The sequence below is a fragment of the Argopecten irradians genome, chromosome 16, assembly GCF_041381155.1.
Source record: "Argopecten irradians isolate NY chromosome 16, Ai_NY, whole genome shotgun sequence".
NCBI lineage: Eukaryota > Metazoa > Mollusca > Bivalvia > Pectinida > Pectinidae > Argopecten > Argopecten irradians.
The window spans coordinates 27673890-27800556 of NC_091149.1; the positions used below are offsets into that span (position 1 = coordinate 27673890).

Here is a 126667-nt window from a genome sequence, read left to right on the forward strand (position 1 = left end):
GACAAAACATTGATACCTTAGCGGCAGTAGTAACATCATTTGTCACACTAACCAGGCCAACGTGAAGTCTATATTAATATAAATGACACCCAAAGTGTGACGATTATGACGTTATTACTGATGAACTGATCAAAAATTTGCTATGCGAAATTTTAAGAAATATATTATCGCTAAAGTTTAAAACCGCTAAAATTTCATGAAACGAAAATACGGACCCGCAAATTAACCAGTTATCCCATCTGTATGGAAAAGTGTGACTTAACCATTTTCAAAGTCGTCTATTAAAGTAATGTGCTTCGCATGTTCAGCGTCTTTGTCCCTGTACGCGAATCAACTTGTCGATTTTCCCTTTACGACGACGTCTTTTTGAATATCCGACAATAGTCACGAACATCTAATATTGCCCCAGAAACATGCTACTGTCAAGTGCAACATGCATTTGTCTTTTCAAATGAATAACCTTGAACTGTGATATCAAGGATATGATAAATAGTAAAGTAGGAACTATCCAGTCCCGGAGTATCTGATGTTGTGTCCATGTTCTGTGCAACCTACTGCCGTATCACAGGTCTTAACGTTTCCAAGTACACTGTATATCTAAACGTCAATCGAAAAAATGCAGTACTTGCGACCAATTCAACACATTGATATCAATCTGGACATAGCAGTGATTGATATTAAACCCCAATGGTCGGTCCGTAACACTCGGTATATAATAACATTGCAGCGATGCTGACGAGTGGTAAGAATTAATACATTTTTTGTCTACGTTAACGTTATGTCGCAATCCCGCAATATGTAATCATTGAAAAGTTCGAGTTCATTACTTGCGTCATTAGTTTTATTGCTCTCGTGTTTTGACATGCTATTTCATCAGTCGGTGGAGAATGGAAGACTTCCTTCAGGCGAAATACGTTTTTTAACAATCTGGCGTACATAATGCAGCATATATAACCCCTAACATTACCTCAATATATCATCTTACTTCCTGGTAACGTGTAATAGATGGGTTATAGTTTCTTTACAAACTCCAGCACACAGCCATGTAAATAAGGTGTCTTCTCACTTAGCCAACATTCTGAATTTTGAGTTATACCGGTGAGTTTTTTGTAGGTGTGACAGATAGAACAATACATGTAGGAGATAATTACAGGTAAGGCTATAGACTGTTTCATAAAACTTCCAACTTTTATGGGTATTTACTTTATGTAAAGAGAAAAAAAACCCGTTGGATATTTTTAAAAGTACTACATGTATTTTAATTAATAAATACACATTATAAATCAGAATGCATACATCCAGTAGTAGATTTGTAACATAACTATATAGTATATAAAGAGACTACTGATCGGTCATTAGTTTTTCTCCCACCATTTACTGATTTGTCACCTTTTCTAGCCATGGGATATTTCTCTGTCAACAAGGTTTTGACAGATTTCACGCGCTTACCTTTTGAACCTAAAGACAATTACGTGACGTCATGACTGTGGCGTGTATTGTCCATGACGTCATCAAAATTGACGTGCTGACGATGGAACCATATTCATGTCGCGGTGAAAATGCATCTGTTTAGGATATTATCTCTTCTTTTTTGTTTGTATGTGGGAGTCAAAGAATCATTCCCTACTAATGAGGGTGTGACAACAAAATCACAACCTTTGGGGGCAATTCCTGAATGTTCATCCCTCGGCAAGCCTCGGGTTGGACGTTCATGAATTAGCCCTCGGGTTGTGATTTTGTTGTCACACCCTCTAGGTAGGGATAGATTTTATTAGTCCACTGGTGTGTATACTGCAAGGTTGGTAATGTTCGTAAGGAAGATATTTTCACGATTTCGCGGAACCTTGACCTAGTCTCGAAGCATTGACCCATGGAAAAATAAATAAGGCGTCAACTAGATATGAAGAAAAGTCGCGGTATTTTGATAAGTTAAAAAATAATGGCCACCAAATAACCTGCTATACATTACTTTTGACTTTAATATATTCAAACGCTTCAACGTATTTAACATATTTCACTTCCCACCTGACAAAACAATTCATATTGATAAATACCTAATGACTTCGAAATGTGCAGTATTCATAGAAAAAAAAACCATAAATGGCTGTGAAATATGCTTTTGTCTTGAAAAATAACAAATCGAAATATGAAATATGCATTTTTTATCTGAAATCAGATAATGATGAATAGCACTGCCACAATATCTGTTTTCTGTTCTCGGTGAAATGAAGCAACAAAACGCATGTTGGCAGGCCATGCCTCACTGGTGATACTATATGCCAGATTGTTTGTATAATACTAACAGAACAATGTAATGAGGTCACGCGTTCCAATATTAATCACACCTCGGGTGAAACTGATTGTTATGAACAGAGAAACGACTTTTATATCCCCTTAAAACGTACAAGTATCACAACCAGTTCTCACGTTATGACGCGAGAGACCAATTTTATGGAACGAAACTAATTATTGATTTATGATGTATGCAATAATGAATATATGACGGTCTTGCTTCATTCCTGATCAGGGATTTCAACACATTAGTGGATATTCGCCATATACATCAACACAATCAAAGTGTTTTGCATCCATATATAGCAATATAGAGTAGTAGCCATCTTCACTTTTTATATCAATGAAAATAAGTTTTTTGTCAACGAAAACAACCAAATATCTGGTCAGATAATTAATATGGAATAAAAATTCGGTCAGTAAAAACGGGTTTCTCCGTCGTTGCGCATGAAAGCAAAAATATATTTTATGTTTACGTTCAGGAAACTAAATAAGGGCTGATCACGTTCGATTGACGTTGTGTCTCATTATTTCCGCCAATGTTCAACAACATAATAGCTGTAGGCTGGTCTGGCATGACGATGTGATCAATAGGTGGCAGTTCCAAAATCAAGACGCGAAATACACATTCTTCAGGTTACATCAGGAAAACAATTCATCAGCATATATTGTTTACCTGGTTGAGACGGTGTGTAAAACAAGAGACTATAGAGGTGTAGCTGGTGTTTGGCCGATATGTAGATGTTTAGACTGCTTAGCGCCAATCATAAAGAGAGTGAGACGACTGGTTTGTCAGTTGTCAGTATAGTATGAACTTGTAGGGGTGTGCTTGTTCTGTATCTTTGGTAGTGTATTAAGTGTCAGTGAGATAACACTATAAAATGACAAGATTTTCACTATTACAAGGAAAAACAATACGAATATACCGCAGCCCCCTTTACCCATCACAACACATTGGTGTCTTTGGTTGCATGTTTCATTGAGATAGCACAAAGGTTCCACTATTATAAGGAGACAATACTAACATACGACAGTCTTCCAAAACACGCATACATTTCATACACACTTCACACACGCAACACTGCATACACAGGATGCTGTTGTTAATGAACTTGGCTGTTAATAGGGCATTAATGTTAACAAATTTTCTTTCGCGGCTATTAAATTGCCATTACAAAACAAGTTCGCGGAGATTAATATTCCAGGATTTAACTAGTGAATGACAATTCCTACCAATAAAGATGATGTATACATGTATATTGATTCGCGGAGATAAACTTTCGCGTTCATCACACTTGTGACATATGAAAAATATTACATAAGTAAAGTCAGTGGATATTTGATGTAGCACATTTTACAGTATATGTAAAAATGAATTATATAAGGGGCTTTTTATGATATCATGACGCCATTGTTTCAGCCAATTAGAAGGGAACATTCGTACTATACCTACAATAGTAACCAGTGCAAAAATTGCGAATTTCATCTTAAGTCGTATACGAGTTCAGCTTATCTAAATATTGAGATCTTGCTTATGAAGAAGTAGTTCAATATTGCTAGTAAAAACATATTCATTGCCTTAATCACTTGCTTTGTCAATCCACATTGGACAAAGTGACGTTAAAGAGGAGGAGGAGAATCTAAGACTCTTTCATATGTGGAAATGAAGGATAGGGATATTCTACCCGAGGGTCTTGTTTGTTTGTTTGTTAGTTTGATTAATTAACGTCCTATTTACAGCTATGGTCATGTAAGGACGATCTCCCATGTATGCGGTGTGCTGCGTGTATGTTGTGCAAGGTGCATGTTTTGGGAGACTGCGGTATATTTATGTTGTGTCTTCTTGTATGGTGGAACTCTTGCCCTTTTTATAGTGCTATATCACTGAAGCATTCCGCCGAAGACACCAAGCAACATCATAAAATGTAGTAAAACCCGAGGTTTGCCGAGGATTTGCAACATTTTTCTGATCCCGAGGGTAGAATATCCATATCCGTCATATCCACTTTTGAAAGAGTATTTTCTTTCATACCTCGACGTTTTATTGCAATTTTACAACAATAATATCTCGCCATTTTGAAATAAATTCGAAGAAATCCCTGGCTGAAAGTATATTTTGTTTGCTTATGTCTGCATCTTTTATAGAAAAACAAGTAAAGTTTGTGAAAAATATGTTGAAATGTTACCGAGGAAATAGAAATTTTGTTGACGCCGTGACGTCACGAGGATTTATTGCATGGGTATCCATGCAATACAGCCTCAGGCGGCATGAGTGTATTGTCCTAGACCAGCCAGTATTACACTCGTAGGTATGAAAGAATAAATTATCCTTGATTGATTAATGCTATTTTTTTATTCAAACTGAAAATTATTTTGAATTTCGGGGGGAAAAGGAAAGTTGGTATCGTCACGTATTGCAGTATCCTTCAAAGCTTGGCAGAATTGTGTGTGACTGAAATGTGTACAGACCTGTAATCAAATATACAGTATACAGTTAACTTTATGCAGTTTTAATATAGCGTCTAAACAGCAGTCGGGCACAAAGAATTTACATCAATTCTCCGTTTTATGACGCAGATACCTCCAAATTTGCGGTTTAATCTATCAAATAACCATGGAAATCTCGATAACGGCAGCTTCGCTAGTCTAGATTTTTTTTGCGTCAGCATCTAAATTTACATATGCAAAAATGAAATTAGATGATATATTCGACTGCTAAGTGCCAATGGCGCGACATGATATTGTTCTGAAATAAGTGTTCTTGCCTTCTATCCACGATTGATGTCTTCGATGTTACACTAATCGCATGCTCAAGGGTGACATAAGAGGATTGACACAAATAACTGGATCGCCCCAGATCCATGTTACAGTGTAGCTATATTGTGTCAATATATGGCATCTGGTTGACGCAATTGTTCTGTATGATATATCACGACTGTGATCTAGTTGAAATGAAATGATATTGTCTCCGGTATAAGCCTTAAATTCCTAAGAGGCAAATGAAAATGACATCATTTAAAACTCGTGTTTTCTGTCCTTATTGCTTTTGATGTTGTCTTTTGATATAGATTTGAACTCGTTTTCTACCATATGATGTTAGTCTTATGGGTTTTAGTGTGTTTCAATATGTCTTAAGGTTATAGTTTGTGCTAGGCATATCTGGTGATCTGTCATTTAAAAGAAATCAATCTGAATGGTGGAAACAATAAAGTTTATAAATTCTTTACACACATTGTAATGATTATCAGTAACAGACCAATATTACTGAATTGTGCAATAAAAGAATTGCGTGTATGCAATGTATTCGTCGTATATTAAGTATCTTTTAATATATATCAGAAATGTTAAGACCATTTTACCTGAAAATGAGTTTCTGTGCATTTGCATTTATTTATCTTTTGTTTCCTGCAAACATATTTCAGTTTTTAAAAGTATACTAAATTGTAAAAGCTAGCTTTGTGTAAATAAAAATACAATATAAATACATGTACATGTATGATGTACATTGTAAGTGGACAATTATCAATCTACTAAATTCCACTTACTATTAGTTTTGACGTAATTCATAGAATCATATGTACCATTTAATAACTTGAAATTAGATTTTGTTGATAAACATTAAAGCGAACCTTGAGATATATATTAGGAAAATAATATATATTTGATGTTTTGGTTAACCAGCGCAAGCAGGTGTCCATGTATTGTCAAGGTAACGATTTTAACAAAAACAAACACATTTACAACGTTTATTTCAGTAAATCGGTTTACATGGCAGAAATTCTCCAGTAATGATGAAAAATAACATAGATCGGTTGTCATTTGGTAGTATAATTATTGTATTCACGTATGCCAAAATAAATATTTCAGCGTATTATGTAGCAATTAGGTGCACCTCGTTGATCACAAAATAAAAGTTAACAGCTTTAAGTTATATATGCCGTAATTTTCATACTCACGAATCAAGAAGAGCTTTTAATATTTTTAACACCGAAAATTACCAACATTTCGAGAATTACAACACACACACTTTATAGATTAATTTTACACGTACAGATAAGAGTTAGAATTGATTGTTGGTATAACTGCCAAGAATCAGTATATTTATCATACCTGCAGATCATGAAGTCATGTGTCATTTCACATTTTTACAGTGATATTAGGAATTATAAAGTGATTTCTTCAAAATGTTTCCATTTTAACATACATAAGGATAATAACAATAAGAATTTTACATTGCATACATTCTATGTTGTACCTAATGTTGATAAGACATCATATATGTCTGTCTGTCTGTCCATTTCAATAGTTATTATATCTTAATACAATTCGATATATTACTGAAGAAAAATTACATGACAACATTTTCTCCCAAGTGTGGAAGATACATATGTATAACTTTAATTAACAATTTTTTAATTACGTCTGTGGAATGAAATAAATGTTTGCAAACTTTGTGAATCCACGAAATAGCTACATCAATGCTTATGATTATTTTCTCCCGCTTCTTAATGAAATAAAACATACGATTCATTAGGTTTCTAAGGGATTGTATCTCCAAGTCAATGTCTCTATTGTGACGTCATAAATGAAAAGAATATGCCAAACAAGAAGTCGGATTTAATAAGAAAATTAATCATATAACTGGCTTGTCCAGCCATGTCATAAATACCGTAAAACACATGTGTAATAACACTTTCATTTCATTCAACAACTTTTATTGACATGATGTTGCAGTCAAAAGGATTGAATAACAGGCAAAGCCTATATAAATTCTTTCCTTAGGAGGATAATAGGTTAAAATATGTGAAATGAATAATTATATAGCAACATAACATAGAAAATGTAACTATTAGGTTAAATATACATATAAATAATAACACTATTATGACGTCGTATATAGATTTGACGTCATACTATCTGTATGACGTCGTATGATTGTTTCAGTAGACGGAAACGTCACATCCGAGCCGGAATTCTGCTGTTTTATATAGTGACGAAATTTAGAGTTTTGCTTAAACATGTATCTGTATTAATAAATTAATAAAGAAATAAAGGCTCAATTAAAGCTTAATAAAGGATTGTGGCATATCAAATAATTGAACTCGTTTGATAAATTCCATGTCACATAGTCACTCATGTAAGATCCTCTATATGATATAGAAAAAACGTCGTTTGCTTAAAAAACGCGAAATTTGTTCGTTTGCAGTATTTGTATGACTTTGTGGATGTGGCACATAGTTTGTTATTCTATTACTTCTAAATGGATTGTTGGACAACGTGGTTAATTATGTAATACATTTAAATGATCTGCATTAGGAATACGACTCTGCTCTCATGTCAATCTAATTGAAACCAAATTCGTTACCGCCGCTCCGATACACATCGATCACACAGCATCCCAATGGAGGTCATGATCTGGGGAACATTTTCGGATTAATCAACCAATTTATCACATTCGGAAATCATGAATGCGAATATGTGATTTCCATACCATACATGCAAGATCATATTGATGTCTAAAATCGTTTTACATGTTGTAACAAGATTGCATTGACAATTTGACATTTCATCAGAAGGAGCTAGGTAACAATTTCCAGAGATTATCTCGTTGAAACCAAGTAGCCGAAATGTAGCATTGCAGAAACGTAGTGAAAAGAGGAATACGCATCGAATGAATAAAGAGACAGAATGAGGTGTCCGATGTATATATGAAATTACTTCTTGTACGACACGTTAATGTCATGCAGGAAATGCATTATTATTAATCATACAGTTCTGCACAAAGAAATATAAAAAAAGGTTCATAAAGGAGTCGATTTCACAATGTTTCACCGGCATTTGATTTTTTACTTATTTATTTTTCTTTTAATATCAAAATATGTAGAGATGGTGTAGTGATTTTGTCATGCTTTTAATAAACAGGAAGAGTCTTCCCTCTAAGGCAGCATATCTACTTTTCCAAAACACATGGCTATTTGAATCACAGTATCGCGAGCCTGTAAGCATTTTCTTCTCTCCTTTTTTACACAACGCATCAAAATTCTTGGATCGTATTCGGTCCATTTGAAGGCTCAATACGTTACTGAAACAATTTAAACGTTTCTTGATAATAATTTCAACGTCATAACATCAATATCAATGACCTAAGATAAAATAACAACGTAAAACATATAAAAGATTCAATGTCTATGTTTTTTTCGCTGTATGGCGTAGTGATAGTCAACTACCGCACGGTATCTAAGACGACACCGGGAAACATAAGACGACCCGCGTTATGAAACGTCACATTTAATTCATCTATTTAAAATAATTCAGGTAGTAATGATAAGTGTAATAATTTGTTTGTTTGATTGTTTGTTTGATTAATTAACGTCCTATTAACAGTTATGGTCATGTAAGGACGGCCTTCATGTATGCTGTGTGTTGCGTGTATGTTGTGAGAGGTGCGTGTTTTGGGAGACTGCGGTATTAGTGTAATATAAACAGTAAACTAATGACTTATGAGACTACAAAATTATCAAACTAATAACATTTTAAAGATTAAAAGTCGTTTCGATTTAGGAACATACTGTATATACTAAATACCTGTAAGGTCTATCACATTAAATCGATGCGCCACTGCAAGGTGTAGCCTTGTCCTACTTCTATCGCAATTAAAATGTTACTCAATACTTCACGTGAATCAATACACTTCGTCTTACATAAAGGTAAACGGGAACAACATTTTATGTATACCGATAATACTTAGTGATTATGTTATTTGTATCATTAATTAACCATGTCCTTTGATCTTCCATTTTCTGTCTTGAAATGTGCAATTAACGGCATGATATCTCACAAGTAAAACCAATATGTTACGGACCGTGGTCAATGGATTCAAGAATCCACGAAAATTGAAGTTCGAGTTATTTTTAAAGTTATCAAAGTATATCCAGTGTAAGATGTTGATTACAAACATCACAAAAACCGTCGAATTTATTTGCATTTCTTACGTATATATCTTAGAATGATTCACTTGGTAAAATACGAATGTTGTACAGATGTTTTAATGATATATACTTGTCATATCTACATTATGCAATATACATATGATATAACACTTATTAAAATATTATGAAAGGAATATTATTTTTACTGCAAGACATTGAAAAGACACATCATAACGAAACAGACCAATACATCTTCATTTGTTTGACAGATCCATTGTTACATGTCAAGTTCAATATCATATAATTCTTAACGAAGTAAAACTGAAATTAAATTTTAATTAAACTCCAGAAAAGAGATTTTGAACACAAGGAATCACTACCTATACCGTTCCGTGTCATTACATTGGCGTTCTACGCCTGTGATCTGCTACAGGACCAATCTGTTTGGACATTCCCGATATCGATCCATCCTTTATGCCTATGTAGGCACTGCACCAGGCACTTTAATGCTTTACTCAACCTTTCCTCGCTAGCTATAGTGCCTCTTTGGTGAGCTAGAGGACACGTCAGTTTGCATCGTACACCGGGACAAACATTTTATAACATAAATGGACTGTTTCTAAATGAAAATATATTGCCTTTTTAACGAGGAATTTGGATGCTTCTTCGCGTACTCGAGAGGTTTTTGTAATCGACAACAGTGAAGTAGGACATTCATTATAGCTCAGCTTAAGCCATTTAAATTGTAAAGGTCATCAAGAAAATTATCACATAGAATATGTGTTGTAGGATTGGACAGTTCTTTCAATGGGTAAATGTACAGTTGATGTTGGATATAAACAATAATGCTTTTGTATATATTAATACTTTCAATATCAATTCTCTTCGGAAAATAAATTTTAATGACTGGCAAACCATGTGTTTGAAAACTGAAAAGAAAATTCAACAAAAATAAACAACACGTGCTTTGAACATTCAACATTTCTATTAAACTGGTAATTTTCAAAGGAACAAAAACTACACTGGACAATTTGTATCTAAATTTCATGGCCATGTGACCGTTGTTTTCTTAATAAATAACGTTAAATTACAAGCGATGGACATCTGGTACATGTTTAATTCTAAGACACAAGCGACGAATGGTATTGGCCAACCTATCCGAAGGCAATGGTGATTAACTACAAAACTGGAGAATTTTCCAATGCACTGGTTAATGCAAACTTCTCATCTTGACATTGGGAACTATTTTTTTTAAGTTAGAGTAAAAAAGATATTTTCGTTTTATGATACGTAATTAATTGACCACCATGAATATCACGGACACTTCAGCGGATAATGGACCTCTGGACGTTTTCCCTACTGACCAACCAACGCTAGCCAATCATACCATCCCAACGTTTTACTTTCATCAGGTGAGTGCAGACTTTTCAATCATTCATTAAGTCTTATTCCTGCATTCTATTTATTGTATTTATAGGTCCGCACGGTCCCGTCTAAACCGGATGTTAAGTTTTATTATTTATTTACTTTCTTTAACAGTAATCTCACAATCATTAAACTCGTAAGAAATACCAAGTTTAGCGAATCTCGTCTACGCCTTCAGACGAGTTTTTATTATCTCTCCTTTGATCAATGTTTTTATTTCCTCAGACAAGTTTCAATACTGATTACTTGTTAGACCGTAAAAAACAACAATGTTGAATGTTTATATTGATTCTTTTCTAAATTGTTTGTTTGATTATTTTACTGTCCTATTAACAGCCAGGGTCATGTAAGGACGGCCTCTCAATTGTTCTAAATACCTTAATCGGTTTAATTGTTAGTTGTAATAACATCGTCACCTCCTAGCTTTACGCTGAGGTAATATATCATACAAATATTTCATGGGTTACTGTGCTCTAGTTCATAATATTTAACCCGAGGTGATGGTAATCAACAAATGTTATATTGCACGAGGCCAAAGGCCGAGTGCAATATAACATTTGTTGATTACCATCACCGAGGGGTAAATATTATGAACTAGAGCACAGTAACCATGGAATATTTGTTTTATTACATAATCACCAGTTTTTCAGTTGAATATCATTTTTATAAAACGAATACGACACTCACTTAACAAAATCATCAACACCGTACCGTACGGAAAAAAACCTTAGTATTCTATTGAAGATTGACATATAGCCCACGTACGTCACGTTGTAACTTCGTTTTGGATGTCTTATTGTCTGTTTTCACATTATTAGACCTGCTTGCAGCCTTTTGATCTAATACATTCATCGTGTCCGTCCTTTACTCGGTACAGTAAACGTCTACATGACGTGCTTGATTCGAGATCTATAAATCCAGCGCGAAATTGAGCGTGAACCTTTGTGACGTCATAATAACGTAACTCACTGTTACTCGCAATTCCTCGGAAGTTTTCTACAAAACTAGACAACAACAGCGAGGTGTTCCTAAAGCCGTGCAATATAACATCTCGAACCGTGCAAAATAACGTTTCCTTGGAAGCGTGCAATATAACTTCGAACCGTGCAATATAATAAGGTTTTATTGAACGGTCGGTGTAATAGTTGAAAATATTGTATTTCTTCATATATAGATTGGTGTAAACAAATTATGTAATAAATCCATTTATTCAATTGGGAAAGCGACGGAACAGTGAGTTCATAGGGTCATAAGTTCGTTTCTGGCTTACTGCATACTACTCATTGCAATATTACAAATGTTGAACATACCGTTCAAAGTGTATGTATTGAGTAGTTTCCAAGATGATGTATGATCGAGGGCAAACAATGTAAATAGTATAGCAGGATCAATTGTGTTCACTCTTTCGCTTCCATGGCAAGTTTTCAAAGGTACAATCATTGTGGCGCTTGTGACGTCGATAGGTGACGTCAGTCAGAGGTTTTTGGGTCGAACTTAATAATTTGACGTCAAGAAAAAACAACATTACATTTGCGTTTTTGCAAAAGTTTCTTTGTCGTTCAAAGCCAGTTTTCACCTTATCATTACCTAATGTTAGATAGAGAGATAATAATATGGTCCATCGATGAGTTGTATACATTGTATGCACCGCGAAGAGTGCACTTGGGTTTTCGATCTATACATCGATAGACCACATTATTATAGCGTTCAAATATATTATAATATGTTTTCAAAGCTTAAACATTGAGACAAAATGACGAAAATAGGAAAAACATACTACAAAAGTAAATTTCTATGGTGCAATTATGTTGATATCGACCAATTCCGAGTCTCAAATTATCGGAAAAAGTTCACAATTTTATCATTTACATGTTTTCGACTTGTAAAAGCATACTTTCATTAGTGTTTTCAAGATTTTGGATCACAAATATTTGTTATATGAGACAGTATACGTATATGACGATTTCTTTAAAGATTCAATCAGATTCATTTAATTCTGATTTAGTCTTTTGTTTGTCATCAAAACGCGTGCTTGAACCTTCTGGTCTTTGAATTGATGACAAAAATAATCTAACCAATGAAACATTGCATTACAACAAGAATTAAAAAATAAAAATAATCCCAAGCTTGCCCGGGTCGATCCCGGTCGGTCGCTAACCACTAAAATTACACGAATAGAACTCACATTATATTGATGAGCAAATAAAGTCATGGAACATCAAAGAGATCTGGGGGACATAATATCATGAAGAATAATATCTGTAATTCAAGAATATGTGTTTTGTAATAAAAATCATATTACACATCTGAATTATTAAGCTGATTTCCTAAGAGGATCAGACGATAAATCACTTTCATGTCGGCTACTAAAGATTTAAAACCTTCATTGGCCATTCATAGAAGCTATATAAGATATTGAATTTGTTATAACTAAGGGTTAGATCTGCTGTTGACGATGATTGACTTATTACCTTGCCTACACAATAAATATATGGAGTTAGATACAGACATTGATAACATATATACAACAAAATATCACTGATTTTACTACATACGAATAAAATTTCATGTTTTAAAACTAATTTCGTAGCATAACTGTACGAAATAAAATAGTTTTTCAGCATAACAGATTTATGTCATATTTTTCACAGATTCACTAGAACTCAAGTCTACGTTTACTGATCCTAAGTATAAGCTATTCCATACAATACTCATGTTTCTTCTATATTTATGAATTTATGAATACTTCGTTGGTGGCAAAATTCGCGGATTACAAAAATCACGCAAATGTACCCACCCTTTACACAGTCTAATGAGATATGAAGGATGTCGAATATAATTGTATCACTTTCGAAGACCTGCATGGTAACAAATTTAAGATTAAAAATTGGGGCTTTTCGATTTTATCTTATTTCGATGGCAACTGACATGCAAATATTTTGCAAACATACCAACCGCAAAGATATAACTGTGCTGGCATTTTTGATACTTTTGCAATAGTCATTCTTGCAATAAGAATTTGTTTTGTATTTATCTAGAAAATATCTAGGTAGGATAATCGTTATTTTCAAAGTTGAAAAAAATAGTGAAAACCCACTTTGAGATCTTCGTAGGCTATCAGTGCAACCAAATTCCACTGCTAAGCTCTTAAGCCCTTATCTGTTAGTTATCATAACCATACAATACTCTTTAATGCAACATTCGCAAAATAATAACTCCATTACATTCATCATTTTGAACGATTGCAGTTTCAGAAACTTCTTTCATTTTCTTGTCTATCATGTGTGGAGCCTAAAACTTAGTTACTATAGAAAATAGCAATATCATAGTCCTTAATGCAGAATTTTTAAAATAATAACTCTAATACATTCATCATTTTGAATGATTTGTTTGTTTGTTTGATTAATTAACGTCCTATTAACAGCTATGGTCATGTAAGGACGGCCTCCCATGTGTGCGGTGTGTTGCGTGTATGTTGTGCGAGGTGCGTGTTTTGGGAGACTGCGGTATATTCGTGTTGTGTCTTCTTGTATAATGATATCACTGAAGCATGCCGTCGAAGACACCAAGCAACACACCCCACCCGGTCACATTATACTGACAACGGGCAAACCAGTCGTCCCACTCCCGTTATGCTGAGCGCTAAGCAGGAGCAGAAACTACCACTTTTAAAGACTTTGGTGTGTCTCGGCCAGGGGATAGAACCCAGAACCTTTCTCACAGGGGCGAGCGCTCAACCATATTTTCGAAAATTTCTGTCATTTCTTGTCTATAGCGTGTTGTGTTACACCTAAAACTTTTTAAAATAATAATTCCTATACATATTCATTTTGTTTTTGTTTTTGTTCTTTTCATGAAGTTTTCTGCTGTATCATGGTATAATCTCAAAAACTCAATTTCGATAGAAAATAAATCTTAGACAAGATGACAATACTTCAGAGGGTAATTATTGATCTTGCGGTACTAACACACGACTCATTATCGGTCAACACACCATATCTATATCAAAAAGACATATCATATACATGGGTGGATTGCAGTTCTGTATCTTTGAAATCAATTAATCATAACGTGTACATAAATGGTACTGATTAGCTATACAACGGATACAGATTGCTCAGTGCTATTGAGAATAAAGCTAAATCATACACGGTATACAAAGGTAATGGGGTGATCGGTATACGAACATGTCACAATATTAATGAAATACAAAGCCTTTGTCCATAGGAGGTCTGACAACATCCCGTTAGGTTTCATCTTCTTCTGATGTACATCCCCTTGTATTTTACTTCAAATGTGGCACCCGATATCTCAATCTGAATGTGTGTGTTTATAAATTTATAGTGTTCTGTGGCCGAAATGACTATAAACATAAAATACACAGCTCTCTACACAAAAGTCCCCGTCAGGAAATCTGGCGGTAGAAATTTGATTGGCAGATTCAAACGGTCACCAGAACGTGACTCCTAAATGGGATGTTGTCATATCCCCTATCAAACAGAGAGATACTAAGGATCCGATCAATCAAATAAGACATGTCACAAACTGTAACCTGTAGTTGATTTCCATTCCACCTTGAATTGCTTTTTTCCGTAATCTAGAACCGAATTCAAAAGGTACATTTTGTAGTTAGGTTGAAATGTGGCTTTGTTAAGTCCATTCGGGCTCCGATTTCAGTCTAATTTTGCAGTGTTAAAGGTCCAGGTGCATTACCACTTGATATGTTCTCCATTCTTTTAGAAAGGTAAAAAGGGCATGAAATAATGTTTTCTACAATATTCGTTGTATTTGATAAGGGAATCCATTGTGTCCACCATTGAAACATATTGTTAATTATGTTTATAAAAGAGGCTTCATCCTTCATTGTAACCCATAAAATAGTATATACTAATTAGTTTCACTACAAGTTGATCTTTGAAGAGAAAATAAAAAAAAGTTTTTGGGTTTGCTCATGCTATTGATTTTCCACAATGCTAAGTCATTTTAATCTCATTCTATATAGATATAATCTTGCAGTAGATATTTTTTCAATAAAATTTCACTTGTATCACACAATATCTAAATTTCTACCAATCAAAGTCACCTTTTTATTACCATGGCAACACATCAGTCATAGTGTTACTTTTTTATTCAAAATTCAAAATGTGTCCGCTATTATTAGCATACTCAAACTTTCACTCCATTTGGACACTGGAAATATATAGAAATGTTCCGTTACCATCTGCACTCCAAAAACTATTCCAGAATTATATTTTGTTTAGCTTCACATATCGACAAGAAATTTTTAGTGAAAATTAACAAAAACGTTGGAGAAGAATTCAATGTAATACTATGAAGCGTTGACATAGTTTAGATAGTTACATATAGCTATTGATTGAATAAAATTAGATAATAACATATAGGCACGGGTTGAAAATGAAGATAATTTACATGTTGATACTATAATTGAACCTTATTGGTACTGATTAAATACCAAAAGCTGGAAGGTTGCATCGCTCTGTACTTGTATTTATTACAATGACAAGTAATTATCAGGGAAAGTTAATGTGTAATGTTATTAGGAGATATCAACGTGAAATGTCAACAGTTTAGAGATATAGGATTTATATAGCAGCAGAACTGTCCCCAGATCAGTCTGGTTGTCACCATCGACAGGAGCACGCAACATCTCTCCTAGACCGGCTCATTCCCTATTCTAGCCAATTTGTTGGTTACTTAACGGTGCCATTCGTCTAAGCTGACTTTTGCTGTTGTATTAAAATCTGAAGAATTGACTCTTGACGTCTGTCCGGCTACATTAAGTCAAATACTTCATAATATCACAAATACTGTATGATATAACAAATACTTTATTATATCGCAAATACTTTATAATATCACAAATACTGTATAATATCATAATTTCACAGAATCACCCTAATTTGCGAAAATACATGGCGATTTTATTTCCAAAAGCATAAGTTTACGTATCAAGTACTGTGGCTTTCAAAGGCTATAAATACGATTCGCGTAGATGTTTCCGGCGAACGAATGAGCAATAAACTGAAAATCACGAAATTTTACAACCGCAAAATTGCATATGATACATTCAGCACTGTTACTATCCCTATTGTTTATCTTTAGTTTACTTGATGTACTGGATATGCATCGATAACTAAATGTCACTTAATATACGAATGTGCATCGATAAAAATATAATTTTGGTTTGACATGTCTTACGTAACGGTGTCTCAATCGGTAAGTTCCTGCATGGATGTGTTTGCGTGTGCTGCGCGTTATTGGAAATTAAAATTTATTCGCACTGCGCCTTTTACTGATATGAATAAAATGAATGATCTATTATTAAATTGATGACGTGCGACCATTTTTCATTCGCCATGAACATTTCCAGTGGGTGACGTATCACAATTATATCGTATCCTTTGATTGACACACGCAAAAGTCTACAATAATTTTGGTGTTTGCTCCTGCTCAGGGAAAATGAGTGGGGACTGGTTTTCTGTTTTACAAATATATTGTGACCGACTGGGGATATCCCAACGTCTCTTACGTTCCAAAGGGATCGTACAATATAGTGTGCAAAGGTTCTGCGAACACCATTATAACTCCAACATACAGAAACTCTCGAGCACTTCGTTTGACGGAGGCTGTCATTCATTGTTTGACCAGCCAGGGTCATGTATGACGGCCTTCCATTTATGTGATGTGTTGCGTGTATGTGTGCGAGGTGCGTGTTTTTGGGGTTAATTCGTGTTTTCTGTTCTTGTATAGTTGAATGTTCCCTTTTTATTGTGCTCTATCACTGAAGCATGCCGCCAAAGACATCACGCAACATACTCCACCCGGTCACATTATACTGACAACGGGCGAACCAGTCGTCCCACTCCCGTTATGCTGATCGCTAAGCAGGAGCAGAAGCTACCACTTTTATAGACTTTGGTGTGTCTCGCCCAGGGGACAGAACCCAGAACCTACATCACAGGGTCGAGCGCTCATCAAATGATATGAAAAGATAATTAGACGTTAAATTATCAAATCACACCTAAAATATTCCTCTATGCTGAACCTGTCTTCAAAAATAGCTACCATCAATACAAAACAAATATCTCCCTCCATACTTGGGCTGGGGCGGCCGAGTGGTTAAGATGTCCACATCTGGGTTACGAGTTCGAATGCCATGTGGGACAGTTGCTAGTCAGTGTTTTCCCGTCTTTCCGCTGACAAAATGTTTGTCATCATAAAAGTAAGTGATTTTCAAAGTTCATAACCAATGAACATAGGACACTACACAAGTATCTTAATCAGTTACATTGGAAGAGGAAAGGAGTAGGGGTGTTCATCAAGTGTAAACTTTATTTCTTTTATTGACCACACCCACGTTGAATATCCACTATACAAGAAGACACAACACGAACATAAAGTTTCTCAAAACACGCACCTCGCACTACACACACGCTACACACTGCATGTATTGGAGGCTGTGGTTAAATGACCCTGACCGTCAATATGACTTTAATTAATCAATCAAACAAATAAACAATAAAATCTTTAAAGGAGTCGTTAGATTTTAAGTCAGTTTTTGTCCTTATCTATTAAGTTGACAAGGAGGGAATTAGATATCAGGAGACGTCCTAGACATGTGCATGTCCTCCTATATCACACTATCAGTTATCAATATAACTAGTCGATGTGGTATTTTATCCTGTCAGAGTTACATGATCTCATTACACGATGATAGGCGAGCATAGATCTGGTCTAATAAAAGAGGCTTCAGATTATCCTGATGTGGGAGTTCAAAGACAACGTTAACGGCGACATGAGGTATTATCTAATTCATCTTTTTCCGTTAGACGTCCTACGCAGGATTTTAGGAAATTAAAGACCTGTTTAAATTTTATTTAAAACTTGTCCTTGTGGTAGGTGACGGGTCAATACTAAGGGAATATCTATAAATTTCACATTAACATTCAGCTATAAAAGGTTACTGAAACTAGACTTCGTTTCACAAATCTTACACTTGATAAGTGAAGGAAGGACATAAAACTGTATATTATGATACGTTATAAAGTAGCACAGACTGCGATTGAATTTGGGTTTAAAAGCTCAACTAAAATGTCACACTTATTCATGTACTAAAAATACGATATTTTTGTCATATGCAGGTTTCAACACGATAATTTAATATGTTCGACATTCCTGAATGGTTGTATGTTTATAATTGACTTATGCTTAATTTTATTGATAACATTTTTTTTCAAATAAATAAACTCAATGTGATTGCTCCAGAAATATTCAATATAGCCGATTTCTTACACTACGGTATATACATGTTGTATCTCTTTACAATGAAGGATTTTTTCCGTTTATGGTGGCATTTCACTGATGTTTGCTGCTAAAGACATCGAACAACACACCCAACCTTGTCACATTATACTAACGAAGGGAGAACCAGTCGCCCAAATCCCTTTACGCTGAACGCTAAGCATGAGAAGAAAATTGAGTCGTTTAAGTTCCTGCTGATTTTGAAGTTAAATTTGAAGTGTTATTATCTGAAAAACCAACAACGCGTATTGAGGTAATATTTTGTAATAAAATAAGTCACCACAGCCTCTTGTCTTTGGCAGCACTGGGTGTGCTTCTGAGAGGTAGTACTATAAAATTGTCAAGTCACCATATGTAACATTCCCAATTGCGATGCAGAGAAATTATATACGTTGATAGTATGACGTTTAGCTCATTTATCAACCCGGTCATCGTATCTGGTATTTATGCCTGAGCACATGTCTCACTTCGTTATATATAGATATTGGAAGGTATGAAGTTTGCGTAAGAATTATATATTGGTAAATAAAATTACAATTTTAATTGGAAATAAATTCTTTCAGAACGATCGTAGACAGACTCCCGTGAAGACTGTCCGTGTTATATCATGAAACGCAGTTCACCCCGGCGTTATTGCATTCCTGACTCATCTCTTTCTGACAATCTGGCTACGTTCTAAGCAGGAGAATATTGAATATTGGTCGAAAAAGGAAACAGGAAAAAAGATCGCATAGTAATAATAAAGTTTTTGATGCAACATGAACTTTCCGTTTAATATAACATCTTACCAGAAACAGAAAGTGTTTTGGTTAACCGCGACGACAAGAGTGAAATTACAGTCATTAGAAACATAAAGTGTTGTACAATAGGCGGAAAAAATTGCCGCCGTCTCCGAAACAATTTCTCTAATTCAAGAAGGCACGAACAACAGGTAAATACTATAAGACTCTTTCATATGTGGATATGAAGGATAGGGATATTCTACCCGAGGGTCATAAAATGTAGTAAAACCCGAGGCTTGCCGATGGTTTTGCAACATTTTGTGATCCCGAGGGTAAATTATCCCTATTCTTCATATCCACTTATGAAAGAGTATTTTTCTTTCATATCTGGACGTTTTATTGCAATTTTACAGCTATGATATCCGGTCAATTTGGAAATAAATTCGAAGAAATCCACGACTGAAATTCAATTTTCCATACATGAAAAATAACGTGTTATTTTCAACACAAACTCCATTGTTTGCATCTTTTTATAGTAAAACCAGTCATATTTGTGAAAAACATTTAAATTTTACCGAGGAAATAGAGATTTTGTTGACGCCGTGACGTCACGAGGCTTTATTGCATGGGTAGCCATGCAATACAGCCTCAGGCGACAGGAATGTATTGCACTGGACCAGCTAATATTATACCCGTAGGTATGAAAGAATACAGTGTTCCAAACCATAATTTTTTTTTACCCTGGCATAATGGGCTGGTTGTGAGGTGCCCCAGCATCATTGTTAATATGTTTGGCCAGCGAAACACGCTATGGCTTAATCTTCAATTTGCAGCTGTCCAGTTGGCATTCATAGTCTAATAATTGCCAAACGAAATGCAGTTCAATGTTTACAATTACATTTTTTTAATTAATTCTGCATCTATAAAGGATTTGAACCGCCATTTTCCACGATCACTGACAATGATAATGACGTCAAAATTAGCAGATGGCAGCTCATGCGCTGGCGAACACAATCTGCGTTTGGTAAAATTGATTTATAGGTTTGCAGTGAAAATGTTTATATAATACTATATAGACTGCAAGCGTTCAAATATTTCGGGAAAACATAACACGGATGTATTGCATCCTCTCAAAACACACATACCAACCTAGAAGACATAACAAGAATACACCGCAATCTGTCAAAACACCCTGCGTAAAGGTGAGACCGTCCTTAAATGTTAAAATGATTTTGAGTGTAATGAAGCAATTGAATTATAAGACAAGATAAGATCAAACCCCGTCAAATACAGAGAACTTCCAATGGCCCTAGGGTGATGCTAATATTGCAATTCATAGTTTTAACATTAAATTGTATGTTTGCATATTGATAGAAAAGCTACATTTACGTGAGCAGCATACTTAAATTATCCAATCAAAAGCGTGAGCAGCATATTTAAATTATCCAATCAAAATATCCACAAAGGACAGATCATGCTGGAGTCATGTGCAGCTGTGTCGCTGTTAGATCGTGATAACATCATTAAGCCATTGTGTTAAATGACAATGCTGCTGATTAGAAACGGGTTAATGTGATATGAGTGTAACAATGCAGCGTAAAATTATCACTCTCATTGTATCGTATGTTCTTCTTCTCTCAAGATCGATCAATTTCTCGTGGACGATATATGAATATTCTGCTGTGATGCAACGTAACGGATCGTTAACTGATGTCAAACGGTGCAATGTGTGCACAGGGTATATTTATATCAAATGAATGAAAGCACGAAATCACGAAACGAAGAAATTCTTCTATGTAATACGGTGTGTTCTCTGTCGATTAACTAGCGTTTCTTTGATTAAATGTGTATTGAAACGAAACAACCCTCATAAGGGTAATGATAGTCGATTAATTTAGTTAAATGAAGCATTAACACAAATTGGGAATGTTACCGAAAATGTCAAATCTGTATATCTGAAAACAAGATAACAATTATCATTTAATTTTCTCTGTTAGCAAATGTCAATTGGTATAGGAAAGAAAATTTATTAAAAGACGGCTGATTTATTAACTATCTGAGGAAATTCAAAATGATATTTTAGTGATGTATGAGTATGATTATGTCTTATCTTTATGAATAGGTCGTGGTCTTGTTATCTACATATGACATTTTACAAATATAATCAAAATGCTATAATTGTATTTATCATTTTTCTGGATTTTTTACATTTTGAAATGAATGTGAATCTAAATAAGCATCGCATTGTAAATTTTGCTTTGTGATGATGTTTTTATTATCCGGTTTATGTACCCGGTGTATGCGTATTTGTAAATTGTGTACATGTACATGCACGCCATTGTACATGTAGCTCTATGTCTTATAAGGACACAGTCAATGGAATGTAAACATGAATGCAATGTGGGAAAATATTAATCTTAGTTTGCCATAAGCAGTGCAATCTGACATATAATCAAACAAATATCCACATCTGGATATAAATAGTATGTTTCTTCTAGAAATACAGAAGACGGATTGCAGTTCTCCCACTCAAGTCATATACACTGAGGTAATTCGATTAGTTATGTGCTATAAACTGTTACCTGACATTTTCTGAAATAAGATCATTGATATATATGTAATTCAATAAAAGAAATAAAGAAATTGCAAAATGTCACAAGTGATATATCCATAGGAGAAACATGTCACAAATAACAATAAGTATATTCAAATGGTCAAATTTTAAATGATGTTCAAAAGGATTCAAAACAGATTTTCCTCGAATTAGGTAAAGAATGCAAAGTTTATTCGCAGCAAATATATATTATATGATTTTGCTAGACCAATGTTAGAAATAGTTTTTGGGATACCATTATTGACGCCTTACATATGTAATATGTAATTATATTTTAACTTAAATCGGCGGTGTCTGTTTTGGTATGATTGATAATTACTTACGGCCATCCCTCTATGTAATGTGTTTCCTGTGCATAGGTATGTTGGCCCTGCAGGTAGGGCGTTAGAATTGTACTTGCTGCCCCTATTGCATGATCGTAAAAGGCGACTAAATTTAGGATCATATCTTTTCTCTTCTTCCTAACTGACTTTATCTTTCCTAATGCCTCCCTTGGCACCGCCTCACTTTTGGCCTTGAGTTGAGCGTTCGCCCCTGTGAGGAAGGCTCTGGGTTCTGTCCCCTGGCCGAGACACACCAAAGTCTATAAAAGTGGTAGTTTCTGCTCCTGCTTAGCGTTCAGCATACAGGGAGTTGGACGACTGGTTCGCCCGTTGTCAGTATAATGTGACCGGGTGGGGTGTGTTGCTTGGTGTCTTCGGCGGCATGCTTCAGTGATATAGCACTATAAAAAGGGCAACAGTTCCACTATACAAGAAGACACAACACGAACATACCGCAGTCTCCCAGTGCACTCACCTCGCACAACATACACGCAACACACCGCATACATGGGAGGCCGTCCTTACATGACCATAGCTGTTAATAGGACGTTAATAAATCAAACAAACAAACAAACAAGCATAGGTATGTTGTGGGATTATGTGGTATATAGTTGTGCAGTGTCTTTTGTAATAGTTATCGTTTTAACGTGCTTTCTCTACGAAACATGCTACATTGTACCAAAGACACATCGGTCAGATTATACTGACAACAGACAAGCCAGTCGTCCAATTATTCTTTTTTATGCTGGGTGTTACGCAGGAGCGAAAAACTACTGTATCTAAGAACAACTACTCCAGTATGCCAGAATGAAAGTACTTCTCCCCAGCATTTCATGTATAAGTAAGGTGGGCATTTATAGTATTTTCCTGTGGTTCCTGTCTCTTTAGCGAAATCTGACAGACTATGGTGTGTCTCAGGTAAGAGACATACCCAAGGGCTTTCCTCACAGAGGCGACCGCTCAAACAGCCATATATCATATGTGTGAGTGGGAAGTAAAGGATACCAATAAAATTGTCGATTTATAAATGTAGCCGATGCTTTGAGACATGAACAACAATCTCACAAAGATATGAAAGCATCCCCAGCGGGGACTCTCAAGAAATAATGTAATGAAACCAGGAAGCAACAAAGACATCAGCAATCGTTATTTCTTACTACTGCTTATAAAACAGCAATAAAAAACAAATGTCATGAACATTTGATGAATTTTAGATTATCAAAAATTCCTGTGAGGACTGAAATGATTCTAATTCCGGTTTCCTTCCATTATCATTAGCATATGTCCTAATTCCCTTGACAATGCAGCATTTGGACTTATTGACAAATAATCGCCAATAAAATGTTTTCATTGCATGACGTTTTTTTGCTATCACATTATATTCTTGCTAAGAATTTATTACGGTAAACGTACTTATGTTAGCGGTACTTTTATCTTAGTACTTTTCGTGGCATATTTGAAGCGCTTATTCAGCTCTAAATGGCAGAAAAAGTTTTTTTTCAGCATTGAACAATCGAATTGCGCTAATTTTCTATCCCCGGTAACCGGGTGGGGTGTGTTGCTTGTTGTCTTCGGCGGCATGCCTCAGTGGTATAGCACTATAAAAAGGGCAATAGTTCCACTATACAAGATGACACAACACGAATATACCGCAGTCTCCTAAAACATGCTGCCAGCACAACATACACGCAACACCGCATACATGGGAGACCGTCCTTACATGACCCTGGCGGTTATAGGACGTTAATTAACCAAACAAACAAACAAGATATGACATAACCGTGACACGTGACACGCACACGAAATTAGAATATCCCCACAAATCAGGCATGCACTTAATCGTTATTAAGATAAATCTTTAAATTTAATATCTTTTGTTGATGTTTGTTTGATTATTTTAACGTCCTATAAACAGCCAGGGTCATGTAAGGACGGCCTCCCATGTAGCAGCGTGTAGCGTGTATGTTGTGCGAGGTGAGTGTACTGGGAGACTGCCGTATGTTCGTGTTGTGTCTTATGGTATAGTGGAACCGTTGCCCTTTTTATAGTGCTATATCACTGAAGCATGCCGCCGCGGACACCAAACAACACACCCTAGCCGGTCACATTATGGTGACAACGGGCGAATCAGTCGTCCCACTCCCTGTATGCTGAGCGCTAAGCAGGAGTCGAAGTTACCTCTTTTATAGACTTTGGTGTGTCTCGGCCAAGGGACAGAACCCAGGGCCTTCCTCACATGGGCGAACGCTCAACTCAAGGCCAAAAGTGAGGCGTTGCCAAGGGAGGCATTAGGAAAGAAAAAGTCAGTTAGGAAGAAGAGAAAAGATAATATCCTAAAATTAGTCGTCTTTTAAGATCATGCAATAGGGGCAGCAGGTACAATTCTAACGCCCTACCTGTCGGGCATATCTAAGAACTAAATAAAACATCCTCCACAGCTTTTTGAATGTATCGTTGGATACTGACAATATAAAGTGAAGTAGTATAATACTGGGCCTCAATTATTCTTTAGGTCGGCTACGATAAACTTTCGATGCAACCTGTCAACATTTACGATTATTAGAGAGCAGATACGGAAGCGTGACTGAAAGACGGACTAACCAAAAATGATTCGAAAGCAAAGGCATAAAACATGCAATCTTCGTGCAAAATCAGGCTACATTGATGAGCTGTTTTCACGGATGAGCATGACTGTTGATTGGATGCCAAAGGGAATAAAATAAAAAATATTTATAAAGAAATCGAAAAATCTCTAATTATCAACTTGATACTCATCGGTCGGTCTAAAGGTTGCTCTGTGGCCCCATTAGATATCTCCTCTCTAGTGTTCTGATAGAAATCCGTACGAGCACCCCGCGCAGAATTAACAACGCTTTCGGTTCCACACGATAGTGTATCTAATTAATCAAATGTCAGGCTCTTGTGGTATGCGTTTAAGCCATGTTTGAAATGGAAGGGTTTTAATGTCAATATTCGATGAATATGTGTCCATGAATTTATCATAACTTGTAATCATTACTGGATTAGAAAGGGACAATTAAAACCATTAAGGATTTCAATATCATTCAAAAATAGATTACAGAAAAACACATGTATAACGAACCCCTTTGGACCAATGAAATTACTTCGTTTTAAACAGTTCATTATACACTTACAGTAACATTGACAGACAGAGAGTAAGACGACTGGTTTGCCCGTTGTCAGTATAATTTGATCGGGTGGGGTGTGTTGCTTGGTGTCTTCGGCGACATGCTTCAGTGATATAGCACCATAAAAAGAGCAACAGTTCCACAATACAAGAAGACACAACACGAACTTTCTGCAGTCTCCTAAAACACACACCTTGCACTACATACCCTCTATACTCCGCATACATGGGAGGCCGTCCTTACATGACCTTGGCTTTATTATGACGTTAATTAATCAAACAAACATACAGACGATGACAATTACTTTGTTATAGTCATGTATTTGTTGTTAGTGTGTTCGTTACTAACACGCTATACTGTACAACTAATATTTCCTTTGATTTCGTGTTAGTTTTCTATATTAGTTTAGATGCAACAAATCTGTCCAGCTTTCACTATTTCATAACTATTGCCTGATTATCAACATTCACACAAATATAGTTCAAATATATGTCTGCTATTATGCCAGTGCATATACATTAGTAATTGTAACCTTTGTTTTGTCTGGATTCAATCGTAACAGGTAATAATCGTAATGAGAGGCCATTTTAGAGATCTACCTATCATCCCCACAGTTATACTATTGCTTTAGTCATCCTCAAAACCCTTATATATACTGGTTTACACCAGTAAAATCGGCTGATAAAAAAAATAAAATATGTTTAATTTATCGGAAGCCGCTGTTTTGTTATCATGGCAACATATATGCGACACAATTTTTACTTAAATAAAACAAAATCTAAATCTGAAGCCATATAATAGCGGTTTTATTTGTATACTATTTACAATAGCCACTGTTTCTGTATCGATAAACTTAGTTGGAGCAGATATGTTTATTTCCCAATAACTTGAGTGCAGAACGTGTCCCGATTCGGTGCGTATAGATTTTTTTAAAATATGTTTTTGCTATTTGACATGAATAAAATAACTGAAATATAAGGACATTATTTTGTGATGTCATAGAAAAAAGGGCAGGTGAAGCTGTCAGTATAATTTTGACGGCGAATAGCACACGATAAATAAATATTGTATCTGATGTTCTGGTTTATTTTATTGTTAAAAGAAATTATTGGGATATAAGGATTACCCTCTTACTTTCTTTAGTTTATGAGATGATATACCCATTGGAGCAGTCGGTAAATTGTTTACACAACTTACCTCGTGCTCCATTGGATTTATCATCTCATAAACTAAACAAAGTAAGATTTAAATTCTTAAATAATAACAAGAAGCATCGACATTATGACATCAATATTTGGTATCTCTGCGACACCTTAGCAGGAAACTTTAATTGATTAGCATACGTTTGTTTATTTTGTACTTCATTTGTGTTTATCTGTCCTATTTTTCTAGTAATAACTCTATCATTTTTTATCTGTTTCCAGCAGTATTCCCACAGTACATTCCATTAACATTACCATTGCACTGTTAGCCTTTTCAAGGTAGATTACGCCACATATATCCAAGAACGATTCATGCAAATTTTATGTAAAATCGTTTACGAAAGCACTAGTCGACCGCCAACAATGTTAACCTTCACTAAGATAAATTCAATATATCAGGCTCACGATCGAAGGACTAAGTGTTTTTTTTAGATATATGTCTTTTTCCCCGACATAAGTGAAAAGGGTTCTTTAAAACGTTTTTTGCTATCGGTACATATATATAAGAGACAATCAATAACTTACATTGTTATAACTCGAAATAACAATGCTTTACATGAAGTGAATTACCTGGCAAAACACCTAAGCATTTAAATCTATAATTCGCTTTTACAACAGTATTGTATATCACATCATCAAGATTATCTTTGAAGATTTTTGCGCAAACCGGACTTTCGATTTGGTCAATTGCTTTTAATGTCTAGATGCATGTGAAATAAAAGTACGCGGTAGGTGAATGGTTATGTCTGTATAGTGCAAATTCAACTAGATAACTACAAAAAAATCAATTTGCATTTCGATGAAAAGTCAGTTCAGCCAAATTCAGATTTTACAATTAAAGGGGATATATAATTATATATTTTGCTTGGTTGAAAGGGAATATTGACTCGTAGTAATGTCGAGGGATGGAATAGGGCCCCGAGTTCCTTCCCAGTACACCATATACTTTCCGTCATTTTGATACTTTGCTGAGGCAAAACGTCATAATGACCTAATAGTGACGTCACAATAGATACACGTTCAATCTCGCACCACTTCAACAAGAGGCCCATGAGTCTTAACGGTCGTCTGAGTACCTTGGCAATAATCACATAGGAAATTAATTAGATATAGTGTCATGGTTGCCATCTTCGATTGGGGATCAACCAGAGATGTAACAACACTTTGTTGGAACCATGTCAGGCTCCTTTCATGCAAGTTTCAGCCAAATCGCACCGGTAGCACTTGAGAAGTTCAAAATGTGTTTTCAAGATGGCGGCTGTAGCGGCCATCTTGGATTTTGGATCGACCCGAAAAATAAGAACACTTTGTCCGGACCATGTCAGGATCATTTCATGCAAGTTTCAGCCAAATCGCACCGGTAGAACTTGAGAAGTTCAAAATGTGTTTTCAAGATGGCGGCTGTAGCGGCCATCTTGGATTTTTGATCGACCCGAAAAATAAGAACACTTTGCCTGGACCATGTCAGGATCATTTCATGCAAGTTTCAGCCAAATCGCATTGATAGAACTTGAGAAGAAGTTCAAAATGTGTTTTCAAGAAGGCGGCTGTGGCGGCCATCTCGGATTTCGGATCGACCCGAAAAATAACAACACTTTGTCGGGACCATGTCAGGATCATTTCATGCAAGTTTCAGCCAAATCGCACTGGTAGAACTTGAGAAGAAGTTCAAAATGTGTTTTCAAGATGGCGGCTGTGGCGGCCATCTTGGATTTCGGATCGACCCGAAAAATAAGAACTTTTTGTCGAGACCATGTCAGGATCATTTCATGCAAGTCTCAGCCAAATCGCACCGGTAGAACATGAGAAGATTTTTGTTTGTTTGTTTGATTTATTAACGTCCTATTAACAGCTATGGTCATGTAAGGACGGCCTCCCATGTATGCGGTGTGTTGCGTGTATGTTGTGCGAAGTGAGTGTACTGGGAGACTGCGGTATGTTCGTGTTGTGTCTTCTTGTATAGTGGAACTGTTGCCCTTTTTATAGTGCTATATCACTGAAGCATGCCGCCGAAGACACCAAGCAACACACCCCACCCGGTCACATTATACTGACAACGGGCGAACCAGTCGTCCCACTCCCTGTGTGCTGAACGCTAAGCAGGAGCAGAAACTACCACTTTTATAGACTTTGGTGTGTCTCGGCCAGGGGACAGAACCCAGAGCCTTCCTCACAGGGGCGAACGCTCAACTCAAGGCCAAAAGTGAGGCGGTGCCAAGGTAGGCATTAGGAAAGATAAAGTCAATTAGGAAGAAGAGAAAAGATAAGATCCTAAATTTAGTCGCCTTTTACGATCATGCAATAGGGGCAGCAGGCACAATTCTAACGCCCTACCTGCAGGGCCAACAGAAGAAGTTCAAAATGTGTTTTCAAGATGGCGGCTGTGGCGGCCATCTTGGATTTCGGATCGACCCGAAAAATAAGAACACTTTGTCTGGACCATGTCAGGATCATTTCATGTAAGTTTCAGCTCAATCCCACAGGTCAAACTTGAGAAGAAGATTGAAATGTGAAAAGTTTACGGACGGCGGACGGCGCACGGCGCACGACGACGGACGAAGCATGATGACTATAGGTCATCCTGACCCTTCGGGTCAGATGACCTAATAAAACACGCTTCCACAGGCACTATTGCAAACAATATCCATGTGTATAACCAATCAGAATCTAGTATAATGTTACATGCTATACTAACAAATTATAAATAATAAGGACTGTTGTCAAAATATCACGTATATAAATGATTTTTGTATTCTTCAAAATGTACCAGAGCAAGAATTTTAAGTGTTCCCCTCTTAGTTTGGACTATGGTGTATTGAAAGACATATTAAGTTAAGATGGAATAGAATCACTTCCCATATACCCTCATAGTTGTTTCTGCTGTATTGAAAATGGGTCATTTTAAATTCAAATACGAGTTCATCCGAAAACCTCTATATATTAAGCTTAGACTCATTTGGTCATCATATTCAAGACGTTGTCGATAAAAACCTCAATCGCACTGAAGTAATGCAGTCTGTAACTAAAACCATATTCTAAACGAAATAAACCTCTGCTTACTGGAACATTAATTGTGAAGGAGTTATTGCGACAGAAGGCTATAAGACCATTATCAAAGTACATAGACTTCTCTAACCTTTACATGAGAAACTGTGGTATAAAGAGTTAAACATCAAGTACGTATATTTCGTTAGAAGAACCAACTGAAAAGTGATTATAGATCTTGATGTCTTAATGAGATAATGCTTTGAGAGTAGCGAGTATATCAATTGAAATCCAAATTAAACTTGATTTCCGACTCAATTGAACTAAAGATTGCAAATGAAATCATGAATTCAGCTTCAATCCTGGTTTTTTAATTAATCATCAAAGCGGTTGGATGAAGATATTATTAAACATCAAAAGTGTTATTAGAAATTTTGATTGAATTTATCTTCTACGTCATTATATAATGTTTATTGTTCCTCAAGCTTCATTGTAAAAGGACTCTTTAAAATACTAAATTTCCCCAACATCATTTCTGAATGGAATTATCCTTGTCTGTTTCCCTTAAAATTAATGTCCTCTGTCGAACGAATCCTTAAATATTAAAATTGATTCTAACAATCGTTGCACTACTCTATTTTAACAAAGGGTCTTATGGGAAAAATTGGCAAAAAAACCCATGTCATTTTTTTTTTCTAACATGTCATTTATTCTTGCATTTTCCATGCAGATTTCAAATCCGCAAACATTGTACAATATACCAAACTATTGTATTTTTACAAATTCTAGCTAATTTTCGTTACTTCCAACGACCGTTCTATACGTCATTATCATGTTTTGGCATATTTTCGCCCCTTGAAATCGACGAATAAACAAAAAAGGAAATGAAAAACTATGTCAATATCACAATATTTAAACATGATATGCCCAAGGTTATATACTTTAAAAAAACAAAAACAAAAAAAAACAAAAAAAACATGGGGTCCTCTATCAATTTTTCAAAATTTTGCAAGCTTGAGGTTTATAACTCACAAAAACCTACCCTCATTTCTTTCAAAATCCTTTCTCCCGAAGAACGTTACTATAGGTTTTGAAAATTCATTCCCATTTAAGACAGGTACCGCAAAAACCTAAAATATATCATCTGATTTTCACTTCATTGCTTTAATTTGATTTATTTAACGATTTTAAACAATCGATATCTTATCTAGACAATTTTCACCTATTAAAAATATATCTAAATGGAATGTCGTAGCGTAGCGGAAGCCATTCTGGAATTCAAAACAACTCCGCAATTTCCGGTGTAGCGTCATATGCATAGACGCGGTTTTCAAAAGTATGGACCTACCATGGATTTTCGAAAATCAGACATTCAAAACCGGAAGAGCATTTTGTTTTAATAATATATAAGTTGAATAATTTTTCTTCTTTCCAAAATAATACTCAAACCGTCTAAAAATTACCGAACTTTTATAACATATTGGGTATTCTGCTGTATTTAACAATTTAAGAGTTTATCTAAAAAACCCTAAGCACATACAGAAGTACATCTATCGATCGTAAAAATGGCGGAGTTGTCAATCTCTCTATTTAGTGTTATGTAGTAATGGATAACTCTATCCACAATAAGAGGCTCAGCACTAATATTTAACAAGGATAGCTTTCTATATTTAACTATATCATACCATTCAAATGTATATGCACTTGTACGCTGTATTGCATATTTTGTAGATGACTTCTACGCTTGGCATTTTGTTTAATTCCTGCCGTCATAGCATCAACCAATAAAAATATCATGAAATGGAATTAACAGCCACAAATTCTGCTTAAACTCATTTTCTCACGTAGAAAGAACCCCTATTTGATATAAATCAATTTTGTATAATAGTTGGCCACACCTTCATTCAGGAAAACAACTTTTAACAATTCTCAGAGTCTGTTTACGCACAGTTACGTTCAATTCATGTTAACTTTCGTCATCACAATTCCATGGTATAATCGTTTAGAATTAAGGAAACAAGAAGTGATGTTTCCTGTTGAAATCCAAGCGTCTTTAAGAGTACGATCGACCTCCTTATTTTTAGATATTCGGACCTGGCTGTGAATACAAATGCAAATAAATGAACAAACACGTGTAATTGCAGTTTGTTAGAAGCATGTCATTTTGCAATGCTTTAAGGAACAGTATCGCCAATAATACACGCTAAATACTCATTATTTTTGTTTTACAATGTAATGTGTTTTCGTAGAAACCATTTATGTGTTTTAGTCTGTAGTTTTGTACTATATACATTGTACCTTTAATGTCAGTGACTATTTTGCAGAGATAATAATATAACCTTTTACCGTCAATTACTAGTATGAAGGTGAGGAAATGTGTCTACTTTGTCATGTTAATTATATTCTTTATACTGTAACGTTAAATAATATTATCTGTTTGTGCCATTAATTAACGTTCATTTAACAGGCATGATTATGTTGGGACGGTCTCCATTGTATGTGGGATGTAGTTTGTATGCGTTGCGTGGTGTGTGTTTTGGAAGACTGTGATATTTTCTTGTTTTGTCTTCTTGTATATAGTTCGTTTAATAGTGCTATGTTACTCAATAATGCCGACGAATACACCAAGCAACACACCTCATCCGGTCACATTATACGCAGAATGAGCGAAACAGTCGCATCACTCCCGATATGCTGAGTGCTAAGCAGGAGCAGAAACTACCACTTTCATAGACTTTGGCGTGTCTCGGCCAGGAGACTAGCTCACAGGGGCGAACGCACGACTGAAGGCCAAAAGTGACATGGTGTCAAGGGGAAAAATTATGAAAAAGAGAAAAGATAATATTCTAAATTTAGTCGTCTTAGGGAAGATTGCTGTAACAATAACACAGAACGTTTGGTGTTACGCAATGTGTACTTTTTATAGCTGTTGCAAATATATGAATGTTGTATTATCAAAATGTATAACATTTTAGTCGTTTAGGTATGAGTTTCTTGTTACAATCGTGTGATATATAAAAGTGTGATATTTAGAAAAGTCAAGAGTTGGGATCGTTAGTTTTTTCTTTTAGTACTCTGGATTTTCTCCACGTCCTTGATATTTGATAAGATATTTCAAAATACATCAAATACTGAGCATTGATTGAATGCCATATTAACAGAAAAATATATAATCTCTATTTACTTGCTAGTCAAACTTGAGTTAAGCGAAATCATAATCCGTTTAAATACCTGTTGTTCAGATATAATCCACTTAAAAAGAAATGACATAAAAATCGGGCGTTCCGTGATAAATCTATGGAAATAAACACGGAACATCAGTACACTTTCAACATTTTAATCAATGTGTTCAATCTTTAGGAAATTCAACATTTAAAAATCATAACTACAAAAACTGTTGCAAATAACAGAGCAATTGGTTGGGTTTTTTCATTCAGGTAGCAAGAAAGTACCAAAAAAATGCGCATTGCGTCATGACGTCACATTAAGTGTTAAACATATCACTACACCAACGGGAGTTATAGAAGAATTATGATCTCATAAATTCCCTTTTTGGTTGGTACTGTTATATAGTGTCAGTCCCGAGCAAATGGAAATATAAGCAAATATAAAGCGGTGCCAAAAACGGAATATAGGTCACAAAGAAAAACAGATGACAATTGTCTTTCAAATTTCTAAAAATAGATCACTAATGTACTGTTGTGCACTAGTTCTTTAACCGTTTAAGGATATTTTCCAAGGATAATAACTAAAGGGTAATCCCGTCAGCAATTAAATATCAAACTCATAAACATGACTTTCAAGTAGACCCTGATGACTGAGATTGCAATTCACGTTTTAAAAACATTTTAATTCGCTTTGAAGATGGCACGTTTCTATTTGTTCTTAATTTTTTTTATTTTTGCTGCTTCTCTTGGATAGAACATTTTTGGTGCGTTGGTTACATTAATGTCATTTTTACAGCCAGGTTCATTTAATGACGGCCTCCCGTTTATCCGCAATCTGATTAAAATACAGATCCTTATAACCACTCCGTTATATAAAGGATCTGACAATATCCCATAGGGGATCACGTCCAGATGACCTTTATACCACGTGGTCTTCATATAGGATACATTTTCTACACCTTGTCACATCCACTGAAAACGACATTTCGTCCCAGTATACATATACAATTAACTTTATTGTGCTCTTTGGGCGAGATGACTACATAAACCAAAATAATTCTGACAGTTTATCGAAACATTTTCGTCCCTAAAATTCACTGGAAAAAATTGCAAGTAGCAATGTGATTGGCCATTTCCAAAGGTCACCTGGACATGACTCCTAATGGGATTTTCTCAGATCCTCTTATCAAATGTAGTGATAATGAGGATCTGTATTTTAATCAGATTGGTTTATCCGGTGTGTTGTCTGATTGGAAACTACAGCATGTTCGTGTTGTGTCTCCTTGTGATACTCCTAATAGGTTTTGTCCTTTTTATAGTGCTATCCCAGTGAAGTATGCTGCCAGATATTTGCTTATTAGAATGACAGGATACTTGCATAATCATTCGGACAAATATTATACTTCTATGATGCTGACAACATTTCTTACCAAGGGATTGTTGGTATTTTTTGAGTAGAAGTTTACCATTTTTTCAATATTTGAAGAAAGATATTAAGTGTGGAACGAGAAAAAAACCACATAGCCTTTTATATTCGCTGGTCGTTTTAAGCGATTTTTACCTAAATGGAAAAAGTGAGATATATCATCTAGGGTAACTATGGTTCACTCATTTGCCAATATTTCACAGAACTCAATCAAAATCAATATTATATAATCAATATTCCGATAGATTGGAGGACGTGAAACAACAATATGCTTGGAAGGACTTATTACTTACATTCTACCATAGTTATATCATAATAACCTCGTAATTTTATGTCATTATTTGCTATTCACTTTATTTGAGAAATATATTAAATGTGGAATCATCTGAAATCACATTTTCGCTCGTCAAAGTTTGGCGATGTCAACATAAAATGAGCAAATTAAAACTTGTATAGGTTTATAGTTTTATAATGGGACCTAACCCCCCGCCCCCTGATATATCAACTAATTCGGCACTGGACGAAAACTGGCGGTATAACAGGGGATTACTGTATAAAATCCGCACATTTCTCGATATTTCAAGAGACAATATTTCAAAACAGTAACAAAATTCCACAGGAAATCGAGAAAAAAGGCATTACACGATATCACTTTTCGTTTAACACAATGAGACCTTCGAGGACATTTACTCTTTTAGTACGCAGTCAGTTGGAACGTCCTTGGAACAATAGAACTGTTCCTGTGTTTGTGACAGGAATTCCTCTTTGTTTTTAATCGATAGTTAGGGTAAACTGATTGGCGTTGAATAGGATTAGTTGTCCAACACTTGACGTTCGGATTTCTGCTCATCACCCGTAATGTCTTTGACACATTTATCATGATTTTCAAATTAATGTTAGTCTACGATCTGCTTCGCTTAGCTAAATTGACCACACTCAAATTATGACTTATTAAACTATAAGGGGAACACAATGACTGCATGAGTGGTTAAGGTACCCCGACATATTACCACCACCTCTGGATCGCGAATCCCGTATTGGGCAGTTGCCATGTACTGATCGCTGGTCGGTGGTTTTTCTACTTAAATACACATCCTTATTATCACTACGTTTGATAAGGAGACGGGGTGGTTATAAGGATCTGTACTTTAATCAGATTGACATTTGTTCTGCATTGTCACTAAATGTGCCTATCAAGTTCCGTTTTGATTTATAGGACTATGATCCGAAACGAGTATTAATATAAACTAGAGTAAACAAGAGTATTTGAAATTAATAAAACTTTGTTGTTTTAAATACGATTATAGCAATATGTTTTATTTATAAAAAAATAATAAAAGCATAACAATAGTCTATTTCAGTTATAGAATTATAATTCTTCAAAAACATATTAGATGAAATTTTGTCGTCTGCTACTGACACTGGCGGAAAACATACACGGAAATACCCTCTTGGAATTTCCAGAGATTGAAGACTCCAGAAGTGACCTTGAATAATTTGATGTTGATGATGCTAATTAAGCAACTTTGCATCTAGTTACTAGGTTGTATACAGTATCAACGATATCTAATGTTGGACAAATAGAAGACTAATTATGGTAGTAGCAATATCAGAGCCCCCGACCCCGGACACCGTGTATAGAACGCTTCAGGGAAATGGAAAATATTGAAAATATGTTTGAAGCTAGGCAAGCACCATCAACGAAAAAGAATACTTTTAACAAGATGAAAACGCGTGTTAATAGTCAGGGTCATTTAAGGACAAACTCCCATGTATGTGGCGTCTTGTGGTGTCTTTTGTGTGTGAAGAAGCATATTTTTGTTGTGGTCCCTCGTTATGGCTGATATTTTAGTGCGAACTGTTCCTCACACTCGGCACGCTCCCCATAGACACCGAGAAGGACACCCCGCCGGTTCTTCTCTAACAATAGACTGTTATCACTAATGAGGTCTAGTGTCTGGGTCAGTAGGCTGAACCTGTCTTCAGGTCACGAAAGCTCAATTCTAGGTCGAAAGTTACACGTTGTCAAAAAAACACATTAACAATAAACTAAAAAGAAAATGATGAAATTTAAATTAAAATATGTTTACGACCATGCAATGAGGACCGCAGTGTAATGTGTACACGCTGTAATTAGATTTTTCCTGTATGTCAGTGCGCTAACGACATAAGCAACATGATATATTAAGTCTAAATTAGTAATGACTGTGTCATTTATCCTATACAATTATACCAATCTAACATTTACCAAAGGCACGTAATTGATTTTGAAAAATTCAAAATACTATCACATATATCAAGTGCACTTCTGGTACATGATTTTATCATTTTCTCGTGAACAACAGAGGTTTCTATGTATCAGTTCTTGGTAATTTGATTTAGATTTGGTTTTTAAGTTGGCAAACGTCTATAAACAGTTACATCCTCCTCGGCGAGAGCTACGTGGAGAAATGTCAGAGATATGCGAGAAATGTCATACATCTATGGCATTATCTGTTCTTGAGACACCAGATCAATTTCTGACAAAAAAAAGTGCCTATTTTTCTTTCATAGTGTGCTGAAAACTGAATTTATATCGCCTGTGATTTATTTTCGCAAATTTCGTGATTCAAGTAAAATTGCGAAATTGCATCTTCGCGAATTAATATCTACCTAAACATGTTATAAAAGAATTTCCATTATTTGTGTAATCCGCTAAAGCAAGTCTTCTCGAATTAGTATTGCGATGAAAATCGCGAAGTTTATAGCTGCGAAAGGATTTTTTTTTTTACAGTAGTTGGTATACAACACATTTTTGAGTATTTCGAGAATTTGAAATCGTGAAAATTAATCGCCGCCAGAACACACAAGTCAAATCGTAGCGCAGAGTAGTAGGGACGAAGATTAAGTCGCCATGAAATTAAGCTCATATACTGTAATTATATCAGTCTCTATGACAAGATACGATCATGCGTAGGATCTTTATGTAGCTATATTTTACTATGTACAATTCAAATAGGTTTTTCCTCATACGTCAAGTAGTTGTGCGATATGTTGTTTGTGAGCTTTTAGATGTGTATATACTTGTATAAGTTACAAAAAAATATTGAATTTACAGTGCTATCTTAATAATGTCAGGTGTACTTCTCTCGTGATGCTGAGCGTTAAGCAGTTTGTGTGTTTGATTTAATTAACGTCCTATTAACAGCCAGGGTTATGTAAGGATGACCTTTCGTAGATGTGGTTTATAGCGTGTGTGTTTTGGGAGACAGTGGTAAGTTCGTGTTGTGTCCTATTTATAATAATGCTGTTTCAGTAGCCACCCGGTCACATTATACTAACAATGGGCGAATCAGTCGTCCCACTTCCTTAATGCTGAGTGCTAAACAGTAGTAGAAATTACCACTTTTATAGACTTTGGTGTGTCTCGGCCAGGGTACAGAACACAGAGCCTAATATAACTCAAAGGGGCAAGCGCTCAACAGAAGGCCAAAAGTGAGGCGGTGTCGATGGAGACGTTAGGAAGAAGATGATTAGATAGGAAGAGAAAAGAAAATATTCTTAATATAGCCGCCTTTTACTATCACGCAATTTACAACCTACATGCAAAGCAAATGAGGTCATGTCACCAGCACCCGGATCTTTCAATGCCCCAATGTATGTTAAACTATTTAGATTGCTCTTATGTTACATCTAATTATATCAATTCAAACGCCAAAACTCCTAATCTTTTTTGTTTCAGTAAATATTTTGATTATTAAATTTTAAATCGTAAAACAATCTCATGAACATTCGTTACAAAGTTACTCTATACTCAATTAAACACATTTTTTCTATCGATATTGACATGTCCGATCGTGTTATTGATCTATGAAATGTCCGAGTGAAAACTCCATTATCTTATACTTCGGGAAGAAACACGGAGCATGTGTTGCACAGTTTGTTCAAATATGGGGGCAGTCAGCAACAACATTAATAAGCATGCGCAAAACACATACAATGTTAGTCGTACTAAAAACCACTATGACTATATATGATGACAATTACCGCCTAGATAATGACTAGTGAAAAAATGTAAAGAATTCCAAAGCTATAAACTTTACAATCTACTGTGTCAATATCTGTTCTGGTACTGTCAATGCATATAACTGTTAGTTTCATGCATGTTTTTTGCATTATTGTGTACCGATAAACAATGCTAGTAACAGGCTGGGTCTTGTAAGGACGGCCTCTCGTGTATGCGGTGTGTAGCATGTGTGAAGTGCGAGTAACACACCCACCCGGTCACATTATACCGACAACGGGCAAAATAGCCGTCCCATTCCAAGTAATTCATCATATATTAAGGTCTACATTGGAAGTCAATCTAAATTCGCATACAATAATCTTATAGAACATAAAATCGCATGTTTTCGTTTCTGATATAAACATATGTATAAATACTGTATCGTACATATACTTATATTAGAAACGAAAACCTGTATTACAATTTAGTTATATTAACCGTGCATGGGACATTTGAGATTAACTAAGTCTTCATTGCTCAACCTAAAATCGTCATTCAACAGTTTTCTATAACATGCAGTCAGATGTTTTCGTTTCTGATATAGATATATGTGTAAGACTGTATCATATGCATGGTAATACTGCATTATACATATACAATTTAGTTATATTTCCCATGCAGGAGACATTCAAGATTGGCTAAGTCGCCTCGTATACAGTAGTCTTCTATAAAATACTATACAGTTACATTAAACATGTATGGCACGTTCAACATAAGCTAAGTCTGCATTGTTCAACCCAAAGTCGCATCGCATACAGAAGTTTTCTACAGTTAAATTAAACATGTATGGACAATCAAGATTAGGTATCCTGAAATGACAGCTGTTTATAGGACGTGCTATAATTCGAACTAAATCTGCGGTAATTCACCTCCTGAGTCCTTCAATCTCTAATCAATATAATTATACAACATTGCTTCTGGTCATTGGAAATCCCGTACCAATTACTATTGAACTCAAGACCACTTACTCTTAGTAAATGACTTCGTGTTTTGGAATCAATATGTAGCATTACAAACTCCTCTGCTGGTGGAAAGTCTTACAAGGTATTTCGGTAACAATACACCGACCTTGGGATTATTATCTTATCGACTTTACCGTATGGTGTGAGATGTTTATTTCTGTATTTTGATTATGGTTATGTATTACAACAAAACGCATTAAAGTAACCCGATTGTTATACCCATTCCTGTACTACCTGGCCGACAAACCTGTCGCAATCTTCACGGGTCAACGCCATTATACATTGGTTACAGAGTAGATGGAGTTGGTTGGTTTCATTGTGCCCTTTTAAAGTAATATCACGTTGGTTGGTTTAATTGTGCCCTTTTAAAGTGATATCACGTTGGTTGGTTTCATTGTGCCCTTTTAAAGTGATATCACGTGTCGCCATGACACACCCAGATCACATTATACTGATAATAGGCAAACCAGTCGTTCCACTCCCTTTATGCTGAGCGCTAAACTTGAGCAGTAACTACCACTTTTATATGGTGAACTGCGGTATATTCGTGTTGTGTCTTCTTGTGTAGTGGAACTGTTGCCATATGTATAGTGTTATATCAATGAAACATGCCGCCCAAGAAACCAAGCAACACCCCCAAACTGGTCACATAATACTGATAACGCGAGAACCAGTCGTCCAACTCCCGTTATGCTGAGCGCTAAGCAGGAGCAGAAACGATTTTTATAGACTTTGTTGTGTGTCGGCCAGTGGACAGAACCCAGAGCCTTCCTCACAACGGCGAGCGCCCAACCGAAGGCCAAAAGAGAGGTGATGTCAAGGGACACGTTATGAAGAACAAGGGGCCCATGGGCCTAAACGGTCACCTGAGTTAAATTGTATAATAAAACAAATAATGAAACAAATTAAAGACATATAAACACTATATGCTGGGCCTTGAAGTTGGTCAGTGATTTATAAATTTGACTTTTTAGACTATGAAGAGTAATTGCTTCCATCAAACCTGTGAACTCAGAGGTATTTTTTGAAATTTTAATCATTTTTACCCTGTTTGGTCTGGCCCCTCTGGTCCCCCAGGGGGTCTTCGAGGACGGATATGGATGTTAAAATGCTATATCTTAGGCTAATAATTCTAATCAAGTTTGACTAATTTCCTACGAAAATTGGGCAAATAATGTTCACAAAAATGTTTTTCCTATATAAAATAAAGTAAACTTGACCCCTCCCCAGGGGGTAACGTGAGACCCCAAGGTCATATAATTCACAATTTTTATAACACACCTTAAGACCTTTCCATCTATAATTATTTGATTCTACTATATCCAGAATTTTAGAAGATTTTTGAAGTTTTAGCCTATTTGAACCTTTTTTTGCCCCGCCCCTCTGCCCCCAGGGAGTCGGCCAGGACCAATGTGGATATGATATTAAAATGCTATCTCAGGCCAATAATTCTAACCAAGTTTGACTCATTTCCTATGAAAATTGAGCAAAAAATGCTCATTAATGTGTTTTTCTTATATAAACTATTGTAAACTTGACCCACTCCCCAAGGGGAAACGTGAGACCCCAGGGTCATATAATTTACAATTTTTATAAACAAACTTTAAGACCTTTTCATCTATAAAGTGTATTTGAATATACCATTTCCAGAATTTTAAAAGAATATTTTTGAAGTTTTAGCCTATTTGACCTTTTTTGGCCCCGCCCCTCTGCCCCCAGTGGGTTGGACTGGACCAATATGGATATGATATTAAAATGCTATCTCAGGCTAATAATTCTAACCAAGTTTGACTCGTTTCCAATGAAAATTGAGCAAAAAATGCTCATAAATGTGTTTTCCCTATATAAACTATAGTAAACTTGACCCCCTCCCCAGGGGGAAACGTGAGACCCCAGGGTCATATAATTCACAATTTTTGTAAAGGGCCTTAAGACCTTTCTATAAATGAAAAGTATTTGATTCTACCATTTCCAGAATTTCAGAAGAATATTTTTGAAGTTTTAGCCTATTTGACCCTTTTAAGCCCCACCCTTCTAACCCCAGGGGGTCGGCCAGGACCAATGTGGATATGATATTAAAATGCTATCTCAGGCTAATAATTCTAACCAAGTTTGACTCGTTTCCAATGAAAATTGAGCAAAACATGCTCATAAATGTGTTTTCCCTATATAAACTATAGTAAACTTGACCCCCTCCCCAGGGGGAAACGTGAGACCCAGGGGTCATATAATTCACAATTTTTGTAAAGGACCTTAAGACCTTTTTATTTATGAAAAATATTTGATTCTACCATTTCCAGAATTTCAGAAGAAGATTTTTGAAGTTTTAGCCTATTTGACCCCTTTTGACCCCGCCCCTAAGGCCCCTGGGGGTCAGTCATAGAAAATTTGTTTATAGGATTAAATGGCCATCTCATACCGATAATTCTGACAACATTTGACTCATTTCCTATTACAAATGACCAAATAATGCGCAAAAATGTGTTTTCCCAATATAAACTATAGTAAACTTAACCCCCTCCCCAGGGGCAAACTAGAGACCCCAGGGTCATATAATTCACAATTTTTGTAAAGGACCTTAAGACCTTTCTATCTATGAAGAGTATTTGATTCTACTACATCTGTGAGTAGAGAAGAAGATTTTGAAATTTTACTCAATTTTACCCCTTTTGGCCCCTCCCACAGCCCCCTGGGGGTGGGGACAATATAATTAACAATTTTGATTGGCCTTATGCCTTAGAAGGTTTGTGCAAAATTTCATTGAAATTGCTTCAGCAGTTTTGGAGAAGAAGACGAAAATGTAAATTGTTTACGGACATACGACGCACGACGGACGACGCACGACGGACGACGACGGACAAAAGGCGATTAGAATAGGTCACTTGAGACTTCGTCTCAGGTGACCTAAAATGTAATTTAGGAAGAAAGAAAAGATAACATACTTAATTCAGTCGCCTTCTACTATCATGCAATAGGAGCAGTACAATTCTTCTCTACCGGCAGGGCAAAAGGCGAGTGTTCATTTCCTGGCCAAATGTTAGTAATGTAAGACTTTTATCTTTACATCGGGACGTAACGCGCGGACATTTGTTTCTGTGCGTGCCACCAACCTCGTTTTAGCTCTCAGACGCTGATACCAATACCGTTGTCTCAGATGTACAAAATCATTGTTCTTCATGACGTCGGAAATGCTTCCGCATAACCAGACAATGACAATGCCCCTAATGACATCACTTCATTGTGACATTTATGATCCTCAGACGTTTCAAAAAATAAGGTTGTGTTGAGTGTCGCCAATTTGTATTGTTTTATTTTTGTGTACTAATTTACAGGTATAATGCGGGGTATCCTTGATGCCCAATTACAAATCGGATGAAAATACAAATCATCAATCCCATTCGTATTATAGTGGATATGACAACATTGTATTAGGGGTCACGTTGCGGTGACATTTACTCGATCTGCTGAGCTTTACACGATCTGGTGACCTTTACACATTTTGGTGACCTTTACACTCCCTTGTAATGTGTTTCTCTATCAGGTTATGTCACCAGCAAACACCGTATGGTCGTAACAGTATATACAAATAACGTGTATGGTGTGCAATGAATTTGATGTCATTGACAGGACTTTGAAGGTAGTGCATTGATTCGACAGTTCGTATTATAGTGATAGGCAGGACTTTGACGGTAGTGCATTGATTCGACAGTTCGTATTATAGTGATAGGCAGGACTTTGAAGGTAGTGCATTGATTCGACAGTTCGTATTATAGTGATAGGCAGGACTTTGAAGGTAGTGCATTGATTCGACAGTTCGTATTATAGTGATAGGCAGGACTTTGAAGGTAGTGCATTGATTCGACAGTTCGTATTATAGTGATAGGCAGGACTTTGAAGGTAGTGCATTGATTCGACAGTTCGTATTATAGTGATAGGCAGGACTTTGAAGGTAGTGCATTGATTCGACAGTTCGTATTATAGTGATAGGCAGGACTTTGAAGGTAGTGCATTGATTCGACAGTTCGTATTATAGTGATAGGCAGGACTTTGAAGGTAGTGCATTGATTCGACAGTTCGTATTATAGTGATAGGCAGGACTTTGAAGGTAGTGCATTGATTCGACAGTTCGTATTATAGTGATAGGCAGGACTTTGAAGGTAGTGCTTTGATTCGACAGTTTGTATTATAGTGATAGGCAGGACTTTGAAGGTAGTGCATTGATTCGACAGTTCGAAAGGTCATCAGAACGTGGCCACTTATTTTTCAGCCACTCTACGAAACGTTAAGTGGATAAGGATATCAAAATTACATTTACTCACCGCACGAAACCCGATCGTGTGGAAATGAACATTTAGCAAACTAAAGCCAAATCAAATGTCATTTTCCCCCACTTAACCTCTGGATCACGGCCTATTTAGTTGAAGATTACCAGACACATGGAATAGGTAGATTTTATTCCTACTGGAAATCCAGCTTTTTCACCAAAACCAAAAATAAGCACAATCTTAAACGACTATCTAAAACAACCCGTAATTGCAGTGGTGGCAAAAGAGATCAACAAGCGATGGGTATCTTAAGTGGCCTGAGCTGAATGTATAATCGATGCCGCCGAGAAAGTACAATGTGTTGTTCCTTTTAGAACATTTACTTTCACGATCTTTAAACCAATTTATATATCTTTTCGTTATATACCGTGGAATCGCCATAATCCAGCCATCAATAGTCCGGAAAACTCACGATCCGGATTAATCAGGAACTAACATTGATTAAGTAAACGGAATCCAGCTGTACGAAAAAAATGCAATCCGGTCGATTTGAATTTGGGACGCAAGTGATCAGTTTATTGAGAGAGGTTCACTGTACTTCTAAATGTCTATAATTTCATGTTTCATAACTATTCTGCTAATATTCGTTGCTTCCAAAACCTTTCTGAGACAGACGTTATTTGACTAAATAGTGTAATTTATTACAGTGGCACTCGATAATCCGAACGTCCCAGGCCAAAACCGTCTGGATTTCGAATATTCTCGTTTCACAAATACGGTTTACTACGTCAATAGTCAAAGCCGTTTCCTGATATATAAGTGAGAATTCCGGAGTATCGACGTGCGGATTATTGCGGTCAACTGTACCCTGAAAAGAGTGTGGGTTACTTAGAAGATGTACACGATGTAATGGGTACTCTGTTTTATTTCCTTTTGTAACCTTTTTAGAGTCGGATTTCTGCATGAATTTGATTGACCAGTTAATTATAGAAAAAAAAACTAGTTGAATCATAAAATGAGTTGTTTTATCGCTGCAATCTTTCAGTTGGCCAGTCATAAAAGGTCTGTATAAAAGGTGAATTCATATTTTACGGGGATTTGATAAGATATAAAACTTATTGTCACATGATACTAAAGATGACATAATGAAATCAACTCCAGGTTATGGAGGAGACGTGTTCTAATCCTGTTCGTGTGATGGTCCTGGTGGCTTAATCCCGCAACATCAACTCATGATAGGATAGACATAATAATTGTCGTCTGCTCACATTTTTCATCAACCTTTATCGCTCAGTTTGACATATACAGCTGACGGTCACTCTTTAACAGTAGGTTCATCTCACGCGTAATATACTGAATATGGGAAGAAAAATCTCCTGCTTTATTCCCCGTCAAACTTCCTGTCAGATTTCAGCAATGTGTATTATGAACTATGCATATATCAAAGTGATTCCAAGAGGTTCGTTAAAACCAAGTTTTACTGGCTAAGATGTAAACCTAACTGTAGTGTTCAAAACAAACGTAAATCAAAGAAGGTCACATTAAATGGAATTAACAATACAAAGTACGAAAAGACAAAGGGAACAAATATTATAATAAAGTACAACTTTGGCGAGTGTAAGTCGCTAGCGGATAAAACATCAATGTATTATTATATATATAATTATTTTTCATTAACGGAAATTGTAAATGAAACATTTGCTAAAATATAAAAAAAAATCTTTAAATTGAGAGTACAGACCAAATATTCATAAAGAACAATAAACGTCCATTGGAATATATGCCTGCTATTGTAATGAAACTCTTGGCAAAATAGTTTGCTGTAATGGCCCTGCAGGTAGGGCGTTAGAATTGTACCTGCTGCCCCTATTGCATGATCGTAAAAGGCGACTAAATTTAGGATCTTATCTTTTCTCCTCTTCCTAACTGACTTTATCTTTCCTAATGCCTCCCTTGGCACCGCCTCACTTTTTGCCTTGAGTTGAGCGTTCGCCCCTGTGAGGAAGGCTCTGGGTTCTGTCCCCTGGCCGAGACACACCAAAGTCTATCAAAGTGGTAGTTTCTGCTCCTGCTTAGCGCTCAGCATACAGGGAGTGGGACGACTGGTTCGCCCGTTGTCAGTATAATGTGACCGGGTGGGGTGTGTTGCTTGGTGTCTTCGGCGGCATGCTTCAGTGTTATAGCACTATAAAAAGGGCAACAGTTCCACTATACAAGAAGACACAACACCAACATACCGCAGTCTCCCAGTACACTCACCTCGCACAACATACACGCAACACACCGCATACATGGGAGGCCGTCCTTACATGACCATAGCTGTTAATAGGACGTTAATAAATCAAACAAACAAACAAACAAAAAGTTTGCTGTAAACGTAATATTTTAGCGGTAATCATGTTTTGTGCTAAAAATTTATTTGCGCTAATTTCTACCTATCGTTACTATGGCCATTAATACGATTGGTCATAATGCACTCTGGGTTCTGTCCCTGCCTAACACCATATTCTATAAAAAGTGGTTACCGCAGTTTCTGTTCCTGCTTAGCGCTCAATATAAAGTATACTGTAAAAAGTACAAGAGTTCCACTATACAGAGAATACAAAAACACAAGAATAATCGAGTCTCCCAAAACACACAAGAACATTATCATGTTGCTAAACTATAAAAGATACGAAAACATCCACATGCTGATGTTGAAAGGCAATATTGACGTTATAATGAAACACAATCAAATAATAACAATCGTGTCAAGTAATAAGTCTTGCTGTTAGCGTATGATTAAATGAGGAAATGTAGAAGAAGTAACATGAACATTTGACCTCCAACTTCCAATTATCCACCAAAGCACCATGGTCACTTTTACGCATCTGTCAACTTCACTAGCTTCCTTATACCGGAAGTAGGTTGTGTTCAGGCGGAAGCTTCAAACAAGCATGTGGCCCGATTGATTTTATGTCGATTTACACAGAGTTTGAGAAGACAGTAATTGCAATTTCTCCGCAGTGATACCAGTAATAGTAATTACGATTTATCCACAGTGCTACCAGTAATAGCCCGACAACAAACGTTTTCTTGTTAGGACACACACTGTGCTGCCAAAGCTCACACATTAGGGTTTGGTCAAATGATTCTATTAATGGCTACCATAACATCTTGAATGCCGACTTTATTTAAGTTATATGGCTCTATTTGCATCTAATTACAAAGATGAAATTTGTTACTGAATTAGTTAGTTGATGTTAGTGAAGTTCCTTCAATACAATTCTCTTGATTCCCCAAATGATACCTAGTGCCTCTTTGTCAAGTTGTGAATAATTTTTCTCAGCGTTGTTGAGAGATTGCGAAGCATATGCGATTGGCCATTCCGTTCCGTCTGGAAACTTGTGGGATAACACTGCGCCAAATTCATACGGAGTCAAGGTGTGCCAACACTTTGTCTGATACCATCATGTTTATCACCTTGTTGAATTCCGTTGTCCATTTCCAGGGTACATTCTTCTCCAGTAGATGATGTAATGGCCTTAACACTATCGATAAATTTTCCATGAACTTCCCAAAATAATTCACTAACCCAAGGAAAGCACGCAGGTGAATTACGTTCTCTGGCCGTACTGCGTTTACCACTGCTTCAATTTTGTCCTGGGATTTGTTTAGACCTTCCTGATCTATGATATGTCCACAAAATTGTACTTTGTCCTGGAAAATGTTACATTTGTCTAAGTTAGCCTTTAGACCTGATTTCTGTAATCGTGACAGTACTGCTTCCAAGTTTAGCAGATGTTCCTCTGTTGAACGACCAGATAATCATAAAATCTAATATACACTGTGTTCCGTTGGTTCCCTGGTGTATATGTTCCATGGCCCGTTGCCATATTGCCGGAGCCGAGCAATTCCGAAGACTAGTCGGTTGTATCTGAATAAACCACGGTGAGTATTTATGGTAAGGTACTTCTTATGGTCCTCCTCAACTTCCATTTGTAGATATGCATGGCGTAAATCGAGCTTAGTGAAATGTTTTCCTCCAGAGGTTCGCAAAAACTTTCATCCACCTTGTGTAGAGGGTACTTGTCAATCTGTAAAACAGGGTTAAAGGTAGTTTCAAAGTCACCACACAGTCGGATAGTTCCGTCGCGTTTCGGTACAGCTACAATCGGAGTAGCCCATTCACTGTGCTCAACAGGTTCCGAAATTCTAAGTCCACCAAATGGTCCAGTTCCTTTTCTACAGCAGGCCGTAAGGAGTACGCAAGGGGTCTAGCCTTCATAAATTTAGGAGTACATATATCATTAAGGTGTTAAGTATCTTTGATGTCAATAAGTGTTCCAAACGACTTGTCAAAGACATCTGCGTCCTTTTCCACGACATTTTCCACCGCCTTCGTCGGAATGGAGAGTTTGACCTTTGAACCTAATACAGCATGTATTTCCGCCCAGTTTAAACGGATAGACCGTAGCCAACTGCGTACAAGTAGTTGAGGGCCTCCCTTCTCTATTACGTATAAAGGGAGATTACTCTTCTGACCATTGAGCTCAACTGCGAGATCCAGATTTCCACATGGAGCCATAGGCTCACCTGAATAGGTTTTCAGTGTAACTGTAATGGAGTAAAGTTTCTCTTTTCCAAAATGTTTAGAAAAATCCTGACACAAAAACTTCCGATCCGGTGTCTAATTCCATACTTAGTGACTTGCCATTTACCTGTGGAGTAATCCAGAATGGCTCGGATTTATTACTGCCAATAGTAATACTGACACTGCTTGTCACTTTATTTCCTGTCGCTTTTTTACATCCTGTCGACATGCGTTTTGAATATGACCTACCTTCCACATTTCCTGCATTTTTCTTACTTGTAAAAACAGTCTTGCTGGTCATGTCCTGTCCGTAGACATCGATAGCATGGTTTAGGGTTAGACTTGACAGTTTTAGGTTTATATATTTCGTACTGTCGACTGGTTTTTGTACATGCTTAGCCTGCAGTTCTACTGCATCTCTAGAGGCCGTATCCATAGCTACTGCGACATCCAGCGCTCTCTTAAATGTTAAGAGTTTTCACCTATAGTAATTTCCGTTGAATCATCTCGTTAGAGAGACCACAAACAAATCGGTCACGTAGCGCGTCGTCCAGTACCGGTCCGAATTCACAATGTTCCGATAATTTTCTCAGCTGTGCGATGTAGTCTCTTTCTGATCACGCTTATAAAATCTGACCCTCTCAGCAATCAACAGCAGTTTAGGAGACAAATGTTTGGACAGGGTAGCTGCGGCTGTGAGATCTCTCAATATCCCATATGTCCACCCACCTAATACACTGAGTAATGCAGGGACCTTTGTTTCTGGTTTTATTTCATTAGCGATAAAGTATTGTTCAAGCCTTTAACTATACGGGTCCCAAGTTTCTATGGGCTCGTCAAATGGTTCAAGACTTCCCACGGATATTTTGGCCGACATTTTGTTGTAGACGATTTCGTGTGAGCGGGGATAAATCGGTTTAACTCTTCCTACATTTCGTTCCGGACGATGACAATAATTCCACCGGAGCATGTAGGGTTTCTCTTATCGTTGTTTTTGGCTGCATCCCATCCTCGTCGCCATAAATGTTGTGTATTAATAATGTTGGGAGCGGACGCCAAATAAACAACTACAACACACCTGTGTGTATTACACCAGAACGAGGCTTTATTTATTCACGTGACCACTAAACGGGTACATACTACAATCAGAGTTGTCCGGATGATCCAATACATAACATTCATCACAGAATGTAAACTGTTGTTATAAATTGTGCAAAAGTTGTGTTTCCACTTGATAAATTTTGAAGAATATACTAATCATGTTTCTTGATAATAGATTGTCATCTTTACAAGATGGCTATTTCAATTAATTTTCTCTTTGAGTTTTATGTGGAGCAAGCATAAATATATGTTAAAACAAAACCTGTTTTGCTCGGATATCCTAATACAACACTATTTTTATAAGGATACTCCTAATATTTTGTAAATAGAAATACTTTTTTCATGTATATTTTTCTTTTTATATGTGTATTCGAATTTTTCGTTCAATAGCAAAAAGGCTTAATCTTTTGGATTTCATGCAATTATCCTTACTGTTCTTGAGATTTCTTATGAATTCAATAATTAGTTATATTACATAATACTTATTATATTTTAGGTAATAAAAGTGGTTCTGTTCCTATTTTCTCCTGGTCGAGACACACTATAGTCTATAAAAGAAGTAGTTTCTACCCCCGCTTAGCTCTCAGAATCAAGAGAGTGGAACGACTGGTTCGCCCGTTCTCAGTTTAACGTGAACGGATGGAATTGTTGCTTGGTGTCTTCGACTGCATGCTTCAGTGATATAGCAAGGACAACAAGTCCACTATACAAGAAGACAAAACACGCAGTCTCCCAAAATAAGCATTTCGCACTTCATACACGCTGCACACCGCATACATGGGAGGCCGTCCTTACATGATCCTGGCAGCTAAGGATGTATGAAAGTCAGAGGTCAATTTTTCAGAATATTTAACTTTTGTTTAAACATGGTTATTTTAAAAGAAGAGATAATGCTAAATTTAATCCTGGAAATAAAACAGCATGTCGCTGAGCTTGTGTTTTCACTACAGCTCATTCAATATATCACTTTTTTCCAAAACTGTATCCCATGAAAAATATATTGCATCATGTGACTGTATTTATGTGTGTCTCGATAAAGGAGCAGACAATATATCTGTCCACACAGTTTGGATTCTTATCCTACAGACATATATTTGTAATTTGGCTCCAGCGTTACCCACATGTTGAACATACTGGTGATGCTACTGATATGACCTACATTGCATCATGAAAGTGTACTTCTGATCAATTATTTTCAAAAAAGGTGGAAAATTATTTGTGATGGATGTAATATTGAAAAATTGTTTGACAAATAAAAAATAACAAAGGAGATCATAACTATATGCTTCCATGGATTTATGTCATAATAAAAATCAAACCTTCAAATCAAAATTGGAACAAATGCATAAATCAACCACCAAGTGTCATATCGTGTTGATGCGTTGAAGAAGAAACACGAACAATTTTGAAACAATCTTATTTGAAATACTAGGATGTGAATACAAGCGTAATTTCACAGAAAAATGCACACCATGATTTATTGTCGAGAAGAACGTGAACACATTAAAATCAAACACATTTATATAAAATATGTTTTATCAGGAACATAAAAATTCTATGCCATCTTTAATGTTTCAGACGTTAACATTTTAAAAACAAAATCTGGCGTAAAATCTTGAAACTTGTCATAAACCTTTCAACCACGTGATTTGATAATCATATTATATTAACGTCGTACATAGCGATGGATGACAATGATATCTTTAATCTGCCGCAGCATTTTACTCAAGAAACATGTATTGATACATCTATAATACATGTGGTCTAGTTCTACTGTATCCATGCCTACTTCAACAGGGTGCAAATTACTTTATGTAAGTTTGATGTATGTCACGGTTTTTGGGTTAGATGTGTTACTTGATGTCAGCATGCTTCAGTGATATAGCACTAATAAAAGGGCAAGAGTTCCACTATACAAGAAAACACAACACGAACACGAATATTTTTTGTTGTAATTTTTTATTTTTTCAAATTTTGTAACACATTTGACATGACAAACGAGGACACTTTCATTCTTCACATACACACACATACACCTTATACTATCAAATATACACACAGAGAGACGAAAGACAAAAAAACAACAGAAAAGAAAAACAAAGAGAAGGGAAAGAAAGATAGAGAGATAGAGAAAAAAAAGATAGATAAAGGGGAGGGAGAGACAGAGAGATGGTATTTAGAGTGGCACGTACAGTAAGTGAAGATCGAAGAAATAAAAAGTTATATCGGCAAAAACAAAAAAATGATAATAATGAAAAAAATAGATAATTAGAAACAAAGAACAAAAAAAAAATCTAAATATATCCAAAAAAAATGTATACATCTATGATAATCATATTGCGAGTATTTCAAGGTGAGGTGTACGAATAAAAGATTAAAGTTTAGCTATTTTTTCCCATTTTTTCCAGTCTTTCTCAAATTTAAATTTAATTTTTGCTCTTTCTCCTTGGCTGTAAGTTATATATTTCTGAGTATTATAATAATCTTTTAAAATATTGACAAGACCATTAGTGCTGAGTGACGAACACGAATATACCGCAGTCTCCCAAAATACGCACCACGCATTTCATACACGCCACACAAAACATATGGGAGGCCATCTTTACATGCTCCTGGCTGTGAATATAGGGCATTAATAAAATCAAATAAACATAATCATGATTTGTATAATGGTTACTGTGTATGGTTAGCTAATCTACAAGGAGGAGAGTGAAGAGCTGGTTGTCAGAGGAAGATAATTCCAGATTCTGTTTGATATTTATTATTTGTCTTATCTACCACAACCTTGAGCGCTTGTTTTTTTTCAGGAGTAGAAATTATGTCAATGGTAAGGTAATCAGAATTCCTCTGCCATTATGCTATGACAGGGATGTATATTATGTTTCCATACGAAACTCTACACAGTCTCCAGAAACCACAGTCAGAAAAGCCAATCATTGAAATGTAACTTGACCAAAACTTAAACCAAATCATTAAACCAATGTACTCTGTTAAATGTCTTCAAAATACTATAGTTCACACAGAGGTTTGTATAATTTTTGTTAGATATAGATTTCATGTTTGTTTATGGGTAAAAACGGCAGACAAAATGCAAATCATCCTCGACATTCCAGGGGTTACTATCATTGTCCTAATGATATCGTAGGGTATATCGTACATGAAGTCTCTATCTTCGAAAGCAGTTGAGCAGTTAATTTTGTCCTTTGGTGTACATAAAAAAATGGAATAATAGTACACCGTGGTTGATTTTTGTGGCTTTGCAGTTGCGAGGATAAACGCAAACACAATCAAATATTTAAAATATCTAATTATTTATGTAATGATGTAACTTGTACTCAATATAAGTATACAATATGTTTATATCACTTATTTCGTATAGTCTAGTACATGATACATAGGCTTTCACTAGTTTATGTATTGTTTTAATATGCAAGACGTCAACAGCAATAGTGTCTACTATTATAAAGAGACACAAACCGAATATATTTCAGCCTCCAGATACATGCGGCCATTCATACACGCAATAATCAGATGCCGGAGAAACCATATTTGAATGACAGGACGTTCAGCCAACGGCTTTAAAGGATTGCGCTTAGGGACTTTACAGTGTACATAAGGGCATACACAGTATGACCAAGCTATGACCAGGCTATTTAAGGAAGACTAATTGGTATTAAGTGAAAAATGCCGCCTGTCGGAGACATTTCCTCTTATAGGCAAACCAGCTATTCAAAATAGCCACTGTTCATTATACGTATAAGGGAATGCCGTTTTAGTCTAACAATTTGTTATGCTTATGTCCGTTAAATATTGCAGAATCAATCCTATTTTGAGCTGACGGTAAACCGCTAGTTTCTTAATAGCGTTCTATGGCGTCTAGAATTGACCGCTGGTCAGTTCTTTGTTGGGGTCAACATTGTATAATTCCATTATGGACTACTAATGAATTAGACATTTAAAGCTTCAATTTTTGCAAATACCATATTTTTGTGTCGCCGATTTGTTCGAAAATTAAAAAAAACGCTTTTTAGCTTATATATGTTTCAATTATTTCATACTCCGTAAAGCTAACCCCCGTGGATTCCAATCTATTTGAAATTAACCAAGAGACTATTGGAGCGTATTGTAGAGCTTCGTAGTGGAGTGGAATTACATGGCTTTTTTAAATGAGATTGCGCGGACTCATTTGAAATTGTATTCGCGAAATTGGGCATCCGCGGAAGAAACTTGGATAACAGTATTTTTGTGGACTAGTTATTTGATATGTTTGTTTTAATGTTTTACAAGTAATAATGTTTTATTATTTCTAATGTTGGTGTATATGCTTTATTTGTTTCAGACGCCTCAAGTTGCATTCATGGTCGTGCTGTTTCTGGTTACCATGACAACAAATACCATGGTGCTGTTTCTCATATTTATGTCAAGGAAGATCAAGTCCCGAATGAACATGTTTATCGCCAACCTTGCATGTGCAGGTACATTAATTTGATTTTGATATTTTAATATGTGATTAATAATAGAATCCTTTCACCAGGTAAGTAGTAGTTTGATTTAGGTTTCGGTGAAATTTCTTTTATTTAAAATCGCAATATTTATCAAGTTTTCCGGACGTTTTACTTCTAATGTCTATCGAAATCTCTGTAAAGTGGAAATAAAGAATGTCTGTATATCCACCATATACTTGCAACAGTAGACTCGTCATCAGTCTCTAAAGTATTAAAACATACTAAATTTTGACTTGATAATGTTTATCTCATGTCCGACAGTTTCAAAATATGGAGAAGGGAGATAATCTAGTGTACCATTTCTACTGATACATTCTTATTAATGACTCGGGGGTCATTGGTAAGGCGTGAGACTACATGTTGGGTAAAACATCATAGAAAAAATACAAAATAAGAATTCATATTTATGTACATGAGGGCATATGCTTTACATACGGTGGCTGGGAGCGGACATGAAATAAATAAAATTATTGCGTGGGAACGAAATACTATTGCGTGGGAACGAAATATTATTGCGTGGGAACGAAATACTATTGCGTTCGAACGAAATATTATTGCGTGGGAACGAAATACTATTGCGTGGGAACGAAATATTATTGCGTGGGAACGAAATACTATTGCGTGGGAACGAAATATTATTGCGTGCGAACGAAATAATTATTGCGTTCAAACGAAATAACTATTGAACTCATTATCATACATGGATGATATGACAGTAATCATGCCACCGTAGTAATATGATTAAGATATGGCCTACAACTTATGAAACGGCACCTTATCTAAAAAAGATGTTTTCCTTATTTTTAACGATTTAAAGTCTTGTTTATTGTATTATACTTTATATATCTAATGAAATACACGTACCTATGATGGCGTACAGGGGACACTATACATGTCTATAATTGTATCTATCTTGTACGTACAGCATATATATATATATAGTATCTTGTACATATGAACAACTTAGTATATAAACTTGTACGTACAAGATACTGTAATAATTTGTAAGATATGAAGTTGTACGTACAAGATAATAATTTGTAGGTACAAGATACTAGGTTGTACGTACATGATACAACGATGTACGTACAGACGTACAAGATAAGTGTTTGTGCATACGTACGTACAAATGTACACGATACTGTAACAATAGATACTAAAAAGATACTAAGTTAAACGTACAAGATAATAATCTGTATGGACATGATAAATAAAACTATATATTGGTCCTAACACGCTGCCGTAAATAAAAGCATTATATGTGCTTTTATATTACTGTGTATATGACTTTAATACATTATGCTTCAATATTTCCATTTGAATGTGTGCAATTGTGTTACAACGAAAGTTGTTTTGTATCAATACTTAGTCAACTATTTTAAAAAGTAAAACAATGAATTTACATGACTTTCTCTACAATTTTAATGCAAATCATTGAAGGCAAATACTGAAATAGAATACAAATCCAAATAATACATGCAATAAACTTTAAATTAATGGTTTCGAAGCAAAATATACTTTATAAAATATACCTTATTAAGAAGGTTTACAAAAAAAACACTTTAAATGACCAATTACAAAGAATATTGATATGAAATTGCAGACTGCCAGATTTGAAATAGCCAAAGGTAAACCGTTGATATTTCGTTCCCACGCAATAATTATTTCGTTCCCACGAAATAATTATTTTGTTCGAACGGAATTATATTTCGTTCGCACGCAATAATATTTCGTTCGCACACAATAATATTTCGTTCGAACGCACTAATATTTCGTTCGAACGCAATAATATTTCGTTCGCACGAAATAATATTTCGTTCCCACGCAATAATATTTCGTTCCCACGCAATAGTATTTCGTTCCCACGCAATAATATTTCGTTCGAACGCAATAATATTTCGTTCGCACGCAATAATATTTCGTTCGAACGCAATAATATTTCGTTCGCACGCAATAATATTTCGTTCGAACGCAATAATATTTCGTTTGCACGCAATAATATTTCGTTCGAACGCAATAGTATTTCGTTTCCACGCCATATTATTTCGTTCGAACGCAATAGTATTTCGTTCCCACACAATAATATTTCGTTCCCACGCAATAATTTTTCTTTCATTCGAACGAAATAATATTTCGTTCCCACGCAATAATATTTCGTTCGAACGCAATAATATTTCGTTCCCACGCAGTAATTTTATTTATTTCATGTCCGCTCCCAGCCACCGTATTTACATGATATCACTTCTATCGAAACTAGTATTTTGTGTCAATCAGTACATTATTGTTTTCATCTGTCACCGGGCACTGTCATTCTTGAGAAATCAGAAAACTTTTTCTGGATCAACCTTAAAAGTTTATGATATCACCGATATTCTAGCATTCTTACAACGAAACCCTCAGAACGGATTTCCACCCTATATATGTCTCGCTTATACCGCTGCTAACATTCGCTTTGTAAAACAATTATTCCAAATAATTGTTTAAAGTCGCTCAGTGTTATCACCTTTTTGTTACAAAAGAAAAATATTTGATTTTAAAGAAAATTTTTGCTCTAACTAAATTTATATTAAAGAAATTGTTTTATTATACACAAACACATTATGTTTTGCAAACAATAAAGTCCATAAGCATAAGATATTTAACTAATAAAGTTATATTTTGTTGGATTTCTTTTTATCAAATTCAACATTATCGCGATGCTCATTGCCAAATAAGGTCTGGACAAATGAGGAGAAAGTATGACAAGGGTGAATTTTGCTTTAATAATCATCCTTTTACAGCCTATCAGTATGGACAATTTTCTTTTTGTGTTCATTTAAAGTGATCCTTTCCATATCAGACTTGTACCATTGACCATAATTATTTAAAGACGACGTTTAAAGGTTCAAATATATTATATTTGTACATTAATATAAATTCGGTTACATGATAAGACTGGAAAGTATACATTTTGATTGGTTATTATATTTACGTCCTATTAACAGCCACGGTCATGTAAGGACGGCATCCCATGTATGCGGTTTGCAGTGCGTTGTGTGATTTAGGTGACCACAGTATATTCGTGGTGTGTCTTATTATATAGTGGAACTCTTTTCCTTTTTGTAGTGCTTTATCGCCGAAGACACAAAGCTACACACCCCACCCGATACATTTGTGTAACGTTAATTGAAACAATCCTTTGAAAATTGCTCTCAATCACTGACCTGTCACAATATCTAGTACTACAGTCTCTGGGGTCGACCTCTGACCTAGAATTATTTTTAATTAAGTCAGTGTTTAATAAGTGTCGGCCAATGAAATCCCACTAGCACGGAAGATTGATTTGTGAAAATATTATCAAATAATGCCAGTGTTGAGTTGATTTGCAAGACCTGGACATCCTGATGTAGAGCCGATAGCGTCAACAGCGGGACCAAAACAGTTTTATCATCCTGATGTATGACCGAATTCAAAACATTTCTGTCACGGCCCCTCTGGGTTATTATATCCACACGCTCCTTGAGTTTCGATTTCATTTTGTGGGGGTTAAAGGTTGGGAGGGGGCTGTAAAAACAGATAATCGTTTACATTATGTACATTATATAGGAATAATAGGTGTATTTTTTAATCTAAAAAGTACCAAACTCTGCATACAGAAACGTTATTGTATATAAAGTGGCAGTTTCTGTTCCTGCTTATTGCTCAGCATAAAGAGAGTGAGACGACTGGTTTGTCCGTTGTCAGTATAATGTGACAACGTATAATATGTGCTGCCCAGTGTCTTTTGCAATATGCTTCATTAGGATTCCCGTAAATTCAAGTAAAAACAACACCATTATGTAAAAAAAGATAAAATATTGCGTGAAGTGAAGAGAGTCCTTAAATAAGCTTTCTGATAAAGGAAGAATATATAATCTATTAAAGTCTCTCTTGTCAGATATAATAGAACAAAATGTCTAGATATAATTCTGAAATACAGTGATATTCATTGATTACACTCAATGTAGCAGATTATACAATAACTATATGGTAGATATATATGAAAATCTATATGATCTAAGTGGTCCGGGATATTTTAATCTTTAAACTGATATTACTGCTCAATAGTTGCCAACGTGTCTGCACGTGATAATACACGCATTACCACAGATCGGGGTAAAAAAACATATTATCGATAAATGATTCCACTAATGCTGACATTTACGTTTAAATCTTGTAACATCTGAAGATCTAAGATTATGGTCTCTGATAAAGATATTAGTGATCCGGAGGTAGTATCTAGGGGGTTCCAGAAGTAGTGTTGAGCACCTGCCTATCCTGGGATGAGCTCCAGACATGAAAACATCTAATGAATCTTTGCATGTCTTACAAGAAACACTAACATAAAAGGGCGAAATATAAATGTGTGTTTAATTGAGCGGAAGTCATAAACTGGTCTGTGACACTGAAACTGTCTGAGTTACTCTAGATAACAAAAAAATCGACATTGTTATATCACTTTTCTTAAGCTAGAAAGAATATATAGCTTCCTTTATAGTTCAAACAGTATAAACAGTGCATTGTCACAACGGGAATCCACGGACAGATATATATACACTCCTAACGGGAGAATGGATTCTATAACATTGTCAATACTATATCTAGGTTAAATAGAACCTCTTCTCATTTTATGACTTTAACACGCTGTTTATTTAGACGTGACTTAAATTATCAAATTAACAACAAGGATAATTCATATTACGGACTCCACTGTATGGTGCAAATCAAGTGTCCATATCTTTTTATACTGAGCACTAAGTTTAGCCATTTATTGACAATAGTGTGTCTCGGCCAGGGTAGAAAACTCGTAGTGTTTCTCACGGGAGCCAGGCGATGTCATGATAGACATTAGAAAGAAAGGTTGTAAGTAAATGAATGAAAATAAGATCTTAAATTTAGTCGCCTTTTACTTTAGAGTAGATGGGCAGCAGATATTATTCCATCGCACTGCAATGCCATAAAACTTTACTGTTTGTTTCAATCCCACACCGACAGACAAGTCAACTACGATAAATCATAGTTGCATAAAAACAATGATAAAAGGAAACAATTGATATCGATGGCCTAAGATAAGGTTCTCAGCGTAACCTATGTTTGCCGTCTAGCGCAGTGATTGTGATATTAAGTGTAGTATCAACGTTAAAAGCTTATAACATTTAGCCTTTTATATAGTCAGGGCGTTTTAATACGTATATGAAAATATTAAAGTCAAATATTGTCATTAATTGAAACACGGACAATTTTACAAAGTTTTTATCAAGTATTCATATGATAAATCACTGAACTGCCATAAAACATCTACATTACCATATATTATATGAAATAAGTACTATTTTTGGAATTCGCCAAAAAAAGCCACCTGAAATTCTATAGCTTTTTCTCCATATGAAGCAATATTCGAAGAAGAAGAAAATCTATGATAATATTGTTTTCTTGCTCAATTATCAGGAAGACACCACTGGATTTAATTTATATTACAGAGAATAACAGACGCACATATATCTGTCAGTAAGACAGCAACACCCAGTAAGATGTAACGCCACGTGTATCAGTGTAAGGAACATGGGTGCACCTAAGTCAGATTATCAAATTATCCAGATATAGTGAAGGAAAACAAATCTTGTATGTGGGTTCTTTTTTTTGATTTCCATTGTGTTGTGCATGACATTGTTTTCGGAACTTGATTTACTGTTATGTTTGATTATATGTGTACTTGAAAAATCACCGCACCGCCACCATCATCGCTGCATCTTCTTATCATTCCGATTGTTCGCCAATTAAAACAGATTATTGTCTGTTTCCGATAGTTGTGTCATCATGGTTTGTTTTCTTATATAGTATGCTGTATAACGGTACCTAAAAAACACGAAACAGTGGAGACGCTAGATTCGCAACTAATGGCAGTTGAATTTAATATCGGATCGTAATTAATTAAAATACGTCTACATATGTCTACATAAGCTTTGCTGATCATGTTCATCGTACCATTGTTTTATTGTAACCTGATTTAAGACGTGGGTATTGAAATTCTGTTAATTGTCAATGTGACAGTTGAGAAGAGAAAATGTAGTGACCAAACCAGTGTTCGTATTCTCTACCAATTGGCACCAACTCTGTAACGAGAGAGGAGAAAATATACCGACCATACCAGTGTTCGTATTCTCTACCAATTGGCACCAACTCTGTAACGAGAGAGGAGAAAATATACCGACCAAACCAGTGTTCGTATTCTCTACCAATTGGCACCAACTCTGTAACGAGAGAGGAGAAAATATACCGACCATACCAGTGTTCGTATTCTCTACCAATTGGCACCAACTCTGTAACGAGAGAGGAGAAAATATACCGACCAAACCAGTGTTCGTATTCTCTACCTATTGGCACCAACTCTGTAACGAGAGAGGAGAAAATATACCGACCAAACCAGTGTTCGTATTCTCTACCTATTGGCACCAACTCTGTAACGAGAGAGGAGAAAATATACCGACCAAACCAGTGTTCGTATTCTCTACCTATTGGCACCAACTCTGTAACGAGAGAGGAGAAAATATACCGACCAAACCAGTGTTCGTATTCTCTACCTATTGGCACCAACTCTGTAACGAGAGAGGAGAAAATATACCGACCATACCAGTGTTCGTATTCTCTACCAATTGGCACCAACTCTGTAACGAGAGAGGAGAAAATATACCGACCAAACCAGTGTTCGTATTCTCTACCTATTGGCACCAACTCTGTAACGAGAGAGGAGAAAATATACCGACCATACCAGTGTTCGTATTCTCTACCTATTGGCACCAACTCTGTAACGAGAGAGGAGAAAATATACCGACCAAACCAGTGTTCGTATTCTCTACCTATTGGCACCAACTCTGTAACGAGAAAGGAGAAAATATACCGACCATACCAGTGTTCGTATTCTCTACCTATTGGCACCAACTCTGTAACGAGAGAGGAGAAAATATACCGACCATACCAGTGTTCGTATTCTCTACCAATTGGCACCAACTCTGTAACGAGAGAGGAGAAAATGTAGTGACCATTCCAGTCTTCGTATACCTACCAATTCACCTACCTGGTAGCCTATGATCGACCCAGGTCAGTCTCGCTACACACCTTCATCCTTTTTGAAAGTGTTTGCCTTGGAAGACAAACGAACCCCTTATACCGCCACTCGTGGGTATTTTGTTGGCACTAACCCTGTAACAGGAGATAAGACTTTATCCTGCAACTGCCGCCCATACTGACGGGTAACTACTGCCGGATAAACTTGTGCTTTATCCGTCAATACGATCACGTGAACTTGTTCCACATTTGACGGAACATTTTCTAACTTGACCACGACCTTTAACCTTACGGTGAATGAAACGTCATTCAGTCCCGCTAAAAAGTGACGTCACATTCAACCGAATGACGTCATTTTTACGTTATCGAAAATCTCGTATGGTGGCGTCGTCTTTTTCTTGGCTCATAGCACAGATATGTATTGTAAAGTAATTTTTTGATGTTTTTGAGAATTTTTATACTATTTCAGTGATATAACACACTGAATAGAATCACTGGTACTGTTTGCAAATGCGCTTATATAAAAAGAGTACACTCTCATTCGGTTTATTGAATGAATCTCTTCCTCCGCATCAAAGAAACGTCTCGTTTCGAGCGAAACCAAGTTAATAACTGGCATTTTACTTTCCAATTGAATGTCATAATGGTTGCAGGAGAAACAGAATACACGGTAAGTATCTTACAATACAAGTTTTATTTTGGTGCTCGAAAAGGAAAACCGCGATGACTCGGCAAAGCCTCGTCATCTCGGCTTTTTAAGTCTCTCACTAAAATAAACCTTGTATTGTAAGATACTAACCATGTATTCTCTATATATAGACTGCCAGGCCGGGATGCGAACCCTGGACCCTCCGAACAAGAGCCGGATACTTTAGCAATTTAACTATCTGGTCACCGATGATCGTCTCAAAACAGTCCCATAACAACAATATACGATATATATATAATAACCTAATTTATACAATATATTACCAGGACTTTATGAATGGTACACCCATACGGATATAAATACCGTTAAGCTATCTTCCCTATGTTCCACAGGGTAATGGTTAATATAATAATGTATGTTCCATTGAGTTTTATCGTAGATTTGAAACCACTGTTTAGATTTTGAATATTTGGTTACTGCTTGTGAACTCCTCTGTCTACTGCTTCCAGGTAGTAGTTCAACGTAGGTATAACAATATGTAGACTTGGTGTTAACACATGCGTCAGGCAACGTACTTTCCATTCACTTATTACTAAAAGCAAAGGGCATATTGAGATAACCTTAGCTGTCGATTGATCGAAAAACTGTGAAAGATATGTGTAAAACTAGCAATACCCATTATACAACATGATTACATAGACAGATACAAAGTTTCAAACCTGTAAATTACGATGTACTTTGACTCCTTCTCTGGAACTACGAAAGTACAAACACAAATGTTAATACTGAAGCTGGACGAACTTGCCATGGTAATTTCATGATTTTATCAGCCATCTTGGTTATTCGACTCTCCACGTACCGATCTCCATTCTTTTCTGTTAGAAGAGTTCATTGCCAGTTGATATACTTCATTACATGCCTGCAATTACATTTAATGAAAATACTTTACTTCATTCAATAACAACTTATATCAAGCGTAGTGTCATTAAATACGAGTTCTAAAGACAGCAAAACCTTACCTCTGAGCGTTCGCCCCTGTGAGGAAAGCTCTGGGTTCTGTCCCCTAGCCGAGACACACCAAAGTCTATAAAAGTGTTCGTTTCTAATATAAGTATAAGTATAATACTGGGTCAAGGTCTATAACTCGGCCGGCCATATAACACTACCCAATTTCAGAAAAAATATGATTATTATCCAACCGTATAGGATATAATAATAGAAATACTCTCAATCGACAGCCAGATAATTTATCTTTAATTTGGTATATGATACAATATATATCATGCCGTATAAATGTCACTAGGTATCCAGAAACATCGGGAAAACAGCCAGATTTCAACTGGTCGGACACTGTGGTGTCCTCCGATAAACACGCTAGGGCTCTAATGGGTAGTTCAAAAACCGCTGCATGTCAACACTTCAGCTTCATAGGAATTAAAGTTTGGTAAAAAACAAACTTACCGGTATGTTAGTGTTTATCTATGTACCATCCATTTGCGCAATACAGCCTTTTGAAATTTCCGATTGAAAAAATGTGTGTCTCTAGCCGTCATGTTGATATGTGTGTAGTACATTTGTTTTCTCGGCGTTGATTGGTCAATTAATTTTCAAGAGCCAATCAACGCCGACAAAACAAATCTACTGCACACATACTTACATGGCGGCTAGAGACATATTTTTTTCAATCGGAAATTTCAAAGGGCTACGTTAGGCAAATGGATGGTATTTACCCAGGGATTTACTAACCGGTAAGTTTGTTTTCTACCAAACTTTCATTCTTATGACGCTGAAGTGTTGACATGCAGTGGTTTTTGAGCTACCCATTAGAGCCCTGGCGTGTTCATCGGAGGACACCACAGTGTCCGACCCGTTGAAATCTGGCTGTTTTCCGATGTTTTTGGATACCTAGTGACATTTATACGGCATGATATATATTGTATCATATACCAAAATAAAGATAAATTATCTGGCTGTCGATTGAGAGTATTCCTATTATTATATCCTCTACGGTTGGTTAATAATCATACTTTTTCTGAAATTGGGTAGTGTTATATGGCCGGCCGAGTTTTAGACCTTGACCAAGTATTATACTTATACTTATATTAGAAACGAACACCTGTGGCCGAGACACACCAAAGTCTATAAAAGTGGTAGTTTCTGCTCCTGCTTAGCGCTCAGCATACAGGGAGTGGGACGACTGGTTCGCCCGTTGTCAGTATAATGTGACCGGGTGGGGTGTGTTGCTTGTTGTCTTCGGCGGCATGCTTCAGTGATATAGCACTATAAAAAGGGCAACAGTTCCACTATACAAGAAGACACAACATGAATATACCGCAGTCTCCCAAAACACGCACATCATACACGCACCACACCACATGCATGGGAGGCCGTCCTTACATGACCATAGCTGTTAATAGGACGTTAATTAATCAAACAAACAAACAAACAAAAACCAAACACACATCAACTTACCATACAGAACACATCACAAACAGGGGAAGACGCTCTTTAATGCATTAAACTGTTCATAGATATGAAACCAATTCAATCAAAAGTACCGGGATTGGAATGGGTCGGCTAGTGTAACAGACTTGGTGCCCACCTAAAATACCCAGGGTGGTGATCTAAAGCTGCGTACGATTTGACTAGGTGTTGCGACCCGAGAATGGGACTTGCAAATCGAATGATCCGAATACGACCCTAATGTTGAATAATTAGGTCACGAACACACTCTCCACTTTGTTGGAGTAAATGGGTGTCGTGACGCGAAAAAGGAAACCCGAAAGTGAAGTGTTCAAGTATTGAAAATCACTTGATATCGAATATGTTGATGTAACACGCAGAATACGAAACTTGCATGAGAATAAAATTGTACAAATAGAAATGTTAATAGAATTTATAGGCAAATAACTCTAGAATAAATTGCTCTCTAAAATTCATTGATATATAATCCCAAAGCCGCCACTTGTTAACACTCGTGTGCAGTGATCGGTGTTTCATTAGTAATTTAGATTAATCACACTGCACATGCGTCAAGACACACACTTACTCAATACTCGAGTGACCAAATCGAACGAATTGAAAAGGGAGGAGGAATGTACCGGAATGCGATATCATGGCTGGGTCGATCATCGGTGACCTGTTAGCTCAGCGGTAGATCATTCGGCTAGTATTCGAAGGTCCCGGTCGCTACATTTTCTCCTCCCCTGTTACACAACTAACATTAAAAAACTTTTAAAAAACAGGACGAATTTTCTATTATCCATGTGCGACAGCTTTATTGGCATATGACAAAGTAAAGATGACAATAACTTTATTATAGCAATGGAATTAGCCTCGTTTAATAAAAATTGAAATATGTAAATAGTACATAGTTTTCTCTTATTGCCTACTGGAACAACGTAAATATTGACAGATTCTATGATTATCTTAAAGCAGCGTTCATATTTTTATTCAACGTTTGTGCTCGTGAACATGATATAAAGTAAAAGTATAAAGTAAATAATGATATATATTTGCAAAATTTAACGATGTCATTCTGACCACTGTTAAACTTAAAAGTATTAAATTCACATGTAGTCCAGTAAAAATACGAAAATAGAGGCCTAACCTCCAAATAATTGCAACAGAATTAGTTTTTTGCTTTTTGGGTTGGAGGATCTTAGTATTTTACCATGAAAAAAGTCGCCAAAAATCATATGTTCGGAAAGTCGTTTTTTCCAACACCCGAAAAATAAGAAAATATATAGAAATTACACTTTTGACCACTTTTAAAGTACAATATCTGCTATTTTTGCAATATTTGAAATATGAAATCTGGTATATAGTAAGACAAACTTCAGGTTAGCACAATTATGTTGAAATGATACAATAATTTCAGACTATAATAAATCCAAGAAATAGAGAAGGATTAAAATGGCTCAAAATCTTTTGAATTTATCTAGTATTACCATCTTTGTTCTTATTAGATGCAAACATGTATAAAATCTTACCCTGAACTATATCAGTTTATGTTTTATGCCTTAAAGAATTACATTTTCTTTGATATTAATGCATGATCGATAATACATTAGCTAGAAAAAACCTAAATATTAACTTGTCAAGTTGACTGATCCAATTTGAAATGTTTTTATACTTAGATTTTTGGTAAAAAACCCTCTTTGGTAGTTAATATTTCGGAAAATAAAAAAAACAAATGCTTCCAAATGTGTTATATCCTTTTTTGTATATTTTGTACTTGTTATTTTGATCATTTGTTGTAAAAACGGTATAAATATGCACATCTTATTTAGTAGTATTTAGGCTGAATACCAAAATATGTCTAAGTCCATAATCTGCAATACAAAAATCTTAATTTTTTCGAATATGCTCTATTCGATTGTCATAAAATTTTGCCAGTAAATAAATCAGAACTGGGATGATTTGCAGCTATAAAATTGAACTTGAATTTTTATTTTATTCCTTTATCTCATTGAAAATTAAGTAACCCCAATCCGGTTCTATTATGGAAAAATGAAAAGCAGACCTATGCAAATATTTGATCAAAAAGAAACTTCAATATCACTTTATAAAGAGCGCTCCATTATGGTGGTAATATCTGCCAAAGGATTTTGCAATCTGATTAATCACAAAATAGATATTTACATTTTTTACATTTCAACTTAAGGACTTGGCCAATTAGAGAAGTTTTGTCAAATTGGCACTAAATGAGGATTTGATCGACCTCACGTCTTTCATATCAGGGGATATTTTGATATAGTAGTCTCTTGTAGGTGAGTATAGCCTACATAGAGTCTGAATTAATAACTATCTAAACACTTGAGACTGTACTTACTGAATAATTCTTGAATGAAAAAGACATTATTCATTTTGGACTTCAAAATGTCCTTGGAAAAGGCCAAAAATCCAAACTTAGAGCAACCATGTTATCTTAGGTGGTGAAAGTAAAATGTTTTAATTTTAAAGCTTTTAATCAACAAGTTATATTAAAAACGATTCCACCAAAAATAGTATCAATGGTATTGTTGATAATAACATTTTTTTATCTTAACAATCCAACAAGAGCATATTTGGGCTGTTACAAGGACATAATTATGTAATTTTCTAGTATCTCATGATAACCATGTTAGTTTTTATTTGGCTTCAAAGTTGGCAAATTATGCAAATATATTTTTCTGATTTTTTGGGGGCCAAGAAAAACACTTTCCCAAATTTTTGTTTGTGGCGACTTTTTTTTTTTGTATAAAACAAAGTCCGATCTGTAAGAAAAACAAAGAAAAAATTATTTTGCAAAATTATTTTGGGTAACACCCTTTCTTTCCTGGACTACTGATCCATATTAATAGTCTGTTTGGTAAGGTTATTTTACACGTAAGTACCGACTATTGTGTCTGTGAAGTGCAAGATGTATGTTTTGGGAGATTGGTATTTTCGTGTAGTGTCTTATTGTATGGTGGAATTTTTGTCATTTTTATAGTGCAATATCACTGAAGCATGCCACCGAAGACACCGGCAACACACCCCACCTGGTCACATTATACTGACAGCGGAAGAACCAGTCAAAACAAGTTACATATTAAGTTTTATACTCTATCTAATATAAATAATTTTTAAATTGTAAAATTGTTACGTCATATTGTCAGCGGTAATTGGAGCTCCGATAGTAGAATATACCCCAACACCACATTCAACCAAGAAAAATTGATGAAATGAAAAATGATCAGGAAGGGCAGTGCGCGTCTAGGATAAACCTTTGGTATATCGTAAATATCCTCACGACTAGACACAAAGAGACATCTTTAAAGTAGAAAATAAATCAAGATAGCGCAATTTTAAAAATTGATAGAAACCTAATTATTAACTTATAGATGATACCCTATGGGACGTACGCTCCATTATATTATAGAGAAGAATAATAGCGTATCTCCTCAGCTCGGACTTCTGAGGAAACTCCCAGACGAGGGTCATTGGTCATGGCCATGTGTAATTATATCCACTTCCTGTTTTTCCATTTATCTCCTTGTGTGTTGTCCTCCTGAAATCTGTCCTCTCCTTGGAATCTATTTAGTAACCATGACTGCTTACAATTTTTTGCCCCGCGTCAACCCGGTATCCCCGTAGGATAGGCTTTCCTTCATAGACTGGCTGACTGATGCTGATATTTCCTTCTTACGTATAAGGCATATCGAATTATCCATTGAGAAACAAAACAAAGTACTCTGGGAGAAATGTGACATATCTTAGTGTCACTGCAGCGCTGGTTTTATATTTTTAGTGATTCTTGCTCAAACATAACTCTATAAGGATCTAGGAGCTTAAATACAAGTTGATATGTAGCAGGTTATTTAATTATACAGATTGGTGTTCTCATCGAATTCGGATGTGATATACTCACGTCGCGGTGGCGGCGACAATATCGTGGTTCTCGTATTGCCTCGGGCTTTAGGCAAAGATACTGAAGGACATTTATTTCTGATTAGTACTTTATTTACGTATATCCTTTCCCTCTTTCATTCCTAATAACAAAAAACCCAATGACAAAATGTCTTCTTAAGTTCAAGTTGATAGAATTTAATCATTTTCGTAAGTCCGTATAATATGCTTTTTCGATTAAATTAAATTGATTAAAGATGTTCTACATATACCAGTGTTGTAAACAAAGTTTTGGTACATAACAATTATTTGTGGTTGCAAATAAATACGATAAATGGCAGCAACAATCTGTGTTCCCTTTCGCTCTGAGTCTATAAAATTTCCTTTTTATGTGGTCAATGTATATGATATTTTTCACAAACATTCGCGGAGCGCATATTTTGCGTTTGCGTTGCCGGAACATATTTAATTTCGCGTAACACCGATTCCTCTATATGTATGTTTAACACTTTTGCATAACAGCCGTAAAATTCAAGATATTTCCCTGGTAATTTGAATGCTAAATTTCAGGAAAACCGAAAAATAGCCCATCCCCACCCACGGGTTATGTACAATATACCGCAGACATTTTGTGCTTGACACATTTAACATTTTAAGCATTTCATGTGTCTACATTTTTAATATGCGATTTTTTTTGTCTGTAGATTTGCTTGTTGGAATATTCTTCATTCTGACTGACATTTTATGGAAAATCACGATCGAATGGCATGCCGGGAATGTTGTCTGCAAACTGATCAAGTTCACACAGACGTTTGTCGTGTATGGATCTAGCTACGCCCTCGTCGCTCTGACGATCGACAGACTAGAAGCCATAGCAAAACCAATGAATCTACAAACAAGGAGTAAGTTTTTAAAATATCTTGACAATAGTTGTGTCTTGTTTGATGAAGTGCCAACGTATATATTGAAATGTTAAAAGAAAGATGTTTGTGCAGTAAATGATCTATTGGGTCAACTCTTTGTTTATTATTGTATTAGTGTTGTGTATTTGGATTTGACACACGTTTTCAGACTGATATAAGACCCTCTCAATACAACATTATAAGTACCAATAAAAGAGGGTAGTTTCTTCTCCTGTTTAGCACTCAATATAAAGAGAGTGGGACGACTGATTTGGTCGTTGTCAGTATAATGTGGAATGTTTTCCCCAGTGTTTCTTGAAGAAGGTTAATTTAAAGACAGTGTTACCTACATACAATGGGGTGCATTTGTTAATTGATATCTTGGGAGACTGCTGTATATCTTCCTGTAGTACTGGAACTTTTGCCCGTTTTAACTCACTGAACCACGTCGTCACAGACAACAAATCGCGCACTTCACTAGGTCATTTGATATATGACAAACGGGCGAACCAGTCGTTCCATTCTCTTAAAAGTGAGCGATAAGCAGGAGCAGAAACTATAGTTTATGGTGTATCTCGGCTAGGGGACAGAATTCGGCATCGCCTCCATGTGTATCTCAACAAAAAGGACAACATAAAACGGTTGCACGCTGTATTTGTTATCATAAAGGGGAGACATTTAGATAATAGAGCAAAGAAATCAACTATAGTGTAAATAAATGATTATCTTTATTCCGTCATTCTTGGGCCTTCGTATTTTTTACGCTCAAATCATTGTCAAACCGTGAAGCATGTGGAAGTGAGAATATGTCAATTATTATTTGCCAGACGGAATCAAAATAATTAAACTAATAGGAGATTCAGAGTATTTTTAAACAATGTTTGTGCAAAGAGTGAATCCTGCCGGAGGAGTATCACGGATTCTCAGCACGTTGTAGTTAAGCAACAAATAATTCTATATTTTCTGATATTTAAATATAGATGTTTTTGTTTAATCTTAATGTAGTTCCCTGGAGTGAACGTGACGACTGTTGGTTTTAAATGTCCAACTGCTGCTTAATTAGCCACATCTCTGTTATAATTCGTCTCCGACATTTCATGAACGCGGGAGGGTATAAAAAGGAGTTTTTTTTTGTTTGGTTTTTTTGTGGGTTTTTTTTTTGTTCGTTTGATTAATTAACGTCCTGTTAGCAGCTATGGTCATGCAAGGACGGCCTCCCATGTATGCAGTATGTAGCGTGTGTGAAGTGCGAGGTGCGTGTTTTGGGAGACTGCGGTATTTTTGTTCGTTTGATTAATTAACGTCCTGTTAGCAGCTATGGTCATGTAAGGACGGCCTCCCATGTATGCAGTGTGTTGCGTGTATGTTGTGCGAGGTGCGTGTTTTGGGAGACTGCGGTATATTTATGTAGTGCCTTCTTGTACAGTAGAACTGTTGCCCTTTTTATAGTGCTATATCACTGAAGCATGCCGCCGAAGACACCAAACAGTATACTGATTACGGGCGAACAAGTCGTCCCACTCCCTGTATGCTGAGCGCTAAGCAGTAGCAGAAACTACTACTGAACATTTGTTCAACACGTTTGAATATAATGAGAAAAATATAATATCACACTTTACCTCACCAGAGATTAAGTCTTAGTGACTTATTCTAATCACCTTTTGTCCGTCGGTGCTCGGAGTCCGTCGTGTATTCGTAAATAATTTTAATATTTGGCGTCTTCTCCAAAACTACTGACGCAAATTCACTAACTCTTTACACAAACCTTCTATGGTCTCCTGTCATTCAAACGTGTTTATTTTTTTTATCTTTGGGAGGGGCACGAAAGTATCAAATCAACTAAAATGTCAAAAAATCTTCTCAAATTACGGATGTGATGGAATTCAATACTCTTCATAGATTGAAGGACTTTAAGGTCTTTTACATAAATTAAATTACATAGCCCTGCGGTCTCAGAGTTTCCCTTGGGGAATCTTTACATGTTTGATATAGCTGTAACGTGATATAACACTATGAAAAGGGCGAGAGTTTCACTATTGCAAGGGGACCCAGCAAGAACAAAACACATAGGACGTTAGCAATCAATCAACCAATCCTGTTTAACGATTAGCTTTAATGACTGATATAATTATATAATTCAATGAAGTCTATGGTCAAATAATTCAAATGCAAAATATGACCATTGTAACATTCCTTATGTTGACATTGACCCGTCAACTGATCAACATCAAAATGGCTGTTGCATCTAATGGATTATAAATAATCGTTCATAAACGGTATTCTTGGTATAAGCAAGTTCATATTTCGTCCCAGTGTATAACATACGTAGAGGTAGCAGTAAAATATTTTCGTTTTTAAACCTGACACGGAGGACAATGTTAAAGTAGAAACAAATAGGATCGACAAGACGCGTAAAGCGGAAGTTGATCTGGCAGTAGTTGTCCGCCTCTTTGAAACGCATTGCGCGATATCCGGGTTTATTGCGTTCAACTTTATTATAATACTTATTCCTTTTGTCATTCTGTGTTTTCTATCACTAAGTTTATATCATGTCACTGTGCTAGTTTTATTTGTGTCTTGATCAATTTAAAGTCTGTATAGGAAATTCGAAAACACATTTTGTCTACTTGAATTGGATTACTTCCTTGTCCCCATATTTATTTTTTTATTATTCGTAGTATTCGTATCCTACAGAAATATAGTTGTAAGAGTATCACGTTACCCGGAACATACCTTTGGTATTACTTCCTTGACCCAGATATTTTATATTCAAGGTAGACGATACCGGATATTGATCAGTTTGGGCTGGCTCTTCTCCTTTCTGTTCTCACTCCCGCTTCTTCACCTCTATAACGAAGAGGTGGTAGACGGAGGAGCGGACGGACCTAACGTACAATGTTGGATGTTTCTCCCCGAACAATGGATGTGGAAGGTAAACACTATAGCCTGTATATTGTAGTGTAGTCAGTTAGTTATGTTAGTCAAACTTTTCGCGATTTTTCTTGAAAACGAGGATTGTTGCAAATTACCCTAAAATCAACGCAAAAATAAACGACTATAAGAAAATTGCTTTGACGATATAAGTTAAACAAAGGAAAACAAATAAAATTATTTTTATAAAGAAACAAGAATCAAATGTTCTAAAGGAGAGAGCAATCTTTGATTCATCAAGGAAGTCAGTTGTTGTTTTTGTTGTTTTAATTCACGAATAAAATAATGCAAAATGTAAAACTAGAAAAAAAAATAAAACAAAATATTGGTCCGCAAATTAATACTGAATATAAAGGTAACACTTTCTAAACAGTACAAACATAATTTTACCGCCTTATCAACATCAATATACCTCTAAGATTTTTGTTTTTATTGACCAGAATCACATCGTTTGTCCGTCGTCATTATTATATGACCGAGTAAGGTGTCCTTTGCAGCATCCTTCAGTAAATTAGTACTTTATAATGGAAATACGTCCCACTTTTACCTAGAGACACAAAAAGAACATACCAAATTATCACAGAAAATAGACATTGACCGATCGCCAGGCTATATATAGTCACGCCTCGTGCTCGCACACGCCCGTGTTTTCTTCAATGTCGGAGCAAACATCGTAGCATATCTTACGTGGTTTATGACAGGTTCATTTCGGACATTTGTGATATCATATATTTGTTGAAATCTACACGAACATCCTTAATATTCTAAGTTTAGAAATAAAATACAAAGCTTCATTTTAGATATCATAGCCGTTTCTTTATTGTGATCTATTGTATCTACCAGTGTTTCTCTTTGCTAATCCTTCTCAGCACTTCGCACTCTTGCGTCAGTTAATTAACGACTATTCCATATCACGTTTAGACTAAGTGCTGTTTACATGTTTGTTCCAGTATGTTTTATATAATATTAATTTATGTTACTTGTATATTCACTTTAGGCCTAGCTTTGGAAGTGTAGAGTTGGATATTTCTCCGCTCCGCACCCGACTGTAATAAATCAGTATACAGAAAATTTATCTTTGGATTATTCTTTTTCACAGACTACATTACAGCTATTTACCCAATACACTAGCTGAAGCGCTGAGACATACACAATACCAAATGCAGTCATGTGCTGTTTGATTGACAGCTGGTGATCCATCAATTCACAAACAACACATTGCATTACATGAGAGACAACCCCTAAGTGACTTTAACTCTTAATAAAACGCTAAGCTTAATCAACCAGCGAACCAAAGTCTTTTTCGACGAGATGAATCATGTTTTTAATTTCCTCTCTGGCTTTATTTAAACAAATAAAAAATTGCCAGTTTCAAATTGGAACTGAATGCATGTATTACATCATTCGCTTTTAATCGCCATAGTTACAGCTCATTGCACCAACGTTAAATTTGAAAATAAAACTGTGTCTATGATTCTCGCATTGTGTCAAACCTATATATACAAGTTAAATATTTTCCCCAATATAACAAACCAAACACCGCCCCTGGGATCCACATCAGTATTAACCTTGTAACATATTTATTCAATCATACGATTATCATCCTATCGTCTGCTGCCGTCTCCGATTCCAAAAGCAATCCCATAGTTCCCGACACCTTGACGCTATCTGTTCGAGATTAATCGAAGTAACTTTGGCCCTGCGTCTGTGATCCCACAATGACGTCCCCGGACACTGGAATTAACAATAACAGCACGTCCTAAGCCGTTCCGTAAATTGGTCGTGTTGAAAATCCAATAGAATTTCTGTCACATAGCCAATTTGACACTGGTTGTGTCATTCTGCTATTGTAGTCAGGCCATTGTCAAAAGAAATCTACATTATCCTGTTACACAGACCAGTATACAGGCTGCGACTAAAATTCGTTTACAAACGGATATCCATAAACCAGTGAGAAAACAAAGTTCAATTTGGTCATTGACAAAATAGTTTGAGGTTCAGTTATACTGACGTAAGCAATCTAGCAGCAATATCCACGAGCGTAAGGTCGCAGCTTGATCGGAACACTGTTATACTTTAACCCATAAAGAGTGTTTTATAATCAAGAATTAAAATCCTTTATCTCTAATTTAGATGTAGAATTTCAAAAAGATGGATAAAAAGCGTCTCATTTTACCTATATAATACGTACTTTTAATTTCTATCATCAATGAAGACACTCGGGCGATTTTATTTTATTATTTGTTTTGTTGTTATACTGAGTTACTGGTTTGCCCGTTGGCATTATATGACCGGATGACACTTGCTTTTCTATGTGTTAGGCGGCATGTATTAGGAAGATAGCACTAACAAAAAGGCAACAGTCCTGCTAAAACATAGATACACAATACGAATACCGCAGGCTCCAAAATTATTCACACATTTCACACATAGGACCGTCCTTAAATGACCCTGGCTGATGACAGGACTACTAAACCAAACCATTCTAATCCTATGAAATATAAATTGAATTGTATTCGTTTTATACTCAAAACGTTTTAACTGCAATCCAAGCTTCACACACTTCACAAGCTGATACACACAAAAATTCATCGAACATTTTTGTCTCTGTATACCGACTCTGTCTTGGCAGGAGATTGAATTTTGCGGGCGGATAATGCATGAAAATCAATTATCCCCCGCCCAACGAAGTTGGCGGGGGATATACAAATGGGTTCCGTCCGTCCGTCTGTCCGTCCGTACGAATGGTTTCCGGAGCATAACTCTAAAACCAGTAGAGATATTTCCACGAAACTTCATACACACATTGGTCTTATGGTCTAGTAGTGCCTTTTGCAATTTTTAGGTTTTAATTTTTTGCATTTTTTCCGTAACCATGGAAACATTGCTGAAAATATCATATTTTTGTACCAGGTTCGTTTCCGTAGCATAACTCTAAAACCAGAAGAAATATTTCCACGAAACTTCATAGGCACATTGGTCTTATGGTCTAATAGTGCCTTTTGCTATTTTAAAAATGCTCCACCGCCGACAAAGCATAAATGATATTCATCAATTGAATGATAATTGGTGTTTAATCATGTATATTTATGTCTAATTAACACAAAAAATAATATGAAATAATTTATTTTGCCTTTGGTGCATGAGCAATCAGTACTTCATTCCATATAGGATATAGTGCCACGGAATTTTTTCGGGATGCAATTAATTATTTTTCATATTTTCAACTTGAAGTAAAATTAGAAGCTCAAACTTTTCAATGGCACTAATGGTGTAAATTAAGTAACTTTTGCAACTGAAGAAAAATAATAAATCGTCTGCTCCTATTTTTAATAGTGAAAAAATACCATTTGTCAGCGGAGGAGCATCTTTAAGGTTTTCTCTTTTTGTACTTTTTTTCTGTAACCATGGAAACATTGCTGAAAATGGCAGATTTTCGTGTAAGAATCGTTTCCGGAGCACAACTCTAAAACCAGCAATGATATTTCCATGAAATTTCATAGACACATTGTTCTTATGGTCTAGTAGTGCCTTTTGCTATTTTTAGGTTTTCACTTTTTGTGCTTTTTTCTGTAACCATAGAAACATTGCTGAAAATATCATATTTTTGTAGCAGGTTCATTTCCGGAGCATAACTCTAAAACCAGCAGAGATATTTCCACGAAACTTCATAGACACATTCTTTTTAGGCCCTTTATGACACTGTCATTGTACTAGTTATAAACAGGTTAATAGTTTTTCACCTATATGCTTCACATTCATAAAACTATTCACCTTGCTGTATCTGCCCTTACCAGAAAAGAAAGAAAAACATTTGGATTATATTCATGGCAGTGTTATTTGGTGGATGAAAGAAAATACGAATTTAAAACTGCGGTCAAATTTGAATGATATATGTATCTTAAGACATTAGACAACACAGACCTTGAATTTAATACTGCGTGGAGTAAAATATTTAAAAAAAAACCGAGAAAATTATCGCCAACAAATGTCAAGGCTATATACCTGATTCAATAATTGCAGCCCCGCTCTACTTGAATTATACTCCATCTTTCTTTAGCTCAACTTCCTTTTTCCTGGGTTTTTTCCATACAAATAAGTCTCCACAATCAAACTTACTTCAGCTTTGATATCTCCATTGGCGGGGGATCTGAATGACTATGTCCTTGTTGTTGATATAATTTCAGTGGCAGTGACGATTGATAATGAAGATTTTTATGGCTGGATTGAGTTATTTAAAAAGTTGTTGAAAAAATATATTATTTCAATACGAACATAAGTTAATTTGGTTTGTCTTCAAACTTTATCTTTACTGTTTTTCATTCCTGTTTTAAACTAAACAAGATCAGCTCGAAAAACAACCACTCACGCAAATGGTAATATATATTAACTTTGGAACAAATTAAAATAAATTGATGCCGTGCGTTATTGTTGCGTCGCTTTAGGTTTTTATTGCAAAACATTTTGTACAGAAATAGATCGGCGTATTAATATCGGTTAATTAAAATAAAATGTTAGTGGATTTTTAATCGCTTAGAAGATTGATTAACCAATGTTCTTACTCTATATCGCCGTCGTTGACACAATGATATTTGGACATACCCTCATAAATATAACTAAAGTGATTACTTGTACCTCTATTTAATGGTCCCGGCTATTTTTGTGGTAACTACTACCCTTATCGTTTGTCATAATTAAGTTTCTACTTTCTTACATAACTCAGCTTCGTATTAACAAGATTTGCCTTTCTCACCTTGATGTAAGTCTCGTTGTCATGGCGACACTTGAGGTATTATAAACCAGCTAGCTTTCGCGTGCGATTTTCTTTTGTTACTTTCACTATGCAAGTTTATCTTTTTATATCGAATGAAATTTCCATTCATTTTCATAATCCGTGATAGTTGCTTAATCATCTTAAGGTGAAAATGAGTAGCAGCGAAAAAAAATAATTATAATAAAATTAATATTTAACTATATCCGCTTTATGTAACATTTTTCGTTTTTGATAGCTTAGATGAATGGACCTAACGTCCTAGTAACAGATATGGTCATTTAAGGGGCGTGCTGCTTGGTGTCTTCGGCGGCATGCTTCAGTGATATAGCACTATAAAAAGGGCAACAGTTCCACTATACAAGAAGACACAACATGAATATACCGCAGTCTCCCAAAACACACATCTTGCACAACATACGCGCAACACACCACATACACGGGAGGCCGTCCTTACATGACCATAGCTGTTAATAGGACGTTAATAAATCAAACAAACAAACAAATAAATATTTAAGGACGGCCTCCCATTGTTTCAACATGTGTGGATGACTGTATGTTTTGGGAGGCTGTGGTATATTCGTGTTGTGAAATCCTTGCACATTTTATAGTAGTCAGTAATAGTGAGACTCTTACAAATTTTATGGTGCTTTCTCGCTGAAGCATGCCGTTAAAGACACCCAACAGCACATAACAGTATACTAAATATTGTCATACTAGTCCTCCCATAATTATATAATGAATACTTTACCACCTCAATATCATACTCAGTATCTAATACTAGTGATTGTTTCATTATTCTAGTGATATAACACGCATTGCTCATGGCGATGTTTTTGGATAGTTCCTGCATTGATAATAATTGTTATATACGTTTAACTTTTCAACTGGATATACATGTAACTGTATGATTTTATGTTAAACTTCACACCTTTACATTACCCTCATTACCATGGCAATGCCCGCAACGAAATTAGGGGGTAGTAACTGAAATCTGGCTGTCCGTATGTCCGCCCTCCCGTCTCTAGACACAACTTATTCCAGCGAAAATTTGGTACATAGAACCCTGACAGAAATGGGAGTTGGGTAAACTATATAGGGTTCAGTAATGTCCCCTATTACTTGAGTTATTACTAAATTTGTGTAGGGGGAATTATTCGTCCACTTTGGCGACAGCTCTAGTTATCATTAATATATAGTTTGTATATTTTTATATTTCAGCTGTGTATAACGTTCATTGCCATGGCGATATTCGTGGTGTCTGCTTTAATAATAATTATTGTATACAACGTTACCTTTTCAGCTTGATATAACAACTTTATATAATCATATGATGTTAACATTTTCAGCTATATATAACGCTCATTGCCATGGCGATATTCGTCATACCTGCCTTCATCATAATGTCATCATATATGTTTATCATCTGTATTATCTGGAGGAAGAACAATGGGACGCTGTCATCAAATGACTACAGCTGTGAACGCTATCTACTGGCCTCGGCTCAAGGAAATGGTAAGTCACGTGATCAGTTATGTGTTGTAATCTGAATCTCAAATCCTTATGTGGATTCAGTATTTTGTAGTATTCTGTCAAATCATTGCTTCTACCCAATGTGATTTAATTTCAATGATTCCCACAGGTTGGAAGAAAGAACTCACAATATCACATTAAATCCAAGGACAATATTTTGAAGCTTTTTCTTTTTGGAACTGTGTCTTGCTGTCTTTCACCGTACTGTCTCCATGGCGTTACCTTAGAGGCGAATAAATTGAGACTTTTGTCCGTTATTTTGGCCGTGAATTTAATATCACCCTTTGATGAGGATGAGAAAACACATTGACAGATTCTGTTTATTCTAATATATCGAAATGGATGAAAGATATTAAACAGTTATACCAAATATTAACGCATGCCAAAAAAAGAAATGCATTCCTTTCGCGAAATTTATGAAACTATGAAAAAGAAACGTCAGTCATATGGTTTTGACAACAATACGTGTGGTGGAATGCCACTGACTCTCGACAACAATACGTGTGGTGGAATGCCACTGACTCTCGACAACAATACGTGTGGTGGAATGCCAATGACTCTCGACAACAATACGTGTGGCGGAATGCCACTGACTCTCGACAACAATACGTGTGGTGGAATGCCACTGACTCTCGACAACAATACGTGTGGTGGAATGCCACTGACTCTCGACAACAATACGTGTGGTGGAATGCCACTGACTCTCGACAACAATACGTGTGGTGGAATGCCACTGACTCTCGACAACAATACGTGTGGTGGAATGCCAATGACTCTCGACAACAATACGTGTGGCGGAATGCCACTGACTCTCGACAACAATACGTGTGGTGGAATGCCACTGACTCTCGACAGCAATACGTGTGGTGGAATGCCACTGACTCTCGACAACAATATGTGTGGTGGAATGCCACTGACTCTCGACAACAATACGTGTGGTGGAATGCCACTGGCTCTCGACGATTTTCTGTTATGTTTATCATCCACAGGTAAAACATACGGGTCCCCTTCAGTCGTGCTACACAGTAGTCGGAGGAGAGGCACCAACTGGACGGAAACCAGCATGAGTTCAAGGGGGATAATTCCGAGAGCAAGGATAAAGACAATAAAGATAACATTCGTCATTGTTTTAGGTAAATGATTTATCAAATATATAATCTACACTTTTTAAACGGTATTTACGTCTCGTACTTCATTTAAAGAGACAATTCACTCGGGCTAATTCTTTTACATAACGAAGAAGCAAAATATGGTATAAATGTATTGTTCTACATTTCTTATGAAACATACAACAAAAAATATTGACAAATTCCACGTCATTGTTTAGTATTTTAATTGATACCATTGTAATTACAAATCGCTGATCAATACGATTAAGCGGGTACAAAATGTATGCTGTACCAATATCCGAGCCAAAGTCATTCACGTTAAACAAATGAACTACATAACCACTGTGCAGGTGATATAATGATTTTTAGGCAAGACAATTCACCTAATAAGGTAAACACACTAATGTCAGGGCGATTTGAGCAGTTCTAGACAAATGTAGCATTACTCAACGAGCAAGGGACAGGGTTCGGCATACAACATGTTAGACCACAATGTGTAATGGCGGACAGCGAGCGAGTTTGAACATTGCACACGCATTTCACCACCATGGGCTTTTCTAGCATATCACAGTAAAACAGACTGATTAAATTTCCATTAGAACTGGGGTTTTTCCGATAAATGTACAAATTTAATGTTCTCTTAGACTGAATTGTCCCTTTAATAGCCTTCATTCGTGTCTTTATTCTGCCATATTTTGTTACATTATGTGCAGTAAATAAAGCCGTATTATCTTTTGATAATAATTAAATCGATAAATGTATTACACGTTTTAACTGACATTGATATTATAATTCTCATAAATGAAATATTACAAATACGGTTTGTTTTTCACATAAAGACGACTTCTGTATTGACAAATCAAATAACCGTTATGTATCTTGTGAAGTCCAGTTTGAAAAGTAGTGAAAAGCGAATATCATTAAACATGACATATTTTGGCAAATATCGAATTTATACTTTATACAATGGAGAGTAACTATTCGGATCAAATCTAGTGTAATGTGACATTTTTATATTTTATATTATAAGTATAAACGAAAAAAATATCGATGCAGAGATAATTCGATTCATGGGAATTTGAATCATAGCGGTTTGACTGGAGTGTACTTCATCCCATATCCGATATCCTATTCTACCAAAGTCACGTTCTTAATTTCAAAACATAAATCCAAAACTAACCCTATCACTATCCCTAACCATAAACTAGGGTTTCTTTGGGAATGCTTTTCCCTATTCTAGACTCTAGATTTAATCAGAATAATACATATTGTTTTTTATTCTATGTAATGTTTGAATATTCTTCTTTGCAGCTTTTGTATTTTGTTGGAGTCCTTTTTTCGTCTACGACTTGCTGGCCGCGTATGGATATATACAGAACGGGACCCCACAAAGTATTGCTATAAGTACATTCATCCAGAGCCTAGCGCCACTCAACAGTGCTGCAAATCCTATTATATACATCATCTTCAACACTCAAATGTTCGAGAAGTACTGCTGCAAACGTTATGGAACACAGTCCCCTTCCAGGACCTCAATCTCACACGTGTAATGTTTGTGTGGATATTTTATATTTTGAAGAGCTTCTTCAATAGTACAGTTTATATTTCGAGAGGATACACCCGTGGAAAGACGAAAGAGCATCAAATGCAAACAAACTTACCTTGCATATATTTGTGCTAAGTAATATGTTCGTGCAGATTTGAGATATAAACTTTCTTCAGTCATCCGCTTTTAAGTATTGGTTGGTTTACGTGGCCTTAACATTGCATAGCTAAATTGCCTTTTTGAGGAATGTTTGAGAAACCAGCTCTTAAACATTTGATGTTTTATGTTTTACTAAAAGAGATATCATTACAATGTTTACGAAACGTATTCAGGTGTTTAAACAACGTTTATTTGATACTACAGCCGGTATTCTGTATTTGTATATTAGTTACCTGTCCTTGTGGGTAGGTAGTGATTGTGACATAATGGGTTTGAGCGCATACGTCATAATTTTCAGAGAAAACGACATTGACAACGTTTCACATTTGGTCTGGAGTTGAGCATTCGCCCCAGTGAGGAAGGTTCTGTTACCTGGCGGAGACACACCAATGTCTATAAAAGTGGTACTTTCTTTTCCTGTTTAGCGCTCAGCGTAAAGGGATTTGAATTAGCTGTTGTCAGTATAATGTGAGCGGATGGAGTGTGGTTGTCCTATGTCTGACGGTATGCTTCTGTGAGATAACAAGATAAAAAGGACAAGAGTCCAATTATTACATAAAATGTTGCATAACAAATGTGCTGCAGCCTACCAAAACAATCGCGCACTTCACACACGTAATACATCACATACAAAGAAACTCGTCAAATTCCAAATTTGCATTCATGCAATAAAATTAAAAAGGAGAGTTAAGTCTCCACGTCTATTTTTTGTGATTATACGTAACATTAAAAACAAAATTTAATGCATTTAATGATAAAAACATATTTTTCATACTTTATTTAAAGATGCTCCACCGCCGACAGAGCATAAATGATATTCATTATTTGAACAAGAATTGGTGTTTAATCGTGTATGTTTATGTCTAATTAACGCAATAGTAATATAAAATAATTTATTTTACCTTTGGTGCATGCGCAATCAGTACATTATTCCATATAGTATATAGTGCCATGGAATTTTTTCGGGATGCAATTAATTATTTTTTATACTTTTAACTTAAAGTAAAATTACAAGCTCAAACTTTTCAACGATGGTAATTGTGTAAAGTAAGTACCTTTTGTAACTGAAGAAAAATACTAAATCGTCTGCTGCTGTTTTTGATAGTGAAAATATACCATTTGTCAGCGGTGGAGCATCTTTAAGTTTTTATTAATGCCTTATACATATGGTATACCTGAAAAATTCTTTTCGTAAGATTTTTCCAACAATATTTAGATTTTTGTTGAAAATAGGTCACTCGTGGTTGTTTAACATGGTGTTTTGTGCTCTCGCTAATGCTCATCGTTTTGTTACTTTTGGAGAATGAATTTTTCTGCAATACCTTATTCCCATCTCCCAGTACTTCCGATGTGCATCCATTCAAATTATGAATTTGCTAATTTATCTTCTGAATCGCTTATTTGGTATTATATCGCTGATATGTTTGTGTTTTTTAAACAATTCTGTTGAATTATCTTTATCGAAACTGGGTTTTCGTTTTGGTAATAAATCGACAGTGTTCATTTATTGTACTGTATGATTTCTAATGGGTTTTTTTCATCTTCAATGTTTTAAAACAGAAATGATAGCTTTGCAACTTTAAACTAGTATCATATCTTATTATATAAGAAGATATTTATTGTGTGTAAAATGTGTATATTATCATTTACAATTAAATGTTAATTATTATCCTTTTGTAAAATAAGACGAAAAGCATTCCATTGGAATCTTATTCTGCTTAATTACTTCATGTTCTTCAAGAGATAACCGATATACATTGCAAATGGGGTGAAAGCCAAGAGATGAATATGTAGACGGTTTTGTGTAGAAATAATGCCCATCGGATGCGTATTTGGAAATTTTGGTTTATTCATAATTGATTATTTATATTGTTAAATGTTATCTACAAATACCTTTGTTACGTGTCGTTTATGGAAATAAATATTTTTCTGCTTATTGCCATTTGTACTTATTGCCTTCAATATTTGTGACAGAACGTTCACTCTTCCGGAACCCATGATTAAGCTATAATGAAAACATATTCGGTGTCTTTGACGGCATGCTTCAGTGAAATAGCTATATAAAAAGAGCAAGAGTTCTACTATTACAAGAAGAAACATTACGAATATACCGCAGTCTCCCAAAACATGCCGACATTTACACACTACAACACATTGCACGCTTCGGAGGCTGTTAACTCAATCTGGCTGTTAATAGGACGTTAACCTGATAAACAAACATAAAGGGATTGGGACGACTAGTTTGTCCGTTGTCATAGTGTGGCCAAGTAGCATGTGTTGTTAGGTATCTTGGGCGGCATGTTTCCAAGAGACAGCAACATTACAAGGAGACACGAATATACATTCGAACAAACATACAATGTAATTATCCATAATCATTTATTATTAAATATTACATTTGCATTATTGCACATTACATATCATTATAAGTTATAACTGAATTACAACTTCATAAACGCACATTTGTGATATCACTGTCTGTAAAATAACATAATTGTATATAATATAATACAGAACGCACCATTTGTAAACGAAATGTTCGACTTAAACACGTTAACCACTGTAATGTAGCCACCGACAGGTTAATAACCAAAGAGATTAACTGATAGGTGGTTATTAAGACACAAAAGTGAAACGAAAGTTAGAACTTCATCATTCTGTTTCGTTAATGTCTGAATTTCGAAACGTTTGAAGTCGATGACACTTCAGACTACTATACAAATACAGAGATTCCATAACACTCGTTGAAATTGTCTACGCCGAGCAAAAATTGATCCATTATAATATAATCGGAAGTAAAACGTTTTCAGCCTGCAAGACAACTCTCTATACATGTATCATCTGTTACATTCATACTTCCTTTCGAAAAAGAAGTATACACCTAAAACTGCATCCACAAGGACAGATACTACCCGAGATACTCAGAAGTCTTAATTTAAAGAAAGACCATACAGATAGGTATATCCAGTGACCTATAAAGCGGTTCCTCCATATAGGTCATCTGATAAATTCCAAGGTCGGGAACCTTACGTTTATTATATTTCATGATTCATATAGAAGTGCCCTCTACGCGTATCATGATTTACACTATATCCTTCGACTTCAGTTGATATAATACATGGTGTCTTTAGTAATTTCACGCATTTCACATTTTCGAAGCCTTCTTCGCATGACGTCTCAATCACCGACATTCTGGCCTTTTTAGAAAATACTTCTACAGTTATTGAATTATATCACCTGTTCCCGGGTAAACCCGAATCATGAATCATATCATCTCAATAACTGATATATAACTATCTATAAATACACCCGTATTCTGATTTATATTACCTTCTTTGAGTTTGGTAAGGTAATCTGACGTCTCCATCAATGTTACATAGTTACGTATGTAGACGAGACTTCGACAGATCACATTTTACGTTTTACTCCTCCGAGTTTCGTTAAGGAATTTGATGTCTCATTTGTGATATTTAATTCCGATATAAAGGCCTTTTCGCCAGGTCCTGATTTTCAACACCTCTGCTTGGTGCCTCATACGCCCCAGATCTTGGTGCCTCATACGCCCCAGATCATGATTTACAGCATCTCTTCCTGATCGGGAACCCAACGTCCCTGACATCCACTACCGGCGTTGAGACGGTTGTGTCCGATGATATCTGTCTACCCAGGGTATCGGCGTCCTCCAACATCATTTCCGCTGGAATCATACAGTTTGATGAATTTTGATAATATACACATTTACATGAGTTTATTTTGTTTAGAAATGAACTGGCAAAATAAATACGTGTAACTTCTCCCTATTAATCCCTCTTACAATTCACTTTTCCAACCAATTTACATCTCCCTTTTATAGGTGACGATTCCATCAGTGCATGAATTAAATTAGACTTTTCCTAGCAAACTTTGATAATTAGAACATGATTGGTCTTGTCATCGATTTAGAAAGACCAGTGCCCATCAATTACATAATACCTCATATACAAACTGATATAAAACCATTGTGTTTATTTATAATTAATGACAAATGAATTACTACTTTCGAATACCTAATATTTAATTTATCATTTAGTATAAGTTCATATCAGAACATGTCATGACATCAAATGACGTAATATCTTAATATCTTACCTAACATTGAGAATAGTCTGTCCACATTTTCACCCGTCTTTGCCGACGTTTCTACGAACGCTATGTTTTTCTGCGAGGCGAAATGCTTTGCAGTCTAAAAAAAATCCCAACACATATTTCAATGATGTTTACACCACATACTGTATAACAATAAATCTACGTGGTAAGTGTGTTTCGTTGTGTTGAGCTTTTTCGTGATTAGCAAATAACAGTAATTAAACAATACCGAACAAAAATACATATTAGAATTTTTTGCAACCACGAAAGCAATTCTCGTATTGAATCCTATACAGTATTGCTAAAAACTTATTAGATATATAATCAACATGCTCACTACGGCCGGCAATATCCCAGGTCTGCATGCAAAGGGAGATAACTCCGAAAAGAAAATTTGGTACAGAAACACATCTATGTAAATGGAGGAAGTTCTAACCTGGAAGTCTCCCGTTTTGGTTTCAATGATAGCACTTCCAATTGTAAATGGTTTTGTTTAAATAATATAATAGCTATTCATATCTTATAAGGTAAATACATACATAATTAAGTAAAACTTCCCATCACGTGAGTGAAATAAATCATGTAATGATATATGTTACACAGCCAGTGAATGTTTCAATGACTAGTACGGTGTGTACCCTGTTACCTTCATCAGGCAAATGATCAGGGAGTAAAAGGTATACGCGTATCTGTATAAACCTTCCATTTGTCGCATGAAGGTGGCATTGTACACATCATACTAGGCATAGATGAAACATACACTGGCAACATATACCATACATAATCCATACTTCCCAACCTGAATAAGGTGTTTAGAAATAAGTGATATAGTGGTCATAAAAGGGACAATATTAAAAATATAAACTTTATTTATTTTACATCGATTACGAAATAAGTTATACAACTTATGCAAATCACTTTCGATGGGTCTAATGTAAGCGCGCGAGGGACCTTAGTGTGTTAGGAAACTGGAGTGCCCGGAGAAAACCCAAGTGATCAGGCAGGTGACCCTTAACCTTTTCACATCCGTGCTAGGGATCAATCCCCGGTTGGATAGGTGAAAGGCGAGTGGTTAAACCACTTCACCACCCGATCACAATATAAATGTGCATTACTCAATTCGATTAAACTTATACCCTTGTGTAAAATATGTATAATCGTGATTACGCTATATTGCTTTATAAGTGTGTGTTTTATTTCATTGCAAAAGGTATAATGTCCGATATCATTAACAATGAAACATGTTGTTACCTGTATTGGTACCTGGCGTTGATTTGGGAGATCCATCTTGTTACCGACTAAGGCTATCTTAACATTGGCAGGACTATTGGCTAATAAATCCTTCAGCCAGCCATTTACACTATCGAAGGAATCCTAGAAATAAGAATAAAAATAAACGTATAAAGTGAATATTGTAATGCTACTCTCGGGAATCACATCGCAACAGGATACAGAGGTGGGTGATGAGCATATGCTGTGGTCCATGCAAAGACTGCAACATTGGTTGAAAATGTCTTTATCTTGGAGCTCTAGTTCTATGAAATTAATATGCCGTTATGTCATCAGTTCATAAGCAACGTTACCAACGGCGATGTTAACTTTGAGGTTAACTATGGGTTGAGGAATGACAATTTTGAGGCAGTGAAAAATATTCGTTAAAAGGAAAATAGACTTATATATTGATAATATATCAAATCTCGCCCACAATTTTATTGCAATAATATACAGTCAACGATGTCGAGGAAGCATTTGGATCTACAGGCCTAAAAAGATGTTGATGACGATCTTTTTAAAGAATGGTTTCTTTCTAATAGTTTCCGCTGGTTCAGTTAATTTCACGAAAGTTATACAATAAAGATTTTTTACCAATTTTCAGCGCACATCGTCACATAGTGCTCATAAAGTGTTTGTATGAATAGGAAGTTATAATTAGCACTTAATACAGTTAATGAACAATTGAAGAACAATATAATAATGGTTGTACATAAGATGGCGTGTTCTTCTATTGTGCCGTTCTTGTCTGGTTTTTTCTGTTTGCATATAGTACTTCAGGGCGTAATGCAAGAAAAAATTATCTCAGTAAAACATGGTTATAACGAACGTTTGCTGTAAGCATATTTCGTTGTACACAAACTATCTTGATAATTTTGGCAGGGAATAAAATAATATGGTATAACCATATATTTACATTTCCGTTTTCTTTTTGCTATATAACCTTACCAACTGCGATACCGTTTACACTTGCGTAAACGCAGTGGTTGCCGCGCAGCAAGAATTCACACACCGGAACACTGACTTCCGAAAGTAGTGTGAATGCGCATCCGATTAGGCCTATTGTATCTGTATGACAAATCTTCAATATACAGCATGTATGAATGTAATGAAAATCTTTATTTATACATCAGCAAATCAAATAAAGCTAATGCGGAACTTTATTTTGTGTACTCTCTGAATTTGACAACTTGACAACATTTCCCGCTAATGAAGTCAGCTGTTCCGCAATTCCATCAATTGACCGGATGTTCCAACAATCATATAACATTGAAAAAACAGAGCTTTATTTTATTTGAACACTTAATTTTTAATGAAATGGTCGGACGAAATGCGCGCGTCATTTAAAATATCTGTACAAAAATGCAGTTTACACACCAGTAAACAACAAACAATAAAATAATTCCTTAAGTAAACGTTAAAAGCGTGTTCGGTATAAACATGTTTTACTGTGTTTTTGAATGGAACCCAATTTTAGTCATCATGTTTTTAAAATCATTTCTATCAAAAATGTAAAAAAAATACATTTCACATGGCTTTGTGAACAATTTGATACAGACGTGTTTAAAATCTTTTTTGTAAGAGGATAAAGTTTTTGCTAATCGTTAATCATTTATGGTCTTACCATATTTGTAACGTCATAAACCAAGATGGCTATTTTGGCATCCCGAAGGTACATTGGAACCAAACTTCGGAACCTCTCTTGACCTGCCGTGTCCCAGATCTGGAAGAGAAATGTTTTCCCAGACACCTCGATCGACCTCACGTAAAAACTGGCTGTAAATATAAAATGAATGTGGTCAGATATAGCATCAGCCTTATTCACTAGGAGTGCGGGACATCACTAAACATTGTCTGTACATAAATAACAAAAATGAGCTTGACCAGATATAGCATTAACTTTATTAACTAGGAGTGTGAGGATATATCTGTCTGTCACTTGTTTAATGTATAAGTATTGTTTAGATCTGTCATCATGTGCTGTAAAACACTTATTTCACGGGAAACAGATTTTCGCGAGAGAGTTCGAAGTCAAATGTTGCACGAATAATTATATATGAACGCACAGAAACAAGCCCTTTATCAAGACTTTATGTCGTATATATCGAAAATAACAAAATGAAGCATACTTGAAAATAAGGAGGTTTACAGTAATGAAAGCTGATATCAAATCATGTTAGAAAAGGGCCAGATGCAAGGGGTTAATTCTTTGTAAGTATAAAGTTAATATAATATTAAGATGTAGTGGATGACTTGAGCCATGCCAAATTACCAAAAAAAAACCAACACACAATTGGGGCGATTTCCTTCGGCATCCATTTTGGTTTATATTACAGTCACCTTTTTTGTGTACGGGGCACGACACCTAGCCCGTTTGGCCTGTGTTATATAACGCTCTGAAATATAGTTGGCACTTGTAGCTAATTAAGGATATTCGAATTACTTGTTTCAACGTCCTATGGATAACATTTATAATGGGGTTTTTATTACAATAATTTGTATTGTTTCCCTAATATTATGTTTTAAAATTGACTAGTATGTTCCTAAATTTTAAAGACAATAGTTGAGCTCCAAATGACCTTAGCTGTCGAAAGACCGTAACACTAATCAAATAAACTATAAGAATAGTGTTTCTCCTATACTTCACAGGTATATCTCGTGCTTGCTCTGCAAGCCTCAGGTTGACATGTCGAAATCTTTCACCCGAGTTGACAGACTCTTGTACGATTCATTTATTCTTATCATTTTTTTTTTAACTGCATTAGTGTTCATGCTCGAATGCATCGCAACAATAATTATTATCAAAATGCATCAATTAATTAAAATTACTGGAGAAGACGGACCATAAGTTTTTAAGTGGTGTTTTATCCTGTTTTTATTTATGCAAAGAAAACATTTGGGAGGTCCTTTCCTATTTTTTTTTTATTTTTTTTCTTTTCTTGTTTTTTCGGGAATATGAAAACGTTTCTTTTGAAATCAAAACAATAATTTTATCCAATACTCGTCAAAGAAAATGAATATTTCCGCACACCTACCTCCAATGGTCTCATTATAAGAGTCTATAAACTCGTGTTTGGTATATCTGACAGCCAGTGAGGTTTTCCCCACACTCATGTCGCCAACAGTGACGACCTTTATCTTCATAACCTCGTGATAATCGTGGAGAGAACCCATGAACTTGGAGGTCCCATTGGAGATAACACCCTGCTCCATGATCCAGGAAGTCTTCAGCAACACAACCGGATGTTTACATGGTAGTAGATCCTGATTTCTTATCTGCAACTCCAGGTCATGACCTTCACTGTAATCAAAGTATAATACATACTTCAAAAGCCGGAAACGTTTAGAAAGTGTCAGATTAACTTCCTTTATAATTGCATACGCTGTTACAGAGACACTCTTAAAGATGCTATACCGCTGACAAATAATTTTTTCTCTGTCGAAAACAGGAACAGACGAATTATTATTTTTCTTCAAAAATGACTTACTTTACACCATTACCACCATGGAAAAGTTTGAGCTTCTCATTTACCTCAAGATAAAAATATATAAAAAAATGATTAATTGTGTCACGAAAGAAAACCTGTGGTACGATGTCCTATAAGGAATGAAGTATTGATTGCGCATGCGCCAAAAGCAAAATGAAATGTGTTAATTTGGTATATTATTTTTTGTTATTTTATATACACGATTAAACACCAATTATTGTTCAAAAGTTGAGTATTGTCTTTAAGACATGTGATTGATGTATTGAATATCATGAGGTGGTTTACATTTAAAACTGAAACTTATTTCTTGATAAATGTTTAGAGAATTTTGATATCGAAGCCGATAAATCTACAAAGTTTAAGTTGATAAACAGTTAAATTAACATCATACTGTCGCAAAATAGAACATTAGGACTCAAGACATAGGAAATTTATATACTGTCTTTGAAATTATTACAACGTATTGTCAAACCTGACAATATATGATATATGATATAACCGTTATAGAGGTTTAGATAGGTTTGACTGTATGTAGAAATAAGAACTAAGCTTATTTTTCAAGTAGTATCCTATGATCTAGAATTAAACAGAAAATATATATTGTGTTACGTGTAAACGGATTGGAGATAGATATTTTCTTTGGAATCATTATGTACATTTTTACTTGTATTATGTACGAAATAGTGTAAATTATAGATAGTTCGTAGACGAATTTCTCAAGCTTGAAAAAATAATGAGGTCAGTAACTTACTAACTTACCAATCTGAAACGTCAATAAATGCAGGTCAAAAGTGGATATACATCCATAAGGAACAAAATCTACCTAAATTGCAACTATACAACTTGTATTGTTACCGTGAGAACAATATTTTACTTTTATTTGAGATTTCCTTTTAGGTGTCGACTGGATACATAAGGAAATTTACGTATACACTCGATCACTTTATGCAGGGCCTTATTTCTGGCACCAAGGTTCTAAATAAGGCGTAAAATTCTAACGGTGATAAAAACATAATATCATATCGATAACCTGTGACATTAAATACACATTTCTACTCCGGGACAAAACATTATATAATAGCTACACTTAAGAGTCCACTGGACATGTTTCCCGTGATTTAAAAGGAAATGAGTAAAGTAAATTATTGATTTATAATTTGCTGCTCGGTGTGTTCTTGAAGTTAGATGGAAACCCAATACATATCCTAACAGACACTCCGTTGAATAGAGAATCGATCTGACAACATCCCATATGGGGTCATGTTCAGGTGACCTTTATACCACCTGTACTTCAGATCAAATGCACTTCCAATGTTCACCTAGCTACATCGACAACCAGTTTGAATTGCATCGAGTCACTTTCAGTTTTGTCTAGTAAAGATGATGGCCTACATACACAGGCAAAATATCATCATCAGAAGTTGAACTAAAAAACTTGACCTGAAATTCATTTGAAAATGACCTGAAAATGAGGTCAACTTCCCTTGAATTAAGGTCAATTTCAGCTAAATAAAATAAATATATGTATATCAGGTTAATTTCAAGTGAGTTTGACGTGGAAATTTTCATCTGAAATTTACGTGAAGACAAAAGTTTGACTTGGAAATTTTCATCACCGAAATGTTAACTATGTTTGTGTGTAGCAAGAATGTTTATTAATACACACTTCCTAACAGCTCATAAATTAAAGCGTGAGGCCCAGAGGGTTTATAAAAATTTATACGATTTATAAAAAAAACTCTGATGTCCTTCGCGAGAGGATGGTTCTGGTCAGATTCGGACCAGGTGAGCTAAATTGTATTCATCAAAACATATTTTTCTGATACCAAGAAATTTTGCTTAATAAATACCAGACGAATTACTTGTTTCGTTTGTGTTTAAAAGTAATAAAAATAACGTATCCCAAACAATATATATAAATAGAGCTTACTTCACTAACCCAGGTCTACAGCTAGTGTATTTATTTTCTAGTATTAAGTAATGAACATATATTTGCTGTTTCATAAGCTGAGTCACACTGGCAACAGATGTGTAAATCCAATCTTATGTCACTATACACTATTCACTCCTAATTTCTATTCGTCGAGGGCCAATGATCCTGAACCCTCCTGAAAGGATGCGATCGGCAGCAGATAGAAACTGTAACAATATAGGGGAGTATGAATGTTTATAAATATTTAAGGAGAAATCAGTGAGATGGAAAGTTATTATCATCTGTAACTTGATCTTTATGTCTTCCTTGAAAGGCGTAAACATGTTTGTTTACCTCTTAGACTATTACTTAACACAATGGGCGGATAACAATCTAACTTTATATCTACTTCCACTCTTCATACGACCTTTTATCATTAGTGTAAATATATCATAGGAAACCCAGTTGAAAGGTTTCCCCCAAAAAAACAACAACTGACGTAATAATGAAATGTTCTAACATTATAAGGAAAGTTCACATAACAATATCCCCAATATCTTCTGAAACATGATTCAGCAAGATATCAAGCTAAAATACTGAAGAGGTTACAACAATATATATTTAGTCTTTAATCAATGTATTAAATAAGCTTAATATATTTCTACATGATCCAAGCATTGTCAGCTTTTTATTATTGATATAAATTACCTAAAAACATACCGTATATTTATACGTTTATTTAACATTTAATTGATTTAGATAAACCAATATACAAATCTATAATTAGTCATTGTTTATGTTCCAAACTGAAGCGTAGCAAGCCACTTGTTGTTGTGGTTGTGGGATTTACACAAGGAAATAGCAAAACGAAAGTACGACTAGCAATTGGATTTAAAGTAACAATTACACTGATAAAGTCACTAGTATATTTATGAACAATACAAAATAAAATGCTAATTGAATAACTTACCTTCATCTCATTAGTGATAACACATTGTTCAATAAAATTCCTTTGTCGTCCCAGACCTACATGGTGTATAGATAGAGCTGTACAGACTGGAAGTTTCCCCTGTACTGTAACACTTTGTGGGTAAGTGTAGAGGCTATTTCCGATTTATTGTAATCACACTGTCGTGCGGGCTCTTACCTTATGTAGGCATGTCACACTGCCTATATATATATATAACATATCTTATTTGTGTTATCAGTTGATCTGTTTTACGTACAAAGGTCCGCAACCTTGAACAGATATTAACTCATTACAGTTATAGACATGAATGGAGGTCAATCTATCGATTTATCAATCTGATAAAGGTTTGTATTTTTGAAGGTAATGTTATTGATTTGATATTTAGCCGTTTTTGTTGTTCTTTTGGTATTTTGTTTTTGAAGTGTAACTTAGACTTATCACTAGTCTATGGTATGAGATTGAAAGTGTATACCAATAAAAATGATATTTAACCAGATGTATCTTCCTCTAGTTCCAAACTAGGAAGATATGATCTGTAAAATAAGGGAAAATTACCTATTACAACAATTCAATGGCAATATTTGTATCACAACTTTTGGCTGTCAAACGCTGGGTGTATGCATATTTGTATGGCATTCTATTTATCACATAACTAACCCATCCAGCCATGTCAGATGGCAATCTGTTTGAAATACAGATCCTTATAACCCCTCCGTTCAATAGAGGATCTGACAATATCCCGTTAAGGGTCATGTTCGGATGACCTTTATACCATGTGTAATTCAGATCAAATGCATAGCCTGCACGTTGCTATATCAATTGACAACGTCATTTCGCCCCAACATACATGTACGATTAGCTTTGTTGTGCTCTTTGGGCGAGATAACTAAGAACACAGATATAATTCTGACAGATTTTCAAACTATTTCGTCCCCTGAAATTCACTGTCAGAATTTTGCCAGCGGCAATTTGATTGGCCATTTCCAAAGGTCACCTGGACATGACCCCTAATGGGATTTTCTCAGATCCTCTTATCCAACGTAGTGATAATATGGATCTGTATTTTAATCAGATTGTGTCAGATGGCCATGTCATAAATATCGTTAGAACTTTATAATACTATTCTGACGTCACAGATAGTTGTGACGTCATAATCTATGTATGACGTCGCATGATTGTCTAAGTAGACGGTAACGTCAAATCTGAGCTAGATTTCTCCTGTTTTATATAAAGACGAAATCTAAAGTTTTATTTATATTACTATTAATAAAATTATACGATAAATAGAATTTTACTCTCGTAGCTATGTAACTCGTTAAATAATCCTATATGCCACTCGCCTTAAAAGTCGTGGCATATCCAATTATTGAACGCGTTTGATAAATTTTATATTATAAAGCCACTCATGTAAAATCCTCTATTTCTAAAAGGGTTTTGATATTTTAAAGATGCTCCACGCCGACAGAGCATAAATGTTGTTTAATCGTGTATATATATGTCTAATTGATACAAAAAATAATACTAAATAATTAATTTCGCCTTTGGTGCATGCGCAATCAGTACTTCATTTCATATGGGATATAGTGACACGGAATTTTTTCCGAGATGCAATGAATTATTTTTTCATATTTATAGCTTGAAGTAAAATTAGAAGCTAAAACTTTTCAATGATGGCAACGGTGTAAAGTAAGTAACTTTTGTAACTGAAGAAAAATACTTAATCGTCTGCTCCTGTTTTTGATAGTGAAAAAATGCCATTTTTCAGCGGTGGAGCATCTTTAAATCCAGACTCTGAGCTGTTTAAAGGAGAGAGCTAAATGCAAATATAAATATGTTTATCAATTACCAATTGAGGCTGTTATGTTCCATAGTGATCGGGGCATTCCAATACTATCTAGTAAATCTTGACAGTGATCACAGAAGTTGCATAACTATAAAATCCGTCATATCTTTTTTAGTTTAATCTTCCTAGGCTGACCTAGTTAGTTGGTGACTCAGGGATTGCTCACTCTGTAGGAATACCTGGTGCTATATCCTCACACGTTTCACGGTGTCACTGTACAAATATCTACTATATACTTGTTTATATATGAAATTTCTTTATCAGCATAAATCTACTAAATTTCTGCCAATACATATTTTTTTAAATTGCTGTTATATATGTATATATATTAAATTGCTGTTATATATGTATATATATTAAATTGCTGTTATATATGTATATATATTAAATTGCTGTTATATATGTATATATATTAAATTGCTGTTATATATGATATATATTAAATTGCTGTTATATATGTATATATATTAAATTGCTGTTATATATGTATATATATTAAATTGCTGTTATATATGTATATATATTAAATTGCTGTTATATATGTATATATATTAAATTGCTGTTATATATGTATATATATTAAATTGCTGTTATATATGTATATATATTAAATTGCTGTTATATATGTATATATATTAAATTGCTGTTATATATGTATATATATTAAATTGCTGTTATATATGTATATATATTAAATTGCTGTTATATATGTATATATATTAAATTGCTGTTATATATGTATATATATTAAATTGCTGTTATATATGTATATATATTAAATTGCTGTTATATATGTATATATATTAAATTGCTGTTACATATGTATATATATTAAATTGCTGTTATATATGTATATATATTAAATTGCTGTTATATATGTATATATATTAAATTGCTGTTATATATGTATATATATTAAATTGCTGTTATGTTCTGTTGTAATCAAAATTTCTATTGTTAACGATATTAAAGCTGATAACTCTTTTTGAAACTTCGTCCCACTAGATGTACGCAACAACTTCTGTAACAAGTAACGTTATAGAACTATCCAAAAGCGAATGATTTTTAGACCCTTCGTAAAAATCCGTATTTTGTTTAGTTTTGTTTGATTTATTTCATCCATCCATCCATCCGTTCGTTCCTCCATTCATTCCATCATATCCATGCTTTCATTCTAGCATTAATTCGGTTTTTATCTTACAAATTCTCACATCACTCCGTAATCATATCAATTTTCTTTGTTTTAGTATGCATTGTCATTTTCAAATGATTAATGTGTATGGTCACGTGAATGTTTCCTACTCTCTGTGAAATTACTTGTATTCTATATATATACATGGTTATATATTTAACAATGTAATGGACCTGATCAGAATTATATACACACTTATATCTATATGTGTTTATAATTTGCCTTCACACGTTATATCTAATGTTAAATGGTTACCCAGGTGGTCAATGGCCGTGTGGACAGTCCGCTGTCCTGCCGTTCACTAACCTAATGTACATTATAGATAGCACTCACTAATACAGGAGTCATGGTATCGGCTATGTCCGTCTTTATATCATCATATCACACAGAGTTTGTTTGTTTGTTTGTTTGTTTGTTGGATTATTTTAACGTTCTATTAACAGCGAGGGAATCGCACAGAGAAACAATTAGTGGTAAAGGGAAAATCTCATACTGAAAACAACTTTCTTTCCTGGCTACTTAATTTCAATATTCCCATTTCAAATTGAATGGCAATTCATATCAATGTAAGTGCTGTAGATATCAATTCGCAAATATAATATTTCGCTAATGTACTTGCATAAAGTAAATTGCAAGCGAAAGAAAGTAGGTTTACATCATGCCATCGATGAAATATGTGTGTTTTCTTTGCGAAATGAGAACAGAATCAATGCGGCATGTCACGTAATTCGGATTCGAACGAGATTCCCATGAAACCATACCTTCCTTTGTATGACATCATGTCCTCATATGACGCTCTTTCATGTGTCTGAGTGAATCAATAAAATTTTTAAAATATTTGCAATGGATCAGGGAGTATCCTCTCACTTAGAATATATGTGCAATTTCGAGAATTTCGCGATCCAAGTACAAGGAAAGTGTATCTCTGCCAATTAATGTGTACGTCACTCATATTGTTATCATTTGTCATTCAATAATAATATCCGCGAAATGTTATCTTCGTAAAGTTGATTTGAAATGGAAATCGCGAAATGTAGTAGCCACGAACGAAAGTTTACATTTCTTATTTTGACTTTGCTCATTTGTAATAATCACAGAGTGGAAGAATATCACACATCATTATTATACAATTAACAATCACATTTTAGAGCCAATGCTTTATAGAAAACTACCGTATTTATCTAACCGGTTATTTACGTGGATATAAATTTTCGCAGTTTTGATTTAAAAAAAAGAAAATCCAATCTAAGCGGTTTTAACTTTTCGTTAATCTGCTTTAAGGATAATCTATGATTCAGTCATTTCTCATTATTCTGCAGATCAATGACTCGCGAAATCACGAAAATATTACCCCCGCGAAACAAACTAGTAATATCATAGAAAATAATAGCCCCGCCAATCATATCATTATGATTATAAACATATTACAGAATGTCGCCACGACAATAATAATATCCAAGATTAAAGAGGACTACGCTATGGGTGTAATTTATAAATGAAATTCAAATTGTTTGCTTGACATTTTATTGTGAAAATAGACACATATATAAACATCTACATTTATGTTGTATTCATCTTTCAGTTCACGCTCCACATCACTTCACCATCTGTAGAACATCCAAGACCTGTCGCCTGGTTGCCACGGATATACATATCTAGTTCATCGACATTTCTAATAATATACTCAAACTAGAAAATTCATCAACATTATAAAAAGGCGACATTTAGAGATAACTTTGAATACATCATAAATGATGACTGATCGTCCCTTTGTAAGAACTTCAGGCTATCTGTACCATGAAGCCGGTTTTGTATAATCCCCAAGGACACGGTCTACTTCCGTTTAATTTGTTTAAACTTGTTTTCGTAATTCATGTTATATAATGATATTTTCGAACAGGTACATTGCTTCATATAATGATGCATAATGTTTGTTATATAATGATATTTTCGAACAGGTACATTGACTTCATCTTAATGTACATATCGCTAGCTTCCATATTACTACAAATATCACATACTGTAAAGTTGCATTTGTTCGCGAGGAATTAAAGTTAATTTTTGCGAACTTTTATAACTGCGAATACAATGGAAAGATTGACCGAGATGATAATCTTTATTGTACATTACTGTTGAAAGTTCTTTTAAAGAATAACTGTAAAAGAGAAAATCGCGAATTATCCTACCCACAAAACCTAACAACTGTATATTTCTCTATAGGATACCGGTACAATGTTCCTTTCGGTTTATCATTTGCCCATTTTTCATTTCCGAAGAAATGATTTGGATATAGAATTTGATGTTCTGGTCTTTACTTCCATAACATGAAAATTTAAGTCAATCCCTATCATTTAATGTAATTCCGTAACATGCCAGAGTTCAGAGAACATTTGATCTAATCATCACATTTACTTCTACTTATAAACTAAGTACATGAAAAAAATCATACATATGAAAAGCATATTTTTCTCTCATACGTCGACTTTCTGAAATATAAATCATAAAGTTTAAAAGGGAACTAATGTACGTATTTTAATAATAGGTTCAAATGAAAACGACAATATGAAAGCAGTCTCATATGTAAGAAGTAAAACAATATATGTGGAATATTAAAAGAAAACAATCATGTCATTAGAGCATTCTCAGGCCGGAAGTAAGGGCTATTCCATCATACAGTATTTCCATCCGATAACGTGATGTCACTGTCAGGTATGTTGCCCTTCACGTTTTGATCACAAAACACAGTTAAACCTGTCTTTAAAGATCACCCATGGGATCTATGAACTGATTAACATTTCCAGTCGGTCAACACAGGTCTGAAACATTTGAACATTATCATGATCATTTAACATCTCTGAACATGATTGGATTGTGTTAAATAAACAAAAATAAATAAACTATGCCGATATCTATCCTCTAACGATTACGATAATCTATTGCTCCTTCTGATAGAAGCATATAGAATCTAAGAACAACCTTGCCCAACTCTATAAATAAACATAAATAAAAATGTCTATGGTTCGTTGTTGTTTGCGTCAACAACAGCCCTTTCCTTTCTGCTCCACCTTCGTGAGTTTGACATTGCCACGCCCCTCGTTAGCACTAACGACAGGGGACTGTTGTCTGGCTATCACATTCCCTGTAACAAATCAGAGAAGTCATTTAACGATTATACATATTCAGCATTTACTGTATTTACTTACATAAAACTTGAATAGATTTAGTGGTTTAATTATAACGAAAACACTCAGATTTTTATCTTAATAACGTTTAAAATCTATTCATTTTAATCAATATAGTAATGTTGTGGGACTCTTTTATTCAATGAAACCATTACGCCGTTATATTAGCCAACTTGACACATTGTTACAAACGGTGACGTCATACTGTACTTACAAGATGATAGCAAACATTTTCAAGCCAAACTGGTTGGCTTGTTATATAAAGTTACGTCCTATTAACATCCAAGATCATCAATATTCCGCAGCCTGTCTGTTTGTTTGTTTGTTTGATTAGCGTTTTATTAACAGCTAGGGTCATGCAAGGCCATCATCCCATGCATGAAATGTGTAGCGTGTGTGTAGAGCGAGGTGCGTGTTTTGGGAGACTGCGGTATGTTCGTGTTGTGTCTTCTTGTATAGTGGAACTGTTGCCATTTTTATAGTGCTGTATCACTGAAGCATGCTGCCGAAGACACCAAGCAACACACCCCACCCGGTCACATTATACTGACAACGGGCAAACCAGTCGTCCCACTCCCGTTATGCTGAGCGCTAAGCAGGGACAGAGACTACCACTTTTATAGACTTTGGTGTGTATCGGCCAGGGGACAGAACCAAGAGCCTTCCTCACAGGGGCGAACGTTTATCTCTAGGCCAAAAGTGAGGCGGTGCCAAGGTAGGCATTAGGAAATTAGGAAGAAGAAAAAAGATAAGATCCTAAATTTAGTCGCCTTTTACGATCATGCAATAGGGGCAGCAGGTAAAATTTTAACGCCCTACCTGCAGGACCGTCAAATTAGAGATACGCATACAGAGAGCACATTGCACACTGTTCTATAAGGCGTCTAAACACAATCAACAAGCCAATAAACCAGGTTATATTTACCAATGGAATGTTAAATGTACAAATTACCTAATACCGACTGACTTACCGATTTGGTTAAATATATCATCTACATGCATCCCAGTTTTCGCAGACGTTTCAGCATATAAAAGTTTGTTTTCGGCAGCGAATTTGCGAGCCTCCTGGAAATGAAAACAATGTAGGAAATGGAGGAAGCTTGTTGTGAAACAGTTTTGTTATAGATTCTGAAGATTCTTTAAATTATCTTTTTCCGGGATAACTTTGCTTTCCGAGATAATAATCAACATGGTACATTTATAAATAATATTTACCCAAGGGAGCAGGGAAGAGGGCATATAGAAAAAAAAACCCAATCTATCCATTTTTACAATTTATCTTGTACAAATGCAATTTAGTAGGGTTTATCATTATCATTAACTCTGCTTTCCAGTTTAAGATAAAGTTTTAACTCGAGCAAAAACGTACGATCAAGCTAGCCAGATATATTTGCTAAATGAAATTATTTCAGAAAGAAAGAACGAACATATCTAGAAAACCAAATGCACGATGTTCAAGACAGATATTGCATTTCAAAAGTCTTTTGTATAAATTAAAAACCAATAGCTACTCCTTAACGAATCATCCATCTATGTAAACAAATAATCGACAAACGTGACGAAGTATATGATAGGTATACCTCGTTGTTACATCTGGTATCGGTGACCATGTCGGCCTTGTTCCCCGCTAACACTATCACCATCATAGCGCTAGCCTGCTGCATCAGCTCCTTCACCCATAGCGTGGCTTTGTTGTATGAATTCTATAAAGAATTGGAAGACTCTGTACACTGGTAATATAAATCAATTGTGTTCAAACAAAATGATTTTTAGGTATCGTAAAACATGTCCATGCTTATACAAGGCCTTCCAGGTCTCATTAATGTTCCTTCACATAGTACGTTTCATTGCTTAACCAAAATTAACCATCGGAAAGCATTGGTAAATTATAAAAAATTGTTTTAGGAAAACTGTTTCTACCAATTGGTCAAAATATATTAACGTCTCTCAGAACATATGTATTGATCGTTTATTTTAACCTAGTATGATCTAATCTTATCACATTTGAGAGTCTGAGAGTATTGGGGCATTGTATGAACACATCGACCTCTGTTCTGAACATATTACCCTCTGGACGATAATCTAAGCATCTGGTATAAAGATGAACTGACTTACTACATTAGTGACGTCATACACGACGACGGCGGCAGGGGCGCCCCTGTAGTACATGGGAGCGAGGCTGTGATATCTCTCCTGGCCAGCAGTATCCCAGATATCGAACTTGATGGGGCATCCCTGGCAGTTAATAGTCTTCGTCAGGTAGGCAGCTATAATACAGAATATAAGTATATGCTTCAGATATACCATATAGCTCAAATTTTCACGGAAATGATATCGTCTAGGTTAAGCGGAATATTGTTGTGATCATAAATATTTTAACAGCAAATTATAAGATATGGTTTAATAACATATAATTTTATAGTCAGATTGCGAAATTGAAATACGCTGAAATTTAACTTTTAAAGAATTTTTTAGCAATTAATTTCACAACATGTACGCTTGTTTTTACAACATAAGTTACAAACACCTTTATCTATCTTATGTACATCCAATTGTATACAGATTACTATGAAATGAATATCTAACTCAATTTTTTATACTAGGCGTCAACTTCGCTAGCCAAGAGTATTTAATCCGATTTTCTTCCTTGTTTGTTTGCTTGATTAATTAACGTCATATTAACAGCTATGGTCATGTAAGGACGGCCTCCCATGTATGCGGTGTGTTGCGTGTATGTTGTGCAGGGTGCGTGTTTTGGAGGACTGCGGTATATTCGTGTTATGTCTTCTTGTATAGTGGAACTGTTGCCCTTTTTATATCACTGAAGCATGCCGCCGAAGACACTAGGCAACACACCCCACCCGGTCACATTATACTGACAACGGGCAAACCAGTCGTCCCACTCCCGTTATGCTGAGCGCTAAGCAGGAGCAGAAACTACCACTTTTATAGACTTTGGTGTGTCTCGGATAGGGGACAGAACCCAGAGCCTTACTCACAGGGGCGAGCGCTCTTCCTAGTACAATGTAGTAGGAAGAGAATCGGATTAAATACCTATGGCTAGCAAAGTTGACTAGACGTCCCAAGTACCTACTATCAAATTTGTAAACACATTTATTATATTTGATATTTCAGTGATCCTTATTTCATATCCAATACCATCTCTATCGAAACAGTTCTTTATTTACTATATTGAACGATAATTCATTTACTATATTGAACAATAAAGGTTAGGATCGTGCTATTGTCCGTTTGATATGTCCTTTTGTTGCACTAACCTCCTATTGTAGTCTCCCCGTTCTCGTTGAACTCTCCCCGTACAAATCTCAGGGCTATACTAGACTTCCCTACTCCTGATTCCCCCAGTAGTACCAACTTTATCTGTTTGGCTTTACCTCCACCGCCCCCTCCGGCACCCCCACCCCCGGGCCGACTGGCAGCGGAAGACGATGAGGAATTCCAGTCGTTCATTTCTACAAACAAAATCAATAATTATTAGTTTTGGCACTAATCATATGTATATATATTTCCACACATATCTTTAAACATTTAAGGGACTGAATGTGTACATTACATATATATATCATTGTCATCATTGATAAACTGTTGGCTTTTTGGCATTCGTTTGAATGTATACTCAAAATGGGACTTTTGTTCAAGTTATATAATTGTTCCTAATACAATAACAAGTATTACAAATATACATCGATTGATTTGAGATAACCATGTAACAACGTTATTGTTACGAAACTTCGTGCTATTTCACGGAAGTTGAGCTCAAAGAAAGTGTAAGCAGTTCCCACGTGGAAACCAAGTGCATCGCATCAGCTGGCAAAATATAAACTTAACATCCCTAAAAAAATCATTTGGGGCACTTTTGTCTATGAAATTATTATACCGTCATCTCAGCCAATCAGAAGCGACGTTACCATCGGCGACGCCATTTTTTACTTTATGGGTTGATAAAAAAATTTAAGCCAATGAAAATACTCCTTACAAGTAAGACTGAATTATAATAATTTACACACAATGTAGAAACTGTAGTAAAACATTTTAAGACTTTTCTTTGTTGGTGATAAATCCTTCAACTGAAGTAATCTATCAAAGACACCGAATATCACCATTTTATGAAATAGCAAGTCGTTTCCGTATTGATATACAGCTTGAACATTCTAGTACCACGGATTCCCAACACCAAACATGCTCTAAACATACACCAACCATGACATACAGCAAAGCATCACTAAATGAGCGTAGTTTCTATATGACTTAAAGCAATATCAAGAAAATCAAGCATTACGTTCGTACATATATATTTGGAAATGATTCCACTATTGGGTAACAACGATAACAATGGGATTTTAGCACATATTTATATAATATTTATATACAACAAACGTCAGAAAATGAAGATAGATACAGTATATGTCTGAATTTACATATTAACACGTATTATAAACTACAACGTAGAAAATATGGAAAATCACAACAACAACAAAATTACAACAAAAAATAACAGATGATGCCCAAAAAGTTTGTTTTCCTTACATTGGCATTTTGGTGATATTTACTAAATGTGATTAGCAAAGAGAATTCAAATAGAAATTTTCTACTCCAAAAAGCAGAAGTTCATATCTAGCAACAGTCGTAGCTTTTTAAATGTTATTGGTTCAATGCGCTACACCATGCCATACTTAACTACATTCGCATCGTCTTACAATACTGGAATGTCAGAACAATCAACAATAGTTATTTACCAGTAATGTCTAAAGCGACATCGATGTAACCCGAGGTGATGGTACCGAACTCTTGAATCATAGCTTACATCTATTCACTTCAGAAATCAGTTCCACAAGTGAGGTGATCTTTCATGTTTATATATTTACACATGATTCAGCCATTTTCGATAAAAATAGATATTACCATTACATCCTGTAATACCCCGTACCAGTCTACATACAAATATGTATCGCATATGATACCAAAATTGTAATTACGTAGAAACTACCATTTTCGTTTATTGAATTGTTTGCTTAGTTATACTTGCGTCCTATGAACAGCCAGGGTCACGCAAAGACGGCCTCGCATGTATACGGTGTGTTTCGCGTGTATAGTGAAGGTGTGTATTTTGAGAGACTGTGCTATATTCGTGTTGTGTATTCTTATATAGTGGTAAGCTTGCCCTTTTATAGTGCTATATCACTGCGGCATGCTACCGAAGACACCAAGCAACACACACCCCACCAGGGGAGCCTGTCGTACCATCCTATTTATGCTGAGCGCTAAGCAGGAGCAGAAACTACCACTTTCATATACTTTGGTGTGTCTCGGCCAGGAGACAGAATCCACTATACGAGAAGACACAACACAAACATACTTCACGCACTTCACGCACGCTATATACTACTCACACGAATGGGAGGCCGTCCTTACATGACCATGGCTGTTAATAGGACGTTAAAATAATCGAACAAATTTTATTTCCATACATTGGTACGTCAAGTGATACAGCTATTTCATCCCAGTATACATATACATTTAGCGTTGTTGTGCTCTTTGGGCGAGATGACTACGTACACGAAAATAATTCGGACAGCTTTATCAAACGATTTCGTCCCCTGTCAAGATTCTGGCAGTGCCAATTTGATTGGCCATTTCCATAGGTCATCTGGACGTGACCCCTAATGGAATGTTGTCAGATCCTTTTATCAAACGTAGTGATAATAATAAGAATCTGTATTTTGATCAGATTGTTGTCAGGTCCTCTTTTGAACGGAGTCGTTATAAGGATCTTATTTTAATCAGATTGATTACTTAACGTCCTATTAACAGCTATGGCCATGTAAGGACGGCCTCCCATGTATGCGGTGTGTAGCGTATATGTCGTTCACAGCGCCTGTTTTGGGAGACTGTGGTATATTCGTGTTGTGTCTTCTTGTATAGTGGAACTGTTGTCCTGTTTAAAGTGCTATATCACTGAAGCATGCTACCAAAGACGATTTTTTGTCACAAGACCTTGACTCTAACCAGTGCTACGTTTTGCTTGCTCTCTCCAATTTATTGTTATCTTTTCTATGTAGAAGGCAAGACAGTGGCGTAGGAAACGTAATGGGGGGCAAAGGTCCTCAATATTTCGTAACACCCCCCCCCCCTTCCCACTCCGCTTGCGCGCCCAGCACCCACAGGAGATACTTGATATACTTTTTTTCATGTATCATTACATATAATCCTTGTACACATCTATAGACAGTGACGTCGCTAACAGGAAATTAATGAATACCCAAATTAGCGTGCGAGTTGTGGGGGGGGGGGGGGGGGTCCGCGATATCCGCTGATGGAAAATTTACGATTTAGAATGACTGAGATGAGTATTACGATGTATTTTGATGATTTTGCGAAGACCGAAGGCGCGAGATTAAGGTGTTTGGCGGATCCGGGGGTCTCCCCCGGAAAACAGACCCCCGGAAAAAATTGTACGATTTAGAAAGGCTGAGATGAGTTTTACGACAAAGACATGTTTGCCCCCCCCCCTGCCGCTTCCTACGCCCGATATAGCATGTGACGCCTGAAGAGTGACATAGAAATAATGCAGTGTAAATTGAAATAACTTATTTCAGGAATACATGATGTATGTGTCATAGGCCTCCCAAGGACCGTGTCCCTAGAGTAAAACCTTGCAGTAAACCCGCTTGAATGTGTGGTCTATATACATCAGTCGAAACCTCCTTCTGATATCAAGATAAATTACTATGACGTAAGAATGAAAATAAAATAGATTCCTGTATAAAGACCACATTTTCAACCTGGCATTCAACAGGGTTCACATCTTGGTCCATAGTTTTTGGTACCCCTATGTAACAAGATCCTATCTATAACCAGTGCTACGTTCGCAGGTTCCCTTTTCTTTTATTTTTATTTTCCAATTATTGAATGCATACGGAAAGGTGCGGAAAAAACAAGGATTTAATAAACTAAATTAGGGTTATTTGTTTTAATAATTAACGTCCTATCTGACTGCGGTATGGCCAGGTGGGTGGGGCGTGATTTGGGAGACTGCGGTATGGCCAGGTGGGTGGGGCGTGTTTTGGGAGACTGCGGTATGGCCTTGTGTGAGGTGTGTGTTTTGGGAGACTGCGGGTATGGCCAGGTGTGAGGTATGTGTTTTAGGAGACTGCGGTATGGCCAGGTGTGAGGTGCCTGTTTTGGGAGACTGCGGTATGGCCAGGTGTGAGGTGTGTGTTTTGGGAGGACTGCGGTATGGCCAGGTGTGAGGTGCGTGTTTTGGAGACTGCGGTATGGCCAGGGTGTGAGGTGCGTGTTTTTGGGAGACTGCGGTATGGCCAGGTATGAGGTGCGTGTTTTGGGAGACTGCGGTATGGCCAGGTGTGAGATGCGTGTTTTGGGAGACTGCGGTATGTCCAGGTGTGAGGTGCGTGTTTTGGGATACTGCGGTATGGCCAGGTGTGTGAGGTGCGTGTTTTGGGAGACTGCGGTATGGCCAGGTGGGTGGGGCGTGCTGTACGGTGTACCTGGTGACCTGGTCCAATACCAAACGGTGTCGGCTTATTCCACGTTTTGATATAGGACTGCGCTCTGGCCCTAAACCAGACATCTATCTGTCATAATGTCTAAGTCTGGTGTCAGGGCAAGAGTATCTCGGGCTAGATATTTACATACATGGTGTATATATATGCAACTGGTGCTCATATATAATCAAGAATAAATCACGACGATCTTACAAATATCTTGCATAATATATGGTGTTATGCTTGTATTATGTATGTATGTACACATATATGGACGACGCGTGTCAAATCCATGACACGCGCCCATCACTATATACGTGTATAGGAGTATTTTACCTTAATTAGTGTGTATGTATGTGGCATCACAGAAATTAAATGAAAAACAAAGGGCAATATAGTGTTTTGATAGGCATTATATATAACATGTAACTCTCTTTATATAATAATAGTATAGACATATAATTAGAATGATCGATGATACCGTAGATGCCTTAGTTATTTGTGATGCTTAGTGTACTTACTTTTAGAGATTCCTTTTCCTACAATTTCAGGTCCAGTAGAAATCCGTATGCCCGACGTAAATCATGTCTAAAACTGTTAAATTTTCAGTAAAACAACTCTTTTCTCACACATTAGAATCCATCGAATATACCCGTGATATCATATATAACTATGTTGGTGTGCTGTGGAAACGCCCCCTCAGTTACTTGTTGTTGATAAACTAATTTTATAAATTCCTGTTAGCGATCAAAGTTGTCGTAAAATATCAAATATAAATAAAATATCCGATTTTCTCATTTTATGATGAAGATGGTCTCATTTACACACATAAGAAAACGGCGATTAAAACTTTGATCTTTGGTTAACGGTCACACTTCCGGTTTTATGAGCTGTCGTGTTATCTGAAGCAGTTTAGGGGGCCATCTCAAAACTGAATCGATCAAGCTATGTTTTAAACATTACCGACACACCGCGTGCGGTTTAGTAAGACATTGCTCATACACATTTGTATTTACATTATAACAACTTCCGAAATAGTTTTGGCGACATGACCCACAACCAGTTAATTGATAAAATAGTTAACTCTTAATAAATTAAGTCTGTTAATTTAAGGAACAATAATATTTGATAATTATTATCAAGGATTTATAAGTCATATATACGTCCTTGGTTAGATGCTGATTCAGAAGATATTATCAGCAAAAATGAAATAACTACATCGATTTTAGCGAATTCATTTTAATTGTTTTATCGGTTACTGTACAGTCATTTCGCGGTAATCCGTTTTCTGGTCAATATCTACCAGTACTAATTAAGCTGTGAATGGCTAGTTGTCTTGCATTTCGTTCCAATTTAATTACCTTAACAGCGTATATATCAAATTTACGACACACGTTTATATTTAAAGCAGATAATGTATTTACATTATGATTCTACAATTCCAATTCAATTTCATTGCATTTTCCATCCGAAATATATCACAACGCAAATAAGGATTGAACTACAAATGAATTTACTAAACTATACAAATGAACATACAATGTATAATATATCTGAATTTCTTGAAACCATACCTTCCTATGTATGACATCATTTCCTCATTATTGACCGCTTCTTTTCATGTGATCCAGAGTGAATCAAATAATTTTTTTTAAAATATTTAGTGCAATGGATCAGGGAGTATCTCTCGTCACTCAGAATATATGGGTGCAATTTCGATTAGAGATTTCGCGAATGCAAGTACAAGGAAATGTGTATCTCCGCGCCAATTAATGTGTGCCGTCCACTCATATCTGTTTATCCATGTTTTGTCATTCAGTAATACTATCCGCGAAATGTTATCTTCGTAACAGTTTGATTTAGAAATGGAAATCCGCGAAATGTAAGTAGCCCACTAACGAAAGTTTGACCATTTCTAATTTTTGACTATTGCATCATTGTTGTAATCAATCAACAGAGTGTGAAGAATATCACACACACATAATTTATACAATTAACAATCACATTTTATGAGCCAATGCCATAATAGACAAACTACTCCGTATTTATCTAACCGGTTTATTTACGTGGATCTAAATATTCGCAGTTTATGATTTTTAAAAAAAAAGAAAAAACCAATCATAAGCGGGTTTTTAACCTATTCGTTAATCTACTTTTAAAGGATAATCTAATGATTCAGTTCATTTCTCAATATTCAGGCAGATCAAACAGACTCCGCGAAATCCACGAAAATATATTACCCCCGGCGAAACAAACTAGTAATACCATAGAAAACTAATAGCCACCGCCAACATATCATTATAATTTAAACATTTTAAACAGAATGTCCGTCACGACAATACTAGTAATATCCAAGATTAAAGAGGGCTAACCGCTATGGGTGTAATTTATAAATTAAATTCAAATTTGTTTTGCTTGACATTTTATTGTGAAAATAGACACATATATAAACATCTACATTTATGTTGTATTCATCTTTCAGTTCACGCTCCACATCACTTCACCATCTGTAAGATGGGGCTGGGTGGTGGAGTACATCCAAGACCTGTCGCCTGGTTGCCACGGATATACATATCTAGTTCATCCCGACATTTCTAATAATATAACTCAAACTAGAAAATTCATCATCATTATGAAAAAGGCGACATTTAGAGATAACTTTGAATACATTATAAAATGATGACATGATCGTCCCTTTGTAAGAACTTCAGGCTATCTGTTACCATGAAGCCGGTTTTGTATAATCCCCAAAGGACACGGTCTACTTCCGTTGTAATACCGTTTAAACTTGTTATTTAATTCATGTTAACTAATGATAATTTTCCGAAACAGGTACCAATTGCTTCATATAATGATGCATAATGTTTGTTATATAATGATATTTTCGAACAGGTACATTGCTTCATATAATGATGCATAATGTTTGTTATATAATGATATTTTCGAACAGGGTACATTGACTTCATCTTAATGTACATATCGCTAGCTTTCCATATTACTACAAATATCACATACTGTAAAGTTTGCAATTTGTTCGCGAGGAATTAAAGTTAATTTTTTGCGAACTTTTATAACTGCGAATACAAAATGGAAAGATTGATCCGAGATGATAATACTTTATTGGTACATTACTGTTGAAAGTTCTTTTAAAGAATAACTGTAAAAAGAGAAAACCGCGAAATTATCCTACCCACAAAACCTAACAACTGTATATTTTCTCTATAGGATACCGTTACAATGTTTCCTTTCGGTTTATCATTTGCCATTTTTTTCATTTCCGTGAAGAAATGATTTGGATATAGAATTTGAATGTTTTTCTGGTCTTTACTTCCATAACATGAAAATTTAAGTCAATCCCTATCATTTAATGTAATTCCGTAACATGCCAGAGTTCAGAGAACATTTGAATCTAAATCATTCACATTTACTTCTACTTATAAACTAAGTACATGTGAAAAAAAATCATACATATTGAAAAGCATATTTTTCTCTCATACGTCGACTTTCTGAATATAAATCATAAAAAGTTTAAAAGGGAACTAATGTACATATTTTAATAATAGGTTCAAATGAAAACGACAATATGAAAGCAGTCTCATATGTAAGAAGTAAAACAATATATGTGGAATATTAAAAGAAAACAATCATGTCATTAGAGCATTCTCAGGCCGGAAGTAAGGGCTATTCCATCATACAGTTATTTCCATCCGATAACGTGATGTCACGTGTCAGGTTTATGTTGCCCTTCACGTTTTGATCACAAAACACAGTTAAACCTGTCTTTTAAGATTACCCATGGGATCTATGAACTGATTAACATTTCCAGTCGGTCAACACAGGTCTGAAACATTTGAACATTATCATGATCATTTAACATCTCTGAACATGATTGGATTGTGTTAAATAAACAAAAATAAATAAACTATGCCGATATTTATCCTCTAACGATTACGATAATCTATTGCTTCTTCTGATAGAAGCATATAGAATCTAAGAACAACCTTGCCCAACTCTATAAATAAACATAAATAAAAATGTCTATGGTTCGTTGTTGTTTGCGTCAACAACAGCCCTTTCCTTTCTGCTCCACCTTCGTGAGTTTGACATTGCCACGCCCCTCGTTAGCACTAACGACAGGGGACTGTTGTCTGGCTATCACATTCCCTGTAACAAATCAGAGAAGTTCATTTAAATCTTACATAAAACTTGAATGACATTTAGTGGCTTATTTTAAATAACGAAAATTCACTCAGATTCATTTCTAATAAATATAGTAATGTTGTGGGACTCTTTTATTCAATGAAACCATTACGGAGCCGTTATATTAGCCAACTTGACACATTGTTACAAACGGTGACGTCCATACTGTACTTACAAGATGATAGCAATGCATTTTCAAGCCAAACTGGTTGGCTTGTTATATAAAGTTACGTCCTATTAACATCCAAGAATCATCAATATTTCCGCAGCCTGTCTGTTTGTTTGTATTGTTTGTTTGTTTGATTAGCATTTTATTAACAGCTAGGGTCATGCAAGGCCATCATCCCATGCATGAAATGTGTAGCGTGTGTGTATTAGAGCGAGGTGCGTGTTTTGGGAGACTGCGGTATGTTCGTGTTGTGTCTTCTTGTATAGTGGAACTGTTGCCATTTTTATAGTGCTGTATCACTGAAGCATACTGCCGAAGACACCAAGCAACACACACCCCACCCGCACAGGGGCGAACGCTCATCTCTATAGGCCAAAAGTGAGGCGGTGCCAAGGTAGGCATTAGGAAATTAGGAAGAAGAAAAAAGATAAGATCCTAAATTTAGTCGCCTTTTACGATCATGCAATAGGGGCAGCAGGTAAAATTTTAACGCCCTACCTGCAGGGCCGTCAAATTAGAGATACGCATACAGAGAGCACATTGCATACAGCGGTATATTCGCCTTACTTGTATAGCACATTGCATACAGCGGCCTTACGTAACCTTAACTGTTCATAAGGCATCTAAACACAATCAACAAGCCAATAAACCAGGTTATATTTACCAATGGAATGTTAAATGTACAAATTACCTAATACCGACTGACTTACCGATTTGGTTAAATATATCATCTACATGCATCCCAGTTTTCGCAGACGTTTCAGCATATAAAAGTTTGTTTTCGGCAGCGAATTTGCGAGCCTCCTGGAAATGAAAACAATGTAGGAAATGGAGGAAGCTTGTTGTGAAACAGTTTTGTTATAGATTCTGAAGATTCTTTAAATTATCTTTTTCCGGGATAACTTTGCTTTCCGAGATAATAATCAACATGGTACATTTATAAATAATATTTACCCAAGGGAGCAGGGAAAGAGGGCATTTAGAAAAAACAATCTATCCATTTTCACAATTTATAATGTACAAATGTAATTTAGTAGGGTTTATCAATATCATTAACTCTGCTTGCCAGTTTAAGATAAATTTTGAACAAGTGCAAAAACGTACGATCCAGCTAGCCAGATACATTTGCTAAATGAAATTATGTCAGAAAGAAAGAACGAACATATCTAGAAAACCAAATGCACGATGTTCAAGACAGATATTGCATTTCAAAAGTCTTTTGTATAAATTAAAAACCAATAGCTACTCCTTAACGAATCATCCATCTATGTAAACAAATAATCGACAAACGTGACGAAGTATATGATAGGTATACCTCGTTGTTACATCTGGTATCGGTGACCATGTCGGCCTTGTTCCCCGCTAACACTATCACCATCATAGCGCTAGCCTGCTGCATCAGCTCCTTCACCCATAGCGTGGCTTTGTTGTATGAATTCTATAAAGAATTGGAAGACTCTGTACACTGGTAATATAAATCAATTGTGTTCAAACAAAATGATTTTTAGGTATCGTAAAACATGTCCATGCTTATACAAGGCCTTCCAGGTCTCATTAATGTTCCTTCACATAGTACGTTTCATTGCTTAACCAAAATTAACCATCGGAAAGCATTGGTAAATTATAAAAAATTGTTTTAGGAAAACTGTTTCTACCAATTGGTCAAAATATATTAACGTCTCTCAGATCATATGTATTGATCGTTTATTTTAACCTAGTATGATCTAATCTTATCACATTTGAGAGTCTGAGAGTATTGGGGCATTGTATGAACACATCGACCTCTGTTCTGAACATATTACCCTCTGGACGATAATCTAAGCATCTGGTATAAAGATGAACTGACTTACTACATTAGTGACGTCATACACGACGACGGCGGCAGGGGCGCCCCTGTAGTACATGGGAGCGAGGCTGTGATATCTCTCCTGGCCAGCAGTATCCCAGATATCGAACTTGATGGGGCATCCCTGGCAGTTAATAGTCTTCGTCAGGTAGGCAGCTATAATACAGAATATAAGTATATGCTTCAGATATACCATATAGCTCAAATTTTCACGGAAATGATATCGTCTAGGTTAAGCGGAATATTGTTGTGATCATAAATATTTTAACAGCAAATTATAAGATATGGTTTAATAACATATAATTTTATAGTCAGATTGCGAAATTGAAATACGCTGAAATTTAACTTTTAAAGAATTTTTTAGCAATTAATTTCACAACATGTACGCTTGTTTTTACAACATAAGTTTCAAACACCTTTATCTATCTTATGTACATCCAATTGTATACAGATTACTATGAAATGAATATCTAACTCAATTTTTTATACTAGACGTCAACTTCGCTAGCCAAGAGTATTTAATCCGATTTTCTTCCTTGTTTGTTTGCTTGATTAATTAACGTCATATTAACAGCTATGGTCATGTAAGGACGGCCTCCCATGTATGCGGTGTGTTGCGTGTATGTTGTGCAGGGTGCGTGTTTTGGAGGACTGCGGTATATTCGTGTTATGTCTTCTTGTATAGTGGAACTGTTGCCCTTTTTATATCACTGAAGCATGCCGCCGAAGATACCAGGCAACACACCCCACCCGGTCACATTATACTGACAACGGGCAAACCAGTCGTCCCACTCCCGTTATGCTGAGCGCTAAGCAGGAGCAGAAACTACCACTTTTATAGACTTTGGTGTGTCTCGGATAGGGGACAGAACCCAGAGCCTTACTCACAGGGGCGAGCGCTCTTGCTAGTACAATGTAGTAGGAAGAGAATCGGATTAAATACCTATGGCTAGCAAAGTTGACTAGACGTCCCAAGTACCTACTATCAAATTTGTAAACACATTTATTATATTTGATATTTCAGTGATCCTTATTTCATATCCAATACCATCTCTATCGAAACAGTTCTTTATTTACTATATTGAACGATAATTCATTTACTATATTGAACAATAAATGTTAGGATCGTGCTATTGTCCGTTTGATATGTCCTTTTGTTGCACTAACCTCCTATTGTAGTCTCCCCGTTCTCGTTGAACTCTCCCCGTACAAATCTCAGGGCTATACTAGACTTCCCTACTCCTGATTCCCCCAGTAGTACCAACTTTATCTGTTTGGCTTTACCTCCACCGCCCCCTCCGGCACCCCCACCCCCGGGCCGACTGGCAGCGGAAGACGATGAGGAATTCCAGTCGTTCATTTCTACAAACAAAATCAATAATTATTAGTTTTGGCACTAATCATATGTATATATATTTCCACACATATCTTTAAACATTTAAGGGACTGAATGTGTACATTACATATATATATCATTGTCATCATTGATAAACTGTTGGCTTTTTGGCATTCGTTTGAATGTATACTCAAAATGGGACTTTTGTTCAAGTTATATAATTGTTCCTAATACAATAACAAGTATTACAAATATACATCGATTGATTTGAGATAACCATGTAACAACGTTATTGTTACGAAACTTCGTGCTATTTCACGGAAGTTGAGCTCAAAGAAAGTGTAAGCAGTTCCCACGTGGAAACCAAGTGCATCGCATCAGCTGGCAAAATATAAACTTAACATCCCTAAAAAATCATTTTGGGGCACTTTTGTCTATGAAATTATTATACCGTCATCTCAGCCAATCAGAAGCGACGTTACAATCGGCGACGCCATTTTTTACTTTATGGGTTGATAAAAAAAAATTAAGCCAATAAAAATACTCCTTACAAGTAAGACTGAATTATAATAATTTACACACAATGTAGAAACTGTAGTAAAACATTTTAAGACTTTTCTTTGTTGGTGGTAAATCCTTCAACTGAAGTAATCTATCAAAGACACCGAATATCACCATTTTATGAAATAGCCAGTAGTTTCCGTATTGATATACAGCTTGAACATTCTAGTACCACGGATTCCCAACACCAAACATGCTCTAAACATACTCCAACCATGACATACAGCAAAGCATCACTAAATGAGCGTAGTTTCTATATGACTTAAAGCAATATCAAGAAAATCAAGCATTACGTTCGTACATATATTTGGAAATGATTCCACTATTGGGTAACAACGATAACAATGGGATTTTAGCACATATTTATAAAATATTTATATACAACAAACGTCAGAAAATGAAGATAGATACAGTATATGTCTGAATTTACATATTAACACGTATTATAAACTACAACGTAGAAAATATGGAAAATCACAACAACAACAACAACAAAAAATTACAGATGATGCCCAAAAAGTTTGTTTTCCTTACATTGGCATTTTGGTGATATTTACTAAATGTGATTAGCAAAGAGAATTCAAATAGAAATTTTCTACTCCAAAAAGCAGAAGTTCATATTTAGCAACAGTCGTAGCTTTTTAAATGTTATTGGTTCAATGCGCTACACCATGCCATACTTAAATACATTCGCATCGTCTTACAATACTGGAATGTCAGAACAATCAACAATAGTTATTTACCAGAAATGTCTAAAGCGACATCGATGTAACCCGAGGTGATGGTACCGAACTCTTGAATCATAGCTTACATCTATTCACTTCAGAAATCAGTTCCACAAGTGAGGTGATCTTTCATGTTTATATATTTACACATGATTCAGCCATTTTCGATAAAAATAGATATTACCATTACATCCTGTAATACCCCGTACCAGTCTACATACAAATATGTATCGCATATGATACCAAAATTGTAATTACGTAGAAACTACCATTTTCATTTATTGAATTGTTTGCTTAGTTAAATTTGCGTCCTATGAACAGCCAGGGTCACGCAAGACGGCCTCGCATGTATACGGTGTGTTTCGCGTGTATAGTGAAGGTGTGTATTTTGAGAGACTGTGCTATATTCGTGTTGTGTATTCTTATATAGTGGTAAGCTTGCCCTTTTTATAGTGCTATATCACTGCGGCATGCCACCGAAGACACCAAGCAACACACCCTACCAGGGAGCCTGTCGTACCATCCTATTTATGCTGAGCGCTAAGCAGGAGCAGAAACTACCACTTTCATATACTTTGGTGTGTCTCGGCCAGGAGACAGAATCCACTATACGAGAAGACACAACACAAACATACCGCAGTCTCCTAAATCACGCACTTCACGCACGCTATATACTACATGTATGGGAGGCCGTCCTTACATGACCATGGCTGTTAATAGGACGTTTTATTTCCATACATTGGTACGTCAAGTGATACAGCTATTTCATCCCAGTATACATATACATTTAGCGTTGTTGTGCTCTTCGGGCGAGATGACTACATACACGAAAATATTTCGGACAGCTTCATCAAATGATTTCGTCCCCTGTCAAGATTCTGGCAGTGCCAATTTGATTGGCCATTTCCATAGGTCATCTGGACGCGACTCCTAATGGAATGTTGTCAGATCCTCTTATCAAACGTAGTGATAATAAGAATCTGTATTTTGATCAGATTGTTGTCATGTCCTCTTTTGAACGGAGTCGTTATAAGGATCTTATTTTAATCAGATTGATTACTTAACGTCTTATTAACAGCCAGGGCCATGTAAGGACGGCCTCCCATGTATGCGGTGTGTGGCGTATATGTCGTTCACAGCGTCTGTTTTGGGAGACTGTGGTATATTCGTGTTGTGTCTTCTTGTATAATGGAACTGTTGTCCTTTTTAAAGTGCTATATCACTGAAGCATGCTACCAAAGACGACTTTTTGTCACAAGACCTTGACTCCAACCAGTGCTACGTTTTGCTCGCTCTCTCCAATTTATTGTTATCTTTGCCATGTAGAAGGCAAGACAGTGGCGTGGGAAGATGAAACGTAATGGGGGGGGGTGTAAATGTCCTCAATATTACATAACACCCAACCCAACCCCCCTCCCCACTCCGCTTGCGCGCCACGCACTCACAGATACTTTTTTCATGTATCATTACTTTTTGTTTGTTTGTTTGTTTGATTAATTAACGTCCTATTAACAGCTATGGTCATGTAAGGACGGCCTCCCATGTATGTGGTGTGTTGCGTGTATGTTGTGCGAGGTGCATGTTTTGGGAGACAGCGGTATATTCATGTTGTGTCTTCTTGTATAGTGGAACTGTTGCCCTTTTTATAGTGCTATATCACTGAAGTATGACGCCAAAGACACCAAGCAACACACCCCACCCGGTCACATACTGACAACGGGCGAACCAGTCGTCCCACTCCCTGTATGCAGAGCGCTAAGCAGGAGCAGAAACTACCACTTTTATAGACTTTGGTGTGTCTCGGCCAGGGGACAGAACCCAGAGCCTTCCTCACAGGGGCGAACGCTCAACTCAAGGCCAAAAGTGAGGCGGTGCCAAGGGAGGCATTAGGGAAGATAAAGTCAGTTAGGAAGAAGAGAAAAGATAAGATCCTAAATTTAGTCGCCTTTTACGATCATGCAATAGGGGCAGCAGGTACAATTCTAACGCCCTACCTGCAGGGCTGGTATCATTACATATAATCCTTGTACTCATCTATAGACAGTGAGGTAGCTAACAGGAAATTATTGAATACGAAAATTAGCGTGCGAGTTTGGGGGGGGGGTGTCCGTGGTATCCCCTGATGGAAAAATTACGATTTAGAATTACTGAGATGAGTATTACGATGTATTTTGAAGATTTTGCGGAGACCGAAGGCGCGAGATTAAGGTGTGTGGGGGATCCGGGGGTCTCCCCCGGGAAAAATTGTACGATTAAGAAAGACTGAGATGAGTTTTACGATGCATTTTGTTGAATTTGCGAGCGCCGAAAGCGCAAGATTTTTGTGTTTGAGGGGTTCGGGGGTCTCCCCCGGGAAACAAATTATTATTTAGAATGGCTGAGATGAGTTTTACGATGTATTTGATGAATTTGTGAGCACCGAAGACGTGAGATATTGTTGTTTGAGGGGTCCTGGACCATGGAAAAAATTAGGATTTAAGAATGGCTGAGATGAGTTTTACGATGTATTTTGATGAATTTGCATGCTTCGAAGGCGCGAGATTTTGTTGTTTGTGAGGTCCAGGGACCTCCCCCGACAAAAAAATATTACAATTTGGAATGGATGTATTTTGATTATTTTAAAACGTTCTTTACACGATAATTTTTTTTGCCGATTTAAAGTTACCTGCATTGAGAAATGGTAATTTGTGAGTGTCGTCATACCATTTTGCAACTCAGCTAGATCTGAACATACCGGATTCAAACCATCGACACACTGTTGTGTGTAACTCAAAATAGCAAATAAATTGATTGCCTTACTAAGACATTTAAACAAATTAATTTCTAAGAAGCATTTTTTGAAATAATATAATCCCTTGATAGACAATTTAGTCTAGTTCGTGTGTATTGAATTTCAATTATTAAAGGTTTGAACATTAGGTGCTTGAACGGTTTAGGGAACGCGCCGCGCAGCGAAAAGTTTTCTCAAACGAAGTACAAAAATGTGCAGGAGGACCCTTTTTTCTTTGAAATATGCATTTTTAGAACATTTCACTTGGCGAAAATGGGGCGGGGGGGCAAAAAGACATGTTTGCCTCCCGTCCCGGCGAACAGAGGGGGGGGGGGCAATTGCCCCCCTGCCCCCTCCCGCTTCCTACGCCCCTGATATAGAATGTGACGCCTGAAGAGTGACATAGAAATAATGCAGTGGAAATGGAAATAACTTATTTCAGAAAAACATGATGTATGTGTCATAAGCCTCCCAAGGACCGTGTCCCTAGAGTAAAACCTTGCAGTACACCCGCTTGAATGTGTGGTCTATAAAGAATGAAAATAAAATAGATTCCTGTAATAAGACCATATTTTCAACCTGGTGTTCAACAGGGTTATCATCTTGGTCCATAGTTCTTGGTACCCCTATGTAACAAGACCCTATCTATAACCAGTGCTACGTTCGCAGGTGTACCACAAGGCTCTCTCCCTTTTCTTTATATTTTGCATATATATTTTTATTTTCCAATTATTGAATGCAATATACGGAACCGTGCGGAAAAACAAGATTTAATAAATTAAATTAGGTTTATTTGTTTGAATAATTAACGTCCTATCAACAGCCAGGGTCATGTGAGGACGGCCTCCCATGTATACGGTGAGTAGCGTGTGTGAAGTGCGAGGTACGTGTTTTGGGAGACTGCGGTATGGCCAGGTGGGTGGGGCGTGTTTTGGGAGACTGCGGTATGGCCAGGTGAGTGGGGCGTGCTGTCCGGTGTCTTTGATGGCATTCTCCAATGAGAAAATGCACTATACCAAACTCTATATTACTCTCCCCTACCAAACACAAGTACAAATGTTATACACACATAACATCCCGCATGCAGGGAGGCCGTCCTTAAATGACCTTAACTGTTAATAGGACGTTAAGCCTAATTAGCCAACCGCATGATGGCAACAATGCGCCACCAGCTTTGTTATCTGTATACAGATAATGCGTTATTGTTACGTTTAGCTTTGTTTACAGTCCTCTCACGGACTGATAATGTCTATATATATACATATATTAACAAATGTTCTATACATAATCTTCTAAGTTCTGTTCATATTATTTGAATAAGTTTGTTTGATTTTTTTTATGTTTGCAAGTCAATAGGGATATTGTATTAATTGGATGATCTAGAAATTTGTAAGCTAAAATGATTTCTCAAGAAATAAAGGGCACACGTTCATCAGGTTTCACCATAGGGATCTGAGCATTACATACAGTTTATTTAATTATTGACCAACCAGAGTGCCCTATGACCATTTTTAGACGTTTTAGAGGTCTAGATCAAAATTTGGTCTCTTAAACGTCTAAAACTGTTCTTAGAGCACAGCTAGATCTGGTTGGTCTTTAATTATATAAACTGTAACTAATTCTCAAATCCCATCTTCAACAAATAATTGTTTAATGAGAGCATATGAAAAATGTCGCAAGTTCTATTGATAATAATTAATGTTTCATACTATTTTTTTCAGATTTAATCGGAAATAGATCTTTATTGCCTCCAACAAAGAACTGGACCATGCGTTCGGTAAGAACATCCGCAACCCCGTGTAAAGCGATATCACGATATTTACTAGCCCGAGATACTCTGGCCCTGACACCAGACTTAGACATAAATGACAGATAGATGTCTGGTTTAGGGCCAGAGCGCAGTCCTATATCAAAACGTGGAATAAGCCGACACCGTTTGGTATCGGGCCAGGTCATCTCCGATTCAGACTGACCACCGAGAAGCACCTCTAACCTTTGTCTATTCAACAAATGAATATTATATCTACCCAAATATAGCAATCCGTCGAGATTAAAGGTGATTTGCATACTACGAGAAAATGGCGACGACGACGAGGGAAATTTAAAGTTGCGGAAAAGAAACTACTGTGTTGACACAATAGAACGTGCATGCGTGATGAAATGGATGGCTATGAGTAGGTAAATTATTCATTTGTTGAAAAGACCAAGGTAAGTGGCGATTCTGGGTGGTAATATTTTGTAAGTAGCTAAATCGGAGATGACCTGGTCCGATACCAAACGGTGTCGGCTTATTCCACGTTTTGATATAGGACTGCGCTCTGGCCCTAAACCAGACATCTATCTGTCATAATGTCTAAGTCTGGTGTCAGGGCAAGAGTATCTCGGGCTAGATATTTACATACATGGTGTATATGTATGCAACTGGTGCTCATATATAATCAAGAATAAATCACGACGATCTTACAAATATCTTGCATAATATATGGTGTTATGCTTGTACTATGTATGTATGTACACATATATGGACGATGCGTGTCAAATCCATGACACGCGCCCATCACTATATACGTGTATAGGAGTATTTTACCTTAATTAGTGTGTATGTGGCATCACAGAAATTAAATGAAAAACAAAGGGCAATATAGTGTATTGATAGGCATTATATATAACATGTAACTCTCTTTATATAATAATAGTATAGACATACAATTAGAATGATCGATGATACCGTAGATGCCATAGTTATTTGTGATGCTTAGTGTACTTACTTTTAGAGATTCCTTTTCCTACAATTTCAGGTCCAGTAGAAATCCGTATGCCCGACGTAAATCATGTCTAAAACTGTTAAATTTTCAGTAAAACAACTCTTTTCTCACATATTAGAATCCATCGAATATACCCGTGATATCATATATAACTATGTTGGTGTGCTGTGGAAACGCCCCCTCAGTTACTTGTTGTTGATAAACTAATTTTATAAATTCCTGTTAGCGATCAAAGTTGTCGTAAAATATCAAATATAAATAAAATATCCGATTTTCTCATTTTATGATGAAGATGGTCTCATTTACACACATAAGAAAACGGCGATTAAAACTTTGATCTTTGGTTAACGGTCACACTTCCGGTTTTATGAGCTGTCGTGTTATCTGAAGCAGTTTAGGGGGCCATCTCAAAACTGAATCGATCAAGCTATGTTTAAACATTACCGACACACCGCGTGCGGTTTAGTAAGACATTGCTCATACACATTTGTATTTACATTACAACTTCCGAAATAGTTTTGGCGACATGACCCACAACCAGTTAATTGATAAAATAGTTAACTCTTAATAAATTAAGTCTGTTAATTTAAGGAACAATAATATTTGATAATTATTATCAAGGATTTATAAGTCATATATACGTCCTTGATTAGATGCTGATTCAGAAGATATTATCAGCAAAAATTAAATAACTACATCGATTTTAGCGTATTCATTTTAATTGTTTTATCGGTTACTGTACAGTCATTTCGCGGTAATATGTTTTCTGGTCAATATCTACCAGTACTAATTAAGCTGTGAATGGCTAGTTGTCTTGCATTTCGTTCCAATTTAATTACCTTAACAGCGTATATATCAAATTTACGATACACGTTTATATTTAAAGCAGATAATGTATTTACATTATGATTCTACAATTCCAATTCAATTCACCTTCATTGCATTTTCCATCCGAAATATATCACAACGCAAATAAGGATTGAACTACAAATGAATTTACTAAACTATACAAATGAACATACAATGTATAATATATCTGAATTTCTCAGTTCAAAGCATTTTAATGAAGAGACCGAAATCGCGTTTAAGTTACGGATTTTTGACAGCAGAAGTATTATTACAGTAGATTTTGTTCTACAGACAAACTTATATTTTTTCTTATATGTGCAAATATATGTGAGGTAAAGCAGGTAAAGCTCTATCGTGGAGATTCTAATAAGTATTTTTAATGCAGGAAATTCAATTTTATATCCTAGACGCGGAAAAAATGTTTTACATCCTTGTCCACAAATGGTTGGTCCCGAAAAAGTCCGTTTAATCACCTGCACGTTATCAGAATTGTACTTGTATATTGAAGTCCTTTTCAAAGATTAACATAAGTGGAAAGTTTATTTATAGGGCCAGTTTATCTTCCGATATAATCTCACGAAGTTATCTTTTATCACTAGATATACCACAGCTATACGTAGGGTAGAATGTACCATATATATTTTTTAACATAAGTATGTATGTCGTACCCAGGACGACAATAGTTCTTGTCGAACAGGTACATAACACTCCTCAAAATAAAATAAATTAAAAATAAGCCTCACGAATCCTGTATCGGTTTACTAATTGTGAATGACGTGTCCAATTTCGTTATCTTCGTTTTTTAATTTGTCTTGTGGAAAACGAAGATACTAGTCTTTTCACACGAGAGGCTATAATTTCACGCTGGTTATTACGACTTAACTTCGCTAGCCAACGGTATTATCATTATGGTTTTTTTTTTTTTTTTTTTGGTTGTTTTTTTTTTTTTTTTTTGCAAAATTGATGATGATAATAACTGTAGCGGCGGAACATCTCCCGAACACATTTCATAGGATATAAGATATTTTTGGGATGTAATAACTTCGCTCTATGAAACGCTCTGAATATATCAGGATAATGCCTTAGTTATGCCCTTTGTTATTGGATACCTACCTTTTTTGGTATTTTCTGTTACCATGGAAACTTATTCAAAAACACCAAATTACTGTTTCCCTTTGATCTCGGCTATAACTCCAAAACCGTTCAACTAAGCTCTATGAAACTTTTTGTATACATCAGGCGAGTACCCTAGTTGTATGTTTCGCTTTTTGGCTCCTTCCATTTTTGATACGTTTCTGTTGCCATGGAAACCACAGGCGTCTGCATCTGGTTTTGTAAAAATAAAATATCCTAACCCTACTATAAAATCCTACCCCTACTATATAATTCTACCCCTACTATATAATTCTACCCCTACTATATAATCCTACCCCTACTATATGTAGTTAGTCAAGATGGAAAACTACATTAAAACTAACAAGAGACCCAGTGGGCCTTAATAGTCATCTGACTATAATACATTACAAGTAGGTAGGTTATCATATTTTTCCAAAACCAGATGCAGACGCCTGTGACGGAATCCAACTAACTGCCAAATAACTGTTTCCTAATGATTCCGGGCGCTATCTCCCAAACTTTGCGTTTCTGGCCTGGATTTTAAACATAATTAACCATATATGTAAATAATACTAAATATTTTAGTCAAGATAGAAAACTACATTAAAACTAACAAGAGACCCAGTGGGCCTTAATAGTCATCTGACTATAATACATTACAAGATATAAAAGAAAAAATAATGAAGTATGCATTAAACCATTTAAGAGTTTAACTAATTTGTTTCCTGTGACGTTGAATGAAGGTCAAGGTCATTAATATGAACAACTTTGTAGCCCTTTAAACTTGCATGCTAAAGAGACAATATCAGGTCTCTAACCTCTTACATATTCATCAGAAGTTGTTAAAAGGAATTAAGCCTATTCAACCTGTGACCTTGAATGAAGGTCAATGTCATTCATTCGAACAAACTTGGTAATCTTTCATCCCTGCATGCTACAGACCAAATATCAGGTCTCTAGGCCTCTTACTTATTCACAAGAAGATTTTAGCCCTTTTGACTTCTTTGACCTTTAATGAAAGTCAAGGCCATTCATTTGAACAAGGTAAATTATGTAGCTCTTCATGCCAACATGTTGTATGCCAAATGAGTACCCTGGGCTTTTCAGTTATTGAGAAGAAGTTTCAATGGAAAGTTTACCGACAGCACCTGACGGCAACAGATGAAGCATGACTTAAAAGTCAAGATTGTAGACTAAATTATAGCAGACTAAATTTTAACACTCATGACTGTAGTCATAATTCATTATCTGCTAGCTGTATTAGCCAGTTTTTCATCCCAGTATTGAACCTCATTTGAACAAATGATATCAAAAGACAATATAATAAACCCAAGAAATGTTTTCATTTATATTTTTTATTCAGTATTATTTGTATCATGATAATTTCTCTATATAACGTCATACATAGCTTTATCACATACATTGGGAGAGAAAGAGGTGATGACCCTTCAGCGTGGTTTTGTAAAAACGTTACCAGATATCAACAACATTAAATGATTCTTTTGTTTCTATAGTAACTTTTTACAAATTCTATTTTACACTATACACTACAAATAGAAGCCAGTTGAAAGATTGACCAAGTTTTTGTGCATGCATGTCATTTCAAGGGATTATCTACCCTTATATTTATCAAAGTTACTGTTAAAGGCCCACTACCTTTCCGGAGCAAAATTTAAAGGTTTCTAAAAATCATAAATAACATAAGAAAACATATAGGGATGGCCGAAGATGAGGTTACAACGCCAAACATATGCAAGTTATCCTGCGTAATATATGATAACAGTTGGGTTTCATCCCGCTATTTTGCCTTCTGCTGCAGTGATAATCAACTACCGCGCGGTATTTAGCACGACGGCGGGAAACATAAGACGACCCGCGTTATGAAAATTAACATTTTATTTATCTAAATTAAATTGTTCAGAAGACGATGATAAGTGTAGCATTACCGGTAAGTTGCTAACTTATGCGACTCTATAAAATAATCGATCTCGTTTTACATTTCCATTTTAAAAAAAAATATATTTATCAAAGTTACTGTTAAGTTTTGACTAAAATTTTGACTTCACCAAGAAAAAGGGAAAAAAATATTGTACAATGAAAATTGTAACCAGTGGTAACTACAACTTTTAGAATTACTAATAACTATATCACCATAAAACTTCATAGAATATCATTTTTCTGAGTTATTTCTCAGTTTTGACTTCATAACAGATCTTTGAGTCTGAATCTAGAAGTTTTCATTGTTCGCACAGGCTTTAAACATTCTGGTATAGAACATGCCAGAGCCTAATGAAAACTTTTTTATAATCCTAATTTGCCACAATGAATGAACAAGAGAAAGATGATATGTGAATAATAGTAAATTTGTCTGGTCGTCTTTTGGTGAATTTATGGACAATGATTTTACATGTACAAACAAATCGAGGACAGAAGCAAGCATTTGTTTCTCCAAGAGTTCATAGTTCAAACACTTGTTTGTTCTCCTAAATGCACATTAACAAATACGTGCATAAATAGCATGCTAACATCATGTTTAGAACCATCAGAAAAAATCAAGCAAAATCAATTTTTTCCCTGCATAAATAGATTCAGAATTATCATCCAGTAGATATTTGTTTGAATGACGCAAACCTAAAGTGAAGATGGTTGAAATGTGTAGGTTTACAAATTCAACACAATCAAATTTTTAGGTGTAAACAATGTTTTAGTGCCATGTATCAGCTGGATAGATATAACAATAAACTGGTGAAAAAAACCATTGATTAGCTAGCCAAATGTTGTAAACATCATGATAATGTAATTCACAGTTAATATCAATAAGGTCTTTTTGACAGAACAATCAGGAGGAATTAATTTATTAGGTATACATGTGTTTATTGACACAATGTACTGCTGATTAACAAGACTGTCGGAGAAAATAGAGAGAAACAATGCATATGGTATACACTGATCGCATCCGGGGGTTGTGAGTGATAGTACTATTGAGGGGGAGGTAACTCCATAAAAAAGGACTACGCCTACTTAAAGGGTTATAAATATATTATGGTACAGTCAATATAGTTAAACCAATTAGATGTGTGTTTACTATACATTCCCGAATATACACAATTTACAAACCATCCACACAGACACACTGTAAATACACACGCTCTCATAAACCACTCAACTGACTTTTATCATGTTCCATCTCTCCTAAACCATTGGTGCACATTTTTTTAGGACTTGAAACCAGTCTTGTATCTTTATCCAAGAAAGGGTCCCAGGAAATGTACATCACTCTACAACTACTTTGTGAACAAATACACTTAAAATGTTTCTCACATTCCAAAAAAATGTTTACACTATTATAAGCACAAACAAGAAAAAACAATACAGCACATGTGGAAAACAAAGAGTGAAAACATATTCTGTAACATCCATCCATCATTATCCCCCTGCTCTCCTAACTTTACTCTTAGCTACAGTCTCAGAAACCCAATAGGTTCCCTTTGACCTAGCTTTCCTCTACTCCTCTAAGTCCCAGTCTAAACAAGGTCACAACAGTACTATTCGGTCAACACAATCACCCCTGAAGACACATTTAGACTCTTCTAAATCAAAGACTAGACCAGTCCATTATGAAATTTCAGAGGTGAATGATTCAACAAAGACTTATCATGTTATAACAGAAATACCTGGTGGCATCGAGTCTTTTCATCAAACAGAAAAAATTAAATACCTGACTGTGTCGGCAGATAATTACTGTGGTATCACAAATA

At 35.7% G+C, this 126667-nt stretch overlaps 4 protein-coding genes across 5 annotated transcripts; 1 reads left to right on the forward strand and 3 right to left on the reverse strand.

Moving 5' to 3' along the window:
- The first annotated feature begins 53845 nt into the window (after positions 1-53845).
- LOC138310311 (cardioacceleratory peptide receptor-like) lies at positions 53846-82091 on the forward strand. Its single transcript, XM_069251469.1, has 6 exons — positions 53846-53977; positions 68816-69013; positions 71788-71945; positions 78065-78230; positions 79238-79381; positions 80669-82091. The coding sequence occupies exons 1-6, from the start codon at positions 53860-53862 to the stop codon at positions 80905-80907; spliced, it is 1023 nt and encodes a 340-aa protein (XP_069107570.1). The 5' UTR covers positions 53846-53859; the 3' UTR covers positions 80908-82091.
- Positions 82092-84616: 2525 nt separating this feature from the next.
- LOC138310312 (uncharacterized) lies at positions 84617-92993 on the reverse strand. Its single transcript, XM_069251470.1, has 6 exons — positions 92830-92993; positions 89495-89760; positions 88084-88235; positions 86439-86561; positions 85191-85284; positions 84617-84759 (listed from the first exon to the last, which is right to left on the reverse strand). Exons 2-6 carry the CDS (start codon positions 89670-89672, stop codon positions 84632-84634), a joined length of 675 nt encoding a protein of 224 aa, XP_069107571.1. The 5' UTR covers positions 89673-89760; positions 92830-92993; the 3' UTR covers positions 84617-84631.
- Positions 92994-97371: 4378 nt separating this feature from the next.
- LOC138310426 (ras-related protein Rab-5B-like) lies at positions 97372-107485 on the reverse strand. 2 transcript variants are annotated; one of them, XM_069251643.1, is made up of 6 exons: positions 107094-107485; positions 102325-102519; positions 101162-101313; positions 100627-100749; positions 100018-100111; positions 97372-99003 (listed from the first exon to the last, which is right to left on the reverse strand). In XM_069251643.1, exons 2-6 carry the CDS (start codon positions 102515-102517, stop codon positions 98900-98902), a joined length of 666 nt encoding a protein of 221 aa, XP_069107744.1. In that variant the 5' UTR covers positions 102518-102519; positions 107094-107485; the 3' UTR covers positions 97372-98899. The 2 variants fall into 2 exon arrangements, with proteins under 2 accessions (XP_069107744.1, XP_069107743.1); XM_069251642.1 differs by lacking the exon at positions 107094-107485 and adding an exon at positions 103804-103927.
- Positions 107486-110313: 2828 nt separating this feature from the next.
- Positions 110314-121335, reverse strand: LOC138310916 (ras-related protein Rab-5B-like). Its single transcript, XM_069252240.1, has 6 exons — positions 120948-121335; positions 113955-114149; positions 112792-112943; positions 112257-112379; positions 111652-111745; positions 110314-110736 (listed from the first exon to the last, which is right to left on the reverse strand). Exons 2-6 carry the CDS (start codon positions 114145-114147, stop codon positions 110633-110635), a joined length of 666 nt encoding a protein of 221 aa, XP_069108341.1. The 5' UTR covers positions 114148-114149; positions 120948-121335; the 3' UTR covers positions 110314-110632.
- Between the last annotated feature and the right edge of the window lie 5332 nt (positions 121336-126667).

Excerpts from the sequence above, each read along its gene's own strand:
- LOC138310312 (XM_069251470.1), bottom strand. The coding sequence starts at position 89,672 with ATGGAGCAGGGTGTTATCTCCAATGGGACCTCCAAGTTCATGGGTTCT. Across the intron at positions 88,236-89,494 it reads TTATAATGAGACCATTGGAG|CCAGTTTTTACGTGAGGTCG; the intron begins GTAGGTGTGCGG and ends TTATATTTACAG. Across the intron at positions 86,562-88,083 it reads TTTATGACGTTACAAATATG|GATTCCTTCGATAGTGTAAA; the intron begins GTAAGACCATAA and ends TCTTATTTCTAG.
- LOC138310426 (XM_069251642.1), bottom strand. The coding sequence starts at position 103,864 with ATGATTCAAGAGTTCGGTACCATCACCTCGGGTTACATCGATGTCGCT. Across the intron at positions 100,750-101,161 it reads TGTATGACGTCACTAATGTA|AATTCATACAACAAAGCCAC; the intron begins GTAAGTCAGTTC and ends AATTCTTTATAG. Across the intron at positions 99,004-100,017 it reads TGATATATTTAACCAAATCG|GGAATGTGATAGCCAGACAA; the intron begins GTAAGTCAGTCG and ends GATTTGTTACAG.
- LOC138310916 (XM_069252240.1), bottom strand. The coding sequence starts at position 114,147 with ATGAACGACTGGAATTCCTCATCGTCTTCCGCTGCCAGTCGGCCCGGG. Across the intron at positions 111,746-112,256 it reads ATACCAGATGTAACAACGAG|GAGGCTCGCAAATTCGCTGC; the intron begins GTATACCTATCA and ends TTTCATTTCCAG. Across the intron at positions 110,737-111,651 it reads TGATATATTTAACCAAATCG|GGAATGTGATAGCCAGACAA; the intron begins GTAAGTCAGTCG and ends GATTTGTTACAG.
- LOC138310311 (XM_069251469.1), top strand. The coding sequence starts at position 53,860 with ATGGTCGTGCTGTTTCTGGTTACCATGACAACAAATACCATGGTGCTG. Across the intron at positions 53,978-68,815 it reads CGCCAACCTTGCATGTGCAG|ATTTGCTTGTTGGAATATTC; the intron begins GTACATTAATTT and ends TTTTGTCTGTAG. Across the intron at positions 79,382-80,668 it reads AACATTCGTCATTGTTTTAG|CTTTTGTATTTTGTTGGAGT; the intron begins GTAAATGATTTA and ends TCTTCTTTGCAG.